Raw genomic sequence first — 144179 nt, forward strand, 5'->3', positions numbered from 1 at the left:
CTCTCTTGACTGGAAAAAGATAATACTCAATTGAACATAAAGTCCTGATAAGGGAAAATACTATAACTTATGAGTCTAGGAAATGTACGTAAGTTCAGGAATATGAATTTCTCTTCATGCCTCGTTATCAAACTCATGTGGTTACGAGATCATGCTAAAATGAAGGAAGGGATTAGCCTTAACATACCTGAGCCGGTTCTCCGGACAATCCCTCTAACACACGACAATCGTGACAAAACACGTGACGGCAAGACCTGAGTAGGAAAATCGTATGATGTTCTTGAGAAAGATTGCACCGTACTCCTATAGAATCGCAAAATCTCGTTGCTAATTTTTTCAAGAAGTTTTGTATGAACTTAAGTAACTTACATTACTATCAAGTATCATCTTGGAGGAAACCTTCTTGCTGAACCTTTTCATTAATTTCAGAGACACCAAAACGAATTGAAAATGGGTTTTAAGTCTTTTTGGAATGAAATGTTGTTTTGTATCCTAATTCCTATAAATGAAGTGTCTTGCCATTATCATTTTGGTTGCCACCTTTCCATTCCATTGAAAGAGTCATGAATATGGACAAGGCCTTGCTTCCACGTAGGGGTGGGGTGGGGAAATTTTAATCTTATCCTATAATCAATTAATTAATTAGGTAATATCCCGCTACCCGGTAATTAACCAATTACCCGCATAATTAAGAATTATCTCAAATTACTTAAAATTCTACTTATTTTTAATACACTTTATATATTATGGCCATGTGGTACCTTGTATGGTAATAGTCCATAAATATCGGGTATTTTAGCTTGGGCCGTATTTTATCCCAAAATGACAAATTTTGACGAAACTCATTTTCTTCGATTTGCTTACCCTCTTACCTTTACGAATTTACTTATCCCTTGTTTGAAATAGCATAATACTTTTTACCTCAAAATAATCTCATTCCCGAGCTTGCATCAATTTACTTATGGCGTACTTTCACATACGAAAACATGGGGTGTAACATCATTCCCCCCTTTGGAACATTCGTCCTTGAATGTTGACTGATGCACTTATAATTCTCATAGCTTATGTCTTCCGAATACTTTAGTACTTTCCTTGCCATAATTCCAAAGGCCAAGGCATTTCCCCCTTTAGGACTCTTTCTCACACCATGACTTGTGATCGGAATCCTTTCATTCTCGTAATTGTTATGACCTTTTTATCATGCAGTATGTATGACTCTGACTTTATAAGTGTGCCTATGCGACTCTTCACCCCTTTTCCTTCAATTTTTAGCCAATATCTAGGCCTCACTTTGTGAACATATACATAACTATAACAAGGTGCTATTATGGGAACCTATAGGTATACTGAAGTTCTTCGCTCGGTACTTTGTTGAACTTGGGAATATTACTATATCTTGTTTCATAGCCCCGGTTATCCATCCGTATGACTTTACTGCATCAAGGTAGGTTATACTATACCATAACTCTTACTTCAATTTATCATTACTGAGGTATGCCACCAAATTCCAGGTTACTTTTGATGCTTATCCTATAGGTATAGATCTCATTCCTTTAATGCTTCTTCATTACCGTTCATCTTAAACATGATGGCCTAATCTCATGTCATACTTTGTAAGTTTTACCCATCCTTTGTTGATTTACCTTAATACCGATAAATTGACGTCTTATGTAGCACTGTTGCTAGGGCTCATGTCTCATCGGGGAACATCCACCTAGGGTGATACCATGCTTCCATAGCCGTACTTTATAGCATCCCAATGTGATTCATCTTATGGGGGGGTTATTCTAATCCCGTGCCATCCGTGAAATCCTTTTTTTTCTTCAAATAATTACTCAATCGAAGGCCCAAAAAAACCATCCTTTATTTATCACAATTACACCCTCATTCTACTATCAGGGCAGCATTCTATTTCTCGTCACCTTCTCACTCGTCCTTTCTTGTCCTTACTCCTGTCCTCCTAAAAACCTTGTCGCTTTACCATACTTTAGCTTGCAACCCATTCATGTCTATTTTTACTACTCGCAACCTTCCTTCAACTTGCTTACGTCATAGATTTCCTTATGTTATTTTGGAACATCAAGCGAGACATCATATTGTCTCTACCTCTTCTTTACTCTCTCTTAACTAGACCTCTCGATACCTAGAAACCATAGGCTAGAAGATATGCCACTGACGATGCTGCTATCATTCCTGTATACTGGATCCTAGCACTTCTAGCCTTTTATCTGAAGTATGGGTTATTCACAATCTTCTGCACCTGAGTATCTCGTACATTGTTCATCTTTACCTTACTTACCTTAAAATCTGACATCACATCTTCTATCTCTTTCATGACCTCTCTTCCACATAGGTATAATTCATATCCCCAACTTGAACTTTTATTATAATATATGCACCTCTTTACACAATCTCGTGAGAGCTTCATACTAACTTCTTATAAGGTTGGGACAGTTCTAACTGGCTTTATTGTAGAGCCGTTATAGAATATGGATATGGTACTATTTCTCTTGTACCTCTGATATTAAGAGTGATTTTACAATGTTCTCAGTCATGATATCTGTAACTTTCTGGGTCCAATAAGCAGACTCCTAATTTACTTAGTTTGTGTAACTCTTTAGTTTCCTCTTCTTTCTGATTATCCTTTATGTAAGCTTAAGCTATCTTCCGATATGTGGCTCATGGCATTTAGTTATTACTTTAGCCTTTTATGGACGCTATGGAAAACCATTATATAATCTTCTAATGATTCAATCCTTTGTCTATGACCTGGACCCAATTCCTTCTTTTAACTTATACCGGAGTCTTCTACGGCTGATCATTAATCGAATAATTCCTTTCATTCCATTTCAGCTTTCTTCAAACATAAGCAATTGCTTTTCCTGGTCTTTTTGCCCCCCTTTGCGTGCATACTTAGCTTATCTGAGTTCTCACACATGCCGAAGTTTTTGTGCAACTCATATGGTCTCGAATATTACTTTTTGTTTTACTCCCCGCTCATTACCCATGGTAGGTGGAACTTTCTTTTGGAGTGCATACAATTGTTTAGTTAGTCTGTTGTTACACAACCATTTCCTCTTTAGGTCACTATGCTTTGGTTGAAGCCTTCTTCCTTATTTCCTCAACAGGTCTTTCATTGTAGTACTTAGGAGGTGGGAGGGGATCCTCTGACTCTTGTAAGGCTGTGAGCTTATCACATCGTATGCCTGGCGGAATTTTTGATGTTCTTCCTGGCCTATAATTACCTGTAGTTACTTATCTCCACGCCCTTGTGGTTGTAGGGTTGCCTCTGAACTAATATTTTGACTGTCTTCCTAGTGGCACTCTCTTTTATTCCCGTAACATTCATACGGTACCATTAACCACCCCGACTCCTATCTGAATATATCTAAAGTATTACAATGACATTACTGCGATGCTGAATTCACTATATTGGTTTTTACTATGCTTATCTTGCACGATCTGCTGATTCGTCTATAACCTCCTGTCTAGCCATAATTAAGCTCTTCCTTTACCATACCGTAATTACTAGAACCACTTAATTCTGGCTTAATGCCATATCATTCCATATTCCTCCTTTTAGGGGAGTACTAATATTTAGCGCTATGACGATCTACCTATAGATGTTTTACCTCTTTATCTTTGGCATCTTCTCACATCATTGATGACCCTTACTCGCCTTGCGGTGATCCTTCTGTATCAAGGATAGCAACTTTCCTTACTCATGAGGGTGACACTTAGTATTACTGGCACATACAGTCCCTTAAGCTTAACTTTGCTCACATTGCTTGCTTTAGGGTAGCGTCTTCTTGAATGACCTTTCTCTGAATTTATTATGAATTTTCTTCTGTTGTCCATTCTATTATTGCTGGAATGCAATCTGAAATTCTCATGATGCCGATCATTATCAAATTACTCAGTCCCTAATTCATGTTTAGCTTACCTTATTCACCAACCCCTACTGATTTCTATTACTTTGGGGTCTAACTTTTCCTTCTGGCCATCGCGTTGGAGTCACGAACTTATTTCTCGAAATGAGGATACAACTTTATGGCCTATACTCTTTTGTTGTCTCCAGGCCTGGCACCTCTCATCTTTTCCTTCCCTCGATTATAGACTATGTAACACTATCATTTCATTTTTTTTCCACCGTTGTCATCCATGTATCACATCTCAATCATAATACTTCATTAACTCTCTTCTTATTTTCCGCTAACATTTATGTTTATCACTTTATTCTGAAAACACGAACAAGATATTCCTTTGCTCTTAGCTCCCCTTGCTCCATCCATTGGCTCTTCGAGTTGCCTAGCATTCTCTCTCTACTAGGGACGGGAGCCATACTAAGATAATGTTTATCCCTTTCAAGGATTCCAGTGCCGAACTTTATGGTACTCATATCTAGCCATACTACTTTAGAGTGCACCATCTGGGTGCCTCACAAGAAGATCTATTAGCATATTTACACTATCCTTCAGAAATGTCAACTAACGCAAACATTCCATCCCCCATTTTGGGTCACTCTAACCCCAGCCAGATCCTGATATCCGTCCTTCTGTTATACTACTTTTGTTAACTTCAATAGGATATAAATGAGATGGGTGTGTCCATTTGTACATATCTCTGCTACCGTTGAAGGTAACTCAAAATGCTTATATCTCCCGTCCGGAATGGTAAATAATGATAGTCTTCATTAACTGGGTGCCTCGAACCCTTCTTCACCTTGCTTCTTTTACATGTTGAGACTTGTACTATCTTCTAAATCTCTCATTGCCTTTCACCATAGGGGCGGATAGATATACTTTCCTTAAGGCTCCTTATGAAGAGGCATACACGTCTTAGTAAACACATGATCTACTGAAGACCTTACATTTTCTCATCATAAGCATCATGAAAAATCGAGTTCCTCTGACTAAACTCTTCCATATCTGCATTCAATCTCTTGCCAACTGGAGGTATCATCATATTATGGATAAAATAAAAGCTAGGAGTTTGAATTCTTATAAATGAGCTCTACCACACGATCTAGAGTAAGAAGAAAGAGTGACAGTACTAAATGCCCTGTAGCCGCCTGCTTATGAGTGTGGTGCATGACACACCCATAAACAAGACTCTACTAGACACAGCTTGTAGACTCCCTAGGATAGAACTGCTCTGATACCACTTTTGTCATGCCCCGAGTCTGGGGGCGAGACCGGCACCCGGTGCCTCATCTATCCTTGCATACCAACTTGCGACTCAGGAATTCTGGACATATAATATCATACTTTGGCCAGGGGCCACATGGCAAGACAACTTGCGAAGCAAAATATAAAACTGAATAGAGACTAACGTTAACTAAATGTCAACATAAAGCTAGGCCGGCAAGGCCGTCATAACCACTATAGCTGACAAGCCAACAAAATATACGTACAGGGCCTACAAGCCCAACATACTGCACTAACTAACAAGATATGTCTACAAGCCTCTACTGATGGATGTACTGTGATCGGAACAGGGCCCCAACCTACCCATAACCTATCTACATACATACACAAGATGTACACAAAATTTCTAGACCCGAAAACTCTGAAGGACGAGGAGCTTACTGATAAAGCTGAACTCGGGAAACACCTACTGAGGAGGTCTACCCGTCTGAACCTGCACGCATGAAATGCAGCGCCCCCAGAAAGGGAGGTCAGTACGAAATAATGTACCGATTATGTAAGGCAATATACTGAAAGCTGAAACTGAACTGATAATATAATAACTGAAAGAAACTGGGAATCAAAGAAAATCAGAAGATATGCTAACCTGCTAATACTGACTCGACTCTCTAAATATAGTGAGTAAAATAGATGTCCGGCCTTATAAAGCTCGGTATATATATATATATATCTGCTCTGTTGTAGTACGCTCGCTCATAGGCGCTCGGCCATACTAGGCTTTGTATCTTGGCCAACTGGGCTCGCTCAAAGGCACTCGGCCACAGTAGGCTCAGTATATAACTTACCATCTGATCAGAGGTTGCCCAATAAGGGCCTGCTCATCGATTATAGCTCGATGGTAACGAAAATACTGTAATACTGTATATATAGATTCTATGCTCTCTTGACTGGAAGAAGATAATACTCAATTGAACATAAAGCCCCGATAAGGGAGAATACTATAACTTATGAGACTAGAAAATATACGTAAATTTAGGAATATTAATTTCTCTTTATGCCTCGTTATCAAACTCATGTGATTACGAGATCATGCCAAAATGAAGGAAGGTCTTAGCCTTAACATACCTGAGCCGGTTCTCCGAAAAATCCCTCTAACACATGACAATCACGACAAAACACGTGACAGCAAGACCGGAGTAGGAAACATCTGTATGATATTGTTGAGAAAGATTGCACCATACTCCTATAGAATCGCAAAATCTCGTTGCTAATTTTTCTAAGAAGTTTCGTATGAACTTAAGTAACTTATGTTACTATCAAGTATTATCTTGGAGGAAACCTTCTTGCTGAACCTTTTCATTAATTTCAGAGACACCAAAACGAATTGAAAATGGGTTTTAAGTCTTTTTGGAATGAAATGTTGTTTTGTATCCTAATTCCTATAAATGAAGTGTCTTGCCATTATCATTTTGGTTGCCACCTTTCCATTCCATTGAAAGAGTCATGAATATGGACAAGGCCTTGCTTCCACGTAGGGGTGGGGTGGGAAAATTTTAATCTTATCCTATAATCAATTAATTAATTAGGTAATATCCCGCTACCCGATAATTAACCAATTACCCGCATAATTAAGAATTATCTCAAATTACTTAAAATTCTACTTATTTTTAATACACTTTATATATTATGGCCATGTGGTACCTTGTATGGTAATAGTCCATAAATATCGGGTATTTTAGCTTGGGCCGTATTTTATCCCAAAATTACAAATTTCAACGAAACTCATTTTCTTTGATTTTCTTACCCTATTATCTTCACGAATTTATTTATCCCTTATTTGAAATAGCATAATACTTGTAACCTCAAAATAATTTTATTCCCGAGCTTGTATCAATTTAATTATGGCGTACTTTCACGTACGAAAACATGGGTGTAACACCTATCTTGACTCATTCGTCGTTGTGTTTATTGATGACATTCTGGTGTACTCCCAGACCAGGGAGGATCATGAGCAGCACCTGATGATTGTTCTTCAGACCTTGAGAGAAAAGAAGTTATATGCGAAATTTTCAAAGTGTGAGTTTTGGCTAGACTCAGTGGTATTCTTGGGTCATAACCTATTGAGTGATGGGATCCAAGTGGATCCGAAGAAGATGGAAGCAGTGCAAACTTGTCCTAGACCATCATCAGCTATGGAGATCCGGAGTTTTCTTGGATTAGCTGGGTATTACCGTCATTTTGTAGAGGGATTATCATCTATTGCAGAGAGTTTAAGGAGTTTAGCATATCTACCAGCAAAAGAGAGGCTATTGGCATTAGACGTTCAGGCCTTAGCCAACCAGTTTGTGAGATTGGATATTTCTGAGCGAGTCGAGTATTGGCTTGCGTGGTCTCTCGGTCTTCTCTTTATGATCGTATCAGGGAGCGTCAGTATGATGACCCCATCTGCTTGTCCTTAAGGACATGGTTCAGCACGGTGATGCTAAGGAGGTCACTATTAGAGATGATGGTGCATTGAGGATGCAGAGCAGACTATGTGTGCCCAATGTAGATGGGTTGCGGCAGTTGATTCTCTAGGAGGCTCACAGCTCGCGGTACTCCATTCATCTGGGTGCCGTGAATATGTACCAGGAATTGAGGCATCAATACTGATGGAGGAGGATAAAGAAGGACATAGTGGAGTTTGTGGCTCGGTGTCTAAATTGCCAGCAGGTTAAGTATGAGCATCAACGGCCAGGTGGATTGCTTCAGAAGATAGAGATTCCGGAGTGGAAATGGGAATGGATCACTATGGATTTTGTTGTTGGACTCCCACAAACTCAGCGGAAGTTTGACGCAGTTTGGCTGATTGTGGATAGGCTGACCAAGTCAGCTCATTTCATTTCTGTGATGACTACCTATTCTTCCGAGTAGTTGGCTCGAATTTATATCCGTGAGATTGTCATGCTTTGTGGCGTATCGATATCTATCATCTCTGATCGGGGTACGTAGTTTACATCACGGTTCTGGAAAGCTGTACAACGGGAGTTGGGTACTCAGGTTGAGTTAAGCATAGAATTTCACCCTCAGATGGACGGACAGTCCGAGCACACTATTCAGATACTGGAGGATATGCTCTGCGCTTGTGTGATAGATTTTGGTGGTGCTTGGGATCAGTTCTTGTCACCTGCGGAGTTTTCCTACAACAACAGTTATCAGTCAAGAATTTAGATGGAACCGTATGAGGCTCTATATGGTAGGCGGTGTCGGTCTCCAATGGGTTTGTTCGAGCCGGGCGAGGCTAGATTACTGGGTACATACTTGGTACAGGATTCCCTGCATAAGGTGAAGGTGATTCAGGATCAACTTCGCACATCTCAGTCCAGACAGAAGAGTTATGCGGATCGGAAGGTTCGCATTGTTGCATTCATGGTTGGAGAGTAGGTCTTGCTCCGGGTTTCGCCTACGAAGGGCATTATTAGGTTCGGGAGTAAGGGCAAGCCGAGCCCAAGGTTTATCGGCCCATTTGAGGTGTTGCGGCGAGTTGGGGAGGTTGCTTATGAGCTTGCCTTGCCTCACAGTCTTGCAGGGGTCCATCCAGTATTTCATGTTTCTATGCTCCAGAAGTATCATGGCGATCCGGCTCATGTTTTGGATTTCAGCTCAGTCCAGTGGCTATTCTGGATAGACAGGTTCGAAAGCTGAGGTCAAAAAACATTTGTTCCCTGAAGGTTTAGTGGAGGGGTCAGCCAGTTAGGGAGGCGACTTGGGAGACCGGGCAGGATAGGCGCAGCTGTTACCCTAATCTTTTCACCACTTCAAGTATGTTTGTATGCTCATTCGAGGACGAACAATTGTTTTAAGAGGGGGAAGATGTAACTACCCGCCCAGTCATTTTGAGAGTAATAGTCCTGATCCTCTATTAACTGCTTTCCCCGTATCTTTTTTGCTTATGTGATTTGCCGGGAGGTCTTGTTTTTGGTTTCGGAGTGAGTTGGGACACTTAGTCCCTAAAATGGAAGCTTAAGTCTTAGGATTTTGATCATAATCGAAAATGTGTGAATACTAGTTTTGTGGGTTCTGTTAGCTCCGTTGGGTGATTTTGGACTTAGTGGCATGTCCGAATTGTGTTTTGTAGGTCGGTAGCTGATTTAGGCTTGAAATGGAGAAAGTCAAATTTTTGGATACTTTGACCAGTAGTGGACTTTTTTATATCAGGGTCGGAATCCGATTTTGGAAGTTGGAGTAGGTCCGTAGTGTCGAATATGACTTGTGTACAAAACATTTGGGGTCAATCGGACGTGATTTGATAGGTTTCGGCGTTCATTGTAGAAGTTTGAAGTTCAAAGTTCATTAAGTTTGAATTGGAGGGTGATTCATATTTTTAGCGTTGTTTGACGTGATTTGAGGGCTCGACTAAGTCCGTATGGTGATTTAGGACTAGTTTGTATGTTTGGTTGAGGTCCCGGGGGCCTCAGGTTGATTTTGGATGGTTAACAAATCAAATTTGGTTTTGGAAGAATAGCTAAAGCTGCTACACCTGGTGTGATCGCACCTGCGCAACATTGATCGCGGGTGCGAGCCCGCATAAGCGAGCCAATGGACGCAGGTGCGGTTTTGAAGGAAGAGGCTAGGGGTCGCAGGTGCAGAGGTATAACTACATGTTCGCATCCGCAGATGCGGAAGATAGAGTGCATAAGCAGAAGGGGCCATGGCGTGAGGGATCACAAAAGTGGAAAAATTCTGCAGGAGCGGGCGCGCAGGTGCGCCCCATTTCCCGCAGATGCGGACCTAGTCCCTTTAAGTCATTTTAGCACCTACGATGGAAATTCCTCATGTGCGGTGTCACAGGTGCGACTAGAGGTCTGCAGGTGCGGAATTTCTGGACAGAACACTTAAATGCAAGGGTTCGCGATTTTTCCTCATTTTTTAGTCCCTTGTGCTTATTTTTGATCAATAATCTTGCTTCCCCATTTATTTTTCCACCTAGTTAGTGTGTATTTAAGGTGGAGTTTCGGAGTTTGAGGCTAGGGATTTGGAGAGTTTGATTTTGGGTTTTGAGTGGTCATTCGAGGTCGGATTTTGATAAATTTGGTATAGTCGGACTCGTGAGTGAATGGGCTTTCACATTTTGTGATTTTTGTCCGATTCCAAGACGTGGGCCCGAGTCGACTTTTTAGGACGGATTTTGGAATTTTTGTTAAAATCTTGATTTCATTAATTAGATTAGTTTATTATAGTTGTATTTATGATATATAATTGTTTTGGCTTGATTTGGGCCATTCAAAGTCAGATATTCATGGAAAAGGCATTGTTATCGATCTATTGAGCTTGGTTCGAGGTATGTGGTTTGCCTAACCTTGTGTGGGGAAATCCCCTTATGATTTGGTACTGACGTGATATGTGAGCGCCGTGTACATGAGGTGACGAGTACGTACACGAGCTATTTGTTGAAAAACCCGATTTATTTTACCGAATAGTAGCATGTTTTTCCTTTAATTTGAGTTATACCGTTTAAATGAGTATTAGTCTGTTTTCATTCTTAATTGAGTTATTCCAACATGCGTAGTTATCCTAATTAGCCTAATTTCACATGTCTATGTGCTTTAAGTGCTTATTTGAACTCTGTGAAGCATGCCTAGTTGATTTCCTATTTTTTCTTGTTTTTTATCAGTCTTAACTGTAGAATTCTTGTTGTTAACTATGGTATTTATCGGTTAGCTGTGTGTTTACTTTTGAGACTACGAGGCAGTTCTTCGGGAGTTCTCCCTGCATATTTACTTTTGAGACTACGAGGCGATGAGTTCTCCTTGTACATTAACTTTTGAGACTACGAGGCGGTTCCTCGGTAGTTCTCCCTGTATATTTACTTTTGAGACTACGAGGCGGTACCTCGGAAGTTCTCCCTGCATATTTATTTTGGGACTATGAGACGGTATCTCGGGAGATCCCCTGCTGTTTATCCCTGTGTGTTGCATTATTATATCGCTGTGTTTTCTTTTTGTTAAATTCCAGTCTCTTATTATACTGTTATATTTTCCTGCTTTATTTATCATATACCAGTGGGCCTGACCTGACCTCGTCACTACTCTACCGAGGTTAGGCTTGGCACTTACTAGGTACCGTTGTGGTGTACTCATGATGCTACTCTTCTGCACATGTTTTTGTGTGCAGATCCTGGTGCTCCTTATCAGCCCCGCTACTAGCTGAGAGTGCTTGCTCTTGTTATCTCCAGACTTCAAGGTACATCTGTTGCGTCCGCAGACCTCGGAGTCCCCCTCTATTATGTCCTATGTCATTTACCTTCCGTACTTCTTTTGTTAGACTCTGGTGTATAGAGATACTAGTTTCCTTCTGTAGCTTGTGACTTACGATGTTCCGGGTTTTGGGAAGACTGTGTATTATAGAGTATTGGTTATTTCACATGCCGAGCGGCATTGTTATTAGTTATTTAGTTATCCACTGCTGTTAGTTGCCAAGGTTTACTTTCGTTTTTGTTATATTTTTGCAGTTTGTTAGGCTTACTTAGTCGTAGAGACTAGGTGCTGTCACGACGTTATATGGAGGGAGTTTGGGTCGTGAGAAGCTCACCATGAAGTCTCCAAATAATCAGTAAGTGCTATCCTGAATGTCGCTAGGTCCAGTACCAAGATCTGCATGAAAATATGTAGAAATGTACTATGAGTATAAAAATAACGTGTACTTAGTAAGTATCAAGTCTAATCTCAAATAAGTATTGACGATATTTTTGACAAAGGTGTGATACTTTCTTTCTCAACCTGGACAATTTATAATAGCATAAAATTATAAAGAATAACCAAGAATAACAGATACAACAATGAGGTAAAAAAATCAGTGATAAGATAAGCATTCCTCTCAATTGTATATCTAGCTCTTATTTTTTATTTTGCGTATTTTGCTATATCCGTATTTTGATCATATTTCGTATCAGCATACCTCTCAAATAAGATAGTCAAAACACGATATAATTTTGAAGAACACATATAAAGGTGATATGCACCCAGTAGTATCTATATGAATATTTCTACATGAGTCCAAGATGGTCGTGCATGCTCAAGACTCAATTATAGCCAATATCTAGCATATCCCATGTGCTCCAACATGATCCAGCACGTCCCATGTGCTCAACTTGGTACATGTGCTCACATGACCTAATATAGCATGGGTAATCACCTGACTCTTGAAGGATGGATCATATTCAAGTGCTGCACGAAAATCCATTGTGTCATAACGGATTAATAATACAATAACAACATAGAAATAATCATCGTACCATAACAAAATCAATCCGCTCAAATGTTCAAATATGTCATAATCATATCAATATGTACCAAAATCTTCATCTCTAAGAATGTATGCATATATTCAAGAAACAACCAATAAAATGCACAAGGATATAATAAATAAAGTTGTAGATAAATAGTTATGACATAAAGTATGACTATGGTCAAACCAAGTGTATCAAGATCTCAAGAATAGCCCATCATGCCCAAATAATATTTCATAAGCTAAAATATGAATACTAGCATAAATAATAGGCTCACATAGTCATACAATTAATTAAAGCAAAATTCAAGAAGAACAAACAACCAAACAAGGCTTAAAGTTACCTAAAACTATCCCAAACATGGTATATCCTTAGTATACGTATATACGCTCGTTACCTCGCATGTACCTACCATACAGAGCAACATCAGCTCAAAGATCTGCACGCAAGGTGTAGAAGTGTAGAATGAGTACAACCGACCACATGTACTTAATAAGTAACAAACCTAACCTCAGGTTGAAAGCAGTGACGATCTTGGAATAAGGTCAGCATCCAACACCAATAGCCAATAATAACTCACAATAATATAATGGGAACAATAAAGGCAAATAGCTCGAGAGATATGTGCTCAGCTCCCTCACAGTTACAGGAAAGTAGGCATGCTTTTCAACTATAACAGTGAAGTCCGGGTCTTACTATCGAAAATCAACTAAACATGAGTTTATCAAAAGAGATGTAATCACCAATTCCCAACACCAGATAAGAATTTTCGTTTATAAATTAACACGAGGAAAGTACATCTCTATGCTTACATGTCAATATATATGTCAAGTCATTAATTATCATATATCGCCTAACATTAGGAATATACATATATGTGCCTATATGTCAAATATACGTGTCAAATAATCAAATGTCATATTACCATCTAGCGTAAGGAAAATGCATCTATATGCCTACATGTCAAATATACATGACAAGTAAATAATCTCACAGTGTTATCATCAAGTACACTCACTCTCAGAATACTCATGATGCCTGGCTCAAATGCCCCCACTCCATCACACACACACAATCACGCAACACTATATGGGAGTCTGGCTCAAAAGCCCCTCAGCAAATCACATGTAAATATATCACTGTGCTTGGGCTCACTGCTGGTATGTTAGACTCTGGAGCGACGGATCCTGCCCAAGCGCTAATCAAAAGCCAATATGGCCTGCTGCGGCGTGCAACCCGATCTACATAATAATAATAATAATAATAATAATAATAATAATAATAACAACTCAATACAACATTTCACTAAGACACCAGCCCTGTCAAGCCAGAGTCTTGTCAAGCAAACCTTAAACCACAGTCCTCCTCATGACTCTCTCAACGCCCACCTATCTAGTACGAGTCTTAAGGACTACCGGTTATGTTGCCATAACCAAGGTTTACTGCCTAGACTATTAAACTGCCTGGGCTCTACAGTCTTAACCTCAGAACCGTCGGGTGATGCAGTGTATAACTAGTAGTAAAACATGATTTACAAGTAGATTAGTATGCATAAGTTCAACACAACACTATTCAGCCTATCATTTAGGCTAAATGAATATCAAAATTATTAAAACAAAATAAATAAAATACACGAGACTACCGGATGGTGGTCAAGTGACCTTTTCTGATTTGTATTCCAAATAAAATTTATACAAAAGGTTGTTCTTTACAAAGGCATGCCAAGAAGAGAGAGAAGCTAGAAAACGTAAAAATGGAGGTGTTGGCCAAAGCCTGCTTTCACCTTAAAAATTGAGATCCATATATAATGGATCTATCTCTAAACGGACAAAAACTTAATAGTAAAATGGCCGACAAAATAATTACATGAGGGCCAACAAGATAAAAAGGAAAAAGTAATAAAACAAACAACTTTTATAAAGTTGATTCTTCCTTATCAGTAGGTCCGACTGTTTTATCAAAGTCTTCTGTCTCTATTAGCCCAATAATTCTGAGAGATTGGGTCTTGTGTCTTTAAACTTTTTCTTTTCCTTTATTCTTATTGTTGGAAGATTCTTCCACAATTTCTTTAAATTGGTCAAATTGTTGTAAATATATTTCAATTTCTTCGGTGGCTTCCATATCCTGAGACTCTCTCGCTATGACAGTTTCTTCTTCCATTGAATGACCTGTTGATGTCATGGAGAAATCATCTAGTATCTCTATGTCCATATTTTTTATTAAATCTCTCTTTACTTCCTCCATATATGAAGCCAATATTTCTGATTTAGACATAGTGCCTTTCTCCATCTGAAGATTTTTGTTTATTTTGCTGAAAGGACTATCATCCATTGTTTCAATTGTTGGTGCTTCTTGTTTTTTATAATTACTGATAGCACTCTTTACAGCTTTAATAATTTCACTCCCATGAAGATCCCATCAGTGTTTTTCTAGAGCAATTTATTTCAGAATTTTGTATAGAAAATCCTCTTTAGATAGGGAAAACCATTTATATCAGTATGGACTTCTACGGACCATCTCATTATCGATGGCATAGAAAATTTTATAAAAAAGTATATTAATGCAATTCCAGGGAAAAAGATATTACTTCTTTGTAATTCCAATATTTTTGGGGTTACTTCGACCCATTCAGTATAAAAACTTTTATATGTATCTGGTAAGGTATTCGATGAAGGACCATATGATATCCACCATAGTCCGAACCAATTTGGAATTTGTTCTGTAAAATTATGAGAACAAATCTTTATAAACCAAGAATGTTTTTATTTTTATTTTCCTATAAAAGATTTTTATGAAAACTATCAACGTAGTCCTAATAATTGAACTTTATTGGAACTTTTTTGTTCTGGGTGGGTATAATCCTTTTCTTTGAGGGTACTAAGTCCCCATTCAATTGAAGCTAATATCCTCTTTATGATAATTTTTGAAAAGTTATAAACTTATCTAGTATTGGCCGGGAAAAAATGCTGGATTTTCGCTGATCCTATTGATAGGAGTATAACCTCATAGTGCATCCTGTATGTATAAGCAGGAGTGGAATAATTTACCGTATCAAAATATCTACTCATGATATACCATGGATCCTTTTTCCTTTTGAAATCAGAATATTCTAATAGAAGTATAATTTCTTCATATGTATTCTTATCATATACCTCTATGTTTTCCTCACTGTCATTCATGAGTGTTGCAGAATATGATGGAGAACTATTATCTTCCTTCTGCTTAGATTTCATAAAATTCGTAAAGTCTTTGTACATGGGAAGGTTTGTATTAAGACCATATGTATTTGCAATATTTGAAGATATTAGTGTCACGGCCCAAAATCCACTAAAGGTGGTGTTGGCGCCTAACACCGCCGTCAGGCAAGCCAACGGTGATTGATCAACTTAATTACTCATTTTAGTATTTTGAAATCATAATTTTCATTAATTAAATAGTATGAAAAAATATTTACAAGGTAAAATGATAATAATTACGTGCACTTCGATACCAAACATCCAGAAGAAGCCCCCAAAACCCAGTGTCACAAGTGCATGATAATCAACTAGGAAATATAATAAAATACAACATTTGTCTGGAATACAAATTATATCAGGAGAATATAAATAACTCTGATGGAGACTTTGCATGCTGCGGATCGTAACATGGAATGCAGCTCACGGTAAAGTACCCGCATTGGCCATGCCTTTGCGCCCAAAAGACGCCCAGACATATATGTACCTGCACAATAAGCGTAGCAAGTGCAGCATGAGTACGTAAATCAACGCGTACCCAGTAAGTATCTAGCCTAACCCTGGAGAGGTAGTGACGAGGGGTCGACATCGACACTTACTAGTGGTCCAATAAATTATGTACAGTAAGAAGTAAACAGATGTGAGGCAGAGTAAGTATAATTTATTCCTAATTCCATTTCCAAAACCATGGTCAAAATCCAAAATTACCAATTTCTAGGTTTCTTCAAAAATCCCACAATTACTATAATTTTTCATGTATCTCACCAGATAGGTCGTCATAATTCAAATCAGGAAAAACTCATAGATACACTGGCTTCTTGTCAAATATTATGCATGATTCCGTAAGAGTATTTATGCACACAGTACGGCCCGATCCCATTATACTGTGTACACTGCCGAGTGTCGAACGTCACGAACCTTGGATGCATCTATATACTGTCGAGGTGAACGACCCGCTCCCATGAGAGTGTGGTACATAATCCTGCACAGGTGAACGGCCTGATCCCATTAGAATAAGAAGCTTTAACGGGTCCTTGACCCCACTAATGAATAAATGTGTGAGATATAATTTTTTAAGGAAAACCTTTAGCCACCATTACATAGCACGGGAGGAATTCGTAAGAGGAGTACAATTATTCCGCGACTAATCATGAAGCCCGTCAAATCTCTACAATAGCGTGTTTATCACTCAACGCAAGTCTAGTCTCAAGTGGTAATGTAAAATAAAGGAATTTAATTGGCAAGGGACAACTCAATTAGTACAGTTGTATCATGGTGGGAACCTAAGTCTACCCGACATAACATGAATCTAGCTACGTACGGACTCTCGTCACCTCGTGCATACGTAGCACCCGTAACAAGTAGCACATATCAAATACATCACATAGGGGTAGTTTCCCCCTCATAGAGTTAGAAAGGAGACTTACTTTGCTCCGAAGTTTCATAGTCGGCTCCAGTGCCACTCTAACACCTCAAACCGATGCTCGCCTCTCCAAAACTAGTCAAACAATGTGCAAATTCATAAATATATACTCTATTACCCATAATTAATGAATTAGAACAATTCTCAACTCCACTCGAAAAGTCGATAAAGTCAACCCTCAGGCCCACGTGACCGGATTACAAAACTTTTCGAAGATAACCATTGCCCATAACATCATGAACTCAAATACATAATTTATTCCTAATTCCAATTCTAAAACCGTGGTCAAAATCAAAAATTACCAAATTTCTAGGTTTCTTCAAAAATCTCACATTCACTACAATTTTTCCTATTTAAATCCACATGTAGATCATGTATTTAACTCACAACAGTAGTAATCACTTACCTCATGAAGGATGACAAAAATGGCACTCCAAAATCGCCCCAAAGGCTGGCTCCATTGACAGAAAAGAGGTGAAATGGGCCAAAACCCGATTTGTCTAACTTATACATTCTGCCCAGGCGACCTTCGCATCTGTGAAGCCAACGGCCGCTTCTGCAGCGTCGCTTATGAGGAAAACACTAGAGACTGCCCCTTTGCACATGCGTACAAGGTCCCGCTCATACGACATCGCAGGCGCGAAAATCCCCCCTCGCTCCTGTGCTTCACTCTGCTTCCACGCTCCAAGAAGCCACATCTGCGACCCTTTTGGCTGATTCTGCGGCTCCGCACCTGCAGCCAAAACCTCGCAGGTGCGGTTACACCAGATGCGCTGCTACCAGAAATTTGCATAACGCCCTATTGTCACTCCGATTTCAATCTGAATCAAACCCGAGGCTCCCGGGACCTTGACCAAATATACCAACGCATCCGAAAACACATTATGAATTTAGTCAAGGCCTCAAATCAAGCCAAACAACATCGAAACTACGAATCAACAATCGAAATCCTTCTTTAAACTTTTAAACTTTTAAATTTCGATGAACTCGTCCGAACCATATCAAAACATTCCGGAATGACGCCAAACATTACGTTCAAGTCACAAATTACGATACGAACCTTTTCCATGGCTCACAACCTCAAACGGACATCGATAACATCAAAATCCACTTCAAACCAGCATATGAAATTCTAAAACTTTCAAAAATGCCAACTTTCTACCATAAGCGCTGAAATGCTTCCGAACCACCTGATACTCAACTAGAACATACGTCCAAGTCTGATATAATCATACGAACCAATTGGAACCTTCAAATCCTGATTCCGAGGTCATTTACTCAAAAGTCAAACTTTAGTCAATTCCTAAAGCTTAAAGCTTCCGAATTTAGAATATTCTTTCCAAATCAACTCTAAACATCCCGAAATTCAATTTCGACCACACGCGCAAGTCATAAAGCATGAAGTGAAGCTACTAAAGGCCTCTAACCGTCGGACTACGTGCTAGAGCTCAAAATGACTGATCAGGTCGTTACATTCTCCCCCACTTAAACATGCGTTTGTCCTCGAAGGTGCGAAGAACTGCTCCGGAGTTGTCCAAAATTACAGTTCAACACCTTGTGCACCTACCCGTGCCACCACAACCTAGTTAAGCATATTAACTCGAGCCAGACTGGAGATCCTCCCTTTTATTTAGTCGATAAGCCTTAAAACCAAATTCCATCTCACGAATTTCTTTACAAGACCTGATTCTAACATACGAACACCGTATCAATCTCCACATGCTGAATCCACACATGATCATACACCCATGATGACATCACAGAATGCACCACATGACTTATTTTCCTAAGGCAACCTCCTCCAAACACAACAACTGCAATTTCACGCCCGAAGCATACCTCATAACACATATAAGCCCGATTTCAATCGTCACAATACTGCCATGATAGAAGAGATGTGTAGAAACTCATAACCACCTGCCGAATCAACAAATCATGGAGTCTCTCCTCCTAACAGGAACTATTACCTCATTCTGAACTGAAAAATAATATTTTCTCTTTAATATACCTTATATAAATCTGATTGCACTGATTGCACTGATTTCAGGTCCAATAATCTCGTCTCACCCAGTACAAGGAGGCAATAAGCAACCTCAAACACTGCCCAAGATTTCATACAACGGCTATCGATGCGCCAACAAGCTATAACTCGAATATGATATATAAGGAAAAACGAACTCTAGAAATGAATTTCCCAGCCCGTGTAACGAATAAAATAGTCAAACAGACGCTATGAATCCTTCTCAGAGAATAGGAAACAAAAATACACAGAAATAAGTATATGGAACCGTACTCATCATCTCACTGTTGCGGCGTGCAACCCGATCTACACATGGTACCGTTGCGGCATGCAACCAAATCCAAACAACATACCTGTGGCGGCATGCCACCTGATCCACAAATAACAATAGATAAGGAAATACCCATCAAGATATAACGCTCATACCTACGAAATACCTGAATATAATACAACCTTAGGGAGACGGATAGCGCCATATGCTACAAAACTCAAGCACAATTGAGGTGTGATAAATGACCTGCATCTCGAGAGCCATCTTGCTCATATAATACCACAAGCTACACGGGACCTCAACACATATGCGGATAATCAAGACGTCTCACAACCCACATGGCACAATAGAGTATTACATGGAATAACTGACGATGGGAATAACATCCAATGTCCGAAGACTCCTGCATAAGCAACACTATGCTGAATAAACACATCTGGCCTGATGTAGAGCACACATTAACATTAGTCCCATCAACGAACCTCAAGCTGATTCTGATAATACCATACTGTCTTTGGTCTACTCTTGAGATATTAAGCTTCATTGTTCATGTCAAAGTATGTTTGTATGCATTAGAAAGGTTTTCTTCATATCATAATAAACAATCCTAAATTTATTAGCCGAATTCATATTTTTTAATTAAGTAATTCATAACAAATAATTTACAAAGATTAACAGTGTCTTATTACATGGTGTACTAATCTATAATGGAGTACGGAAGCCGCACAAGTCTTTATGCATACAAATTAGTTTCATGTTTACTTACTACATTTATATAATTTTACTACTTCAAAATATTTTTAAAAAGAATTTAATTTCTAGATATCCTTATTATTTTAGACTTTGTCTACTATTAATCCTATTCAATATATTGGAGAAACTAAACAAAGCAGTTGCACCCAAACTTAAAGTCTTAACAGACATGGAGAATTTTAGCAAAACAATTTTAAAAAGAAACAAAACTAACAAAATAAAAAATAAAATAAAATATGATAAAAATAAAAATAAAAACTGAAGCGGGGCGGGTGGATGCGGGTGTCATTATGGTTTGGGTGGAAGCGCTATGTGGGGTTGAAATTTTGCGGTTTTATGTAGAACCCGCACCGCACCACACCGCTTGCCATCCCTATCCACACCACCAACCGTACTAATTTTTTTAAAGCCAACCAAGAGTCCGCAATTCAATACACAAAGCCTCTTACACAGGACACCGTTCTCAGGTGACACTAAAGAAAATTCTAGCTTACTCTGAACTTTTGGATCCTTTCCCACACTCCTCCGAGCTTGGGACATTCTCATCAAACTGAACCGTAACCCCTATCCTCAACCTCCAATTTCCATTACTGCAGAAAATACATACCTCAAGTTCTTGTCTAAATCGCCATAACTTTTTCGGGATCCATTTACACATAACAAGGCCATTGGAATCGAATACCCTCTGAAATCAAGCAAATTACGGTGGCCATCAAGCCCGACCACCTGTATAACTTAACACGCTGAATGAACTATTCATTGCCACAATCATGCTTATTCAACGATTTCTAACTGACCCAACTCCTTCCAATTTACTCACGACTTGCCTTAGAAATAATAATAGCTCCATTCGAAAGCATAACGAACTAAATCCGCACTCATCCCGAGTGACCTGAATCACGAGACCACCTCGTCTCAATACCCATGAACCATCTCCTACCCTCCTCAGGCACACAATAACATCTCCAACTGGCACACCCATGCTGCAAGACCTTCCACAAATCTAAAGCTATCTCTCCCTTTCCTCTAATATTGTACTGCAGACCCGATGATAACATAGAACTCTCTAAGCCCCTTTCATAATCCACTGCTAAACTCGATCCTTAACCACACCATGGACCCGAAGTCCTTAGGCACTACACTCTAATTCTTGAACCCACTCGGACCATTGTTGAGAGTCACCCAGTCTGACCTGGTCTCAAATATAACCAAACTCCAACTCTCTATTAGCACATAAACACCCTATCAAAGAAGCAACCAGTTGAATTCTATTCCTTGTACATAACATCCATAAGAAGCATAAACTCTGGGTCTTTCCAAAACCTGTACCCGAATCGATAAGGCGAAGTATAGCACACATTCATCAAGTTTCTTGCTCGAATTACCCCTGATGTTTTCTTTTCATAGTCATAAATAGTCCACCAATGCACCAATAACCAGAAATCGCACAAGCAGACAACCACGCGATCCAATCGTAGATGGTGGGCTCCCCCACTTAGCTTTAAGCTACCATCACATAATGTAGAGCCCACGACCATTCCTCCTTCTCGTTTACTATGATATCGCACCGTTAACCTGCCAAATTTCTCAAAATATTTTATTAAGCTTTTCATGAAACATTTCGAATTATCAGCCACAATCGCGTACTCGGCCTTCTGTTGGGTAGTAAGTAGAACTCTTCGTAGAAATTTAATCGAAATCAGTCAACCGCTAACCTGCTCACAGGAGATAACCCACCTATGGAATTCCATGCTGACATCTTCCAACGTCGCTGCACTGGTACAACTACTACGAAATCAGTAAACCCTCATGAGCCCACACTCGTCCACCAGTTCTACAAGTTTGTTCACTCCCCATTGACATCAACTGAAAATCCAACAATACGCTCCAGACTCGAAGTCATGTTGCATTCGAAATGATATTCAAGTTTTCACACCCCTCTTTATCTCAAGCAAACTCCTTTCTGCCATATTCAATGTTCCTCATTATAGTTGCCACCATCCCAAATAAAATCCGTAGACTTAGTCACTTTCCACCATGATTCGCAAACCACTCTAAACTTTCTCAAGGCACACGACTATCCTACCACAGAATCCACATGCTAATCTGCCACTCCTACTTAGGTTAAACCATCTCCTTGAAGCAACTTCTTGACCTCTGCTTTTCATACTTGACCTGCTAGTAATTCATCCACCGCGAGACACCTCCCACCATGTCCTTCCTCAAAATTTGTTGGCAAAATGATGCCTCGAATTAAATCCATACCTGTAACACCTGAACCAATAAATGGCTACCAAATCTAAACCTCCTAGAATATCATCTTTCTCAAGCCATTAGCATTAGAAACACCGATACGATTCCTGAAACCGCTACACACTGCCATCTCTGACAATCGCTTCTCAGGCACCATTTCACAACACCCAAGCCCGAAGACAAATTGAAGAAGACCATAACACCGGCGAATCTTAATGCTTTCAAAAATGGACGATGACACCACATCACAAATGAGAATTCCACCACGCTCAAAATATCAAATCTCGTTACTCCATCACCAAGGCCCGAACATCCATAGTCTGATTGCCTTTCCTTTGTTGGAATTAAATGCCGAACCTCTAAGTCATGCACTGAGAGATCCTCCTTTCTAGTCATTCACTGCCTCGACACATAGACAAGCACCCTACCATTACATCAATACTGTGTGATAACGATGCAGGAACATCATAGCAACAAAACCATCGAAAATACAGCTACTGAGCTAAAATAATAGGACATCCTTCGCAAGGCGACAACAATAGCCTGCCCGAATAAGCAGGGAAAAGCATCTTACACCACGTCTGCAGTACCACTATAACTCCCCGATGCCCAATTGACATGAGTGCTCAACATCGTATAAGAATGAGGAGGAAGGTAATGAAGGCATAAGCTTCAATGGAAATAAAATTGCACGACGAGGAATCAAGAAGGGAATTGCTCCTAACAGCCCTGTAGCCTCTCGAAGATAATTACTGTTGTCTCGTACCGATCAACAAGACTTAACTAGACTTGCTCATGACTCGTGAGACCCAAGTGAACCTAGAGCTCTGATACCAAGCTGTCATGACCCAAAATCCACTAAAGGCCGTGATGGTGCCTAACACTGTTGTCAGGCAAAACAACAGTGATTGACCAACTTAATTACTCATTTTAGTATTTTAAAATCATAATTTTCATTAATTAAATAGTATGAAATAAAATATACAGGGTAAAATGATAATAATTACGTGCACTACAAAACCAAACATCCAGAAGAAGCTCCCAAAACCCATTGTCACAAGTGCATGAGCATCAACTAAGAAATATAATAAAATATAATATCTGTCTAGAATACAAATTAGACAAGAGAATATAAATAACTCTGATGGATACTCTACATGCTGAGGATCGTAAAATGGAATGCAGCTCACTGTAAAGTCCATGCAATGGTCGCGCCTTTGCGCCCAAAAGACCACCAGACATATATATAACTGCACAATAATTGCAGCAAGTACAGCATGAGTACGTAAATCAATGCGTACCCAGTAAATATCTAGCCTAACCTCGGAGAGGTAGTGACGAGGGGTCGACATCGACACTTACTAGTGGTCCAATAAATCACGTACAATAAGAAGTAAACAGATGTGAGGCAATGTAAGTAAACGAAATAAACAAATATAAATACATGGTACAATCCTCCTCTCGACAATAAACTCAGGCTCTCAATTAGCAGTTACCTCCTCAACCAGAGCATATATGTATAATGGGCCTCACCAAATAGGTCATCATAATTCAAATCAGGAAAACTCGCATATACACTGGATTCTATTCCGTAAGTGTATTTTATAGAAATGCCGAGGGCTATGGACCGATCCCATCATATTATGTGCACTTTCGAGGGTCGAACGATACAAACCATAAATGCTTCTATTGTACTGGCGAAGCGAACGGGCCGATCCTAGTAGAATAAGAACCTTTAACTCAAATAGTACAGTTATAGCATGGTGAGAACCTAAGTCTACCTGGACATAATATGAATCTAGCTATATATGGAATCTCATCACCTCGTGCGTACATAGCCCCCGCAATAAGTAGCATATATCAAATACATCACCTAGGTGTAGTTTCCCCCTCACAGAGTTAGACAAGAGATTTACCTCACTCCGAAGTTCTATAGCCGGCTCCAGCCACTCTAACACCTTAAACCGATGCCCGTCTCTCCAAAACTAGTCAAACAATGTTCAAATCCTTAAATATATACTCTATTATCCTTAATTAATCAATTATAACAATTCTGAACTCCGCGAGAAAAGTCGATAAAGTTAACCCGCCAGCCCACGTGTCCGGATTCTGAAAATATTCAAAGATAATCATTATCCATAACACCACGAACTCAAAATACATAATTTAATCCTAATTCCATTTCAAAAACCGTGGTCAAAATAAAAAATTACTAAATTTCTAGGTTTCTTCAAAAATCCCACAATTACTATAATTTTTCTTGTTTAAATCCACATGCAGATCATGTAACGACCCGACAGTCATTTTGAGAGTATTAGCCATGAACCCCTATTTATTGTTCCCTCTATCTCATTTTGTGGTTACGTGACATGCAGGAAGGTTTTATTTTTGGTTTCAGAGTGAGATGGGACACATAGTCCCTAAATTAGAAGTTTAAGTTCTAGGAATTAACCGTAGTTTGAATTGTGTGAAGACGACTCTGGAATGGAATTTCGACGGTCCCAATAGCTCCGTAGGGTGATTATGGTCTTAGAAGCATGTACGGATGTTGATTTGGAGGTCCGTAGGTCATTTCGGTGTCAATTGGCGAAAGTTGGAAAGTTGGATGATTTTTGGAAAGTTTAACCGGGAGTAGACTTTTTGATATCGGGGTCGGATTCTGATTTCGAAAGCAGGTGAGGCAGCGCAGAAGCGGCCATCGAGCCATATAAGAAAAATTGGACCGCCCAGCAGAGACAACAGATGCGATCAGAGTCCCGTAGAAGCGGACTCGCGGGGGTGATAGAGGAAGCGCAGAAGCGGAAAGTCTAGCCAAGTCTAGGGTTGCAGTAGCGGAGCCCTTCCACAGAAGCGAGAGCGCAGATGTGCATTTTTGTCTACAGAAGCGGATGTTGCTGGGCTAAGTGAGAACCACACCTACGATGGAAATTCTGCAGGTACGGAGCTGCGGATGCGGCTGTGGTTCGCAGGTGCGACTTCACTGGGCAGAAAATGCCTAATTTTGAGCGTTTGATCACACTTTTATTTTTGGATCTAGAGAGCTCGGTTTGTGGCGATTGTTTGAGAGATTTGCAAGGAAATCATCGGGGTAAGAAATTCTCACTTGGTTTTGGCTATATTACATGAATCTATTGTTGTTTTCATCATTTATTTAGTGTTTTTAGTTAGAAATTTGTGGAAACATTGGGAAAACATCTTAGGTCAAAATTTGGGGATTTGAATGGATATTTGAGGTCAGATTTGAGTAATTCTTGTATGGTTGGACTCTATATCGAATGGGTGTTCGGATTTTATAATTTTGGTCGGATTCGGAGACATGGGCCCGGGTCAACGTTTTGGAGCGATTTTTCAATTCTTTGCTAAAGTCGTAGTTTAATTATTTAAATTAATTTCTTATAGTTATATTTATAGTATGTAATTGTTTTGGCTAGATTCGAGCTGATCGGAGTTAGAAAACCTAGGGAAAGGACTTCTTATCGATTGATTGAGCGAGGTCTGAGGTAAGTGACTTGTCTAACCTTGTGTTGGAGAAATTTTCCTTAGGATTTGGTACTGTTATGGTATATGCAATATGTGAAGCCGTGTATGCGAGGTGACGAGTGCGTACTCAGACTAAATGTTTAAAAATCCAATTTTGCTAAATAGTTCCCTTTTATTCCCTTAATTGAGTTACTCTAGCACATGTAGTCATCATGTTTAGCCTAATATCACATGTCTATGTGTCTTATCTCTTACTTGCAATATGTGCAACGTGTTTAGCTGAATGACCTATTTTCTTGATTTCATATTCATTCTTTAACTGTATTATTCCTTGCTATAATTTCATTGTTCCAATTGTTATGTGTTGTGTAATGCCTCATAATATTTTACCTAAGACATGGGGTTTCGTGGTGGCGAGCCGCGGTTTAGACTTTTTGGGGTAAATAGTGCATTGGGGAGTTGAAGAAAATTTTTGGAAATACAGGGCATTTTTGCGGTCCTTTCTGCGGTCGCAGAACTAATATATGGACCACATATCTGCCGCAGACAGAGGCAGAAATTTGGGCAAAGTTTTTGGACCATTATGTGGTCACATAATCATTTTGCAGGCCGCATAACCCCTCGCAGATCTAGCACAAAAAAGAATTTCAGAGGAAAGTTCTACGGCGCATTATTCGACCGCAGATCTAAATCGTGGCTTCTTTTTTTTTTCTAATTTTTGACTCGACCGTATTTTGATATATTGAGGCAAAGGGTCACTTTTGAAGCAAAAGATCTGATATTTCTAGAGATAGGGATTACCATAAAGTGAGAGCGGAAGTTCCTAAGCTTATTGATCATTAACCCTTGCTCCAAGTTGAATAATTCACAAGAAAATTCACTAGGTCTTCATCCTAGAGGTAAAGTTCTACTCCCTAACCCTGAGTTTCGTGATTTTACTGAAAATAAGTAATAAGCCAAGGAATTCTTAGGTGTGGGAGTTATTTATTATACATGCATGTACCATCAAGGGTAGTGGGAAGATTGTTGAGCTCATTTGGGTAAACATTGGGTAGTGGGATGAAAAAATCCACCATAAGAGGACCTTGAAACCTTAATGCACACCTAGTGTTTGATAAAATGCTCAAGTGAGCTGGAACTATGAACTCTTTCCTAATTTGTGTTCAATTTTGCTATATCTCTAAATATATCAAAGTTGCTAGGATTCCGGAACTGTGTAGTGAATTAAGGAAAGCTCAAATAAAAGTGATCACATCAAATTGTGTAAGAAATCACATGTGCCTAAGACCTTAAATTGCTCAAATGTGTGCTTAAAGTCTTGAATAGAAATGTTTGTTGTTTATAATCCGTGATAATGTTTGAAAGTGGAATAGTGAGCATGAATTATGAAGTACGACCAATGTGCCAAGAATGATATTGCGTTATGGCAAGTGGTGCCAATAAAATGAATGACATGCTTGGCACGATATTGCGTTATGGACAATGGTGCCAATAAAATGAATGACATGTAAAAGAATATGAAATGAACGGTAAATCATTTTAATAATAAATGCCATGGGAGTATCGTCGGAACAACCTAACACTGAAACTACTCATGCCGGTGTAGGAGTGACTGAGGGGTAAATCGTCGTGTTAATGTGATGAGACTGTTTCCCTTATATGGGATGAGATTGGCGTGTTGAGATGTTTCCCCTTAAATGGGATGAGATTATTGCTAGCCAGATGTGATGTGATGTCGACCCACATGGCATTGTGGTGAGACGACTTAGCCGATCATGCTGAGATGTGATACCATGCCGCGAACATGGGGGTATTGTTAGTGTATGTCTCAGGGTGAGATGGCTTAGCCGGTCGTGATGAGATCGGACTCCATGCTAAAACACGGTAGTGTATTGGTGCTAAAGATCTCCCAACTTAAATTACTGAAACTTACTTGAAATTTACCTTTCCCCTTTCTTGACACCTTGATATTGTTTGAGTCTCTTATTGATTTCATGTTTTATTCTCTGTTTACTGTTACTTGTTCTATTGAGAGGGTGTTTAGTTTTACATACTAGTACTATTCCATATGTACTAACGACCCTTTTGCCGGGGGTGCTGCATCTTTAATGGATACAGGTTATTCCATAGCAGGTGGTATTGATCATTGATAGCAGCACACCCTCTCCTCGACTAACTTGGTGAGCCCCACTTTATTTTGGGGTCCTCTATCTCTTATCCTTTGCACATAGCATTTTCAGGTATAGCTGAGGCCTTGTTGCTGGCACTGTCATTTCACTCTTTTGTTTCTGTTAGAGGCTCCGTAGACATAGTGTGGGTTGTATATGTTTTTGGGAAGGTTAAAACTAAAATGTTGTAATCGTATCATCTATTTCACTTTAACTATTATTGTACAACATACTTTTTTGGAGACTTGTTAATGACGTAACTAATAGAAATGAACTGGTGTTACTCACATGACCTCTTACTGTCCAATTAATAAAATGTATTCTTCTCTTTATAAGTGGGCGAGTGGGGTAGAAGGCACTGTGCAGGCTTGCTCGACCGGGGTAACTCTATTGAGCGCCGGTCATGCTTCCCGAGGTCGGGGCGTGACATGGTGTTTCCATGATTTTTCGTTGAGATGACTGTTTGGTTATGGCATGAGGTTTTTGCCGTGTGGAGTGTTATTATGGCACGAGGTTTCTGCTGTGCGGAGTGTTTTTATGGCATGAGGTTTCTGCCGTGCAGAGTATTATTTTGGCACGAGGTTTCTGCCGTGCGGAGTGTTATTGTGGCGCGAGATTTTTGCTGTGCGGAGGGTTATCGTTGCACGAGATTTCTGTCATACGGAGTGTTATTTTGGTACAAGATTTCTATTGTGCGGTTATCATTGGTTGTACGAGTTTTCTGCCATGCTGTTGTGAGATATTTACTTTTGGGACTACGAGGCAGTACCTCGGGAGTGCCCCCATGTTTTTTACCTCTATTTGCTGCATTGTTATTGCTGCTATTGTTGTTCCTTAACTTGTAAGATTGTGCTTCCTTATCATCATCTGTGTTGTTATTACAACACTGGTTATTATTCTATTTGCAGGGTCCACATTCGTCTTCTGAGGAAATGTACTCTTCTCCAGTAGAACAATTAGATCTTCATCAGTTGACGAATCTCCGTAATTACTCTCTTGGTCAGTATTATCAGGAGAGGAATTTAAAAGAATCTTATACAAAGAATTTTTAATACTATCATCAATATCAAGGTTTCTAATCTTGTCATTGACTTTGCAATCCCTAGCCTAATGGCCCACTCTGCCATATTTATAGCAAGCATTAGGCTTATTGGATTTTATAAAATCCTTTCTATGCTTATAAGCCTTTCTTTTCTTTTCCTTTCGCTCAAATCTTTTATCAAAAGATTAATTCTTCTTCTTTTTATACCTATAAGGTTCTTTCTTATGTCTATGAGACTACCTTTTATTACTAAGGATATCTATGGCGAATTGTTCACAAAATTCCCCTAACTGTTATCTTTAATTAAGATGATGTTTCTTAATTTCCTAGCTTAACTTAATTTCATTGTATAAAGCTAAGCATTCATGTGTACATACACTAATAAGCTATCCATATGGATAGCTATTATAATCTATACTCATTGCTATTCCACGAAGAGCTTTTCTAACCCTTTCAGCAAAGAGTGTTGGGAGTCCATCAATAAATTTACACTTCTAGTGAATACTATTACACTCTGGTAATTCCTAAACTCTCGATACAAAAATATCTTTATACCACCTAAAAGATGTTAGAGACTTACATCTAAGGTTTTGGAGCATGGTCCATTAGGTCTCAATATTGTCTGACCTTCTTCCAGAGAAATGTTCTAAAATATTAAGAACTAAAGAATAGACACAATTATGAACATTATGCCCTTCTAATTTTACCGCGTTCATTATTTCGGTGCGATGTTCATTCGTTAAATAATTGTCCCACCAACCTTTTAATTGGACAGTAAAACCTGCCACTATCATGTTAGCAATGGTTTTCTCAAAATTCTTATTAACCTTGCATATAATATTTTACATAAGCATTCTATGTACTTGAGTATAAATCTGACGGTCAATAAAACCATCTATGCTCCATTCATAGATTTCTGTGCCATTATAACTATGGGAAAAATGACTAGCATCAGGCTCCTCTATGAGCACATCTTGAGGAGTTGGCCTAGGATAATAGAACATCATTTGGATCGATTTTTGAGCAAACTTTTCTGAGATTTTAGTTATCTCATCATAGCCTTTCAAAACCCTATCTTCATCATATACATGCTCTATATTTAAAGGTCTAAGTTTTGATCCTTCAAATATTTTATCTAATAAATTCTCCAGGTCCTCGATACTTTTTAATTTAAAGTCTTTGACCTCGGGAGGTGGTTGGATACTTGCGGTAGCAATTTGCTCTTTACCTTTTATAGTATCCTTCTAAGATATTTTCTGGACTTCTGCTATTAATTTGTTCAGTCTTTCATTAATAGAAATAATTTGTACACCCAGAATACTAATATATATATATATATATATATATATATATATATATATATATATATATATATATATATATATATATATAGTATAATTATTCTATGTGAGCATAGTATTCAAATTCCGAGCAGTAATTTTGCCAGTATCATCTTCAAATAATTTTGGAAAAGGCTATATAATAAATTACTTTATCCTTTTCTCCCATTTGAAAATAGGTTTGTGGGGGAAAAACAGATCTAGTAATTTCACCATTAGTGAGTTTATAATCTCTCTCTAGCATGGAAATATAACCATCAACATATGTAGACATAAACCATGGAACAAAAGCAATCATTTTATTGTGACTACTAATATCCTTGAGAACTCAAAGAATCACGTGATACACCCAAATACGAAGCAAAAAAAGATGACACATAAGAATAAGTTGAGCCTGGATCAAATAAGACTGATGAATCTGTATGACAGACCGAAACAATACCTGTGATGAAAGAATCGGATACAACTACCTACGTCCTAGCAGGAAGGGAATAATATCTGGCCTGGCCTCCCCCTCTAGGGCGACATCTACCTGTCCGACCTCCACCTCTAGTTGGCTGTGCAGGTGGAGTGGTAGCTGGTGCTGCAACCAAACCTGAGGACTCGGTGGAGCATGCGGTGCCTGAGTGGTCTGTGGAGGTGCACCCCTTCTGAGCCTAGGGCAATCCCTCACCACAAGACGAGTGACACCACACTCAAAACAAGCCGTCAGAGGATGTGGCTAATGTGACGGGCTCGGTCCTGATCGGCTGGACTGACCGCTAAAAGCACCCCATGCAGGAGGTGCACTAGACAATGGATGTGCATAATAAGAGCCTGGGGCCTAGGAATGGCCGGAGCACCGCTGGAGGCTGGAAGAGCTGAGTGGACTGGGCGACCCATATAGCCCCTACCGTGACGAGCTGCAGCTGGGGCACGAGTACCACTATATGTGCCAGACTCTCGAGACCTCTTGGCCTCTCTCTCCTCCCTCTCTCGAGTCAACATATCCTCCACTCTCCTAGAAATCCCCACTACCTGCTGGTATGCGATGTCTATCTCCAACTCTTGGGCCATGCAAAATTTGATACTGGGGATGAACCTTTCAATAAATCGATGAACCCACTCCCGAACAGTAGCAACCAAGGCTGGTGCATGCCTGGCCAAATCACTGAACCGGACTGCATACTCTGACACAGTCATAGAATCCTGGCGCAACTGCTCAAACTCTACATTCCATGCATCTCTAAGACTCCAGGGGACATAATCCCTCAAGAACATATCTGAGAACTCAGTCCAAGTGATTGAAGCTACCTCGGACGGACTACCCAACTCGTATGCCCGCCACCACTGATAGGCCGCTCCTCTAAAATGGAACGTAGTTAAAGAAACCCCACTAGACTCTACAACACCCATAGTACAGAGGATACGGTGGCGCTGTTCAAGAAAACCTTGAGCATCCTCTAACGCCAATCCACTGAAAGTAGAAGGGTGGTAATTCTTGTACCTCTCGAGCCTGAGCTACTCCCCCTCAGAAATGACTGCATCGGTATGACCTCAGGAACCTGGTTGACCTGGACCCGCTGCTCTGGGGTACGGGCGGCGAGAGTATGTGCTCCTCCCCCAGCCTGAGATATGGCAGGAGCAAGTAGTATCAACACTGCCCGAGCTAACGTGTTGAACATGCTCAGAAACTGGACGAGTGTCTGCTAGAGGGCTGGTACAGTAACAGGCGTCTCAAGTTCCTACCCTCTAACTGGAACTACTGATTGATCCTCTGTAGCAGCTTGTGTGGGTGCTCTTGCTGCACCACATGGATGTCGTCAGCCTCTACCCCGGCCCCGGCCTTGGCCTCTAACGGTTCTAGCAGGGGGCGCCGTCTAGTCATCTGATCTAGCTGTACGTATCCTCACCATCTATGAGAGAATAGAAAGACACAAATTTAGAATCGGAAATCAAAATCTCGCACGATAAGAAATCAAAGAAGTGAAGCTTTTCCTAACAGCTCCATAGCTTTCTGAAGATAAGTACAGATGTCTCCATACCGATCCATAAGACTCTACTAAACTTGCTTGTGACTCATAACACCTATAAACCTAGGGCTCTAATACCAACTTGTCATGATCACAATTTCCCTCCGCAGGAAATCATGACGGCACCTAGTCTCTAAGACTAGGTAAGCCTAACAATTATGCGGAATAACTAAATATAAAGCTGAAACTCAACCTCAACATCCGAAATAAATAAGAACTGTGATTCAAAATAGTAGAACTCCCAAAACCCGGTAGAAATAAGTCACAAGCTCTAAAGAGAAAATGCTAAGTATCTCTATACATCAGAGTCTAATGAAAATAAAGAAAACAACATAATAAAGATAGAGGGAGACTCCGACCTTGAAGTCTCTACGTACGGCTAGCTCACTGGTACCTGGTCTGGTAAGCAGTACCTGGATCTGCACAAAACGATGTGCAGAAGTGTAGTATGAGTACACCACAATGATACCCAGTAAGTGCCAAGCCTAACCTCAGTAGAGTAGTGACGAGTCAAGTCAGGGCCCTACTAGAAATAATAGGAAACATAGCAGAAGATATAATAATATAATGAAATGACTGAGAAGTGAACAATGAGAAATTACAAGAAAGTTAATAACACAGCAAATAGAGGTAAACAACACGGGTGCTCCCAAGGTACCACCTCATAGTCCCAAAAGTAAATACATAACAGGGGCACTCCCGAGGTACCACCTCGTAGTCCCAAAAGTAAATATCCAATAGGGGCGCTCCCGAGGTATCGCCTCGTAGTCCCAAAATTAAATACACAACTCATAGCCAATGGAACAACAAATTTACAGCAAGTAATCCAACAGTTAAAGACTGAATACAAAATCAAGGAAGCATGTAAATCAACTAAGCATGTTGCAAAAATTGCATGTAAGGATTAACACACGTAGACATGCGACATTAGGCTAAACATGATGACTACACAGGCTCGAGCAACTCAGTTAAGGCATTGAAAAGTAAACTACTTAGCAAGAATGGGATTTTTAACATTTAACCCGAGTATGCACTCGTCACCTCGCGTACACATCCTTTACGAATTGCAAATACCATAACAGTACCAAACCTTAGGGGAGTTTACCCCACACAAAGTTAGAAAAGTCACTTACCTTAAATCTCGCTCAATCAATCAATAAGAATGCCTTTCCCTCGACTTTCCAACTCCGATCGGCTCGAATCTAGACAAAACAATTACACACTATAAATAAAACTATAAGAAACTAATTTAAATAATAAATCTACGACTTTAGCAAAGAACTGAAAAATCGCCCCAAAAAGTCAACCCATGCCAACATCTCGTAATCGGGCAAAAGACAAAAAATACGAACACCCATTCGATATCGAGTTCACCCATACCAAAATTTATCAAATCCGATACAAAATTCTCGATCAAAACCTCAAAATTCGGCCTAAAAATTTTTCCACTTTTTCTCCAAATTTCTCAACCCAAATCCTTAATTAAATGAAGAAATTAATGATATATTAGTAGATTTTAATCAAAAATGAGTCAATAATCCTTACCCTAATGTTTCATCTGAAAATCTCTCAAAGTTTTACCTCAATCCGAGCTCTATATTTCAAAATATGAAGAAAATGGCAAACCCTCGATTTTAAACCTTTTGTCTAGCACTTCCGCTTTTGCGAGGCCTTAGCCGCATCTGCGGCTTCGCACCTGCGGAATTTCCATCACATGTGCGACCATCACTTAGGACATGAAAACTCGCTTCTGCGGCACCCTAAGCGCACATGCACTTGCATTTCTGCGAAGAGATAGCCGCATATGCGGAAGGTCTCTGCTTCTGCGATCACCAGACCTTCCTGGACTTTCCGCTTCTGTGCTTCCCCAATCGCATGTGTGAGTCCGCTTCTACAAAACTCTGACGGTATCTGCGGTCCTAGCTGGGTCGGCCACAAACTGCTTCTGCGGCTCGAGGGTTGCTTTTACGGTGCCGCACCTGCGGCCCAATATGCGCAGGTACTATTGCACCAGACACTACCAAGCTTCGGCAATGCACCAAGTCCAATTTTGTTTCGGATTCAAATCTGAATGACACCCGGGGCCCTCGGGACACTGTCCAAATATACCAAGTCCAAAAATATCATACGGACTTAGTCGAGCCTTTAAATCACATCAAACAATGCTAAAAACATGAATTGCACATTGATTCAAGACTAATGAACTTTAGAACTTCTAACTTCTACATCTGATGCCGAAACCTATCAATTCAAGTGCGGTAGACCTCAAATTTTGCACACCTGTCATAATTGACATTATGGACCTACTCCAACTTCCAGAATGGGGATCCGTCCCCGATATCAAAATATCAAAATCATCCAATTTTCCAACCTTCGCCAATCAACACCGAAATGGCACATGGACCTCCAAATCAACATTCGGACACGCTCCTAAAACCAAAATCGCCCTACGGAGCTATTGGAACTGTCAAAACTCCATTCCAGAGTTGATTTCACACAAATAAAACTACAGTCAATTCCTACGATTTAAACTTCCATGTTAGGGACTATGTGTCCCATTTCACTCCGAAACCCAAACCCAAACCTCCCGGCAAGTCACGTAACAACAAAATGAAATAGAGGGAGCGATAAATAGGGGTTCGGGGCTAATACGCACAATACGATCGGCCGGGTCACTACAGAAATATAAGAGGAATTTGATCCAGTTAATCTAGATGAATAACTTACATTATCAGCTTGATTGAGTTCATTGAACCTGATCTTAACAGTTCCATCAAAAGTTTGTTCAACTTCTGTGATTTTATTGTTAATATCATTTCGAGGAGCTATAGCTTCCTCAATGACCCATTCTTTGGGAAAATCTATTTCATCCCATTTAATAGGTCTTCTAGTTGTAATTTTAGTTGTACCAAAATTAGTTTCTATAAGAATAGTTTCATTTTTGAAATCCATAATTTTGCACATAGGATTTAAAGTATATAAAGATTTGTAATAAATCCTATAACAAATACATTATAATTTTTGTCCCTGGCATATAATCATATCTATGAAGCTTAATACTTATCATTTAAATATTGAAAGAGTTTTCATCACTCAAAGAAATCTGCAAAGTAGGATATGCATTAAAATATACAGGGCCATAGGCCAAACTAGTTTGTATTGTCCCTATAAGGGATCTTTTCCAGTTTTGGTTTCTATCATCTCTAAGAGCTACTATAAAGGTTTCTGCTAAGCCTCTTAAAGCAAGTGGCTTGAAGGCAACTTGTATTAAACCAATATGTGAAAATCTATGAGCTTTCCTATTATGGGCTAAATCATTTTCAGATAATAATCTAAGAGTAGCATGATCACTATCTACTGTGATAGTCTCTTTAGTAGTTTTAACTACTTGTTTTTATCCTAATTTTTCAAAGGTACCTAGTAGGTATATAACCTTAGGTTGTATTCTAGGAATCGTCCAATTATTAAGAAGATCTAATTGTTGGGGCATATCATACTCTTCTTTCCTACTATTTTTAACAGTAGATTGTTTCCTAATGATATTCTGTCACGACCCAAAACTTAGCTTGTCATGATGGCACCTAACATGGTACTAGGAAAACCGACACTTCAAAATACTTCCAACACTTTCAAATGAAAAATAAGAATAACATAGGTGTAAATCATCAAAACCCTGAAAACTGGATAGAAAGTCAAAACTCAATACAGAAATTCCCAACATCGAGATGTCACTGAGTACATGAGCGTCTATACAATACACGTCTAGAAATAATGTCTATGAAAGACTAAAACTAAGTACATAAAGCTGAAAGATAGGGAAGGAGAGACAAGGTCTGCGAACATCGGGCAGCTACCTTGGAATGTCCAAACGATCAAGCTGCGCAAAGAAATCAACACCCACCATGTCCAGAAACAAATGGATCTGCACACGAAGAGTGTAGCGTGAGTACAACCAACTCAGTAAGTAACAAGACTAAATAATGGACTGAAAGTAGTGACGAGTTTCAAGGATATAGTTCAATTACAGAAATTACAACATAGAAAGATAGGCATGTTTCAAGTTCAACAGTTAAACTCAGTGCAAGTAAGATAGATAAATTATGAATGATATGAGGAATATGACCTCTCTATATCTATACACCAATGTATATGGTGTATGTAATGCACCACACCAGATGCTTCGTGTACTCAAACTCTCGGAATACTCAATCACTCAGTCCATCCCAGGGAAGATCCATCACAAATATCTATATATATCGACTGATAGTTAGTCACTCAGTACTGTATAAGGCCAATACAACCCAGGGAAAATCCATCCCTAAATAGAAATGATTCGGGCAAGATCCATGCCTAGGGAAGATCCATCCCTCAATATTAAACCATAGTGCTCACTGTGGGTGTGCAGACTCCGAAGGGGCTCCTTCAGCCCAAGCGCTATAACATGCCAATCATGGCACAAATCAATAAAACATGGTGCGACGTGCAGCCCGATCACATAAATATCCTCACAATCAGGACATCCACCTCACTCAGTCATCAACCTCTCCAGTCTCTCGGGCTCTTAGTAATCATGATAATCAACCCAAACAACAATGATATAATGTATCAATAATGAACAATAGAGACTAAGATGTAATATGCAAGTAAAACTGTGACTGAGTACAAAACAACAATTTAGCAGATAATTCAACGTGTACACGACCTCTGCGGGTGCCTACAGTGCCAACACATAGTCTAAACATGATTCCTAATATTATTTGTAGTTCAATTTCTATAACACATGGAGAATATACGGATAACAACAATTCTTTTTTCTTCAACTATTCAGTTCCATGGAATTGACCAAGTCATAATTCGTACGGTGCACGCCCACACGTCCGTCACCTAGCATGTGCGTCACCTCAAAACCAATCACATGACATATATTACGGGGTTTCATACCCTCAGAACAAAATTTAGAACTATTACTTACCTCAAACCGTGCAAATCCCTACTCCAACACGCTCTTGCCTCGTGAATCGACCTCAAAATGCCTCGAATCTAGCCATAAACAGTTCGATACATTCAACACGAGCTAAATGATTTAATTCCATAAGAAACACACTAATTTATAAATCAAAAGTCAAAAGTTGACTCAAAAGTCGCCCCCAGGCCCACGTCTCAAAATTCGATAAAAGTCAAAAAACCCAAAAACCCATCCAACCACGAGTCCAACCATACCAATTTACCGAAATCCGACACCAAATCGCCACCCAAAACCCCAAATAAAACTCTACAAATACCTAGCCTCAAATTCCCAGATTCCACCTTAAATACACACATCTGACTTACCTCAAAAAACCCCTCAAACATCCTCTCCAAAATCACCTTAGACTGAGTTTGAAATGTCCAAAATGAAGATAAATCACGAACCCTTGAATTGAAGTGTTTTGTCGATCAGAAAATGTCTCCCACAAGAATTTTGAAAGCCTACTCTCTCTACTAATCACAACGAAAGATTAAATGAAAGCTGGTAAACCCTGGCGATGTGCGACGACACTCTATCGAAGCTTGAGCACCTCTTTTAAAGGGGCGTGTTCAGTAGGTCTCATTGAGGATAATCATGTGTTACTTAGTGTAATGACACGTCTGGTCTTTTCAAGTATTACAACCCAGTCTCCCTATTTACTGCTCAAGTTATGATTTTCAGTTGTTTTATGATTTACTAGGTTAATTGGTTCAGGTCCAGTGAGGTTTGGAATAATTTGGAACACTTAGTTTGACGGTTTACAACTTAAGTTAAAAAGGTTTAGTGGTGCTGAGGTAGGTTAATTAGTACAAAGGTTTTAGAAATTTCTCGCGGCCCACTTGCGAGCCGCGGCTCAGACTTTTTGGGTTGAACAATACACCGATGTGTAAAAGAAAATTTTTGCCAGAAAAAGAGTCATTTCTGCGACCATTATGCGGCCGCAGATCAGTTATTTGGTGCATTATACGACCGTAGAACAGGTCTACGGACCGTATAACGGTCGCGTACTGAGGCAGTGTTTCCCAATTCCGGATGCCACATTTCGCGGCCATTTCACGAGCCGCAGAACCATTATGCGACCGCAGATTGTGTTTCGAGGTTTAATTTTTTTGGTTTTATAAACCCGACCCCATTCTTATTAGAAAATATTGGGGGTCATTTTGAAGGGTTTCATATGATATTTTAGAGAGAGGTGAGAGCATTTTAGAGAGAGAAAGTAAAGACTTAGTCAATTGTTCATCAATTCTTGTTCAAAACTTGAATATTTAACAAGGATCTTGCTAGGGCTTCAAAGAGGTAAGAATTTCTTTTCCCCAATTCATCAATTTCGATTGTCGAGGTAAAAGATGGGAGATTAAGAGTATGATTCTTAGGTGTAAGAGTACCATTTATACATACACATACCAATAAGAGTTGTGGAAAGATTGTTGAATTCAAATGGGTAAATATTGTGTTGAAAATGGTAGAAATCTTCAAAGACTTTAACTTAAGAATTGAGGGTCGAGTTGATGTCAAAATTTAGTGAAATTTGTATGGCTGGAGTCGTGGTTGATTGGGCGTTCATATTTTGTAACTTTTGTCGGGTTCCAAGACGTGGGCCCCACGGGCGATTTTTGAGTTATATTCTGATTTTTAATGGAAAATCAGTATTTCCTTATGGAATTATTACAATAATTGGTATTGACTGAATTGAATTGATTGTGGCTAGATATGAGGCTTTCGAAGACCAATTCTCGTGGCAAGGGCATAACGAAATAGAGAATTACATGGATTGAGGTAAGTAACACTTCTAAACTTGGTTATGAGGGTATGAATCCCTGAATTACATGTTGTATGAATTGTTTGGAGATGACGCACACGATAGGTGACGGGCGTGTGAGCGTGCATCATAGTAGTTGTGACTTAATTGATTCTGTGGAGTTGCATAATAAAATAAATGACATTATCCGTACATCCTCCACGTGTAAGAGAAGTTGAGTTGAGACTCATGTTAAAGAGCATCTATCACTTTCATATCATATATCAGTCTCTGTTGTCATTCATTGATATTTCATATCATCATGTCGGGTTGATTTTTCATGTCATTGAGAGCCCGAGAGACTGGATATTCTGAGTGATAGTTATGTTTATTTATTATGACTGGATCTGGCTATTATAGCTCTTGGGCTGAAGGAACACCTCCGGAGTCTGCACCCCCACAGTGAGCATAGTTTATATATATATATATATATATATATATATATATATATATATATATATATATATATATATATATATCTGATGGATCTTCCCTGGGCATAGATCATGCCATAGATATATATATTGAGGGATGGATCTTCCCGGGCATGGATCTTGCCCGAAGCATTTATATTGAGGTATGGATTTTCCCTGGACATGGATCTTGTCCGAATCAGTTATATTTGGGGATGGATCTTCCCCTGGGTTAGACTGGCCTTATACAGTACTGAGTGACTGACTTTTGATTGATGGATATACATGTATATTTGGGATGGATCTTCCCTGGGCTGGATTGACCATATACAATACTGATTGATTGAGTATTTTACATCATGAGTACACGGAGTTTTCACTAAGGTGCATCACATACAGTATGTACATTGGCATGTAGATACAAAGATTTCATATTCCTCATATTGCTCAGAATTGATCTATTTTATCTGTACTGATAGTAACTGTTGTACTTGAACACATGCCTACATTTTTGTATTGTTAATTCTATACTAGACTGTACCTGCTGAGCTCGTCACTACTTTCAACCCAAAGGTAAGTCTTGTTACTTATTGAGTTGGTTGTACTCATACTACACTCTGCACCTCGTGGGCAGATCCAGGTGCTCCCGGATACGGCGGTTGCTAGATTTCAGAATTTATTCTATGGAGATTATCAAGGTAGCTTCTTGGCGTTCGCAGACTTTGACTCCCTTCCTTTTTAGTTATTATACTATTATATATTTTCAGACAGTGATTTTATCAGTCAAACATTGTATTCATTTAGATGCTCATGTACTCAGTGACACCGGGTTTTTGGAGTGTCATATTTGTATTTGTGAGATTTCTTCCACTAAATTTAATTATTTGATTTTCAAACGTAAAAGATATGGTGGTTTATTGAGATTGTCGGCCTGCCTAGTATTGAGATAGGCGCCATCACGACAGGTGAGATTTTTGGTCGTGACAAGTTGGCATCAAAGCCCTAGGTTACCTAGGTCACACGAGTCATGAGCAGGTTTGGTAGAGTCTGGCAGATCGGTACGGAGACGTCTGTACTTATCTTCGAGAGGCTGCCGAACCCTTAGGGAAAAAAATTCACTTTCTTGTATTCTATTGTGCGAACTGGTTGATTCCAGAAAACTAAATTTTTTTTTATTCTATTCTCTTACCGATGGTGAGAACACGTACTACCCGATCAGACGGTCAGCCACCAGTGCCACCAATTAGGGCCGCGAGAGGCCGGGGCCGTGGTAGAGGCCGGGGCCGAGGTAGAGGTCGAGGTGTTGTTCGTACAGCATTTGGAGCAGCACCAGTAGCACCACCAGTTGCTCTAGCTCAGGAGCAGATTCCAGATATAGCTGAGCCGACAGGACCAACTCAGGCACCAGCTGTAGCTATTGTGATTCCAGGCCTTCAGGAGGCACTAGCACATATATTTACAATTTGCACTGGCCTTGCTCTGGTGGTTTCGGCTCAGGCCGCACCTACCACTTCTCAGGCCGGTGAAGGTACTCATACACCAGTTGCCCGTACACCTGATCAGGTAGTAAAGGGACTTCAGATACTGGGGGCATTACCAGCCCAACTGGCTACAGCTGTTCAGGTCCCAGTAGTTCCTGTTATGGCAGATGATGAACAGAGGAGGCTTGAGAGATTTGGGAGGCTTCGACCTCCATCATTTAGCAGTGCTGAGCCAGAAAATGCTCAAGGTTTTCTCGATAAGTGCCAGTGGATGCTTCCGACAGCACGTATTCTGGAGACCAGTGGGGTCTCGTTCACTACTTTTCAATTTTTTGGGGCTGCCTTCAGATGGTGGGAGACCTATAAGAGGTGCAGGCCGATCGGTGCAGTACCACTTACATGGCACGAGTTCTCCGTTATCTTTTTGGTGAAATTTGTGCCGCAGTCTCATAGAGAGGATCTGCGCAGACAATTTGAGCAATTACGTCAAGATGGCATGTCTGTGATGCAGTGCGAGATGAGATTATCTGAGTTGGCTCATCACACAGTTTGGTTGGTTGCCACTGAAAGGGACATAATTAGAAGGTTCATTGATGGCCTGACATATAAGCAGCGGTTACTTATGACTAGGGAGAGGGTATCTAGTGCCCCTTCAAAGAGGTGGTTGACATTGCTCGGCAGATAGAGGCGGTCCATAGCTTGGAGCGTGTTGAGAGGGTGGCTAAGAGGCCTCGAGGTTCAGGCGGTTCTGGTGGGGTACCTTCTGGAGGGTAGTTCTACCACAGCAGGGGTCGTCCTTATATATACGCTCAGGCGGGTCGTCCAGTTCACCGTGGTGCATCATCCAGCCATGATTCATACAGCTCTCATCAGGGTCAGTCATCTCTTAGTGCACTTCCAGCCCAGAGTACGCCCTGTGCTCCTTCCGTTCAGGGATCACCAGTACCAGGTTCTTCTGGTAGTTATTTCAGTTCTCGAGGTCCGCCTAAGAACTTACCAGCCTTTTCAGAAAGGGGTTGTTTTGAGTGTGGATATTGTCCCTACTTCACGAGAGGTCTAGTTCAGCAGAGGAGTCATGTTACGACTTCTGCACCAGTTGTTCCACCACCTTCCCCGCCAGCTCGGGGTGGGGCTCAGTCAGCTAGGGGTTACCCAAGAGGAGGAGATCGATCAGGTGGCGGTCAGGCCCGATTCTATGCTTTTCCTGCCAGGCTAGATGCCATTGCTTCAGATGCAGTAATCACAGGTATTGTCTCAGTGTGCCACAGGGAAGCTTCTGCATTATTTGACCCTGGTTCCATTTATTCATGTGTGTTATTGTATTTTGCTCATTATCTGGATTTGCCAGAAAAAGAGTCATTTCTGCGACCATTATGCGGCCGCAGCTCAGTTATGCGGTGCATTGTGCGACCACAGAACATGTCTGCGGACCGTATAATAACTGCATACTGAGGAATCCTTGCCCAGTTCCAGATGCCACATTTCGCGGGCATTTTGCGAGCCGCAGAAGCATTATGCGGTCACATATGCGACCGCAGAATGTGTTTCGAGGCTTAATTTTTTTGGTTTTTGAAACCCGACCCCATTCTTATAAAACACTATTGTGGGTCATTTTGAAGGATTTCAACTGGTATTTTAGAGAGAGGTGAGAGCATTTTAGAGAGATAAAGTGAAGACTTAGTCAATTGTTCATCAATTCTTGTTCAAGACTTGAAGATTTCACAAGGATCTTGCTAGGGCTTCAAAGAGGTAAGAATTTATTTCCCCTAATTCTTCAATTTCAATTGTTGGGGTAAAAGATGGGAGATTAAGAGTATGATTCTTGGGGTGTAAGAGTACCATTTATACATACACATACCAATAAGGGTTGTGGAAAGATTGTTGAATTCAAATGGGTAAAGATTGAGTTGAAAATGGTAGAAATCTTGAAAGACTTTAACTTAAGATTTGAGGGTCGAGTTGATGTCGGAATTTGGTGAAATTTGTATGGTTGGACACGTGGTTAGATGGGCGTTCATATTTTGTAACTTTTGGGCTCCACAGGCGATTTTTGAGTTAATTTCAGATTTTTATTGGAAAATTAGTATTTCCTTATGGAATTATTACAATAATTGTTATTGACCGAATCGACTTGATTGTTGCTAGATACGAGGCTTTCGGAGACGGCAAGGGGATAGTAGAATAAAGAATTACACGGTTTGAGGTAAGTAACACTTCTAAACTTGATTCTGAGGGTATGAATCCCTGAATTACATGTTGTATGAATTATTTGGAGATGACGCACACGCTAGGTGACGGGCGTGTGACCGTGCATCATAGGAATTGTGACTTAATTGATTCTGTGGAGTTGCATAATTAAATAAATGATATTATCCGCACACCCTCCATGTGTTAGAGAAATTGAGCTAAGACTCATGTTAAAGAGCATGATTTGGCTACGCGCTGATATATTTTGGGACACACATGGGTCGTATTGTTGTTGAACTATTTGTTTAAATTTACAATATTATATTCAGCCACATCTATCACTTGCATATTATATCTCAGTCTTTGTTATCATTCATTAAAAAAATTTTATATCATCATGTCGGGTTGATTTTTTATATTATTAAGAGCCCGAGAGACTGGAGATTCTGAGTGATAGTTATGTTTATTTATTATGCCTGGATCTGGCTATTATAGCGCTTGGGCTGAAGGAATCTCTCCGGAGTCTGCCCCCTACAGTGAGCGTAGTTGATATATATATTTAAATAACTGGGATGGATCTTCCCAGGACATGGATCATGCCTGAAGCATATATATTGAGGGATGGATTTTTCATGGACATGGATCTTGTCCGAATTAGTTATATTTGGGGATGGATCTTCCCCTGGGCTGGATTGGCCATATACAGTACTTAGTGACTGACTGTCAGTTGATGGATATACATGTCTATTTGGGATGGATCTTCCCTGGGTTGGATTGGCCATATACAATACTGAGTGATTGAGTATTTTACATCGTGCGTACACAGAATTTTAACTAAGGTGCATCACATACAGTATGTACATTGGCATGTAGATACAGAGATGTCATATTCCTCACATTAATCAAAATTGATCTATTTTATTTGTAGTGAGACTAATTGTTGAACTTGAAAACATGCCTTACATTTTTGTACTGTTATTTCTATACTGGACTGTACCTTCTGAGCTCGTCACTACTTTCAACCCAAAGGTTAGTCTTATTACTTATTGAGTTGGTTGTACTCATACTATACTCTGCACCTCGTGTACAAATCCATGTGCTCCCAGATACGGCGGTTGCTAGATTTCGGAATTTATTCTTTGGAGATTATCAAGGTAGCTGCTTGGCGTCCGCAGTCTTTGACTCTCTTCCTTTTAAGTTATTGTATTGTTCTATATTTCTAGACAGTGATTTTATCAGTTAGACCTTATATTCATTTAGATGCTCATGTACTCAGTGACACCGAGTTTTGGGAGTGTCATATTTGTATTTGTGCGGTTTCTTTCGCTGAATTTAATTATTTTATTTTCAAACTTAAAAGATATGGTGGTTTATTGAGATTGTCGGCTTACCTAGTATTGACATAGGCGCCATCACGACAGGTGAGGTTTTGGGTCCTGACACTTTGGCTATCTTTTCTTGAAGATTATGTACACTTGCTGTCAAAACCTGCTTTCTATTTGAAATTTCAAAGTGAGATATGGCAGATGTGATGCACGAAGTGGAACCCTTGGAGGACTCCTGATGAAGAAACACCTATTGCAATAGTGTGGATAAGCTTTCCTGAGCTGTCTCCAAATTTCTTTGGTAAGGAGTTTGTGTTTTCTTTGGAAAAGGCATTAGGTAATCCACATCATGTAGACTTGGCAACTCAAAATGACACACGACCTAGTTGTGCTAAGGTTAAAGTGGAGATAAATTTACTTACAAAATTCCCTCAAAGAATTAAGATTGTAGAAGAGGAAGATGAAACTGGACTGGAGGAATCTAAGTGGATCAAAATTAAATACGATTACTTGCCAAAATATTGCAAGACTTGCAAGAAACAATGGCATAATGAAGTTCAGTGTTGAATTATCTATCAAGAATTACACAAGATGTATGATGAGGCTATTGTTGATCAAAATAATGGTAAGGAGATCGTAGGTACTGCAGCTGCCTCAACCAAGGTTCTTGCAAGTGGTAAAGTTCTTGGAAAACCTATTGTAAATCATGCTAAACAGGAGTGGAGGAAAGCAAGAAGGAACAAATATCAACGAGAAAATAGAGGCCATATAATTGAGAATACTAATGAGAATGAAGCAGACAATGGGAAGGGAAAGAATAAAATTGATGTAGTAGCTATAAAACACAAATTTGATGCGTTAGAAATGGAAGTAATTGGTCAACCTACTTTGAGAATAACTGATGGAAAAGGAGAGGATAATGTGAAAGACAAGGTGAAGCAGCAACTGGACAGTGGATCCAAGGAACTACATGAAAAGGAGCATTTGAAGAAAGCTGATGAATCCACCTCTAATCCTAAGAAAACTAGGATTAGTGTAGGGGAGACCGTAAAGGAATTGGAGAAGTCAAAAGATTCCAGTATAATTCCTAAGGAAAGTAGTGTTTATAATGTTGATAATAGCTTTTTAAAGAAAGGGAATGAGGAGGCCAGACGTGTTAAAAAGCAAGCTGTAATGAATGTGGATAATAAGGAAAAAGAGGAGGTTTATAAATAAAAAAGGTTGAATCCTAGTTCAATGGGGATAGTGAAGTCAAGAAAGAATGGGACTGATACCAATTCACCTAATCCCACTTATCCAGGGATTGAGAAGGACGTTAGAAATGAATCTACTATTGAATGGGTACATAGAAGATTTGGTACCAATAAGGATGAATTAAGGGAACTCAATGTTAAAATCAATCATTCATGCCATGAGGTCCCTTCTCAAACTTATGATGATTCTGGGCAAAAGGAGGAGAATATTGAAGTTAATTATGGTAAATCACTATGGAGTGATGAATTTGATAATATGGAAGATCAAACACACAAAACAATGAATACAGGAAGCAAAGAAAAAAAGGCGTCATGCAAGAGAAAATATGAGACTTGATTGAAACAGATGCTGCAGTAAACCTTAGGAATCAAAAACCTAGGGTTGATGATAAATTGAACTACAGCTTACAATAATTAATTATACCAGTTGGGGGGGGGGGTGATAGAGGAGCAACAAAATAAGTCAGTAATTGAGGAGGATTATCTACTGCAGCATCAACTAAGAAGCAATCAAATGGAACAGTAAACACTAGAAGTGTTGAGGTCGTTTTGATCAATTTTGATGATGGTCCGGTGGAGGTTTTAGGGAATATTCAAGTTAAGGCTTTTAATGTGGATGGTTTGGAAAATACAGTTTGGTCACAACTTCACACATCTGGTGGTAAGGCCGGTGAGTCTAATAGAACCGTAATTCCTGGGAATCCTGCCACGTAGAACCCTCGCTTGGGTTCTGTCTATGAGCTTCAATTTAGAGTTATACAGGAGTCTTTAGATGTTAAAGGAAATGGTGCTGGGGTATTGAAGGGTTCTTCTATGGAGCATGAGCAGCTGGAGCAGGCTTTAGTACCAAGGGAATCAGGTACAATTGAAACTCTGCCCATGGCATGTGCTTCAGGTATTGGTTATCCAATGCAAATTCCGATCAATGTACCATTGAAATCTCTGAATAAGGTGCTCCATGATATCATTACACACAAGGTACTGCCTGAGGATATTCATAATGCATTAGTGGATCAATAACAGTTAGAAGACGAAGGTGATGATGAGTCTACTGTTGGAAATTTTAAAGTTGTAGCAAGGGAATGAGATTTGTCACCTATGATTTCAGCTAGAAGTTGAAAGAAAGGAAAGAAGCAAACACAAGCTAAGGAGCCACTGTCACCTACAAGAATATTGCCCAAGAGGGCAGCCTCAACAAGAAGATGATGATTAAAACATTAATATGGAACATAAGGTCTGTTAAGACTCAGCAGGCCTTTTAGAGCGTTATCAACATGCAAAGGGAACATGGTTTTTTTATTGTAGCACTTATGGAGCCATTTCAAAAGCAGAGGTTTATTCAGAATTATAAAAGGAGGCTAGGTATGGAAGCTGCAATATCAAATATTAGTGGGAAAATATGGTTATTCTTTGATACTGTGGTGGAATGGAATTTAGTGATTGATACTGAGCAGCAGTTAACCATCAAGGTGTACCATCAAGACATTAGTAAGCACATTATGATGACATTTGTATATGCAAAGTGCTCATCACTGGAAAGATTAGAATTATGGGATAACCTATATTACCTTGCTAGGGATATGGACTTACCTAGGGAGGTAGGCAGGGATTTTAATGTGATACTTAGTGAAGAGGAGAAGATAAGAGGTCTGCCAGTGTACCACCCAGAGTATGAAGATTTTGCCTTTTGTGTTAACTCTTGTGAACTCTTTGATCTTGGATACAAAGGCAACCCCTTTACTTGGTGGAATGGGATGCCTAATGCAGAATGTATTTTAAATGTTTGGAAAAAATGTTTGATGAGTTGTGGTGATCAGGCTTTACAATTTGTTAAGCCATTCAAGTTCTTGAACTTCTGGACCAAACATGAATCTTTTATGGAGGTGATTATACAGAATTGGATGGCTAACTTCACTAGAGATCCTTTCTTGATGATCAAGCAAAAGCTAAAGAGGGTTAAGATTGCTCTCTCTTAATGGAGAAAGCTCACTTGTAGGGATATTTTCAAGCAACTAGCTATTGGAGAAGATGTGGTTAGAGTGAAGGAAATGTTGTTTGAAGAAGAGCCAATAGTGGAGAATAAATTAATACTTCAACAAGCTCAAGCTGAATTGAAGAAGTTCTTGAGCATTGAGGAGTAGTATTGGAAACAAAAAGCAGGAATAACATGGTTTGCAGAAGGGGACAGAAATACTAGATTTTTCCACAATCATGTCAATGGTAAAAGGCAAAAACTCCAGTTGAAGAGAATTCAGAATAATGATGGTGCATGGATTGATTCACAAGATTTGATGTCTGATGCTGCAGTTAAATTTTTCCAGAAGCAGTTCACACAAGAAGATGGCCTTACAAGCTATGAACTCTTAAACAATGTGCCTACAATGGTATCTAGTGAGCAGAATTTAGAACATTGTATAAGTCCTACAAGAGAGGAGGTGAAGGCAACAGTGTTTGCGTTGAGTGGTGAGAGTGCAAGTGGTCCAGATGGCTTCACTGGTATTTTCTTTCAAGTATGTTGGGATATAGTAGGGGAAGACATACACAATATGCTAAAACTATTTTATGGAGGATGTTCTTTGCCTAAGTCTATAACTCACACAAACCTTGTGTTGCAGCCAAAAAAGCAAATGGTCCAAACATTCTCTGATCTCAGACCTATAAGTTTGAGCAATTTCATAAACAAAGTGATATCGAGAGTGGTTCATGATAGGCTGGAGAAGATACTACATGCTTTGATCTCTTCCAATCAATCAGGCTTTGTCAAGGAGAGAAGTATATTTGAAAACATTTTGTTAACTCAGGAGATTGTTAGTGACATAAGATTAAGGGGAAAACCTGCCAATGTAGTCAGCAAACATAACATGTCAAAGGAATACTATAGGGTGTTGTGGAATTACTTGATGCATGTGTTGAGGAAAATGGGGTTTGCAGAATGCTTCATCAACATGGAGTGGAATCTACTTGCCAACAACTAGTACTCAGTTATGATTAATGGTCAAGCTTCAGGCATATTTCACTCAACAAGAGGTTTCAAGCAAGGATATCCTTTGTCTCCAGCATTGTCCATACTTTTAGCAGAAATATTGTCTAGGTCTTTGAATAATCTATTTGAAGACAAGAGGTTTAAAGGCTTTGGCATGCCTAAGTGGACTGATTCATTGAATCAATTAGCCTATTCTGATGACACTATAATCTTTTCTTCTGCTGATTCATACTCTTTAGAAAATGTTTATAGATGTTTTGTGCAAGTATGAGCACACTTCTGGCCAAATGATCAACAAGGCAAAGAGTTCCTTTTATATGCATTATAATGTGGTTGGAACACTGTTAAATGTTGTGGGGGCTACTACTGGATTCACAAGGGGTAAGTTTCCATTCACCTATCTTGTATGTCCAAAATTCTATACAAGAAGAAGGAAGGATTACTACAATAATCTGATAAAGAAGGTTAAGGATAAACTACATTCTTGGAAGGGGAAACTACTGTCCTATGGGGGAAAAGCTACTTTGATATCTAGTGTCCTCCAAAGCATGCCTACACACATCCTATCTGTACATGATCCACCTGATAATATACTTGAACATCTACATAAAACCTTTGCCAGTTTTTTCTTGGAGTAACAAGGAGGAAAGCAGAAGTAGACATTGGACAAAATGGCAAAATCTTTGCCTACCTAAAGAGAAAGGAGGAGTAGGTTTTGGATCATTGTTTGATGTCTCCAAAGCATTATTTGCCAATCTATGGTGGAATTTTAGGACCTCAAAGTCCTTATGGTCTAATTTTATGTGGAATAAATATTGTAAGAAGGAGATGCCAACAGTAGTCCAATTTAGAAAGGGGTCTCATGTATGGAGGAAAATGTTGGAGATTAGGGAAGAGGTTGAGCATGAAATACTATGTGAAATGAAAAGGGGATCAACTAATGTTTGGCAAGAGAATTGGACTGGATTAGGAGCTTTATATCATGTTGTTCCTCCAGACTTTCCAATCAATGAAGAATTGCATGAAGTAGCTGACTTGAGAGCTGATGATGGATGGAATGAGCAACTCCTAGAGCAGTCCTTCCCAAGGGATATTGCTGATCATATTAGACTGGAAGTACAATTTGACAATACAGATGAATACTGGGATACTCCAAGATGGATGCCTACTCCTTCAGGTAAATAATCAGTTACTAATGCTTGGAGAATTCTAAGGCATAAGGAACCACCTAATCCTTAGTTAAACAAGTTGTGGACTAAAGATTTACCTTTCAATATCTCCTTCTTCTTATGGAGAATATGGAAAGGTAAGATACCTACTGATGATTTGTGGAGGAGAAGGGGTTACATGGTGGTGTCAAAGTGTTGGTCTTGTTTACAACCAAAAGAAGATTCATTTCAACACTTGTTCTTAACAAGTGATACTGCAATTAAGGTGTGGAAGACTTCCCTTCAGGTGGTAGGATTGGTAGTGAATTTGGTGCAAGTTCATCAAGTAATAAGTGAATGGCATAATTTACCATGCTGCCCCAAACTTAAGCCATTGTTTTAGGCAGCTTCAGCATTCAATACATGGGAAATTTGGATGAGGAGAAACACTATGAAGTATGGAAGTTCAGTGTCTTGCAATAGGGTAATTTATGAGGTGAACAAGACACTACATTATCTAGCAAGAGTGAGATATCCATGGCTCCCAAACATTCCTCTCTTATTGCCAGATATGATCAGATTTTTTGAAGGTTACAAGCCATATATTGTAACCAAGATAGCAATATGGCAGCTTTCTTATGAAGGGTGGTTCAAATGCAACATTGATGGTGCATCTAGAGGCAATCCTGGACCTAGTTCCTATGTCTTTTGTGTGAGATATTGTGCTGGTAATGTGGTATATGCCAAGGCTGAGGTGATAGGGGAAATAACAAATATAGTGGCAGAAACTAAGGCAATATTAGAAAGGCTGGTATATTGTGTGGAAAGGCAGTTGTGTCCTCTTATTATAGAGACTTATTCTTTGGTGATGAGGAAGATTATTGATGGGGAATTGGAATCTCCTTGGTGTATAGGGCCGGAAGTAAGGAAGATAACGGAGATCATAAGCAACTACAATGTACTCTTTCAGCATGTGCTAAGGGAGGGCAATGCAGTTGCTGATGTTTTAGCTAACCTATTTTTTTCTTTTGCGGTTACAGTCACATATCACACTTTTCAAGATCTACCTATTGAAGGAAAAACACTGGTGAACATGGACAAAGCTTAAATTCCTACCCTTATGGTCAGGATTGCCAAAAGAAAAGTACCAGACTGATGAAGGAATCCCTGAGTTCACTGCATGTTCTTGTCATTGCACTTTCTTCTTCTCTTATCTGTATAGTGCTCAGTCTGGAGGTAGTTTTACAATGTGTAGAACCATTAGGGACAACATACAAGTCACTAGATGAAATGCAAACTTACAAAATGATACCTCCTTTCTTGTTAGGACGTCGTACTGTCTATTATATGATGATTCTACTGCATGAAGGACACTAATTACTACACATTCTATGTATGATCATATACTGTGTAGATGTAGATTGGAGAGTGGGGGTATACTATTCCATCATTTTCCAGTGGTATCAGTGTGGTTTCATGCTCATTCTGGAGATGAGAAGGTAGTATATACCCCTATGGTGTTAAGCTGGCAGTTGGTGTGTTATACTTCTATATGTACAGGTTTGAGAGACTGGCCTACAAGTGTCATGTCTAACTTTAAACAGGACCTATTTGTTGTGAAATGTAGATCAATATGGAAGAGAACAAGCTGGAAATACTGATTTGGCAGTTTGGGATTGCTTCTATACAATGGTGTATTTATCTGGAATTCATATTAGCCTTGTCCATCGCATTGTTCAATGGAATGCCTACCTTGGCGACTGGTGAGATCTTAAGAGGTGCTACTTGGTATTTTCCCTTGGCTATTGATTTAGCTACACTACTTGGAGATGGAAGCATACATCCTGCTACTTTGTAATAGCTAGTTCATTAGTAGTAATGTTTTCATTCAAAGTATTAGCTATTAGTTGTTTACATTTTTTACATTGGCTTAGACATCTTGTAAAGTTTGGACCCATTTTGGGATTATATTTATATATGAGCCACTAGGTAGCTAACCTAGTGGTATATTTGCTTAAAAAAAAGTTTTTTGTCCAACCTTTTTGCTCCTGCGGACACTAAACCGCATCTGCAGTTCCCCTTTTGCGAAAAACCTACCACTTCTGCGGTTTTGCCAAGGCTACACTACCTCCGCTTCTACGATCGCCCTTTCGCTTCTGCAGACACCAGCGCATCTGCGACCCTCGTCCGCCTCTCCAATCACACAGGTGCGGAATTTTCCTCACACCTACGGCCTCTACCCCACTCTCCCTTTTTTCGCTTGGGCGAGCTCGTATTTGCGATAAAAAATCCACAGGTGCGATTGCACCAGCTGACTCCATCCTTCAGCAATGCACTAAGTCTCATTTTTTATGAGTTAACCATCTGAAATCAACCCGAGGCCCTCGGGACCTCAACCAAACACATCTACAAGTTCTAAAACATGATACAAACTTTGTCGAGCCTTCAAATCACCTTAAACAACATCAAAAACATGAATTGCACCCCAATTCAAGACTATTGAAACTAAGGAAATTCCAACTTCTACAAATGACGCTAAAACCTATCAAATAACGTCCAATAGACCCCAAATTTTGCACACAAGTCACAAATGACACCACATACCTACTCCAACTCCCGAAACTCCAATTAGAATCTGGTAACCACAAAGTCCACACTCGGTCAAACTTCCAAATTTCCAACTTCCAAATTTCAAGTCTAATTCAACTATAGTCCTCCAAATCACAATCTGGACACGCTTCTAAGTCAAAAATCACCCAACAGAGCTAATAGAACCATCAAAACTCCATGGGGGAATGAGGCTTCAACTCTCGAAATGACCGGTCAACCTTTTCAACTTAAGCTTCCAAATCCCTCCGGACCCGAACCAACTACCCCGACAAGTCACATAACAAATGTAAAGCATAAAATTATCAGTAAATAGGGGATTAAGGCTTCAACTCTCTAAACGACCGGCTGGGTCGTTACATCCTCCCCCTTCAACAAACGTTCGTCCTCGAACGGGTCTAGAAACGTAGCTGGAACTCAAATGGCGTGGATATCTGCTCCGCATCTCTCGCTCGATCTCCCAAGTAGCCTCTTCAACTGGCTGACCTCTCCATTTCTTCTTCACTGAAGCTATATCGTTTGACCTCAACTTTCGAACCTGCCGATCCAAAATGGCCACCAGCTCCTTATCATAAGTCTAATCACCATCCAGTTGAACCGTGCTGAAATCCAAAACACGAGACAGATTGCCGACATAATTCGGAGCATATAAACATGGAACACTGGATGCACACTCAACAAACTAGGAGGCAAGGCAAGCTTGTAAGCCACCTCTCTAATCCTCTGAAGCACCTCAAACGGCCCAATATACAGAGGGATCAACTTTCCCTTCTTCCCGAACCTCATAACACCCTTCATGGGTGAAAGCTTGAGCAGTACCTTCTCCCTGACCATGAAAACAACATCACAAACGTTCATATCGGCATAACTCTTCTGTCTAGACTGTGTTGTGCGAAGCCGATCCTGAATCAATTTAACTTTGTCCAAAGCATCCTGAACTAAGTTAGTACCCAATAGCCTAGCCTCCCTAGCTCAAACCAACCCACCGGAGATCGACACTCTCTCCCATACAAAGCCTCATACGGAGTCATCTGAATGCTTGACTGGTAGCTATTGTTGTAGGCAAACTCAGCGAGTGGCAGAAACTGATCCGAAGAACCCAAAAGTCAATGACACAAGTGTGTACCATATCCTCCAATATATGAATAGTGCACTCGGATGGTCCATCCGTCTGAGGGTGAAATGTTGTACTCAACTCAACCTGGGTGCCCAACTCTCACTGTACCGCTCTCCAAAACTATTATGTAAACTGCGTGCCCTGATCTGAAATGGACACCGGCGCAATGTGAAGATGAGCAATCTCGTGGATGTAAATCTCAGCCAACCGCTCTGAAGAATAAGTAGTTCCAATTGGAATGAAGTGCGCGGACTTGGTCAGCTGATCCACAATCACCCAAATAACATCGAACTTCCTCGAAGTCCGTGGGAGCCCAACTACAAAATTCATGGTGATCCGCTCCCATTTCCACTCTGGAATCTCTAACCTCTAAAGCAATCCGCCCGGACTCTGATGCTCGTACTTCACCTGCTGACAGTTGAGGCACCGAGCTACAAACCATACTATATCCTTCTTCATTCTTCTCCACTAATAGTGCTGCCTTAAGTCCTGGTACATCTTTGCAGGACCCGAATGAATGGAATACCGCAAATTATGGGCCTCCTCAAGAATCAACTCACGTAGCCTATCCACATTAGGCACACAAATCTGACCCTACATCCTCAATACCCCATCATCCCCAATAGTAACATCTCTGGCATCACCGTGATAAACCGTGTCCTTAAGGACTAGCAAATAGGGATCATCATACTGGCGCTCTCCGATGCGATCATATAAGGAAGACCGAGAAACCACACAAGCAAGAACCCCGCTGGGCTTCGAAATATCTAATCGCACAAACTGGTTAGCCAAGGCCTGCACATCAACTGCAAGAGGTCTCTCGCCAACAGGAATGAATGCAAGGCTACCCATACTCACCGCCTTTCTACTCAAGCATCGGTCACCATATTGGACTTCCCGGGATGATAAAGAATGGTGATATTCAATGATCTGTAAATACCTCACAAGACACTCCATAGAGATAGTGCCTCCAAATCTTCAATGCATGAACGATGGAAGCCAACTCCAAATCATGAACAAGGTAGTTCTTCTCACGAGGCTTCAGCTGATGCGAAGCCTAAGCAATCACTCTATCCTCTTGCATCAAGACACACATAATACTGATCCGAGAAGCATCACAATATACTGTATAAGAACCTGAAGTTAAAGGCAAAACTAGAAGTAGAGCTGTGGTCAAGGCAGTCTTGAGCTTCTGAAAGCTCTCTTCATACTCATCCGACCACCTGAAAAGAGCACCCTTCTGGGTCAATTTGGTCAAATGTGATGCAATAGACGAGAAACCCTCCACGAAATGATGATAATAACCGGCCAATCCGAGAAAGCTAAGGACGGTTTGGGCCAACTCAGAACTGCCTCTATCTTCTTTGGATCCACTTGAATCCCCTCACTGGACAACACGTGCCCCAAGAACGCCACTGAACTAAGCCAAAACTCTTATTTGGAGAACTTGGCATAAATATTCTCCTCCCTCTACCGCTGTAACACAATCCTCAAATGCCGGGCATGCTCCTCCTACCTACGAGAGTACACCGGGATATCATCAATGAATACTATGACAAACGAGTCGAGATAAGGCTGAAATACACTATTCATCAGATGCATGAATATTGCTGGGGCATTATTCAGCCCAAAAGACATTACAAGGAACTCATAATGACCATAACGGGTCCTGAATGATGTCCTTAGAATATCTGAGTCCCGAATCTTCAACTGGTGATACCCAGACCTCAAGTCAATCTTAGTGTACACCCTCGTTCCCTAAAGCTAGTCAAATAGATCATCAATGCGCGGCAAAGGATAATTATTCTTCATTATAACTTTGTTCAATTGCCTATAGTCGATGCACATACGCATAGTACCATCCTTCTTCTTCACAAACAAAATCGGTGCACCTCAAGGCGACACACTAGGCCTAATAAACCTCTTATAAAGAAGTTCCTAAAGTTATTCTTTCAATTTCTTCAACTCAGCTGGTTCCATATGATACGGAGGAATAGAAATGGGCTGAGTGCCTGGTACCATGTCAATACCAAAGTCAATATCCCTGTCGGACAGCTTGCCGGGCAGATCTGCAGGAAACACATATGGAAAATCTCGCACCACCAGAACAGAATCAATAGTAGGAGTATAAGAACCAACATCCCTCACAAAGGCTAAATAATATAAACAACCCTTCCCAACCATCCGCTGGGCCTTCAAATAAGAAATCACTATGCTAGGAACATAGTCTAGAGAACTTCTCCACTCAATCTTTGGTAACCCCGACATCGCCAACGTCACGATCTTAGCATGACAATCCAGAATGGCATGATATGGAGAACACCAATCCATACCCAAGATCACGTCGAAATCAACCATACTAAGCAATAAGAGATCAACTCTAGTCTCAAATCCCCCAATAGTCACTACACATGACCGATATACACGGTCCATAACAATATTATCGCCCACTGGCGTAGATACATGAATAGATGAAACTAAAGACTCACAGGGCATATCCAAATAATGAGCAAAATACGATGATACATACAAATAAATGGAACAAGGGTCAAATAATACAGAAGCATCCCTATGGCATACTGAGACAATACATGTGATCATTGCATTTGAAGCAACTGCATCTAGCCTGGCAGGAATAGCATAGAATCGGGCCTGAACGCCACCTGATCGGCCTCCCCCTCTTGGGAGACCCAGAGCCGACTGAGCCCCACCTCAAGCTGGCTGGGCGGGTGGTGAAGTAGCTGGTGCAGAAGTCGTAGTTAGACTTGTCTACTAAACTGGACCTCTTAATATATGGGGGAAATATCTCTTTATGTGACCCAAATCTCCACACTCAAAACAACCACTCTCTAAAAATGGCGGCAAGTACTGAGGCGGACCCCGAGAACCAGAATACCCGCTAGAAGCACCCGGTGCAGATGAACCCTGAATTGAAGGAGCACGGGATGAACTCTAAGCTGGAAGGGCACTGAGATATAACGGACGCCGACGAGCACTGTACGAACCATGGCTGGATGATACACCACAGTGAATTGGACGAGCCATCTGAGAGGGCCTATAAGGACGACCCCTGTTGTGGTAAGGTTGTCTACATAATGAACACCAATGGGACCACCCGAACCTCGAGGCCTCTTGGCCACCCTCTCCTCAGGCTCCTGACTACATACCATCTCTATTTACCGAGTAATATCGACCACCTCATCTAAAGTAGCACCAGATACCCTCTCCCGAGTCATACACAACTGCAACTGAAATGTGAGGCCATCAATGAACCTTCTAATCCTGTCCCTATCAGTGGGAACCAACCAAACTAAGTGTTGAGCCAACTCCGAAAACCTCATCTCGTACTGGGTCATAGACATGCCCTCCTGGCGAATCTGCTCAAACTGTCTGCGCAACTTCTCCCAACTGGTTTGCGCCTCTCATAATCCTCCCACCATCTGAAGTCAGTCTCAGTAAACTAAAAAGTAGTGAATGAGACCCCACTAGTCTCCAGAATACTTGTTGTGCGAAGGATCCGCTGACATGTATCCACAAAGTCCTGGGCATCCTCAGACTCTGCCTCACTGAAAGCTGGAGGCTGGAGTCTCCCAAATCTCTCTAGTCTCCTCTACTCATCATCATTCATAATGGGACCGACCTGGGCTTGAGAAGTTGCAACCGGCTGGGCTAGTACTACCCCCGATATCTGAAGTCCCTGCACTACCTGCTCTGGAGTACGAGCGGTAGGAGAATGAGTACCTCTCCCGGCCTGAGAAGTGGCTGATGCAGCCTGAACCAAAACTACATGAGCAAGGCCAATGCTAATAGTTAGTATCTAGGCCAAAGCCTCCTGAAGGCCTGGAATCACAATGGGCACAACTGGTGCCTGAGCTGGCCCCACTTGCTCACCCACATCTAGAACCTGCTCCTGAGCTTGGGCAACTGGTGGATCTGTAGGTGCTAATCTAGTTGTTCTACGAGCTGCACCTCTGCCCCTACCGTGACCTCGGCCTCTCGTGGCCCTAGTTGGTGGTACTGGTGGCTAGTCGTCCTGTCCGGTAGCAGGTGTCCTCACCATCTGTGAGAGAATAGAACAACAGAAATTTAGTGATCGGAATCAACAAATTCGCAAGACAAGAATACAAGAATGTGAAGTTTCCTAACGGTCTAGCAGCCTCTCGAAGATAAGTACAGACATCTCCGTACCGATCCACAAGACTCTACTAAACATGCTCATGACTCGTGAGACCTATGTAACCTAGGCTCTAATACCAACTTGTCACGATCCAAAAACCAACCGTTATGATGGCGCCTATCGTGGAACTAGGCAAGCCGACACTTCAAAATACTTCCAACACTTGAATGAAAAATAAGAATAACACAGGTGTAAATCATCAAAACCCTCAAAACTAGATAGAAGGTCAAAACTCAATACTGAAATTTCCAACATTAGGGTGTCACTGAGGACATGAGCGTCTATACAACACAAGTCTATAAATACTATCTATGAAAGACTAAAACTAAATAAATAAAGCTGACAGATAGGGAAGGGAAGACAAGGTCTGCGAACGTAGGCCAGCTACCTTGGAATCTCTAAACAATCAAGCTGTGCAGAGAAATCAACACCCACCATGTCCGGAAACACTTGGATCTGCACAGAAGTGCAGAGTGTAGCGTGAGTACAACCAACTCAGTAAGTAACAATACTAAATAATGGACTAAAAATAGTGACGAGCTTCATAGATATAGTTCAATTACAAAAATTACAACATAGAAAGATAGGCATGCTTTCAAGTTCAACAATAAAACTCAGTGCAAGCAAGAGATAAATTCTGAATGACATGAGGAATACGACCTCTCTATATCTACATGCAAATGTACATGCTGTGTGTAATGCACCACACTAGAAGCTTCGTATACTCACACTCTCAGAATACTCAGTCACTCAGTACTGTATAAGGCCAATCCAGCCCAGGGAAATCCACCCCTAAAAATAAATTATTCGGGCAAGATCCATGCCCAGAGAAGATCCATCCCTCAATAAAAATTAACTGCGCTCATTGTGGGTGTGTAGACTCCGGAGGTGCTCCTTCGTCCCAAGCGCTATAACAAGCCAATCATGGCACAAATCAATAAAACATATTGCAGCCTACAACCCAATCCCATAAATATCCTTACAATCAGGCCCTCGGCCTCACTCAGTCATCAACCTCTCCAATCTCTCGGGCTCTCAGTAATCATGATAATCAGCCCAAATATAAATGATATAATGAACAATAGAGACTGAGAAGTAATGCGCAAGTAAAACTTTGACTAAGTAAAAAACAACAATTTAGCAGATAAGGCGAACTATAGCACACATTCATCAAGTTCCTTACTCGAATTACCCCTAATGTTTTATTTTCTTAGTCATAAATAGTCCACCAATGCACCAATAACCATAAACCGCACAAGCAGACAACCCACAATCCAATCGTAGACAGTGGGCTCCCCCACGTAGCTTTAAGTTACCATCACATAATATATAGAAAATGATATCTCCTTCTCGATTACTATGATATCGCACCATTAACCAGCCAAATTTCTCAAAATCGTTTGTTAAGCTTTTCATGAAATATTTTGAATTATCAGCCACAATCGCATACTCGACCTTCTGTTCGGTAGTAAGTAGAACTCTTCGTAGAAACTTCATCAAAATCACGCAACCGCTAACCTTCTCACAGAAGATAACCCACCTGTGGAATTCCATGCTGACTTCTTCCAACGGTGCTGCACTGTGTACAACTACAGTGAAATAATTAAACCTTCCTAAGCCCGCGCCCGTCTACTAGGTGTACAAGTCTGTTCACTCCCCATTGACATCGACTGAAAATCCGACAATAAGCTCCTGACTCGAAGTCATGTTGCATCCGAAACGATATTCAGGTTTTCACACCCCTCTTCATTTCAAGAAAACTCCTTTCTCCCATATTCAATGTTCCTCATTATAGTAGGCACCAACCCAAATAAAATCAGTAGACCTAGTCACTTTCCACCATGATTCCCAAACCGCTCTAAACTTTCTCAAGACATGCGACTATCCTACCACAAAATCCATATGCTAATCTGCCACTCTTACTTAGGTTAAACCATCTCCTTTAAGAAACTTCTCGACCTCTACTTTTCATACTTTACCTGCTAGTAATTCATCCACCGCGAGACACCTCCCCCCATGTCCTTCCTCATACTTTGCTGCCCAAATGTTGACTCGAATCAAATCCATACATACAGCACCTGAACCAATAAATGGCTACCAACTCTAAACCTCCTAAAACATCATCTTCCTTAAGCCATTAGCATTAGAAACATCGATATGATTCCCGAAACTGCTACACACCGCCATCTCTGACAATCGTTTCTCAGGTACCATTTCCCAACACCCTGCCCCGAAGGAAAATTGAAGAATACCATAATACCGACGAACCTTAATGCTTTCAAACAAAGACGGCGACACCACATCACAAATGCGAATTCCACCATGCTCGACATATCAAGTCTCATTACTCCATCACCAAGGCCTGAACATCCATAGTCTGATTGACTTTTCTCTGCTAGAATTAAATGTCGAACCTTTAAGTCATGCACCAAGAGATCCTCCTTCCAAGTCATTCACTGCCTCGACACATAGACAAGAACCCTACCATTAAATCAATATTGTGCGATAAAGAAGTATGAATATCGTAGAAATCTATGCATAGCCTCAAAACCATCGGAAATATAGCTACTGAGCTGAAATGACAAGACATCCTTCCGCAAGGCGACGATAATAGCCTGCCAGAATAAGTAGGGAAAAACAGCCTGCACCACATCTGTAATACCATGACAACTCCCCGATGCTCAATTGGCATGAGCATTCAACATCGTATAAGAATGAGAAGGAAGGGAATGAAGGCATAATCTTCAATGGAAATAAAATTGAACGACAAGGAATCAAGAAGGGAAGTGCTCCTAACAGCTCTGTAGCCTCTTAAAGATAAGTACAGACATCTCTGTACCGATCCACAAGACTCAACTAGACTTGCTCATTACTCATGAGACCCAAGTGAACCTAGAGCTCTGATACCAAGATGTCACAACCCAAAATCCACTAAAAGTCATGATGGCGCCTAATACCGCCGTCAGGAAAACCAACAGTGATTGACAAACTTAATTACTCATTTTAGTATTTTGAAATCATAATTTTCATTAATTAAATATTATGAAATATAAATTACAGTGTAAAATGATAATAATTACGTGCACTACCAAACAAAACATCCAGAAGAAGCCTCCAAAACTTGGTGTCACAAGTGCATGAGCATCAACTAGGAAATATAATAAAATACAACATCTGTTTGGAATATAAATTAGACAAGAGAATATAAATAACTCTAATGGAGACTCTGCATGCTGAGGATCGTAACATGGAATGCGGTTCACAGTAAAGTCCCCACAATGGCCGCGCTTTTGCGCCCAAAACACCACCAGGCATATATGTACCTGCACAATAAGTGCAGTAAGTACAGCATGAGTACGTAAATCAATGCGTACCCAGTAAATATCTAACCAAACCTCGGAGAGGTAGTGACGAGGGGTCGACATCGACACTTACTAGTGGTCCAATAAATCACGTACAATAAGAAGTAAACAGATGTGAGGCAATGTAAGTAAACGAAATAAACAAATATAAATACATGGTACAATCCTCCTCTCGACAATAAACTCAGGCTCTCAATTAGCAGTTACCTCCTCAACCAGAGCATATATATATATATATATATATATATATATATATATATATATATATATATATATATATATATATATATATATATATATATATATATATATATATAATGGACCTCATCAGATAGGTCATCACAATTCAAATCAGGAAAACTCATAGATATATTAGCTTCTTGTCAAATATTACACATGATTCTGTAAGAGTATTTTATAAAAATGCCAAGACGTACGGCCCGATCCCATTATACTGTGTGCACTTCCGAGGGTCGAAAGGCACAAACCATAAATAGATCTATTATACTGCCGAGGCGAATGACCCGAACCCATTAGAAAAAGACGCTTTTTCTCAAATAATACATTTATAGCATGGCGGGAACCTAAGTCTACATGGACATAACATGAATCTAGCTATATACGGACTCTCGTCATCTTGTGCGTATGTAGCACAACAAGTAGCACATATCAAATACATCACCTAGGGGGAGTTTCCCCCTCACAGAGTTAGACATGAGACTTACCTGTTCTGAAGTTCCATAGCCGAATCCGGCGCCACTCTAACACCTTAAACTGATATCCGTCTCTCCAAAACTAGTCAAACAATGTGCAAATCCATAAATATATACTCTATTACACATAATTAATCAATTATAACAATTTCCAATTCCACGCGAAAAGTTGATAAAGTCAACACTCGGGGCCAAGTGCCCGGATTCTAAATATTTTTGAAGATAATCATTATCCATAACACCACGAACTCAAATGCATAATTTAGTCCTAATTCCATTTCCAAAACCATGGTCAATATCCAAAATTACCAAATTTCTAGGTTTCTTCAAAAATCCCACAATTACTACTAATTTTCTTGTTTAAATCCACATGAAGATCATGTAACGACCCGACTGGTTGTTTTGAGAGTATTAGCCCCGAACCCCTATTTATTTCTCCCTCTATCTCATTTTGTGGTTACGTGACTTGCAGGAAGGTTTGGTTTTTGGTTTCGGAGTGAGATGGGACACATAGTACCTAAATTGGATGTTTAAGTTCTAGGAATTGACCATAGTTTGAATTATGTGAAAACGACTCCGGAATGGAGTTTCGATAGTCCCAATTGCTCTGTAGGTTTATTTTGGTCATAGGGGCATGTCCGGATGTTGCTTTTGAGCTTCGTAGGTCATTTCAGCGACAATTGGCGAAAGTTGGAAAGTTGGATGATTTTTGGAAAGTTTGACCGGCAGTGGACTTTTTAATATCGGGGTCAGATTCTAATTCCGGAATCAGAAGAATGCGTTTCTGCGGCCCATTATGCGGCCGCATAATCACTCTACAGACTGCATAATGGCCGCAGAGTGAAGCAGTAAGTTTGGCCAATTTGAGGTTAGTTTTGCGGTCGATTAATCGACTGCATAATCGATATGCAAACAGCATATCGGTCCAGTATTTCCTCTTGGGTTTCTGCGAAGGGAGTTCTGCGGTGCATTATGCGACCGCAGAATAGGTATGAGGGCCATTTCTGCGGTCACTTTGCGGACCGCATAACCATTATGCGGTCGCATATGTGACCGCAGACCTGTGTCGCGGCACCATTTATCTTAATTTAAAACCCGACCCCCATTCCGTTAAAACACCCATTTAGTCTATTTTGAAGCGCATTTCTGATATTTCTAGTGTGAGAGAGAGAGGGTTGTAGAGGGAGGGCCTAATTACCATCAATTAATCTTCAACCATCATTCAAAGCTTGGAAATATTTAAGTAGAGCACCAAATTCTTCATCCAAAAAGGTAAGGTTTCATCACCCCAGCTCTTAATTTCAAACATAGCTATAATGGGGTATTAGTGTAATACTTCATGGGTATGAGGGTGTTTCATCTTGCGTGCATGTGATAAAGAGTGTGGGAAAAATAAAAAGTGAAGTAGAACCATGAACGTTTCCCTAATTTTGGGTTCAATTTGTATATTGATAAAATTGATTGAGGTTGCTAAGGGTTCTGGATAATTGTAGAGTCTAAAGAAGCGCAATTGAAGTATGTATGGCTAACTCTCTTCTTCTTATAATCGAACTCCTGGTGTCCGAATAATTGGTGTAAGCTCCAACTTGATTATACTAGAATTGTTTGCCTTAGTGTGTTTGATTGAAAGATTCATGTTCCCTAATTGTTTTAGATGGTTACCATGTCATCATGCTATTTGAGAATGTAATTATGATTTTCCAAGCTCCTTCCCTTATGTGTGAAATGCCTTATGTGATGGTACTTATCGACATGAATGATGATGTTATTTGAATAAATAAAAAGGGAAAGACTTGAATTGTAAAATGTTCCCAAGTGCCAAGAACTAAATAATAAATGAGGTTGTTTGTGCCATGTAACGAAAGACGGGAAAGAAATGTGAATTGAGTGAACAATTGAAAGAGGTTATGTCTCAAGTGAGATGGCTTAGCCGATCGGGCCGAGATCGGATACCATGCTGTACACATGGTGGCAATTGTGTTGGAATTATTGATTTACATTGTGGATATGGATATGTCTCACTTGAGATGGCTTAGCCGGTCGGGCCGAGACCGGACTCCGTGTAAAACACAGTGGCATTGTGAGTTATGGGTTTGGCACTAAAGATTATTTATCTAAAAATATGGAAAGATTGAATTGGAAACTATGTGATCCTTACTTGGTGTTTCTTTGTATTTCTATGAAGTACTTATTGATTATTATGACTGCCTTCTCTTTGTTTCACTATTCATTCTACTAAGATTGGTGTTTGCCTTACATACTAGTACTATTCGACAGTACTAACGTCCCTTTTGCCGGGGCGCTACATCTTTGAATGGATGTAGGTGGTTCCATCACAGATAGTACCGATCGCAGATAGTGGTGCTCTCTTTTTCTCCTCACAGCAGTCTTGGTGAGCCCCATTTCTCCCAGGGGTCATGTTGCTCTTAGACGCTCCGAAGACGTTTATGTGGGTCATGTATGTATGTTGGGGTGGTCGTTGGATCGAGTTAAATTTTGGGAACTCAACTATGGCATAATGTATATAAGGAAAAATTAACTAGCAACGTTTATATATTTATATAACTGATCTCTCCCTTGTTTTACAAATGGTGATGCGATCCCTTTTTGGATTATGAATGAGTCGGGTAGGAAAGGTTTAATAGGCTTGCTCGACCGGGTTCACTCGGTTGAGTGCCGGTCGCGCTCCCATAGGTTGGGCATGACAGGTTTGTGGCGAATTTTCTGGAGATTTGCAAGGAAATCATTGGGGTAAGAAATTATCACTCGGTTTTGGCTATATTACACGGATCTATTGTTGTGTTCATCATTTAATTAGTGTTTTTAGTTGGAAATTTGAGAAAACATTGGGAAAACATTTAAGGCTAAAATTTGGGAATTTGAAAAGAGATTTAAGGTCAGATTTGAGTAATTCTTGTATGGGTGGACTCGATATCGAATGGGTGTTCGGATTTTATAATTTTGGTCGGGTTCAGAGACGTGGGCCCGGTCAACGTTTTGGAGCGATTTTTCAGTTCTTTGCTAAAGTCATAGTTTAATTATTTAAATTAATTTCTTATAGTTATATTTATAGTATGTAATTGTTTTGGCTAGATTCGAGCCGATCGGAGTTGGAAAATCGAGGGAAAGGCCTTCTTATTGATTGATTGAGCAATGTTTGAGGTAAGTGACTTGTCTAACCTTGTGTTGGAAAATTCCCTTTAGGATTTGGTAATGTTATGTATTTGCAATACATGAAGGCCATGTACGCGAGGTGGCGAGTGCGTACTCGGGCTAAATGTTGAAAAATCCAGTTTTTGCTAAATAGTTCCCTTTTATTCCCTTAATTGAGTTACTCTAGCACGTGTAGTCTTATCCTAATATCACATGTGTACGTGTCTTATCTCTTACTGGCAATTTGTGCAACATGTTTAGTTGAATTACCTGTTTTCTTGATTTCGTATTCATTTTTTTAACTGTAGGATTCATTGCTATAATTTCATTGTTCCAATTGTTATGTGTTGTTTAAGGCCCCGTAACATTTTACCTAAGACCCCGGGTTTCATTTTGCCGAGCCGTGGTTCGGAATATTTCTATTGAACAGTGCGTTGGGGAGTTGAAGAAATGTTTTGGAAATACAGGGCCTTTCTGTGATCGCAGAACTGATCTGTGGACCACATATCTGCCGCAGGCCGACGTAGAAATTTGGGAAAACTTTTTGGACCATTATGCGGCCACATAATCATTTTGTGGGCGGCATAACCCCTCGCATATCCAGCATAAAAACAATTTTGGAGGAAAGTTCTGTGGCGCATTATGCGACCGCAGATTAGTTCGGGAGGGACATTATGCGGTCCATTTTTTGAACCAAAGAAGCGTTATACGGTCGCATATGCGATTGCAGATCAGCATCGAGGCTTCTTTTTTTTCTAATTTTTGCCCCGACCCAATTTTGATATATCGTGGAAAATGGTCACTTTTGAAACAAAAATCTGATATTTCTAGTAACAGGGATTACCATAGAGGGAGAGGGGGAAGTTCTTAAGCTTATTGATCAATAAATCTTGCTGAATTTCACCAGGTCTTCATCTTAGAGGTAAGGTTCTACTCCTTAGGCCTCAATTTCGTGATCTTACTAAAAATGGGAAATAAGCCAAGCAATTATTGGGTGTGGGAATTGTTTATTTTACATACATGAACCATCAAGGATAATGGGAAGATTTTTGAGATCATTTGGGTAAACTTTGGGTAGTGGGATGAAAGAATCCACCATAGGAGGACCTTGAAACCTTAATGCACACCTAGTATTTGATAAAATGCTCAAGTGAGCTGGAATTATGAACTCCTTCCTAATTTGTGTTCAATTTCACTATATCTCTAAATGGATCAAAGTTGCTAGGATTCCGGAACTGTGTAGTGAATTAAGGAAAGTTCAAAGCGAGGTATGTTGGCTAAACTACTCTCTTAGAATTGAATTCCCACGAAGTTGTTGTAAGTCCCGAGTTGTTCATTATGAATTGACTTTTCTGAATAAGTTTGACCCGGAACATATATATATATATATATATATATATATATATATATATGAATGTGTTCAAAATGTGTTCCAGAATATTTTTATCATATTATGTTATTTTTTGGGAGTGTGTTCAAAGTACGAGTATGTATTAAAATATTGTGACTTCAAGTCAAGCCCAAATGAAAGTGATCACATCAAATTGTGCAAGAAATCACATGTGCCTAAGGCCCGTAAATTTCTCAAATATGTGCTTAAAGTCTTGAATAGAAATGTTTGTTGTTGAAAATCCGTGATAGTGTTTGAAAGTGGAATAGTGAGCATGAATTATGAAGTACGGCCAACGTGCCAAGATTGATATTGCGTTATGACCAATGCTGCCAATAAAATGAGTGATATGCTTGGCATGATATTGCGTTATGGCCAATGATGCCAATAAAATGAATGAGATGTAAAAGAATATTAAATGAGTGGTAAATCCCCTTATTAATGTGATGAGACTGTTTCCCCTTATATTGGATGAGATTGGAGTGTTGAGAAGTTTCCCCGTTAAATGGGATGAGATTACTGCTAGCCAGATGTGAATTGATGTCGACCCACACGACATTATGGTGAGATGGCTTAGCCGATCAGGCTAATATATGACGCCATGTTGTTCATATGGTGGTATTGTAAGTGTATTCTCGGGGTTAGACGATTTAGCCGGCCGGGATGAGATCGGACTCCATGCTAAAACAAGGTGGTGTATCAATGCTAAAGATCTCCCAACTTAAATTACTGAAACTTACTTGAAATTTACCTTTCCCCTAACATGACACCTTGATTCTGTTTGAGTCTCTTATTGATTTCATGTTTTATTCTCCGTTGACTGTTACTCGTTCTATTGAGAGGGTGTTTAGTTTTATATACTAGTACTATTCCATATGTACTAATGTCCGTTTTGCCGCGGGCGCCTTATCTTTAATGGATGCAAGTGGTTTCATAGCAGGTGGTATTGATTAGTGATAGCAACACACCCTCTCCTCAACTAACTTGGTGAGCCCTACATCATTTTGGGGTCCTGCATCTTTTATCCTTTACACAAAGTGTTTTGAGGTATAGCCGGGGCCTTGTTGCCGGCACTGTTATATCACTCTTTTGTTTATGTTAGAGGCTCCATAGACATAGTGTGGGTTGTATCTATTTTTGGGAAGGTTAAAACTAAAAATACTATAATCTTGTCATCAGTTCCACTGTAACGATGATTGTACAACACACTATTTTGGAGACTTGTTAATGATGTAACTAATGGAAATGAACTGGTGTTATTTACATGACTTCTTACTGTATAATTAATAAAATTTATTCTTCTCTTTATTCATGGGCAAGTGCGGTAGACGATGCTGTGTTGGCTTTCTCGACCGGGGTAACTCTGTTGAGCGCCAGTCGCGCTCCCTGAGGTCGGGGCGTGACATGTTGTTTCCATGATTTTTGGTTGAGATTACTGTTTGGTTACAGCATGAGGTTTTTGCCGTGCGGAGTGTTATTATGGAACGAGGTTTGTGCTGTGTGGAGTGTTATTGTGGCATGAGGTTTCTTCCGTGCGGAGGGTTATCGTTGCACGAGGTTTCTGTCGTGCGGAGTGTTATTGTGGCACGAGGTTTCTATCGTACGGTTATCATTGGTTGCACGAGTTTACTTGTCACAACCCAAACTAACCCTGTCGTGATGGCGCCTATCGTGGAACTAGGCTAGCCGACTCATTTTCCAAAATAAACTGATATTTCCATTTTAAAGATAATCTCATGGCCATTAACATAAAAACCTTCGTAAAGGAGTTCAAATCAAAACAAACGTGCGGAAAAGAAAAGCCCGACATCTGGGTGTCACTAGTCATGAGCATCTACTACAACTTGTCTAACAATATCGAGACTAACATAGTCTTGAAAATAGCTAAATAGAACTAAAGGAAGATAAGAGGGAGAAGAGCAGGGCTGCGATCGCCAGGCAGCTACCTTGCTATCCCCGAGAAAAATCTGCAACCGGAATAGTGAACAGCTGCTACGGTGTCCAGCAATACCTGGATCTGCACACAAAGTGCAGGGAGTAACGTGAGTACGCCAACTCAGTAAGTAATAACAATAAATAAAGACTGAGCAATAGTGACGAGCAATAAAGCATATAAAGTTCATATCATGAAATCTCAGTAAAATACCACATGATTTAAAAATCGGGGTTTGAATCAAAACATCTCGTTTAAACAAAGTTCCTGTAAAATCATTTAAAAATATTTTTCAACAATTTTCAAACAGAGGCTCAATGCAAAGGTGAGCAAAAAATGATGAAATCATAAACAGCCCCTTGGGCAAAAATATCACTCATATACAGCCCCTCGGGCAAACGTCATAGTCACTCGTATACAGCCCCGCGGGCATACCTCAAAATCACTCGTAAACAGCCCTTCGGGCATACCTCACCATCACCCATGCCTCCCTGTCACTCAGCAATCGGCACTCGACACTCGGCACTCGCACTCAGTAGGTACCTACGCTCACTGGGGGTGTGTACAGACTCCGGAGGGGCTCCTTCAGCCCAAGCGCTATATCAAGCCAAATCATGGCATAAATCACTCAGGCTCGGCCTATATGAAAACATGCTGCGGCGTAAAGCCCGATCCCATAAATGTCCTCACAAATCAGGCACTCGACCTCACTCAGTCATAAACCTCTCAAGCAACTCGGGGTCTTAGTAAAATAGTAAACAACTATAACCATGACTGAGTATAGATTATCAATCGAAAACAGTGAGAGGATAGTAAGAAAAGGCCCCCTAAGGGTCCAAACAGCATTGGCACAAGGCCCAAACATGGCACTCCGCCCAATTTATGGAAACTCATTTCTAAAACTCATAAGTATCATATAGTTTCAACAAAATATGTAACATTACAGTTTCTACGTGATGGACCAAGTCATAATCCCCAACGGCGCACGCCCACACGCCCGTCACCTAGCATGTGTGTCACCTCGAAATAGTAAATGATACGAAATTCGGGGTTTCATACCCTCAGGACAAGATTTACAATCGTTACTTACCTCAAACCGATCAAATCCCTACTTCGCAATGCTCTTGCCTCTCGACTTGGCCTCTAAATGCTCAGAATCTATTCACAATCAGTACAATACCATCAATATACGCTAATTGAATGAATTCCAAAAGAAAAACTATCAAATTAGCCCAAAATCCAAAATTGGCTCAAATGGCTCAAACCCGGCCCCCGAGCCCACGTCTCGAAATCCAACAAAATTTACAAAACCAGAAAGCCCATTCACTCACGAGTCCATACATACAAAATTTATCAAAATTCGACCTCATTTGGTCCCTCAAATCCATAAATCAAACTCTCCAAAATCCCAAGCCCTAACCTCTCTTTTTCACCCCTAATTTCCACTAATTACATGATTAAACAACGGGAAATAACCATAAACATGAGTATTAGGGCTCAAGAAACTTACCTCAATGAAAACCCCCTTGAATCCCTCTTCAAATCACTCCCAAATGCTCCAAAACCGACTGAAAACGGTGAAGAATGAACCAAAATTCGCGAAGTCTCCTTTATACTTTCTGCCCAGGCCTTTCGCACCTGCGGCCAACTTTTCCGCGCCTGCGGGACCGCACTTGCGGTCAAAATCCTTGCACCTACGAGAATCACTTAAACTTCCAGCCTCCGCATTTGCGGGCTTGCAAGTGCGGCCAATCCTTCGCACATGCGCTCCAGCATTGGCCTCCCATTTTCCGCATCTGCGACCAAGATCTCGCATCCGCGGGCTCGCAGATGCGACAGACTTTTCGCACCTACGCATCCTAGCTAGCCCAGCACTGTCGGCACCTACGAAGTCCCCACGCACACCTGGAACCTTGCACCTGCGGTTCTCCCCTCTGCAGGTGCAGAAATATCAGTAGCAGCAGCTTCAGCTGCATTTTCCAACTTCAAACAATCTGATAACCACCCGGAATCACCCCGAGACCCTCGGGACCTCAAACAAAAATACCAACAAGTCATATATCAACACACAAACCTAGTCGAACCTTCGAATCACTCAAAACAACATCAAAACACCAAATTACCTTCAGATTCATGCCTAAGAACTTCTAAACTTCCAAATTCGACAACCGATGCCGAAACATACCAAACCACGTCCGAATGACCTCAAATTTTTCACACACGTCATAAATGACACCACGAACCTACTTCGAAAATCCATTCCGACCCCGATATCAAATTTTCCATTGCCAACCAAAAATGGCCAAATTTCCAATTTCGCCAATTCAAGCCTAATTCCATTACGGACCTCCAAATCACATTCCAGATGCACTCCTATGTCCAAAATTACCTAACGGAGCTAATGGAACCATAAAAATTCAAATGCAAGATTGTTTACATATTGGTCAACATCCGGTTGACTTTTCCAACTTAAACTTCTAAATAGTAGACTAAGTGTCTCATTCTACTCTGAAACCACTCTGGACCCGAACAAACTAACCCGGTATAACATAATATAGCTGAATAACACATAAAGAAGCAGAAATGGGGGAAATGGGGCTATAACTCCCAAAATGACCGGCCGGGTCATTACATCTTCCCCCTCTTAAACAATCATTCATCCTCGAACGGGTCTAGAAACATACCTGGAGTCTCGAATAGGCATGGATATCTGCTCCGCATCTCTAGCTTGGTCTTCCAGGTGGCCTCCTCCACATGCTGACCTCTCCACTGCACCTTCACCGAAGCTATGTCCTTTGACCTTAACTTCCAAACCTGCCGATCCAAAATAGCCACCAGCTCCATATCATAAGTCATATCACCCTCCAACTGAACCGTGCTGATGTCCAAAACATGAGACGAATCTCCAATATACTTTCGGAGCATGGAAACATGAAACACTGGGTGCACACTCGACAAGCTGGGTGGCAAGCCTAGCTTATAAGTGTCACGCCGCAAACCTGAAGGGGCGACCGGCACCCGGTACCATACTCGGCCATAGCGTACCACTCTGTAAATGTGAACTCTAGAGGAATAACCCTCAACCTAGGCCGATGAGGACATATTTTGAATCATCTGGAAATATCGTTTTTCTCATCTAAGGGGTAAACAAACCCAAAAACTCATATAGTGTTATACAAACTATACAGGACTTATCTACAAGCCTCTAGAGATAGTTGAACTCTATCATGGTCGGGACAGGGCCTCGACCTACCCATCAAACCTGTATATATATAAAATGGACTCCAAGGTCTACACCTGGTAACTCCGGGGAAGTGAAGCTTACCAACCAAGCTGATATTTGGCTCTGTCTATTGGGAAGGTCTATCCAGCTGTCTATCAGGACCTGCAGGCATGAAATGCAGCGTCCCCAACAAAGGGACATCAGTACAAATAATGTACTGAGTATGTAAGGCAACAAAATAACTGAAAGCTGAAACTGAATTGATGATATAATAACGGAATGTAACTGGGAGTCACAAATAATATGAAGATATGCGTACCTGCTGATACTGACTCAACTCTCTCCATATAGTATGTAAAGTAGTTGCCCGGCCCTATAAGGCTCGGTATTTGTAACTGCCCTGCCGTAGTAGGCTCACTCATAGGCGCTCGACCATACTAGGCTCTATATCTCGGCCGTTCTGGGCTCGCTCATAGGCGCTCGGCCATAGTAGGCTCGGTATATAACTTACCATCTGATCAGAGGTTGCCCAATAGGGGCCTGCCCACCGATTATAGCTCGATGGTGGTGAAAATAGTGTAATACTGTATATATATATAGACCCTCTACTCTCTTGACTGAATAAAAACAAAACTAAACTGAATATGAAGTCCTGAAAAGGAATAATATTGTAACTTATGACACTAGAATAATGTGAATAAATTCATGAATACGAACTTCTTTTTATGTCTCATTATTAACACATGTAGCTACGAGATCATGCCAAAATGAAGGAAGGGCTTAGCCTTAACATACCTTATCACAATATTTCCAATCACCAAGTTGAACTCACCTCTTTGCACCTTAATCTACAAGAATGATAATAATGCTATCGTTAAGTTACGAAAGGTACAACTATCGCACAACGAACGACAAGCTTATTTTGTATTAAAACGAACAGCATCTCCCCTATAATCCTTACTTCCTCCAAATTCAAGATAACACCACAACACCAAAAACAACAATAAAAACATATATACGTTAGTTTCCAACCTTATGCACACCACACAATACTACAAAACAGCCCAACACACCCCAATCTCTTCATATACAAAACGACCACCGTAGTAGTGTCAACAACCCGAAATTGTTACGATGAACAACCAGACCAACATCCTGCATTTATGTGGTGTTTCTCCACACCCTTCCTCCTCCAAAACTCCAAAAAACATTAGTAAAACACGCTGCCCAGCAGCACCACAAAATAGTCCATAAAACAGTCCATAAAACAATCCACAAAATAGTCCGCTACAAGTGAATAACTCAAACTCACGGCTTCCGATCACCATCCCGTGAGTTCTTACAAATATAGAACGACTTACTATGCATATACAGCAGAAAAAATGGATGAAAGAGAGCAGTAAACTTACCTTATTTGTTGGATAACTCAGCTCCTATCTTGGTTCTTCAAACTCTAGGCTTTACCTCCAATTAGAACTTGAAATGGAGAGAAAATCAATTAGGGTTTGTGGGAAAGTTTTGGGAGGAATTTTGCAGAGCTTATGTCTGGTTATTATGATCTATTTTAAGTCTAATATATGAAGAAAATAGGCCTTTAAAAGGCCTCTTTGTACGACCCGAAATGGCCCATTTTTGGGCTCTCATTTAAGCAAGTAGGTGTCCTACTTGTCACCTAGCAGCTTGCGCAGTATCGCAACAATGACCATATCCCTCTACTCCAATGCCGTATTGACAAACGGTTTAATGAGCTGGAAAATAGACTCATAGATTTTTAATTTGATGGGTAGAAAACCCCATAACTCTAAGTATATTGGGAGAAAATTGCAGTTACATTGGAACCAAAGTTTCAGTAAAACTTATGAATGTAACTTGTGATGACTTTCATCGAATTTTGTTCCACAACTCGCTTGACTTCAAAACATAACACACGGATGTCATACGACTAATATAAATCATAACATAATCTCCTTATCATGTTAATCACCCTAGTCTCACCCCAAAGGTACATGTTATAACATTCCCAACTTGTCGACTTTCGACGACACATTATTTTCTTCAATTGCTTTAGCTTCTGAACCGTCCAACCCTCTTTGTACTTGTTGTTCATGATCTTAAATATTTGTAACCTCAGAGGTAACATTATTGTCTTACTTTGTAAACTTTTCAAATATGATTTCATTTCTGAGCTTACATCAATTGACTTACGACGTACTCGTACGTACGAAAACACGGGTTGTAACATCATTTCCCCCTTTGGAACATTCGTCCTCGATTGTTGACTGCTGCACATATCAGTCTCATAACCTATATCTCTCATAAATAATTTATTGCTGGCCTTTCCATCTAGGAAACTATTCTATGAATAAATCCATAGGCCAGGGAATTCCCCACTTTAGGCCTCTTTCTGACACCATGACTTTTGGTCTGAATCCTTCCAACCTTGTAATTATCGCGACATTCTGTCATGCAACCTGTACGACTTTGTCCTTGTATGTGCGCTCTATGCGACTCTTCTGTTCCTTTTCCTCCAGCTTTTAGCCAATCTCTAGGCCTCACTTTGGGAACATATATAGAACTATGACAAGTTGTTCCTCCCGGTATATATAGGTGTAGTTAAGTTCTTTGCTCGGTACTTTGTCAAACTTATGACTGTTGCGATATCTTGTTTCGTAGCCTTATAAATATATCCTTATGGCTTTACTACATCTAGGTAGGTTATACTACACCATCACACTTACTTCATTTTATTATTGTCGAGGTTTGCTACCCAACTCCAGGTTACCCTCTCGCTGCTTATCCTATATGTATAAATCTAAGTCCTTTAGTTCTTCCTCATTACTGTTCATCTTAAGAATGACGGCCTAATATCATCTCATACTTTGGAACTTTTATCTGCCTATTGTTGATTCATCTTAATGTTGATCTATAATCTACCACTGATAAATTGAAACCTCTTAGGTAATACATTGTCCTTAGGGATCACGTCTCATCTGAGAACATCTGAAGTTATTTGCTCGATCCACCTAGGGGCGATACTATACTTCAATAACCGTATTTCATCGCATCCCAACGTGATTCATCTTATGAGGGGTATTTTAATCTCATGCAATTCATGAAATTCCTTATTTTTGAATCATTAACCAATCAATGGCCTTAACGTCATCCTCTTATTTTTCACAATTACACCCTTATTCTACTACCAGGGCAACAATTCATCTCTTCAAATTGCTCAAGTCTTAGACTCTTCAAAGTTCATTCAGGCTATACTGAGTTTTTTTTTATAACTTACGGAAACCATCAGCTCTCTTATTTTGATGGGCTTAATTCCGAGGCCTTACCTATTCTCGTCAGCTTCTCAATCGCATCTGCTTATCCTTACTCATGTCCGCCTAAAACCCTATTGCTCTACCATACTTTATCTTGCGACCTACACATATTTATTTATAGTACTCACAACCTTCCTTTAACTTTCTAGCACCATACATTTCATTATGTTATTCTGGAACTTCAAGCAAGACATCAAACCGTCTCTAACCCTTCTTTAAATCTCTTAACCAGGCCTCTTAGTACTTGGAAACTATAGGCTAGAAGATATGCCACTGACAACACCACTATCATTTGTGGATACTGAATCACGGTGCTTTTAGCCCTCTATCTGATGTATGGACTATTCACAACCTCCTACACTTGTGCATCTCGTACCGTCTTAACCTTTAACTTACTTAGCTTTTAATCTCGCATTGTATCTTCTGTCTCTTTCATAACCTCTCTTCCACATAGGTAGAATTCACATCCACAACTTGAAGCTCTACTATAAACTTGCAGCTATAGTGCGTACACAATCTGGTGAGAGCTTCATACTTACTCCTTATGAGACAGGTACTTTTTTTTAATCTGGCTTTATAGATACGACATCGAATTTCCTATGCTGGGTTTCACTTCGTTTATCTTGCATAATCTACTGATTTATCTGAACCTCTTGTCTAGCCATGACTAGGCTCTTCCTGAATTCCTGAATGAACTACTAACTACTCGTCAGTCCATGCTCATATTTACCTTCTGGGTAACCACTCTTGGGTTATGTCTTCTACCTTAACTTAACTTTTGCACTGGCTCCTAATGCATCAAGTGTTCATTCGCTCTTATTTATCAATAACATCTAGTGTGGGAACCCTTACTGCCTCCCCTCGGTGTCGTGCTTGCATAATGTTCTGGACTCGAATCATGTCTGTAGGATCTGAATAAATGCAATATCATTCCTTTTACCATTTACTGCATTCTTCCTTTACTATTCCATAGTTACCTGAACCACTTAACTTTGACTTAATACCATATTATACCATCTTTTCCCCTTTAGGGGAGTATTAACATGTAATGCTATGAAGACTTACTTATAAATATTTTACCTCTTCATCTTCGACGTCTTTTCACGTCTTTATTGACTCTTACTTGCCTTGCAGTAACCCTTATGTATCAAGGATAATTGAATATCTTACACACGACGGTATCCGATACCTAGTGTAACTGGAACACTTAGTCCCTTAAGACTAACTTTGGTCAAAGTTCTTGCTTTAGGGAAGCGTCTTCTTGAGTGACCTTTGAAGGTTACTCTTCGGTTGTCGATTGTATTATTGCTGGAATGCGATATTTGAAATTCTCTTGATGTCAACTATCATTACCTCATTTGATCCCTAATTGATGTTCAATTTATCTTGTTCACTAGCCCATGCTAATTTCTATTACCCTGGGGGTCTAAATTGTTTTGTCTTTGTAATCACATTGGACGCGCCAACTCATTTCTCGAAATGAGAATATGACTTTTGGCCTATACTCTTTTATTGTCTCAAGACCTGTCACCTCTTATTTTTATTTTATTTCACTTGACTATAGACTCTGTCATCATATCATATTTTGATTTACCGTTATCACCCATTTATCACATCTTACTCATAATACTTTATTTCTCTCTTCTTATTCTCCTGCTAATACTTCTGTTTATCGCATTATTCTGAAAACTTCAACAAAACATTGTTTCACTTTTAGCTCCCCTAGCTCAATCCACCATTTCGGGTTACTCTAACCCAAGCTGGATCTTGATATCCCATCCTTCTCTTAAACTATATATGTTAGCTCCCATAGGGCATAACTGAGATGGGTGTGGCCAATTGTACATACCTCTATTTCTGTTGAAGGTAACTTAGAATCCATTTATTTCTCTGCCTCACGTGGAAATTCGGACAGTCTTCATTAACTAGGTACCTCGTACGCTTCTTCACCTTGCTTATGTTACATGTTGAAACTTATACTTTTACCTTATTATACTCCTATGGCCTGTTATTCACGGGGTATGTTAGATATTCCCGTCTTAGGGTAAATAGGAAATTCGCATATATGGTAAGCACAATCTAATAGGGTCTCAAACAGGGCCACGTAGTCAAGAATTCTCTCTCTACTAATGCTTTTACCTACTGTTGTATTATACCTTTAGCTAGCTATAATTTTTCTAATTGAAAGCATCGCTATATCATTGGCAAACATAAGCTTTGACTCGAACTCTTATGACTCAGCTCTATAGCACGATTTGGATTTGAATGAAGGGTAACAAACACCTAAATGCCTTGTAGCCTCCTGCTTATAAGTGTGGTGCACAACACACCCATAAACAAGACTCTACTAGACACGGCTTGTAGACTCCCTAGGATAGAACTGCTCTGATACCAAGTTTGTCACGCCCCAAACCTGAAGGGGCGTGGCCGGCACCCGGTACCATACTCGGCCCGAGCGTACCACTCTGTAAATGTGAACTCTAGAGGAATAACCCTCAACCTAGGCCGATGAGGCCATATTCTGAATCATCTGGAAATATCGTTTGTCTCATCTAAGGGGTAAACATACCCAAAAACTCATATAGTGCTATACAAACTATACAAGACTTGTCTACAAGCCACTAGAGATAGTTGAACTGTATCATGGTCGGGACAGGGCCTCGACCTACCCATCAAACCTGTATATATATAAAACGGACTCCAAGGTCTAGACCTAGTAACTCCGGGGAAGTGGAGCTTACCAACCAAGCTGATATTTGGCTCTGTCTATTGGGAAGGTCTATCCAGCTATCTATCAGGACCTGCAGGCATGAAATGCAGCGTCTCCAACAAAGGGACATCAGTACAAATAATGTACTGAGTATGTAAGGCAACAAAATAACTGAAAGCTGAAACTGAATTGATGATATAATAACGGAATGTAACTGGGAGTCACAAATAATCTGAAGATATGCTTACCTGCTGATACTGACTCAACTCTCTCCATATAGTATGTAAAATAGTTGTCCGGCCCTATAAGGCTCGGTATGTGTAACTGCCCTACCGTAGTAGGCTCGCTCTTAGGCGCTCGGCCATACTAGGCTCTGTATCTCGGCCGTTCTGGGCTTGCTCATAGGCGCTCGGCCACAGTAGGCTCGGTATATAACTTACCTTCTGATCAGAGGTTGCCCAATAGGGGCCTGCCCACCGATTATAGCTCGATGGTGGTGAAAATAGTGTAATACTGTATATATATATATAGACCCTCTGCTCTCTTGACTGAATAAAGACAAAACTAAACTGAATATGAAGTCCCGATAAGGAATAATATTGTAACTTATGACACTAGAATAATGTGAATAAATTCATGAATCCAAACTTCTCTTTATGTCTCATTATTAACACATGTAGCTACGAGATCATGCCAAAATGAAGGAAGGGCTTAGCCTTAACATACCTTATCACAATATTTCCAATCACCAAGTTGAACTCACCTCTTTGCACCTTAATCTACAAGAATGATAATAATGCTATCGTTAAGTTACGAAAGGTACAACTATCGCACAACGAACGACAAGCTTATTTTGTATTAAAACGGACAGCATCTCCCCTATAATCCTTACTTCCTCCAAATTCAAGATAACACCACAACACCAAAAAGAACAATAAAAACATATATACATTAGTTTACAACCTTATGCACACCACACAATACTACAAAACAGCCCAACACACCCCAATCTCTTCATACACAAAACGACCACCGTAGTAGTGTCAACAACCCGAAATTGTTACGATGAACAACCAGCCCAACATCCTGCATTTATGTGGTATTTCTCCACACCCTTCCTCCTCCAAAACTCCACAAAACATTAGTAAAACACGCTGCCCAGCAGCACCACAAAACAGTCCATAAAACAGTCCACAAAACAGTCCGCTACAAGTGAATAACTCAAACTCACGGCTTCCGATCACCGTCCCGTGAGTTCTTACAAATATAGAACGACTTACTATGCATATACAGCAGAAAAAATGGATGAAAGAGAGCAGTAAATTTACCTTATTTGTTGGATAACTCAGCTCCTATCTTGGTTCTTCAAACTCTAGGCTTTACCTCCAATTAGAACTTGAAATGGAGAGAAAATCAATTAGGGTTTGTGGGAAAGTTTTGGGAGGAATTTTGCAGAGCTTATGTCTGGTTATTATGATCTATTTTAAGTCTAATATATGAAGAAAATAGGCCTTTAAAAGTCCTCTTTGGACGACCCCAAATGGCCCATTTTTGGGCTCTCATTTAAGCAAGTAGGTGTCCTACTTGTCACCTAGCAGCTTGCGCAGTATCGCAACAATGACCATATCTCTCTACTCCAATGTCGTATTGACAAACGGTTTAGTGCGCTGGAAAATAGACTCATAGATCTTTAATTTGATGGGTAGAAAACCCCATTACTCTAAGTATATTGGGAGAAAATTGCAGTTACATTGGAACCAAAGTTTCAGTAAAACTTATGAATGTAACTTGTGATGACTTTCATCGACTTTTGTTCCACAACTCGCTTGACTTCAAAACATAACACATGGATGTCATACGACTAATATAAATTATAACATAATCTCCTTATCATGTTAAGCACCCTAGTCTCACCCCAAAGGTACATGTTATAACATTCCCAACTTGTCGACTTTCGACGAAACATTATTTTCTTCAATTGCTTTAGCTTTTGAACCGTCCAACGCTCTTTGTACTTGTTGTTCATGATCTTAAATATTTGTAACCTCAGAGGTAACATTATTATCTTACTTTGTAAACTTTTCAAAAATGATTTCATTTCTTAGCTTACATCAATTGACTTACGACGTACTCGTACATACGAAAACATGGGTTGTAACAATAAGCCACCTCCCCTATCCTCGGAAGTACCTCAAAAGGCCCAATGAACCGGGGGCTCAACTTGCCCCTCTTCCCAAACCTCATGATAACTTTCATGGGTGATACCTTCAACAAAACCTTCTCCCCAACCATGAACGATACATCACGGACCTTCCTGTCCGCATAGCTCTTCTGCCTAGACTGCGCCGTGCGAAGCCACTCCTGGATCAATTTCACCTTATCTAATGCATCCTAGACCAAGTCTGTACCCAAGAGCCTAGCCTCACCCAGCTCAAACCATCCAAACGGAGATCTACACCTCCTCCCATATAAAATCCTCGTACAGAGCCATCTAAATACTCGACTAATAACTGTTGTTATATGCAAACTCCACGAGTGGCAGAAACTGGTCCGATGCACCCCCAAAGTAAATGACACAAGCGCGCAACATGTCCTCCAATATTTGAATAGTGCGCTCAGACTGGCCGTCTGTCTGAGGGTGAAAAGTTGTGCTCAACTCAACCTGAGTACCCAACTATCGCTGTACGGCCCTCCAAAACTGCGATGTGAACTGAGTACCTTTATCTAAAATGATGGAAACTGGGACACCATGCAGGCGAACAATCTCTCGGATGTAAATCTCAGCAAACCGCTCTGAAGTGTAAGTAGTACCAACTGGAATGAAGTGCACGGACTTGGTCAGCCAATCCATAATCACCCAAATAGCATCGAACTTCCTCGAAGTCCATGGGAGCCGGTGATTCGCTCTCACTTCCACTCTGGGATTTCTAATCTCTGAAGCAAGCCACCCGGTCTCTGATGCTCATACTTAACCTGCTGACAGTTGAGACACCGAGCTACAAACAAAACTATATCCTTCTTCATCTGCCTCCACCAATAGTGCTATCTCAAATCTTGGTACATCTTCGCGGCACCCGGATGGATGGAATACCGCGAGTTGTGGGCCTCCTCAAGAATCAACTCCCGAAGCCCATCTACATTAGGCACACATATCTGGCCCTGCATCCTTAACACACCGTCATCACCAATAGTCACATCCCTAGCATCACCTCTTTGAATCCTGTCCTGAAGAATGAGCAAGTGAGGGTCATCATACTGACGCTCCTTGATACGGTCATAAAGAGAAGACCTGGAGATCACGTAAGCCAACACCCGACTCGGCTCCGAAATATCCAATCTCACAAGATGGTCCGCTAAGGCTTGAACATCCAATGCCAAATGTCTCTCTGCTACTGGAAGATATAGTAAACTCCCATAACTCTCCTCCTGGCGACTCAAAGCATCGGCCACAACATTGGCCTTCCCCGGATGGTACACAATAGTGATATCACAGTCCTTATGAAGCTCCAACCATCTCCGCTGACGCAAATTAAGATCCTTTTGCTTAAACAGATGATGCAGACTCCGGTGATCAGTATAGATCTCACAATGAAACCCATACAAATAATGGCGCCAAATCTTCAAGGCATGAACAATGGCTGCTAACTCAAGATCATGGACAGGATAGTTCTTCTCATGGGTCTTCAACTGGCATGAGGCATAGGCAATCACCCTACCCTTATGCATCAGAACACAACCAATGCCTATCCTCGAGGCATCATAATACACGGTGTAAGAACTTGAAGCTGATGGCAGAACTAACACTGGAGCTGTGTTCAAAGCAGTCTTGAGCTTCTGAAAGATCTCTTCACACTCGTCCAACCACCTGAATGGAGCACCCTTTTGGGTCAATTTGTTCAAGGGAGAAGTAATAGATCAAAATCCCTCAACAAAGCGATGATACTAACCCTCCAAACCAAGAAAGCTCCTAATCTTTGTGGCTGAGGACGGTCTAGGCAAACACTGAACCGCCTCTATCATCTTCGGATCCACCTGAATACCCTCAATGGACACCACGTGTCCCAAGAATGCTATTGAACTGAGCCAAAACTCACACTTGGAGAACTTTGTATAAAGCTTCTCCACCCTCAATCTCTGTAATACAATCCTCAAATGCTAAGCATACTCCTCCTGGCTACGAGAGTATACCAGGATGTCATTAATGAATATAACAATGAATGAGTCCAAATAGGGCTGGAATACACTATTCATCAAATGCATGAATGTTGTTGGGGCATGGGTCAGCCCAAAAGACATCACTAAGAATTCGTAATGGCCATATCGGGTCCTGAAAGTTGTCTTAAGAATATCCGAATCCCGAATCTTTAGCTGGTGATAACCGGACCTCAAATCAATCTTAGATAACACCATCGCTCCTTGAAGCTGGTCAAATAAATCATCAATACTAGGCAAAGGATACTTGTTCTTAATTGTGACCTTGTTCAACTGCCTGTAATAAATGCACATTCTTATGGAACCATCCTTCATCTTCAGAAATAGAACTGGTGCACCCCAAGGTGACACACTAGGTCGAAAAAACCCCTTATTAAAGAGTTCCTGAAGTTGTTCTTTCAACTCCTTCAACTCCGCCGGTGCCATACTATACAGTGGAATAGAAACGGGCTGAGTGCCCGGCACCAAATCAATACCAAAGTCAATATCCCTGTTAGGCAGCATGCCCGGCAGGTTTGCAGGAAACACATCTGGAAAATCACGTACCACCGGAACAGAATCAATTGTAGTAGTCTCTACACTAACATCCCTCACAAAAGCTAAATAGGATAGACAACCCTTATCAACCTTTTGTTGAGCCTTTAAGTATGAAATCACCCTATTAGGTACATAATCTATAGAACCGCTCCACTCAACCCTCAAGAATCACGGCATCGCCAACGTCAAGGTCTTTGCGTGATAATCTAAAACACCATGACATGGAGATAACCAATCCATACCCAATATCATATCAAAGTCAACCATATTGAGCAGCAAAAGGTCCACTAAGGTCTCCAGACACCCAATATTCACGATAGATGACAAATATACGCAGTCCACAACAATAGTATCGCCCACAGGAGTAGATACATGAACAGATGAAACCAAAGACTCACGGGGCACATCCAAAAAATGGGTGAAATACGAGGAAACATATGAGTACGCGGAACTAGGGTGAAATAATATAGAGGCATCTCTATGACAAACCGAGACAATACCTGTAATAACAGAATCTGAAGCAATAGCATCTGGTCTAGCAGGGAGGGCATAAAAACGGGCCTGGCCACCCCCTGATCTGCCTCCCCCTCTAGGGCGACCCCTAGCTGACTGACCTCCACCCCGAGCTGACTTGGTGGGTGGTGAAGTAACTGGTGCTGAAGTCGAAGGCTGACTCCTCTGCTAAGATAGACCTCCATGATGATGAGGACACTGCCTCCATATATGCCCAAACTCCCCACACTCAAAACACCTCCCTGGTGCTGGTGGCGGGAACTGAAGGGAGCCCCGAACACCGGGATAACTGGTAGAAGAACCTGGCATGGAGGAGCCCTGAACTGGTGGAGCACGGGAAGAACTCTAAGCTGGAAGGGCACCGAGTGATGAGTGGCCCTGATGAGAACTGTGAGAACCATGGCCAAATGATGCACTACGATGAAATGGCCGAGCTGACTGAGCCTGTCTGAAATGACTACCTATAGCATGCTGGAACTGACCCCCAAAAGGAGCACTGCTGAATCCACCCTGACCACGAGGCCTCTTGGACTCACTCTCAACCCTCTCCTTACCGCGAACCATCTCAAACTACCGAGCAATGTCGACAACCTCATCAAAGATAGCACCAGACACCCTCTCTCTGGTCATAAGCAACTGTAGCTGAAAAGTAAGACCATCAATAAACCTCATGATCCTCACCCTGTCCGTGGGAACCAACCAGATAGCATAACGGTCCAACTCTGAGAATCGCATCTCATACTGCGTCACAGACATATCACCTTGGCGAAGCTGCTCAAACTGTCTGTGCAGATCCTCTCTACGGGTCTAAGGCACGAACTTCTCCAAAAAGACCATAGAGAACTGCTACCAAGTAAGGGGTGCTGCGCCAACAAGCCTACGCCTCTCATAAGTCTCACACCATCTGAGTGCAGCCCCAAAAAACTAAAAAGTAGTGAATGAGACCCCACAAGTCTCTAGAATACCCGTTGTATAGAGTATCCTCTGACACCTATCCAAGAAGTCCTGAGCATCCTCTCTCTCTGTGCCACTGAAAGGTGGCTGCTAGAGTCTCCCAAACCTCTCCAACCTACACTGATCATCCTCAGGCATAGCAGGAACCATAAAATCCTGTGCAGTTGCAACCTGCTGGGCTGGTGGTGCCCCGGTACGTGGAGTCCCTGAACAACCTGATCGGGTGTGCGAGTGACGAGAGTCAGAGTGCCTATGTCTCCCTCGGCCTGAGAAGTGGTTGCGGCCGTCGAGATAGAGACCGCCCGAGCAAGGCCGGTACACGCTGTCAGAATCTGATCTAGGGCCTCCTGAAGGCCTGGAATCACAATAGGGACAGGTGGTGCCTGAGCTGTTGCATCAACAACTAGAACCTGGTCCTGATCTAGGACAACAGGTGGATCTGCAGGTACTCGCCCAGCTACTGTACGGGTTGCACCTCTACCTATACCATGACCTCTACCGCGGCCCTGGCTAGTTGTACTAGTGGCTGGCCCTCCTGACCGGTAGCACGAGTCCTCAACATCTGTGAGAGAATGAACCAACATATGTCTAGTTACTATAATCAATAGATTCACATGACAAGAATTCAAGAATGTGGATTTTTCTAAGGATTCTGCAGCCTCTCGAAGATAAGTACAGACATCTCCATACCGATCCACAAGACTCTACTAAAATTGCTCGTGACTCGTGAAACCTATGTAACCTAGGCTCTGATACCAGCTTGTCACGACCCACACTAAACATGTCGTGATGGCGCCTATCGTGGAACTAGGCTAGCCGACTCATTTTCCAAAACAATCTGATATTTCCATTTCAAAGATAATCTCATGGCCATTAAGATAAAAACCTCCGTAAAGGAGTTCAAATCAAAACAAAAGTGCGGAAAAGAAAAGCCCGACATCGGGGTGTCACTAGTCATGAGCATATACTACAACTTGTCTGACAATATCTAGACTAACGTAGTCTGGAAAATAGCTAAATACAACTAAAGGAAGATAAGAGGGAGAAGAGCAGGGCTGCGATCGCCAGGCAGCTACCTTGCTATCCCCAAGAAAATCTGCAACCGGAATAGTCAGTAGCCGCTACCGTGTCAAGCTATACCTGGATCTGCACACAAGGTGCATGGAGTAACGTGAGTACGCAAACTCAGTAAGTAACAACAATAAATAAAGACTGAGCAGTAGTGATGAGCAATAAAGTATATAAAGTTCATATAAGGAAATCTCATTAAAATACCACATGCTTTAAAAATCGTGGTTTGAATCAAAACATCACGTTTAAACATAGTTCTAGTAAAATCATTTAAAGATATTTTTCAACAGTTTTCAAACAGAGGCTCAATGCAAAGCTGAGCAAAAAATGATGACATCATAAACAGCCCCTTGGGCAAAAACATCACTCATATACAACCCCTCGGGCAAACCTAACAGTCACTCGTATACAGCCCCTCAGGCATACCTCAAAATCACTCGTAAACAGCCCCTCGGGCATACCTCACCATCACTCATGCCTCCCAGTCACTCAGCACTCGGCACTCGCACTTAGTAGGTACCTGCGCTCACTGGGGGTGTGTACAGACTGCGGAGGGGCTCCTTCAGCCCAAGCGCTATATGAAGCCAAATCATGGCATAAATCACTCAGGACCTCGGCCTATATCAAAACATTCTGCGACGTGTAGCCCGATCCCATAAATATCCTTACAAATCAGGCCCTCGGCCTCACTCAGTCATAAACTTCTCAAGCCACTCGGGCTCTGAGTAAAATCGGGTATTCAGCCCAAAACAACATTTATATGCATCAAAACGGAGTATTAAAAAAAACTGAGTTATGCAGTAAACAGGTATAAACATGAGTGAGTATAGATTTTCAATCGAAAACAGTGAGAGGATAGTAAGAAAAGGCCCCTAAGGGTCCAAACAGCACTAGCACAAGGCCCAAACATGGCATTCCGCCCAATTTACATAAACTCATTTCTAAAACTCATAAGTATCATATAGTTTAAACAAAATATGCAACTTTACAGATTCTACATGACGGACTAAGTCACAATCCCTAATGGTGCATGCCCACACGCCCGTCACCTAGCATGTGCGTCACCTCAAAATAGTAAATGATACGAAATTCGGGGTTTCATACCCTCAGGACTAGATTTACAATCGTTACTTACCTCAAACTGATCAAATCCCTACTCTGCGATGCTCTTACCTCTCAACTCGGCCTCCAAATGCTCTGAATCAATTCACAATCAGTACAATACCATCAAAATTTATCAAAATCCGACCTCATTTGTTCCCTCAAATCCTTAAATCAAACTCTCCAAAATCCCAAGCCCTAACTCCTCATTTGCACCCCTAATTTCCACTAATTACATGAATAAACAACGGGAAATCACCATAAACATGAGTATTAGGGCTCAAGCAACTTACCTCAACGAAAACCCCCTTGAATCCCTCTTCAAATCACTCCCAAATGCTCCAAAACCGACTAAAAATTGTGAAGAATGAACCAAAATTCGCGAAGTCTCCTTTATACTTTCTACCCAGGCCTTTTGCACCTGCGGCCAACTTTTTCGCGCCTGCGGGACAGCATCTGCGGTAAAAATTGTCGCACCTGCGAAAATCACTTAAACACCCAGCCTCCGCACCTGCGCCCAGGTCTCACACCTGCGGGCTCGTAGGTGCGGCCAATCCTTCGCACCTGCACTCCAGCCTTGGCCTCCCATTTTCCGCATCTGCGCCCCAGGTCTCGCACCCGCGGGCTCGAAGATGCGACAGACTTCTCGCACCTGCACATCCTGCCTAGCCCAGCACTGTCCGCACCTGCGAACTGCCCACGTACACTTGCGACCTTGCACCTGCGGTTCTCCCCTCCGCAGGTGCGGAAATATTAGTAGCAGCAGCTTCAGCTGCATTTTCCAACTTCAAACAATCCGATAACCACCCGGAATAACCCCGAGGCCCTCGGAACCTCAACCAAAAATAAAAACAAGTCATATATCAACACACAAACTTAATCAAACCTTCGAATCACTCAAAACAATATCAAATCACCAAATTACCCTCAGATTCAAGCTTAAGAACTTCTAATGTTCCAAATTCGACAACCGATGCTGAAACATACCAAACCACGTCTGAATGACCTCAAATTTTGCACACACGTCACAAATGACACCACAAACCTACTCCAACTTCCGGAATTACATTCCGACCCCGATATCAAATATTCCACTACCGACCAAAAATTGCCAAATTTCAAATTTTGCCACTTCAAGCCTAATTCCACTACAGACCTCCAAATCACATTACGGACGCACTCCTAAGTCCAAAATCACCTAACGGAGCTAACGAAACCATAAAAATTCAAATCTGAGATTATTTACAAATAGGTCAACATCCGGTTGACTTTTCCAACTTAAACTTCTAAATAGGAGACTAGGTGTCTCATTCCACTCCAAAACCACTCCGGACCCGAACCAACTAACCCGGTATAACATAATACAGCTAAATAACACATAAAAAAGCAGAAATGGGGAAATGGAGCTATAACTCCCGAAACGACCGGCCGGGTCGTTACATTACTGTCGTGATGTTGTGAGATATTTACTTTTGGGACTACGAGGCGGTACCTCAGGAGTGCCCCCTGTTGTTTACCTCTATTTGCTGCGTTGTTGTTGATGCTGTTGTTTTTCCTTAACTTGTAATATTGTGCTTCCTTACGTGTTGTAATTGTCTTCTTTGATTCCGCGTTGTTATCTTCTGTGAATTGCTAGTGTTACACATCTCTATCATTTCATTATATCATTTTATCTTCTGCATTGTTTTCCTGTTATTTCCAGTAGAGCCCTGACCTGACCTCGCCACTACTCTACCGAGGTTAGGATTGGCACTTACTAGGTACCGTTGTAGTGTACTCAGACTACTCTTCTACACATCTTTTCGTGCAGATTTAGGTTCTTCCTACCAGATAGGTGTCAGTGAGCTAGCAAGTGCGTGGAGACTTCAAGGTATATATGCCAGCGTCCACAGACCTTGAAGTCCCCCTTTATCTTTATTATGCAGTTTTCCTTATTCTCATTAGACTCTAATGTATAGAGATATTTAGCATTTCCCTTTAGAGCTTGTGACATATTTCTACCGGGTTTTGAGAGTTGTAACTACTTTGAATCGTAGTTTTTTTATTTATTTCAAATGATGAGGTTTGAGTTTCAGCATTATATTCAGTTATCCTGCAAAATTATTAGGCTTACCTAGTCTTAGAGACTAGGTGCCGTCACGACATTCTCCGGAGAGAAATTGGGGTCGTGAAAGATCATTTATTTAACCTACAAAGGTAGGAATCACTTATGTCATGACGGATGACAAAAATGGCACTCCAAAATCGCCCCCAAGGCCGGCTCCAATGAGAGAAAAGAGATGAAATTAGCCAAAACCCGATTTGGCTAACTTATACACTCTACCCAAGCGAGCTTCGCATCTACGAAGCCAATGGCCGCTTCTGCGGCAGCAAATCCGCTTATGCAGAAAATAGTGGAGGCCGCCCCTTCGCACCTGCAGAAAAGGTCCCATCCTGCAATATCTCAGGTGTAAACAAACCCCCTCGCTCCTGCGGTCCACTCCGCTTCTATGCTACAAGAAGCTGCATATGAGCCATCGCTGATGCGAAAAATGTCTCGCACCTATGGCCACTACCCAACTCGCCCAAAACCGCTTCTGCGGCCCTCTTGGCTGCTTCTGCGGCTCCGCACCTGCAGCCAAAACCTCGCAGGTGCGGTTACACTAGATGTGCTGCTACCATAAATTTTCATAAGGCCAAATTCTCACTCCGATTTCAATCCGAATCAAACCCGAGTCCCCCGGGACCTTGACCAAATTTACCAACGCGTTCCAAAACACATTACGAATGTAGTCGAGGCTTCAAATCATGCCAAGCAACATCGAAACTATGAATCGACGATCGAAATCTTTCTTTAAACTTTTAAACTTCAATGAACGCGTCCGAACCATATCAAAACATTCCAGAATGAATCCAAACTAAGCTAGGAACCCCAACGGAGATCGATAACATCAAAATCCACTACAAACCAACTAATAAAATTCTGAAACTTTCAAAAATGCCAAGTTTCTACAATAAGTGCTGAAATGCTTTCGGATCACCCGATACTCAACCCGAACATACGCCCAAGTCCGAAATCATCATACGACCTATTGAAACCTTAAAATCACGATTCCGAGGATGTTTACTCAAAAGTCAAACCTTAGTCAATTCCTCCAGCTTAAATCTTCCAAATTTAGAATTGTCTTTCCAAATCAACTACGAACTTCCCGAAATTTAATTCCGACCACACGTGCAAGTCGTAAAGAATGAAGTGAAGCTGCTCAAGGCCTAAAACTGACGGACGATGTGCTATAGCTCAAAACGACTGGTCGAGTTGTTACAATTAGCTTCTTTTGTCCCATCTGGACAAGAATATTATCTCTGCCCATATTTGTCCTTTCTTTTCCTCTTCTAATAGAAGAGGGGTTGAAACTTGGTCTCATCCTGACAAAGATTAATGAAAGATTGTTAATCCAAATTTTCTCTAGTAAGGAAGTCAGGAAAATATCATTCATTATTTACTGAAATTCAGAAGGGGCATTTTTTAAATCAAAAGGCATGAATTCCATTCATACTGACCCATTGGGACAATAAAAGTAGTTTTGTATTTATCTGACTCAGATATTTGAATCTGCCAATAACCAGATTTTAAATCAAGATTTGAAAATATTATGGCATCATGAAATCTATCCAATAAATCATTTTTATTAGGGATTGGATATTTAATCCAGTTTAAAATATTATTAAGGTCTTATAATTGATAACTAATCTTGGAACACCTCGTTCCTGTATAGCATGTTTATTAACATAAAAACCATTACATGGCCATTTAGACCTTGAAGTTCTTATAAGACCTTTTTGCAGCAAAGAATCTATTTCTTTTTTGCACAATTTTAAATAACCTGAATTCATTTGGCAAGGTCTAGCCTTAGTTGGAATATTATCTTCCAAAAAGTCTTCTTCATAGGGAAGACTGACTATATGCTTTTTCCTATTCCAAAATTGGTTTGGATGGTCCCCACATATTTGTAATGACAACTGATTTTTCAAAAAATCAATTTTTTCTATAAGCTTTGGGATTTGTAAATCTTCTGCAATAGTAAGACTACAAATTTCATTTTTTAATAAATCAATTTGTCTATTTTTTGCTGACATATTATCAGACATTTCATTTAAAAATCTTTTAAATGGTTGAGTTATAAAATCAAAACCAATTTCTTTATTATCAAAGATTCATGTAAAACCTTGGGCATCCCATCTAGTAAAAATAATTATATGATGAATAAATAGGACTCCAAATATAATATCATGGGATATATCGTTTACCAAAATAAATGTTTCAGGTATACAGACCTTATATTGGCAAATAAAAGCTTTTGGCAATTTATAAGAAATACTCATCCTATCACCACTAGGATTTCTAAATCTATGAGTAGTTTTATGAAAATATCTTTAAGGTATTATTCATTCTTTAATACAGTTCAATCTGCACCACTATCAAATAAAGCAGTAAACTCTTTTTTGAAATTATATTCTATTAAAAGAGTAACTTTTATTAAAAAAAATTGAGTTGTAAAAAGCTGAAGTTTTTGTAAAAACTCATTATCATCCATATTAACTGCTCCTAGAAAATCACTTTTTGCCGCATCCTTAGAGGTACCAACATTAATATCATCAAAACCTTCTTCAGTAATATTATTACTGAATTCCTAACTTATAGGGACATGAGAATTTTTTAATCTAATAATTCTCTTATCTAAGGTTATATTTGAAGCCTTTAAGTTTGAAATTTCTCCTTTGAGATTATTACTCTCATTTTTAAAATCGTGAACAGTAGTTGGCCTATCAATGGCCTAGGATATTTCTCTTAAAATCTTTTTAACATCAGACATTGTATATGGTCCGTTTTGAGGAGGAATTTCATCAATCTCTGGACTTGTAGGAATTTTATCCTGAATTTTGTCCATTCGATCAATTATCTGGGACCTTAATTCTGGGTATTTAATAACCCTGAGAAGCTTTAATAAATTATCATTAGTCAGGACATTGACTTCTAGATCCTTAAATTTAGATAAAATATTAAAAAATTCATCATTTGTGTTGTTATTACAACACTAATTCTGATTCTATTTGCAGGGTCCGCATTCGTCTTCTGAGGAAATTTACTCTTCCTCTGGTAGAACAATAAGATCTTATACAAAGAATCTTTAATACTATGATCAATATCAAGTTTTTTAATCTTATCTTTGACTTTGCAATCTCTACCGTAATGTCCTATTCTGCCACATTTATAGCAAGCATCAGGCTTATTGGATTTTATAAAATCCTTTCTATGCTTATAAGACTTTCTTTTCTTTTCCTTTCGCTCAAATCTTTTATCAAAAGATCCCTTCTTCTTCTTTTTATACCTATAAGTTTCTTTCTTATGTCTATGAGACTCCTTTTTATTCCTAAGAATATCTATGGCGAATTGCTCACAGAATTCCCCTAACTATTATCTTTCATTAAGACGATGTTTCTTAATATCCTGGATTAACTTAATTTCATTGAATAAAGCTAAGCCTTCATGTGTACATATACTAATAAGATTTCCATAGTAATAGCTATTATAATCTATACTCATTGTTGTTCTACAAATAACTTTTCTAACCCTTTCAGCAAAGAGTATTGGGAGTCCATCAATAAATTTAGACTTCTAGTGAATACTATTACACTATGGTAATTCCATGACTCTAGGTACAAAAACATCTTTATACCACTTAAAAGATGTTAGAGTCTTACATCTAAGGTTTTGGAGAATGGTCCTTAAGGTCTTACTATTGTCTGATCATCTTCTAGATAAATGTTCTATAATATTAAGAACTAAAGAAAAGACACAATTATGAACATTATGTCCTTCTTCTACTTTTACCGCATTCATTATTTCGGCGCGATGTTCATTCGTCAAATAATTGTCCCACCAGCCTTTTAATTGGCCAGTAAAACCTGACATTATCATGTCAGCAATGGTTTTCTCGGAATTCTTATTAGCCTTGCATATGGTGTTGTACATAAACATTCTATGTACTTGAGTAAAAATATGACGGTTAGTAAAACCATCTATGTTCCATTCATAGATTTATGTGCCATAATAACTCTGAAAAAAATGACTAGCATCAGGCTCCTCTATGAGTACATCTTGAGGAGTTGGCCTACGATAATAGAACATCCTTTGGACCGGTTTTCGAGCAAACTTTTCTGAGATTTTATTTATCTCATCATAGCCTTTTAGACTCATATCTTCATCAGATAGATGCTCTAAATTTAAATGACTAAGTTTGAATCCTTCAAATTTTTTTCTAATAAATTCTCCAGGTCCTCGAGACTTTTTAATTTAAAGTCTTTGACCTGAGGATGTGGTTGGATAATTGTTGTAGCAATTTGCTCTTTACCTTTTGTAGTATCCTTCTAAGATATTTTCTGGACATCTGCTATTAATTTGTCCAGTTTTCATTAATGGAAATAATTTATATATATATATATATATATATATATATATATATATATATATATATATATATATATATATATATATATATATATATATATATATATATATATATATATATATATATATATATATATATATATATATATATATATATATATATATATTCAAATTCCTAGCAAATAATTTTACCAGTATCATCTTCAAATAATTTTGAAAAGGCTATATAATAAATTATTTTATCCCTTTCTCCCATTTGAAAAGAGGTTTGTGGGGGAAAAATGAATCTAGTAATTTCACCACTAGGGAGTTTATAATCTCTCTCTAGCATGGAATTTTAACCACCAACATATGTAGACATAAACCATAGAATAAAAGTAATCATTTTATTGTAACCACTAATATCCTTATGAACTCAAAGAATGGATACACCCAAATACGGAGCAAAATAAGATGACACATAGGAATAAGTGGAGCCTGGGTCAAATAAGACTGATGCATCTCTATGAAAGACCGGAACAATACCTATGATGACAGAATCGGATGCAACTGCCTCCGTCCTAGCATGAAGTGTATAATATCTGGCCTGGCCTCACCCTTTAGGGCGACCTCTGCCTGTCCGACCTCCACCTCGAGCTGGCTATGCAGGTGGAGTTGTAGCTGGTGCTGTAACCATAGTCTGAGGACTCGGTGGAGCACGCGGTGCCTGAGTAGTTTTTGGAGGTGCACCCCTCATGATCTTGGGGAAATCCCTCACCACATGACGAGTGCCACCACACTCAAAATAAGCCCTCAGCGGACGTGGATGTTGTGACTATCTCGAGCCTGATCGGCTGGACTGACCGCTGAAAGCACCCCATGCAGGAGGTGCACTAGATGATGGTTATGCATTATAAGGAGCATGGGGCCTAGGAATGGCCGGAGCACTGTTGGCGGTTGGAAGTGCTGAGTGGATAAGGCGACCCACATAGACCCTACCCTAATGAACTGTAGCTGGGGCGTGAGTACCACTATAAGTGCCAGACTCTCGAGACCTCTTGGCCTCTCTCTCCTCCCTCTCCCAAGTCAACATACCATCTACTCTCCTAGCCATCCCCACTACCTGCTGGTATCCGATGTCTATCTCCAACTCTCGGGCCATGCTAAATCTAATATTGGGGCTGAGCCCCTAAATAAATTGATGAACTCGCTCCCAAACAATAGCAACCAAGGCTGGTGCATGCCTGGCAAAATCACTGAACCAGACCGCATACTCTGACACGGTCATAGAACCATAGCGCAACTACTCAAACTTTGTGCTCCATGCATGTATAAGACTCCGCGGGACATACCCCCTCAAGAACATATCTGAGAACTGAGTTCAAGTGAGTGAAGCTGCCTCGGACGGACTACCCAACTCATATGCTCTCCACCACTGATAGGTCGTTCCTCAAAGATTGAACGTAGTGAATAAAACCCCACTAGACTCTGCAACACCCATAGTACAGAGGATACGGTGGCACTCTTCAAGAGAACTCCGGGCATCCTTTAATGCCAGGCCACTAAAAGTAGGAGAGTCGTACTTCATGTACCTCTCGAGCCTAAGTTGTTCCCCCTCAGAAACTACTCTATCGGTATGACCTCAGGAACCTGGTCAACCTGTACCCGCTGCTCTGGGGTACGAGCGGCATGAGTTTGTGCTCTTCACCCAATCTAAGATGTGGCAGGAGAAAGTGGTATAAACCCTGCCCGAGCTAACATGTTAAACATGCTCAGAAACTGGACGAGAGTCTCCTGGAAGGCTGGTGCAGTAACAGGCGTCTTAGGTACCTTCCATCTAACTAGAGCTACTGGTTGCTCTTTTGTAGTAGCTCGTGCGGGTGCTCTGGCTGCACCACGTGGACGTCCTCAACCTCTACCCCGGCCCCAGCCTCAGCCTCTCGCGGCTCTAGTAGGGAGCGCGGGCGTCTGGTCATCTAATCCAGCTCTACGTGTCCTCACCATCTGTGAGAGAATAGAAAGACAGAATTTAGAATCGGACGTCAAAATCTCACACGATAAGGAATCAAAGAAGTGAAGCTTTTCCTAACAGTTCCATAGCCTCCCGAAAATAAGTACAGATGTTTCCGTAGCGATCCACGAGACTCTACTAAACCTGCTTGTGACTCATAACACCTATGAACCTAGGGCTCTAATACCAACTTGTCACGACTACAATTTTGCTCCTTAGGATGTCATGACAGCACCTAGTCTCAAAGACTAGGTAAGAGTAACAATTATGCGGAATAACTGAATATAAAGCTAAAACTCAATGTAACGACCCGGCCGGTCCTTTCAAGAGTTGTAGCCCCATTCCCCCATTTACTGCTCCATTTGTGCTTTATAGCTGTTATATGACTTATCGGGTTAGTTGGTTCGGGTCCGGAGTGAATTCAGTGTGAAATGAAACACTTAGTCTCTTAAATGGTAAGCTTAAGTTGGAAAAGTTAACTGGATATTGATCTATGTGTAAACAACCTCGTATTCAAATTTTGATGATTCCACTAGCTCCGTATGGTGATTTTGGACTTAGGAGCGTGTCCAGAAAATTATTTGGAGGTTCATAGCGGGATAAGGTTTGAAATAGCGAAAGTCGAATTTTTTGGGAGGTTTGACCGGGGGGTTGACTGTTTGATATTGGGGTTAGATTCCGATTCTGGAAGTTGTAGTAGGTTCGTGGGGTCATTTATGACTTGTGTGAAAAATTTGAGGTCAATCGGACGTGATTTGATAGGTTTCGGTGTTGTTTGTAGAATTTGGAAATTTCAAAGTTCATTAGGCTTGGATCAGTGTGTAATTCATGTTTTTGATGTTGTTGGAGGTGATTTGAAGATTCTACTAAGTTTGTATGATGTTATAAGACTTGTTAGTATGTTTGGTTGATGTCCCGAAGGGCCTCAGGTTGATTTCTGGTGGTTAACAGATCAAGATTCGAAGTTGAAAGGCTGTTGAAGTTTGGACTCAGCTGGTGTAATCGCACCTACGGAAGACTCATCGCAGGTGCATGTCCGCAGAGGCGAGAAAAGGGGCCGCAGAAGCGGCCAGGGATGCTTTGGTCATGGGCCACAGATGTGGCCTTTCGCGCGTAGAAGCACACACAGGCGCGCAAATGCATAGGTTTTCCGCACATGCGGTTGATGCAGAAGCGGGCAAGGGGCGCACCTGCAAAACCGCTAAAGCGGCCAAGTATCCACAGGTGCGGAAGGCCTGGGCAGAGTCCTTAAATGTGAGACTTCGCGATTTTCGCTCATTTCTATAGCTCGGATTTTGGAGGTGTTGAGAGGAGTTTGCAAGGACATTCTTGAGGTAAGTTCCCTTTGTTCATTTTTCTTCAATAATTACGTTTCCCCATTCATTTTCCACCTAGATGGTGTGTTTGTGAGGTGTAATTTGGGGGTTTGAGGCTGGGGATTTGGAGAGTTGCTTTTGTGGATTTGAATGACTAATTGGTATCAGATTTTGATGAATTTGGTATGGTTAGACTCATGAGTGAATGGGCTTTTGGATTTTGTGACTCTTGTCGAATTTCGAGACGTGGGCCCGGGGGCCGGGTTTTGGCCGCTTTCGGATTTTGGCTATAATTTCGTATTTTTCTTGTGAAATTATATCCTTTAGCCTATATTGATTGTAGTGTACTGCTTGTGGCTAGATTTGGGACGTTTGGAGACGAATTTGAGAGGCAAGGGCATTTTGGAGTAGAATTTAGTCCGGATTGAAGTAAGTAACACTTTCAAACTTTGTTCTGAGTGTTCGAAACCCCGAATTATGTGTTATGTGATTGGTATTGAGGTGGCACACATGTCAAGTGACTGGCGTGCGAGCGTGCACCATGAGAATTGTGACTTGGTCGACTCCATGGCACCGTATAGTGTTTCTATCTTGTTGATATCCGTGTTTGCATCATGTGATAAAGTAATTGAATTGTCACTCATGCTAGAGATCATGTTTAGGCTTTATGCCGGTACTGTTGGGACCCATAATGGTCGTTTCTTGCTGTTGTCTTACTAATTTCATTGATATTTCGTACTCAGTCATATTCATTCATTTCCTATCTCATCTCAGTCACTGTTGTTATTTGTTGATTCATCATATCATTGTTTTCTGGCTAGTATCATGACATTGTGAGACCGTGTGAGAGAGAATGGAGATATTAATTACTGAGTGAGGCCGAGTGCCTTATTATGAGTGACTTTTATTGGATCGAGATGCACGCCGCAGTGGTTGTACTGATTTATGATAGCGCTTGGGTTGAAGGAGCCCCTCCGGAGTCTGCACATACCCCAAGTGAGTGCGGTTGATATTATTGAGGGATGGATCTTCCCTGGACATGGATCTTGTCCGAAGCATTTTATACCTAGAGTTGGATCTTCTCCACGGGCTGGAATTGCCCTACTCGGTACTGGGTGACTGATGGTTAGTGATGTATATATTCCGGGATGGATCTTCCCTGGGTCATTTAGGCCATATACAGTATCGAGTGATTGAGCATTTTAGAGGGTGAGCACATGAGGCTGTCAGCATGGTGCATCACATATCGCATGTGCATTGGCATGGTAGAAGTAGAGGAGTTATATTCTTCATATCAGTCAGATTTGATCCATTTTACTATTTTAAGATATCTATCGAACTTGAAAGCATGTCTACATTTATGCTCTCTTATTTTCTGTATTGAATTGTGCCGGTTGAGTTTGTCACTTCTTTCAGCCCATAGTTTGGGTTTGTTACTTACTGAGTTGGTTGTACTAACGCTAGACCCTGCACCTCGTGTGAAGATCCAGGTACTTGTGGTTACGGCGGCTGCTGATTGAGGAGACAGGATCTTGGAGACTATCGAGGTAGCTTCATGGTGTTCGCAGGCCTAGACTCTTATTCATTATCTTTATTCGTACTTCAGTTTTTACTCCTTAGATATTGTAGTAGACTGTCTTCTGACATATGTGCTCATGTACTCGGTGACACCCCCATTTTAGGATAGATTGTATTGTGTTGCGGGTTTTATTTCGGTTCCAAAAATTGGTTTTCTTAAATACTAGTTGCTTCCGCCTATATTTTTAAAGCTTTTACTGTGTTGAGATAGTTGAGTAGTGGCTTACCTAGTTCCACGATAGGCACCATCATGACGGTTGGTTTTTTTTTGGTTTGTGACAGGTTGGTATTAGAGCCTAGGTTACATAGGTCTCACGAGTCATGAGCTAGTTTAGTAAAGTATTGCGGATTGGTACGGAGATGTCTGTACTTATCTTTGAGAGGTTGCCAAACCCTTAGGAAACATTTCACTTTCTTGTACTCTGTCGTGCGAATTTGTTGATTCCGAAAACTAAATTTCTATTATTCTATTCTCTCACAGATGGTGAGGACACGTACTACTGGGCAGGATGGATAGCCACCTGTACCACGAGCTAAGGCCGTGAGAGGCGGAGGTCACGGTAGAGGCCGCGGTAGGGGCAGGGGTACAATTAGGGCAGCACCTGCAGACCCACCAGTTGCTCCAGCTCAGGCACCAGCTATGCCCATTGTGATACCAGGTCTTCATGAGAATTTGGCCTAAATATTGATAGTTTGCACTGTCGTTGCTCAGGTGGTTTCGGCTCGGGCCACACCAGCCACTTCTCAGGCCGGGGGAGGTTCTCATCCCCTTATTGCCCGTACTCCGGATCAGGTAGTACAAGGACTTCAGATACCAGGGGCATTACCAACCCAGTCGGCTGCAGCTGCTCAGGCCCGGGTAGTCCCCGTTATGGCAGACGATGAGCAGAGAAGACTTGAGAGATTTGGGAGGCTTTGACCTCCATTAATTAGTGGTGCTGACTCAGAGGATGCTCAGCATTTTCTGGATAGGTGTGAGCGGATGCTTCGGACAACGAATATTATAGAGACCAGTGGGGTCTCATTTACTACTTTTCAGTTTTCTAGGGTTGCCTTCAGATGGTGGGAGGCTTACGAGAGGTGCAGGCCGGTCGGTGCAGCACCACTTACATGGTCGAAGTTCTCCGTTCTCTTCTTGGAGAAGTTTGTGCCATAGTCTCACAGAGAGAAGCTACGTAGACAGTTTGAGCACCTTCATCAGGATGGCATGTCTGTGACGCCGTATGAGATGAGGTTTTCTGAGTTGGCTCGTCACGCATTTTGGCTAGTTCCCACTGATAGGGAGAGGATTTGGTGGTTCATCGATGGCCTCACATATCAGTTACGGTTGCTTATGACTAGGGAGAGGGTATCAGGTGCTATTTTTGATGAGGTTGTCGACATTGATCGGCAGATAGAGATGGTCCCCAGTCAGGAGCGGGGTGAGAGGGAGGCCAAAAGGCCTCTTGGATCAGGTGATTTCAGCGTTGTTCCTTCAAGGGGTCAATTTTACCGCGGAAGGGTCGACCTTACAAGCACGCTCAAACGGGTCGTCTAGTTCACCATGGTGCATAATCTAGCCATGGTTCATATAGTTATCAACAGGTCCAGTCATCTCTCAGTGCCCTACCAGCTCAGAGTTCATCCCATGCACCTTCAGTTCAGGACTCATCGGCACCAGGTTCTTCTAGCGGGTATTCTGGTGCTCGGGGCTCTCTCCAGTCCCCACCGCCATTCGCAGGGAGGGGTTGTTTCGAGTGTGGAGATATGGTTCACATCAAGAGGTATTGTCCCCGCCTTACGGGAGGTCCATCTTAATAGAGGAGTCAGCCTATGACTTTGACTCCCATTACTTTACCACCCGCTCAGCCAGCTCGGAGTGGAGCTCAGTCAGTTATGGGTCACCCTAGAGGGGAATGCCGATCAGGTAGCAGTCAAGCTCGATTCTATGCTATACTTGCTAGACCAGATGTTGTTGCTTCAGACGCAGCGATCACAAGTATTGTCTCAGTTTGCCACAGAGAGGCCTCTGTAGTATTTGACCCTGGATCCACTTATTCATATGTATCATCGTACTTCGCTCGTCATTTGTATATGCCGCGTGAGTCCTTAGATTCATCTGTTCATGTCTCTACGCCGGTGGGCAATACTATTATTATGGACCATGTATATCGGTCATGTGTAGTGACCATTGGGAGTCTGGATACTAGAGTTGATTTCTTGTTGCTTAGCATGGTTGATTTTGACGTGATCTTGGGTATGGATTGGTTGTCTCCATGTCATGTTGTTCTAGATTGTCACGCTGAGACTGTGACATTGGCGATGTCAGGATTGCCGAGGATTGAGTGAAGAAGTTCTCCAAACTATGTTCCCAGTTGAGTGATTTCATACTTGAAGGCCCAACGGATGGTTGGGAAGGGTTGTTTATCTTAATTGGCCTTTGTGAGGGATGTTAGTGCCGATGCTCCTACTGTTGATTCTGTACCAGCGGTGCGGGAATTTCCGGATGTGTTTCCTGCAGACTTGCCTGGCATGCCGCCCGACAGGGATATTGACTTGGTGCAGGGCACTCAGCCCATTTCTATTCCACCATATCGCATGGCACCAGCTGAGTTGAATGAATTAAAGGAGCAGCTTCATGAACTCCTTGATAAGGGGTTTATTAGGCCTAGTGTGTCACCTTGGGGTGCACCAGTGTTGTTTGTGAAGAAGAAGGACGGTACTATGAGAATGTGCATTGACTATAGGCAGTTAAACAAAGTTACAATCAAGAACAAGTATCCTCTGCCGCGTATTGATGATCTGTTTGACCAGCTTCAGGGAGCAAGGGTGTTCTCCAAGATTGATTTGAGGTCTAGGTATCACCAGTTGAAGATACGGGATTCGGATATCCTAAAGACAACATTCAGAACCCGTTATGGTCATTATGAGTTTCTTGTGATATCTTTTGGGCTGACCAACGCTCCAGCAGCGTTCATGCATCTGATGAACAGTGTGTTTTAGCCTTATCTCGACTTGTTTGTTATCTTATTCATTGATGATATCCTGGTGTACTCTCGTAGCTAGGAAGAGCATGCCCAACATCTGCGGATTGTGTTGTAGCGGCTGAGGGAGGAGAAGCTTTATGCCAAGTTCTCTAAGTGTGAGTTTTGGCTCAGTTTAGTGGCATTCTTGGGACACATGGTGTCTAGTGACTGTATTCAGGTGGATCCGAAGAAGAAATAGGTCGTTCAAAGTTGGCATAGACCGTCCTCAGCTATGGAGATTCGGATCTTTCTCGGCTTGGCCAGTTATTATCGTCACTTTGTGGAGGGATTCTCATCTATTACGTCGCCCTTGACCAAATTGACCCAAAAGGGTGCTCCTTTCAGTTGGTCGAATGAGTGTGAGGAGAGCTTTCAGAAGCTCAAGACTACCTTGACCACAGCTCAAGTTCTAGTTTTACCGTCAACTTCAGGCTCTTATACAGTGTAATGGGATGCTTCTCGGATCGACATTGGGTGTGTGTTGATGCAGGAGGATAGAGTGATTGCTTGTGCTTTGAGCCAGTTAGAGGCTCATGAGAAAAACTACTATGTTCATGATTTGGAGTTAGCTGCCACTGTTCATGCATTGAAGATTTGGAGGTACTATCTCTATGATGTGTCTTGTGAGGTGTTTACGGATCATCGAAGTCTGCAGCAGTTATAAAAACAAAATGATCTAAATTTGAGACAATGGAGATGGTTGGAGCTGCTAAAAGACTATGATATCACCATTCTGTATCATCCCGGGAAGGTCAATGTGGTGGCTGATGCCTTGAGTAGAAAGGCGGTGAGTATGGGTAGTCTTAAATTCATTCCAGTTGGGGAGAGACCTCTTGCAGTTGATGTTCAGGCTTTGGCCAACCAGTTCATGAGGTTGGATATTTCGGAGCCCAGTCGGGTTCTAGCTTGTGTGGTTTCTCGATCTTCTTTATATGATCGCATCGGACAGCGCCAATATGATGATCCCCATTTGCTTGTCCTTAAGGACACTGTTCAACATGGTGATGCCAAATATGTGACTATTGGAGATGATGGGGTATTGAGGAAACAGGGTCGGATTTGTACGCCAAATGTGGATGGGTTACGTGAGTTGATTCTTGAGGAGGCCCACAGTTCGCGGTATTCCATTCATCCGGGTGCCACAAAGATGTATCAGGACTTGATGAAGAACTATTGGTGGAGGAGGATGAACAAATATGTAGTGGAATTTGTAGCTCGGTGCCTTAACTGTCAGTAGGTGAAGTATGAGCATCAGAGACCGGGTGGATTACTTCAGAGGTTAGAGATTCCAGAGTGGAAGTGGGAGCGGATCACCATGGATTTTGTAGTTGGACTCCCACAGACTTCGAGGAAGTTCGATACTATCTGGGTGGTCGTAGATTGGTTGACCAAGTCTGCGTACTTCATTCTAGTTGGTACTACCTATTCTTCAGAGCGGTTGGCTTAGATTTACATTCGAGAGATTTTTCGCCTTCACAGTGTATCAGTTTCCATCATTTCAGATAGAGGCACACATTTTACATCGCAGTTTTGGAGAGCCGTGCAACGAGAGTTGGGCACCTAGGTTTAGTTGAGCACAACATTTCACCCTCATACGGACCGACAGTCCGAGCTCACTATTCAGATATTGGAGGACATGCTACGTGCTTGTGTCATTAATTTTGGGGGTTCTTGGGATCAGTTTCTGCCACTCGCGGAATTTTCTTACAAAAACAGTTATCAGTCGAGAATCCAGATGGCCCCGTATGAGGATTTGTATGGGAGGTGGTGTAGATCTCCAGTGGGTTGGTTTGAGCCCAGTGAGGCTAGGCTTTTGGGTACAGACTTGGTTCAGGATGCATTAGACAAGGTTAAATTGATTCAAGAGCGGCTTCGCACGGCGCAGTCCATACACAAGACTATGCCAATAGGAAGGTCCGTGATGTGTCTTACATGGTTGGGGAGAAGGTTCTGCTAAAGGTTTCACCCATGAAGGGTGTTATGAGGTTCGGGAAGAAGGGAAGATTAGCCCTCAGTTCATTGGGCTTACAAGCATGCCCTGCCACCTAGCTTGTCGAGTGTGCATCCAGTATTTCATGTTTTTATGCTTCGAAAGTATATCAGTGATCCGTCTCAGGTTTTGGATTTCAATACGGTTCAGTTGGATGGTGATTTGACTTATGATGTGGAGCCGGTGGCTATTTTGGATCGGTAGGTTCGGAAGTTGAGGTCAAAGGATATAGCTTCAGTGAAGGTGCAATGAAGAGGTCATCCCATGGAGGAGGCTACTTGGGAGACCGAGTGGGAGATGCGGTGCAGATATCCACACCTAATTGAGACTCCAAGTATGTTTCTAGACCCGTTCGAGGACAAACGTTTGTTTAAGAGGGGGAGGATATAACAACTCGGCCGGTCGTTTCGAGAGTTTTAGCCCTATTCCCCTATTTACTGCTCCATTTGTTCTTTATAGCTGTTATATGACTTATAGGGTTAGTTGGTTCGGGTACAGAGTGAATTCAGTGTGAAATGAAACACTTATTCTCTTAAATGGTAAGATTAAGTTGGAAAAGACGACCGGATGTTAATCTATGTGTAAACAACCTCAGATTCGAATTTTGATGATTCCAGTAGCTCCGTATTGTTATTTTGGACTTAGGAGTGTGTCCAAAAAATTATTTGGAGGTTCGTAGTGGGATTAGGCTTGAAATGGCTAAAGTCAAATTTTTTTGAAAGTTTAACCGGGGGGTTGACTTTTTTATATCAGGGTCGAATTCTGATTCCGGAAGTTGTAGTAGGTTCGTGGGGTCATTTATATTTTTTTGCAAAATTTGAGGTCAATCGGACGTGATTTGACATGTTTCGTCGTTGTTTGTAGAATTTGGAAATTTCGAAGTTCATTAGGCTTGAATCCGTGTGTAATTCGTGTTTTCGATGTTGTTGGAGGTGATTTGAAGATTCGACTAAGTTTGTATGATGTTATACGACTTGTTGGTATGTTTGGTTGAGGTCTTGGGGGGCCTCGGGTTGATTTTTGGTGGTTAACGGATCAAGATTCGAAGTTGAAAGGCTGCTGAAGTTTGGACTCAGCTGGTGTAATCGCACATGTGGAAGTCTCATCGTAGGTGCGTGTCCGCAAAGGTGAGAAAAGGGGTTGCAGAAGCGGCCGGGGATGCTTTGGTCATGGGTCGCAGATGCGGACATTCGCGCGCAGATGCGATTTGCGCAGAATCGCACACAGGCGCGCAGATATGGATAATGGCGTAGATACATGGGTTTTTCCGCAGAAGCGGGCAAGGGGAGCACCTGCGAGACGACCGAAGCGGCCAAGTTGCCGCAGGTGCGGAAGGCCTGGGCAGAGTCCTTAAATGCGAGACTTCGCGATTTTTACTCAATTCAACATTTTTGAGCTCGGATTTTGGAGGTTTTGAGAGGATTTTTCAAGGGGATTCTTGAGGTAAGTTTTTTATGTTCATTTTTCTTCAATAATTATATTTCCCCACTGATTTTCAACCTAGATGGTCTGTTTTTGAGGTGTAAATTTGGGTTTTGAGGCTAGGGATTTGGAAAGTTGTTTTTGAGAATTTCAATGACCAATAGGTGTCAGATTTTGATGAATTTGGTATGGCACTACTAGAAATCTGCTAAACACCGACCAAATATTGCCAATTACGGACCAAAACGCGACCATTTATGTGTGGACGATATTTTGACGGTCGGAAGGCATACCGACCAAAGTTGGTCGGAAATTACCGACCAACATTGGTTGTTCAATTAAATTAAAAAAAGATATTGCAAACAAAATCGACCAAAGTTGGTCAGTTTTTTAATTATGTAATCAAAAGATTAACCATCTGGGAATCGAACCGGAGTCTGTACTGTGGCAGGATACTATTCAACCACTAGACCATTGGTGCATTTTGTTTTAAGACTGTCTTTTATATGATTTATACTCTTTAATTGTATTTTCGCACTAAAATAACCGACCAATGTTGGTCGATTTTATTAAAAAATAAAATTACCGACCAAAGTTGGTCATTTCTTTAAAATGACCGACTGAATTAACCGACCAATTTTGGTTGTTATTTTTAATATTAATTTCTATTTATTTTAATTGAAAAACCGACGAAAGTTGGTCGGTTTCTTGAAAAATAAATTTTGCGGGACTCAAAAATAGTTTCCCGCAATTTTGCGACAAAGAAAAACGACCAAATTTGGTCGGTTTCGTAAAAAAAATTAAAAAATAAAATATTTTGAAAAATCGACCAACTTTGGTCAGTTTTTTGACCGACCAAATTTTGTCGGTCGACCTTGGTCAATTTTTGCCAAATTTCTAGTAGTGTGGTTAGACTCGTGAGTGATTGGGATTTTGGATTTTGTGACTCTTGTCGGATTTCGAGACATGGGCCCGGGGGCCGGGTTTGGGCCGCTTTCGGATTTTGGCTATAATATCGTATTTTTCTTGTGGAATTACTTCCTTTAGCCTATATTGATTGTATTGTACTGCTTGCAGCTAGATTCAGGATGTTTGTAGTAGAATTTAGCCCGGATTGTGGTAAGTAACACTTTCAAACATGGTTATGAGGGTTCAAAACCCCGAATTATGTGTTATGTGATTGGTATTGAGGTGGCGCACATGCCAAGTGACGGGCGTGCACCGTGAGAATTGTGACCTGGTTGACTCCACGGCACCGTATAGTTGTTCTATCTTGTCGATATCCGTGTTTTCATCATGTGATAAAGTAATTGAATTGTCAATCATGCTAGATATCATGTTTGGGTTTTATGCCGGTACTGTTGGGACCCATAGCAGTCGTTTCTTGCTGTTGTCTTACTAATTTCATTGATACATCGTACTTAGTCATATTCATTCATTTCATATCTCATCTCAGTCTCTGTTGTTATTTGTTGATGCATCATATCATTGTCTTCGGGCTAGTATCATGACATTGTGAGACCGTGTGAGAGAGACTGCAGATATTGATGACTGAGTGAGGCCGAGTGCCTGATTATGAGTGACTTTTATGGGATTGAGCTGCATGCCGCAGTGGTTATACTGATTTATGATAGCGCTCGGGCTGAAGGAGCCCCTCCGGAGTCTGCACACACCCCCAGTGAGCGCAGTTGATATTATTGAGGGATGGATCTTCCTTGGACATGGATCTTGTCCGAAGCATTTTATACCTGGAGTTGGATCTTCTCCACGGGCTGGAATTGCCCTACTCGGTACTGGGTGACTAATGATCAATGATCTATATATTCCGGGATGGATCTTCCCTGGGCCGTTTGGGCCATATACAGTATCGAGTGATTGAGCATTTTAGAGGGTGAGCACATAAGGCTGTCAGCATGGTGCATCACATACAACATGTGCATTGGCATGGTAGAAGTAGAGGAGTTATATTATTCATACCAGTCAGATTTGATCCATTTTACTGTTTTAAGATATCTATCGAACTTGAAAGCATGTCTATATTTCTACACTGTTATTTTATGTATTGAATTGTGCCGGTTGAGTTCGTCACTACTTTCAGCCCACAATTTGGGTTTGTTCCTTACTGAGTTGGTTGTACTCACTCTGCACCCTGCACCTCGTGTGCAGATCCAGGTACTTCTGGTTACGGCGGCTGCTGTTTAGGAGACTGGATCTCGGAGACTATCGAGGTAGATTCATGGCGTTCGCAGGCCTTGACTCTCCTTCATAATCTTTATATGTACTTCAGTTTTTACCATTTAGATATTGTAGTAGACTGGCTTCTGACATAGATGCTCATTACTCGGTGACACCCCAATTTTGGGAAATATTGTATTGTGTTGCGGGTTTATTTCGCTTCCAAAAACGGGATTTCTTAAATATTAATTGCTTCTACCTATATTTTTAAACCTTTTACTGTGTTAAGATAATTGAGTAGTGGCTTGCCTAGTTCCACGACAGGCGCCATCATGAATGTTTTTTTTTGGTTCGTGACACTAAACCTCAACATCTGAAATAAATAAGAATCGCTATTCAAAATAGTACAACTCCCAAAACTTGATAGAAATAAGTCACAAGCTCTAAAGAGAAAATGCTAAGTATCTCTATACATCAGAGTCTAATGAAAATAAAGAAAACAATATAATAAAGATAGAGGGGGACTCCAAGGTCTACGAACGCTGACAGATGTACCTTGAAGTCTCTACGTATGGCTAGCTCACTGGTACCTGGTCTGGTAAGCAGTACCTGAATCTGCACAAAATGATGTGCAGAAGTGTAGTGTGAGTACACTAGTAAGTGCCAAGCCTAACCTCAGTAGAGTAGTGACGAGGTCAGGTCAGGGCCCTACTGGAAATAATAGGAAATAAGGTAGAAGATATAATAATATAATGAAATGACTGAGAATTGAACAATGAGAAATTACAAAAAGATAATAACATAGAAAATAGAGGTAAACAACAGGGGAGCTCCTGAGGTACCGCCTCGATGTCCCAAAACTAAATACACAACAGGGGCACTCCCGAGGTACCACCTCGTAGTTCCAAAAGTAAATATGCAACAGGGGCGCTCTCGAGGTATCGCCTCGTAGTCCCAAAAGTAAATACACAACTCATAACCAATGAAATAGTGAATTTACAACAAGGAATCCTACATTAAAGATTGAATACAAAATCAAGGAAGCAGGTAATTCAACTAAGCATGTTGCATAAATTGCAAGTAAGAGTTAACACATGTAGACATGCGACATTAGGATAAATATGATGACTACACAGGCTAGAGCGACTCAGTTAAGGCATTGAAAAGGAAACTACTTAGCAAGAACCAGATTTTTAACATTTAACCCGAGTACGCACTCGTCACCTCGCGTACGCATCCTTCACGTATTGCAAATACCATAACAGTACCAAACCAAAGGGAAGTTTACCCCATAAAAGGTTAAACACGTCACTTACCTCAAATCTCGCTCAATCAATCAATAAGAATGCCTTTTTCTCGCCTTTCCAACTCCGATCGGCTCGAATCTAGCCAAAACAATTACATACTATAAATATAACTATAAGATACTAATTTAAATAATAAATCTATGACTTTAGCAAAGAATTGGAAAATTACCCCAAAAAGTCAACCTGGGCCCACGTCTTGAAATCAGATAAAAGTCACAAAATACGAACACCCATTCAATATCGAGTTCACCCATACCAAAATTTATCAAATCCGATACAAAATTCTCGATCAAAACCCCAAATTTCGGCCTAAGGAGTTTTCCACTTTTTCCCAAAATTTCTCAACCTAAATCATTAATTAAATAAAGAAATTAATTATAGATTAATGGATTTTAATCAAAAACGAGTCAAGGATCCTTACCCAAATATTTCCTCTAAAAATCTCTTAAAGTTGTGCCTCACTCCGAGCTCTATATCTCAAAATATGAAGAAACTGGCAAACCCTCGATTTAAAACCTTTTGTCTAGCACTTCCGCTTTTGCGACGCCTTGGCTATATATGCGGCTCCGCACCTGCAAAATTTCCATCGCAGGTGCAACCATCACTTAGGCCATGAAAACTCGCTTCTGCGGCACCCTAAGCGCACCTGCGATTATGAAGGGATAGCCGCATATGCGCTTCCGCTTCTGCGATCACCAAGCCTTCCTGACCTTTCCGCTTCTGTGCTTCCCCAATCTCATGTCCGAGTCTGCTTCTGCGGAACTCTGACCGTATCTGCGGTCCTAGCTGGGCAGGCCATAAATAGCTTCTACGGCTCGCGGGCCGCTTCTACGGTGCCGCACTTGCGACCCAATGTGCGTAGGTGCAATTGCACTAGACACTACCAAGCGTCGGCAATGCACCAAGTCCAATTTTGTTTCAGATACAAATCTGAATCAAACTCGGGGCCATCGGGACCCTGTCTGAATATACTAGCAAGTCCTAAAACATTATACGGACCTAGTCGAGCCTTTAAATCACATCAAACAACACTAAAAACATGAATTGCACATCGATTCAAGCCTAATGAACTTTAGAACTTCTAACTTCTACATACGATGCTGAAACCTATCAAATCAAGTCCGGTAGACCTTAAATTTTGTACACAAGTCACAAATTGACATTACGGACCTACTCCAACTTCTCAAATCGGGATCCGTCCCCGATATCAAAATGTTCACTCCCGGTCAAACTTTTCGGAAATCATCCAATTTTCCAACCTTCGCCAATCAATGCCGAAATGACCTACAGACTTCCAAATCAACATCCGGACACGCTCCAAAGACCAAAATCGCCCTACAGAGCTAATGGAACCGTCAAAACTCCATTCCAGAGTCATCTTCATACAAATCAAACTACGGTCAATTCCTACAACTTAAACTTCCATTTTAGGGACTATGTGTCCCATTTCACTCCGAAACCAAAACCCAAACCTCCCGGCAAGTCACGTAACCACAAAATAAAATAGGGGGAGCAATAAATAGGGATTCGGTGCTAATACTCTCAATATGATCGTCCGGGTCGCTACACAAATATAAGAGGAATTTGATCTAGTTAATTTAGATGAATAACTGACATTATCAGCTTGATCGGGTTCATTGAACCTGATCTTAACAGCTCCATCTGAAGTTTTTTCAACTTCTGTGATTTCATTGTTAATGTCATTTCGAGGAGCAATTGCTTCCTCAATGATATATTTCATGCCATTTAATAGGTCTTCTGGTTGTAACTTTAGATCTACCAAAATTAGTTTCTATAAGAATGGTTTCATTTTTTAAATCCATAATTTTGCACATAGGATTTAAAGTATATAAAGGTTTGTAATAAATCTTATAACAGATACATATAACTTCTGTCCCTGGCATATAATCATAACTATTAAGCTTAATACTTAACATTAAAGCAGTTAAAGAGTTTTCATCACTCAAAGAAATCTGCAAATTAGGATATGCATTAAAATATACAGGGCCATAGGCCAAACTGGTTTGTACTGTCCTTATAAGGGATCTTTTCCAGTTTTGGTTTCTGCTATCTCTAAGAGCTACTATAAAGCTTTCTGGTAAGCCTCTTAAAGTAAGTGGCTTTAAGGCAACTTGTATTAAACCAATATGTAAAAATCTATGAGTTTCCCTATAAGGGGCTAAATCATTTTCAGATAATAATCTAAGAGTAGCATGATCACTATCTATTGTGATAGTCTCTTCAGTAGTTTTAACTATTTGTTTTAATCCTAATTTTTTGTGATAGTCTCTTCAGTAGTTTTAACTACTTCTTTTAATCCTAATTTTTCAACGGCACCTAGTTGGTATATAACCTAATTTTCCTACTGTTTTTAACAATAGTTTGTTTCCGAATGATATTCTGTCATGACCCAAAACTTAGCCTGTCGTGATGGCACCTAACATGGTACTAGGCAAGCCAACACATCAAAATACTTCCAACAATTTTAAATGAAAAATAAGAATAACTAAGGCGTAAATCATCAAAACCCTCAAAACTGGATAGAAAGTCAAAACTCAATGCGAAAATTCCCAACATCGGGATGTCACTGAGTAAATGAGCGTCTATACAACAAAAGTCTAGAAATACTGTCTATGCAAGACTGAAACTAAGTACATAAAGATGAAAGATAGGGAAGGAGAGACAAGGTCTACGAATGCCGATCAGCTACCTTGGAATCTCTAAACGATCAAGCTGTGCAAAGAAATCAACACCCACCGTGTCCGGACACACCTGGATTTGCACACCAAGTACAGAGTGTAGCATGAGTACAACCAATTCAGTAAGTAACAAGACTAAATAATGGACTGAAAGTAGTGACGAGCTTCACGGATATAGTTCAATTACAGAAATTACAACATAGAAAGATAGGCATGCTTTCAAGTTCAACAGTTAAACTCAGTGCAAGTAAGATAGATAAATTCTGAATGATATGAGGAATATGACCTCTCTATATCTACACACCAATGTACATGTTGTATGTAATGCACCACACTAGAAGTTCCGTGTACTCACACTCTCGGAATACTCAATCACTCAGTACTGTATATGGCCAATCCAGCCCAGGGAAGATCCATCCCCAAATATATATATATATATATATATATATATATATATATATATATATATATATATCGACTAACAGTTAGTCACTCAGTATTGTATAAGGCTAATCCATCCCAGGGAAAGATCCATCCCCAAATGTAAATGATTCGACTTGCTGCGGCGCGCAGCCTGATCCCATCATGAATCAACAATGATTGTGCTCACTGTGGGTGTGCAGACTCCGGAGGGGCGGATTCAGCTTAAGCGATATAACAAGCCAATCATGGCACAAATCAATAAAACATGCTGCGGCATACAACCCGATCCCACAAATATCCTTACAATAAGGCCCTCGACCTCACTCAGTCGTCAACCTCTCCAGTCTATCGGGCTCTCAGTAATCATGATAATCAGCCCAAACAGCAATGATATAATGTATCAATAATGAACAATAGAGAATGAGATGTAATACGTAAGTAAAATTGTGACTGAGTACAAAACAATAATTTAGCAAATAATTCAACGTGTACACGACCTCTGTGGATCCCTACAGTGCCAACACATAGTCTAAGTATGATTCCTAACATGATTTGCAGTTCAATTTCTATAACACATGGAGAATATAGGGATAATAATAGATTTTTTTCTTCAACTATTTAGTTCCATGGAATTGACCAAGTCATAATTCTTACGGTGCACGCCCACACGCCTGTAACCTAGCATGTGTGTCACCTCAAAACCAATCACATGACACATATTATGGTGTTTCATACACTCAGAACCAAATTTAGAACTGTTACTTACCTCAAACCGTGCAAATCCCTACTCCAACACGCTCTTACCTCGTGAATTAGCCTCCAAATGCCCCGAATCTAGCCACAAATAATTTGATACAATCAACACGAGCTAAAGGATTTAATTCCATAAGAAAAACACTAAGTTATAAATCAAAAGTCAAAAGTCAACTCAAAAGGCGGCCCCCCTGGCTCACATCTCAAAATCCGATAAAAGTCACAAAACCCAAAAGCATATCCAACCATGAGTCCAACAATACCAATTTACCAAAATTCGATACCAAATCGCCACCCAAAATCCCAAATCAAACTCTCCAAATCCCTAGCCTCAAATTCCCAAATTCCACCTTAAATACATACAAACTAGGTGGGAAATTCAAAGGGGAAACAAGATTATTGATTAAAAATGAACACAAGTGACTTACCTCAAGAAACCCCTCGATAATCCTCTCCAAAATCGCCTTAGACGGAGTTTGAAATGTCCAAAATGAAGAAAAATCAAGAACCCTTGAATTTAAGTGTTTTGTCCATCAGAAAATTTCTCCCATAAGAATTTTGAAAGCCTACTCTCTCTACTAATCACAACGAATGATTAAAAGAAATGTCGTAACCCTTGTGAATTGCGACGACACTATGTCGAAGCTCGAGAACCTCTTTCATGGCATCTCCGACAACTGGCCAGCCTCCTTTTGATGCTAGTCAGTCGTCTCTACCATCCCCTAGGCTAAAACAACCTCTAAAAATCCTACTCAACCCACAAACTACGCATAATTATTACAACCTAGTTCATTAAATACTCCCATGCGAACCCTACCCGTCGTTCCTATCAAAATTGTTGAATAGCTCCATGGTGAGCCTGTGATTAGATGGAAGAAAGCAGAAGTGATGAAATCCATCATTCAACAAAAGTTAACATTGGCAGTCCTTGGAAAATTTTCATACGGCAAGCCAGTGATTCAAGAGTTACGTAAGGCAATCCTAATCCAGTGTGAATTTTAAAGGGGCGTGTTCAGTAGGCCTCATTGAGAATAATCATGTGTTACTTAGACTATCTTTTCTTGAGGATTATGTACACTTGCTGTCAAAACCTGCTTTTTATTTGAAATTCCAAAGTGAGATGTGGCAGATGTGATGCACGAAGTGGAACCTTTGGTGGACTCCTGATGAAGAAACACCTATTGCAATAGTGTGGATAAGCTTTCCTGAGCTATCTCTAAATTTCTTTGGTAAAGAGTTTTTCTTTTCGTTGGGAAAGGTAGTAGGTAGTCCACTTCTTGTAGAATTGGCAACTCAAAATGGAACATGACCTATTTGTTCTAAGGTTAAAGTAGAGATAAATTTACTTGCAAAATTCCCTCAAAGAATTAATATTGTAGAAGAGGAAGATGAAACTGGACCGGAGGAATCTAAGTGGATTAAAATTAAAAACGATTACTTGCCAATATATTTCAAGACTTGCAAGAAACAAGGGCATAATGAAGTTGAGGGTTGGATTATTCATCCAGAATTACACAAGAGGTATGATGAGGCTATTGTTGATCCAAATAATGGTAAGGAGATCGTAGGTACGACAGCTGCCTCAACCAACGTTCTTGCAAGTGGTAAAGTTCTAGGAAAACTTATTGTAAATCATACTAAACATGAGTGGATGCAAGCAAGAAGGAACAAATATCAACAAGACAATAGGGGCCATATCATTGAGAATACTAATGAGAAGGAAGCTGACAATGGGAAGGGAAAGAACAAAATTGAAGTAGTAGCTACAAAAAACAAATTTGATGCGTTAGAAGTGGAAGAAATTGGTCAACCTACTTTGAGAAAAACTTATGGAAAAGGAGAGGATAATGTCAAATACAAGGTGAAGCAGCAACTGGAAAAGGGATCCAAGGAACTACATGAAAAGGAGCATTTGAAGAAAGCTGATGAATCCACCCCTAATCCTAAGAAAATTGGGATTGGTGTAGGGGGTACCGTTAAGGAATTGGAGAAGTCAAAAGATTCCAGTATAATTCTTAAGGAAAGTAGTGTTTCTAATGTTGATAATAGCTTTTTAAAGAAAGGGAATGAGGAGGTCAACCGTGTTAAAAAGGAAGTTGTAATGAATGTGAAGAATAAGGAAAATAGGAGGCTTATAAAGAAAAAAGGTTGAATCCTAGTTCAATGGGGATAGTGAAGTCAAGGAAGAATGAGGTTGATACCAATTCACCTAATCCCACTGATACAGGGATTGAGGAGGAAGTTAGAAAAGAATCTACCATTGAATAGGTACATAGAATATTTGGTACCAATAAGGATGAATTAAGGGAGCTCAACGTTACAATCAATCATTTGTGCCATGAGGTCCCTTCTCAAACTTATGAGGATTCTAGGCAAAGGGAGGAGAATATTGAAGTTAATTCTGGGAAATCACTATGGAGTGATGAAGTTGATAATATGGAAGCTCAAACACATAAAACAATGAATACAGGAAGCAAAGAAAAAGAAGGAGGCAGACAAGAGCAAATAGGAGACTTGATTGAAACAGAAGCTGCAGTGAACCTTAGGAATCAAAAACCTAGGGTTAATGATAAATTGAACTCCGATTTACAAAAATTAATTATACCAATTGTGGTTGATATAGGAGCAACAAAAGAAGTCAGCAATCAAGGAGGATCATCTACTGCAGCATCAGCTAAGAAGCAATCCAATGGAACAGTAAATACTAGAAGTGTTGAGGTCATTTTGATCAATGTTGATGATGGCCCGGTGGAGGTTTCAAAAACAATATTCAAGCTAAGGCTTTTAATATGGATGGTTTGGAGAATATAGTTGGGTAACAACTTCACACAGCTGGTGGTAAGGCTAGTGAGTCAAATGGAACAGTATTTCCTGGGAATCCTGCCACAGAGAACCCTCGCTTGGGTTTTGTCTATGAGCTTCAATTTAGAGCTATAAAGGAGTCTTTAGCTGTTAAAGGAAATGGTGCTGAGGTATTGAATGATTCATCTATGGATCATGAGCAGCTGGAGCAGGCTATAGTACCCAGGGAATCAGGTACAATTAAAACTCTGCCTATGGCATGTGCTTCAGGTACTGGTTATCAAATGCAAATTCAGATCAATGCACCATTGAAATCTCCGAATTAGGTGCTCCACGATATTATTACACATAAGGTACTGCCTGAGGATATTCATAATGCATTAGTGGATCAACAACAGTTAGAAGATGAAGGTGATGATGAGTCTACTATTGGAAATTTTAAACCTATAGCAAGGGAAGGAGATTTGTCAACTAGGATTTTAGCTAGAATTGGAAAGAAAGAAAAGAAGCAAACACAAGCTAAGGAGCCATTGCCATCTACAAGAATATTGCCCAAGAGGGCAGCATCAACAACAAGATGATGATTAAAACATTAATATGGAACATAAGGTCTATTAGGACATAACAGGCCTTTTAGAGAGTTATCAACATACAGAGGGAACATGGTTTTTTCATTGTAGCACTTATGGAGCCATTTCAAAAGTAGAGGTTTATTCAGAATTACAGAAGAAGGCTAGGTATGGAAGCTGCAATATCAAATGTTAGTGGGAAGATATGGTTATTCTTTGATGCGATTGTGGAACGGGATTTATTGATTGATACTGAGAAGCAGTTAACTATCAAGGTGAACCATCAAGACATTGATGGTTAGAATTATATATATGCAAAGTGCCCATCACTGGAAAGATTAGAATTATGGGATAATCTATACTACCTTACTAGGGATATGGAGTTACCTTGGGTGGTAGGAGGGGATTTTAATGTGATTCTTAGTGAAGAGGAGAAGATAGGAGGACTGCCAGTGTAACCCCCAAAGTATGAAGATTTTGCCTTTTGTGTTAACTCTTGTGAACTCTTTGATCTTGGATACAAAGGCAGCCCCTTTACTTGGTAGAATGTGAGGCCTAATACAGAATGTTTGATGAGTTGTGGTGATCAGGCTTTACAATTTGTTAAACCATTCAAGTTCTTGAACTTCTAGACCAAACATGAATCTTTTATGGAGGTGATTAGACAGAATTGGATGGCTGACTTCACTGGAGATCCTTTCTTGATGATCAAGCAGAAGCTAAAGAGGGTTAAGATTGCTCTCTCTAAATGGAGCAAGCTCACTTATGGGGATATTTTCAAGCAACTAGCTATTAGAGAAGATGTGGTTAGAGTGAAGAAAATGTTGTTTGAAGAAGAGCCAACAATGGAGAATAGAATAATACTTCAACAAACTCAACCTGAATTGAAGAAGTACTTGAGCATTGAGGGGCATATTGGAAACAAAAAGCAGGAACGACATGGTTTGCAGAAGGGAACAAAAATACCAAAATTTTCCACAATCATGTCAATGGTAAAAGGCAGAAACTCCAGTTGAAGAGAATTCAGAATAATGATAGTGCATGGCTTGATACACAAGATTTGATGTATGACGCTGAAGTTGAATTTTTCCAGAATAAGTTCACACAAGAATATGATCTTACAAGCTATAAACTCTTAAATAATGTGCCTACAATGGTATCTAGTGAGAAGAATTTAGAACATTGTATAAGTCCTACAAGAGAGGAGGTAAAGGAAGCAATGTTTTGCGTTCAGTGGTGAGAGTACATGTGGTCCAGATGGCTTCACTAGTATTTTCTTTCAAGTATGCTGGGATATAGTAGGGGAAGACATACACAATATGCTGAAACTATTTTATGGAGGATGTTCTTTGCCTATGTCTATAGCTCACACAAACCTTGTGTTACTGCCAAAAAACCTAATGGTCCAAACATTCTCTGATCTCAGACCTATAAGTTTGAGCAATTTCATAAACAAAGTGATCCCGAGAGTGGTTCATGATAGGCTGGAGAAGATACTACCTGCTTTGATCTCTTCTAATCAATCAAGCTTTATCAAAGGGAGAAGTATATTTGAAAACATTTTGTTAACTCGAGAGATTGTTAGTAACATAAGATTAAGGGGAAAACCTGCCAATGTAGTCATCAAACATGACATGGCAAAGGAATATGATAGGGTGTTGTGATAGGGTGTTGTGGAAGTACTTGATGCATGTGTTGAGGAAAATAGGGTTTGAAGAATGCTTTATCAACATGGTATGGAATCTACTTGCCAACAACTGATACTTAGTTCTGATTAATGGTCAAGCTTCAGGTGTTTTTCACTCAACAAGAGGTGTCAAGCAAGGAAATCCTTTGTCTCTAGCATTGTCCTATGGGGGAAAACCTACTTTGATATCTAGTGTCCTACAAATCATTCCTACATACATCCTATCTGTACTTGATCCACCTGATAATGTACTTGAACATCTACATAAAACCTTTGCCAGGTTTTTCTGGAGTAACAAGGAGGAAAGCAGAAGTAGACATTGGACAAAATGGCAAAATCTTTTCCTACCTAAAGAGGAAGGAGGAGTAGGTTTTAGATCACTGTTTGATGTCTCCAAAGCATTATTTGCCAAGCTATTGTGGAATTTTAGGACCTCAAAGTCCTTATGGTCTAATTTTATGTGGAATAATACTTTAAGAAGGAGATTCCAACAGTAGTTCAATTTAGAAAGGGGTCTCATGTATGGAGGAAAATGTTGGAGGCTACGGAAGAGGTTGAGAATGAAATACTATGGGAAATGAATAGGGGATCAACTAATGTTTGGCATGAGAATTGGACTGGATTAGGAGCTTTATATCATATTGTTCCTCCAGACTTTCCAATCAATGAAGAAATGCAGGAAGTAGCTGACTTGAGAGCTGGTGATGGATGGAATGAGCAACTTCTGGAGCAGTCCTTCCCAAGGGATATTGCTGATCATATTAGACTGGAAGTATAATTTGACAATACAGATGAATACTGGGATACTCCAAGACGGATGCCTACTCCTTTAGGTAAATTTTCAGTTAGTAGTGCTTGGAGAATTCTAAGGCATAGGGAACCACCTAATCTTGAGTTCAACAAGCTGGGTAAGCCTAACAAGAATGTGGAATAACTGGAATATTAAGCTAAAACCCAAAACGTAAACAACTGTAATAAATAAAACGACAACTCAAGTATGAACAACTCCCAAAACCTGGTAGATATAAGTCATAAGCTCTAAAGACAATTACTAAATATCTCTATACATTAGAATCTAACGAGGATAAAGAAGCAACATAATAAGGACAGAGCTGGACTCTGAGGTCTGCGGACGCTGGCAGATGTACCTTAAAGTCTCCACGTACGGTCTAGCTTGCTGGTACCTGGTCTAATAGGAAGTACCTGTAGCTGCAAAAAACAAATGTGCAGAAGCGTAGTATGAGTACACCACAATGGTACCCAGTAAGTGCCATGCCTAACCTCGGTAGAGTAGTGACGAGGTCAGGGAAGGCCCTACTGGAAATAATAAGAAACAAGGTAGAAGATATAATAATATAATGAAATGACATAGAAGTAAAACAGTGAGAATTTATAGAAAGTAAAAACACGTAAATAAAGGAAGACAAGTACAACATGAAAGGAAAAGAAAATCTTACAAGTTAAGGAACAACAACAACAACAACAACAACAACAATAACAACAACAATACAACAAATAAGGGATATCAATAGGGGCACTCCCGAGGTACCGCCTCGTAGTCCCAAAAGTAAATATCTCACAATCTTTCTTTATATCACAGCGGGAGCCTTTTTTTTATATTAAAATTCATTTTCATGAAATAGCATCACTCGTTTTAGCCAACCTTATCACACCATATGACTTCTAGTAGTTCTCCTACTAGCCACGCGTATCAAGCCCACCTTATCTCATCGCATGCGTTTCAATACCCAGACCTTATACCACCACATGCATATCAATAATCAGAACGACACAGCAGAAACCTCGTGCAAACAAAAACAACTGCACGACAAAAAACCTCGTGTAACAACCAAACAGTCATCTCAACAATAAATAATGGAAACCAAACATAACAACTGAAACAACTATATTTCAAGAATAGCAATTTCAAGTAAGGAAATCCCACAGTTAAACAAGGAACATGGAATCAAGAAAGTAGGTAATTCAACTAAATGTATAGTACAAGTTTCAAATAAGAGATAAGACAAGTAGGCAGGTGAAATTAGGCTAAACATGATGACTATACATGCTAAAGTAACTCAGTTAAGCAATAGAATGGAAACCACGTAAATAAAACCAGAATGTCAACATTTAGCCCGTGTACGCAATCGTCACCTCGCGTACACGGACCTCACATATCACAAATCATCACAACAATACCAAATCCTAAGGGGAATTTCCCCCACACAAGGTTAGACGAGTCATTTACCTCAAACCTCGCTCAATCAATCAATAAGAAGGTCTTTCCCTCGATTTTCCAACTCTGATCAGCTCGAATCTAGCCAAAACAATATCATACTATAAATATAACTATAAGAAACAAATTTAAATAATGAAAGTATGACTTTAACAAAGAATTTAAAAATCACTCCAAAAACTCGACCCGAGTCCACGTCTCGGAACCCGATCAAAATTATAAAAACCGAACACCCGTTCGATATCGAGTCCAACCATATAAGAGTTATTCGAATCCGATCCTATTTAGCCTTTCAAAACTCAAGAACTCGATCTAAGAACTTTTATACCTTTTCCCCAATTTTTCAACCCATATCCTTAATCAAATGAAGAAATCGAAGATAGTTTAGTGGAATTTAATCAAAAATGAGTTAGGAACTCTTACCCCTATAATTTCTTTAAAAAAACCTCAAAATATCGCCTCAATCCGATCTCTCTAGGTCCCAAAATGAATTATGAAATCAAACCATCAAAAATCTCCTTTTCTGCCCCGTGAATCCGCATCTGCGGCCTTACTGCCTCACTTGCGGAATTTCCATCGCAAGTGCGGTTCCAACTCAAGCCTAGAAGCCTCGCACCTGCAGACCCCTTAGCGCTTCTGCACAAGCGCTTATGCAGACATTGTCTGCTTCTACAAGCCAAGGCCTCCCTGGCCATCGCCTCTTCTGCGATGCATTACCCGCATCGGCGTGTCCGCTTCTGCGGCACATGGACCGCAACTGGTCATGAACAAACTCGCTTCTGCGGATCAAGGGCCATTCTTGCGGTGCCACACCTGTGACCCAAAATGCGCAGGTGCGATTGCACCAGAAGCAGCAGTGCTCCAGCAATGCACCAAGTCCAGTTTTTATCCGGATTCAATCCGAATCACACCCGGGGTACCCGGGGCCCCCACGACCCTATGCAAACATACCAACAAGTTCTAAAATATCATATTAACTTAGTTGAGCCTTCAAATCAGAACAAATAAGCTAAAAACACAGATTGCACACCGATTCAAGCCTAATGAACTCTAGAACTTCTAACTTCCATATCCGATGTCGAAACCTATCAAATCATGTCTGATTGACCTCAAATTTTTCACACAAGTCATAATTGACATTACGGACCTACTCCCACTTCCGAAATTGGAATCTGATCCTGATATCAAAAACTCCACTCCCGGTCAAACCTTCCAAAATCTTCAAATTTTCCAACTTTCGCCAATTAACGCCGAAATGACCTACAGACCTCCAAATTAATATCCAGACATGCTCCTAAGACCAAAATTACTCTACAGAGATATTGGAACCATCAAAACTCCATTTGAGAGTTGTCTTCATACAAATAAACTACGGTAAACTCCTATGACTTAAACTTTCTGAAATGATATGACCGATCGTTTTGCGAATTAGCATCCCATTTAGCGGCTTAAGGCCCCAAGAAGCTTCTTATTATGTATTATGAATTGTGTGTGTGTTCTAGTTTAATTTTTAGACGATTCGGGATCAATTTAAAAGAAGGATTCTTGTTTTAGAAGCTTAAGCGGTAAGAGTTAACTGCAGTTTGACTATTATTTAGACGACTACGGAATAGAGTTTTGAGGATTCCAATAGCTCTGTATCATGATATTAGTCTTAGGAGCATGCCCGGATGTTGATTTGGAGATCCGCAAACCATTTCGCCATAAATTGGCGAAAGTTGGAAAAAATAGAAGATTTTGGAAAGTTTGACTGGGAGTTGACTTTATTGATGTTGGGGTCGGATATCGGTTGTGGATGTTCGAATAGGTTTGTACTGTCATTTATGGCTTGTGTGCAAAATAGAAGTCAATCGGAGCTGGTTTGGTATGAATCGACATTAATTTTGGAATTCGGAAGTTCATAAGTTTCTTAGGCATGAATCGATGCGCGATTCGTGATTCTAGTGTATTTAGAGGCAATTTAAGACTTCGAGCAAGTTTGTATCATATTTTGGTACTTGTTAGTATACTTGGTTGGGGTCCTAGGGGGCTCGAATGAGTTTTAAATGAGTTTTCTAAACGTGTTTGGTGTTTTGACATTATTTTGAGCTTAAGCATGTAATATTTCAAAGGTTCATTTTTAGTTCTAGAGAACAGAATGCGATTTCGAGACTTCCGGGAGTTTGATAATGAATTATAGGAATGATCTAAAATGTTTGGTCTAATTTCATCAGGTCGCGATTAGGTTTTTACTGCGAAACATGAGTTAATTATTAACGAGCGAAGTTGGTATCACATAGAGAAAATGAGCTCTGAATTGATTTTCGATTGAACAAATAGGTTCATATTATTATTTGTGACTTATAGGAGCAAGAATCGTCGAATTCCGAGTTCGTATGATAGAGTTATAGCCTTTTTAGTGAAAAATAAACTGCTGGTGCAAGCAGGTTCTGGTGAGCACCTTTAGCGACCAGATTTGGCACTTTTAGCGACGGGAATTAGGCTTTTAGCGACCATATTAGTGTTTTTATTGGACAATTTTTTTATACGCTCATTTCAACATTTTTGGAGCTATGGAACTTAGATTTGAGCTATGTTTGAGAGGATTTTCACCAAATAGATTGGGGTAAGTATTTTCTACTCGGTTTTCATTATATTTCATGATTATATGATTATTTTCATCCTTAATTAGTGAACCGAGTAGGAGAAATTGGAAAAATTGTAAAATTTTCAAAAATATAAAATAAATATTTGAAGGGCGATCTGGTTGAAGTGATATCGGAATGGGTGTTAAGATTTGGTGAATTTTTGTCAGATTCCAAGATGCGGGCCCCGGGGTTGACTTTCAAGTTGACTTTTTAAAGTAAAATTTAAAGTCGACGTTTTATTATCCGGAATTATTTCAGTTAAACTTTAATGATGTTATGTATATAATTTGGCTAGATTTGAGCTGTCCGGAGGTCATTCCACGTGAGAAGGCTATTTTGGAATATCGGCCTAATTTCGTTAAGTTAAGTGTCTTGTCGAACTTTGTATGGGCGAAACAACCCCTTAGGATTTGAGATGATTGTGTCATTCGTGTTATGTGAAGGTCGTGTACGTGATGCGACAAGTGGGTACACGACCTATATGTGGTATTTGAACGGTTTGGACTGTTAGGCTTCCTTCATGTAATTAATTGTAGTTATAGTTTCATGACTATATCTTTTGTTTTTAGAATTACTTGTATGTGCTTTACTTGAAATTGTTAGCACATGTTCCATCTTTGTTGTCAAGTTCACCCTTATATGCAAATTGTTTATTGTAATCATTTGTTGAATTCATGATTTATCTGCTGCATACCTTATTGTTAATTGATGCTCATAAATTCTGCTTTGGTTTATGCATTGTCATTTCTTGCTATTTTATTTCGTGAGCTATCATGTAGCCTTTTTCATTAGTTGTGACTTCTTTGTGTTGCCTCGTGATTCCTTTTGATATTTTGGAACACCGTAGTTGGTTGTAAATTGGTTTCTTAATTTGTGTTGCTTGAGGAGCGCGTTGCACGCCTCAACAGATGTGTTTAATGTTATATTGAGGAGTGGGTTGCACGCCGCAACAGATTTGTTTAATGTTTATAATGGGGAGCAGGTTGCACGCCACAACAGAAATGAAAATGATCAATGGTAAATGATAAATGAGAAATGATTATCATTGTGTAGGATCAGGTTGTACGCCGCAACAGATATGATTAATGTTGTATGAGATCAGGTTGCACGCCGCAACAAATATGATTATTATTGTGTGGGATAAGGTTGCACGCCGCAACAAAAATACAAATATGAAATTGTTGTGATATTAAGGTTAATTCCGATTGTGATTCTCATGATGTATTTCATGCTGGGACGGTTACTGTGGTTTCTTAAATCACTTCATTGTATTTTGATCATAATTAATTAACCGTCAGTATTTAAAAAAAGGGAACAATATGGACTTCTTGTGTGAGTCATTCATCCTATCTGATATGTTAAGTTGCTAAAAATTTAGCTGAATTAAATGAAAGAATTCTCAAGCTGTTCCACTTGCCAGTCTTTCAAAATAAAACTCATATCTTATTTTGAGTTCTACTAATTTAAATGATGATTACATTTTACCCTAATTGGTATTTCAAATTCACTCATTATCTTATTATCGTGTAATTTACGTGAAAAATTGTTATTTTGTATTGCCTAAAAGAATTCCATATTTATCACGTTAAAATTTGGTTGATATCCTATTTTTGAATAAATACAATATTCTTATTGGATCTCATATATGTCTAAACTAAACTCAATTGATATTCTATTTGCACAACCTGTCCACTATTTTACCTTATTTGAATATAAATTGGCTTAATAACTCATTTGATGGTTCACTGTATTCAATTTTGAAATTGTATTTAACTGTGTTTAAATTATTCATTGGTCATCTTGGTTGATATTGATACGGAAACTATACACATGGTAGCACGAGGATTTTGCCGTGCAAAAGTGATTCGGAAAGATGTGGGCACAAGATGCCACATGTGTAAGAATTGGAAGTTGTGAATCATGATTTGAGATTTCAAGGAGTGATACCTCGGGTAATTCATGTTGAAATTCATGCATTATAAATAATTTAATTGATTGATTTGTCATATGATTCCTTGCTTGAACCCATTCATATGTCATTTGTACTCTAACTATGTTTTTTCTTAATTACTTGATTGTTTTCTCATTGCCATCGGTGTTCTAATTATTGATTTGAATTAGAAATTCTTCTATTATTGGACTTAAATTGCTATTCTTTCCTTGTTAGCTTTATGTAACATTTTGTACAGGTTTATTTGTCAGGTACGTATCTTGACATGGCCTCGTCACTACTCTACCACGGTTAAGCTTGATACTTACTGGGTACCACTGTGGTGTACTCATGATACGCTTCTGCACATTGTTTTATGCAGATCCTATTACCTCAGAGTTGTTGATATTCCAGTTATTTGATCGGGCATTTTTGTGGAGACTCAAGGTATACCTGATGTCGCGTTCGCAGGCCTTAGAGTAACCTTTTGATATATTTCCTTGTACTGTTTGATTCTATTCTAGAACAGTTGTATTTAAAGATTTTCTAGTAAACTCTATGGAGCTTGTGACTTGTACTACCAGCTTTGGGATTGACGAAAATTTCTATTTCATATTTAATAATTGTTGGTTGAGTTGCCACTAATTCAGTAAGTGTTAGGCTTACCTAGTCCCTAAGACTAGGTGCCATCACAACATCATACGGAGGGAAATTTGCATCGTGAAAAGTTGGTATCAGATATCTAGGTTCATAGGTACTACAAGTCATAAGCAGGTTTAGTAGAGTCTTGTGGATCGGTACGGAGATGTCTGTACTTATCTTCGAGAGGCTACAGAAACTATTAGGAAAATCCACTTCTTTTATTCCTTATAGTGCGATATTGATTCAGCTTTAAGCATATATCTTATATTCATTTACATCTACTCGTGTCTGACATTGCGCACTCGATATCAACTGTGCGCCGATGATTTGTGATGCCGCGGATGGACTACGAGGGAGCCAGGGATGCTCAAACATCATCTCAATGTGTGGTCTTGGATGAAGATACAGATGTATTAAATGATCACTCAGTGATTTATGTGGGGGTGTAGCGAATTCTGGCATCTGGTTGATGAGAGCGAGCTGTGAAGGTTAGTATTGTGGATCATCGTAGCTTCTGTCCTATGGCTTCATGCCAAGTGGTGTAGTCCACTATAGACAAAAATATTACGGGGTCATATGTTATATCAGTTCTGGCCTGAGATGTATATATATGGTACTGAAAGGTTCCCCAAAACTTGCACATGTTTAAGGCCTGAGACTTGCGATATGTTTGTGTCCTTAATAATCTATACTTCAGTACCAAAGGAGTTAGAGAAACAACTTCCAATTTATAGAGGGTCTACTAAGCTTGGGCGTCTCGATAGCAGAAGTATTGGTGCCTTAGAGGAAGTACGGTGGTTGATGAGCTTCTGGGCTATGTGGTTTGTGCCAAGATTTGTCTGTATGGAGATTTACTTTTTGGATTATTGTGTATAGATAGGAAGAAGTGTTACCCCAAGGAAGAATCGAGGAGTATGTGAAGAAATGGGTCAGCTCGGCGGTGCTGGGTCAGCATAGCAAAGGAAGAAATTGGCCTTTGGAGAGATAATTCTCCACCGGTGTTTGTGGCAAGTCTATCAAGAGGGAAGACCAGCTAATGCAACACCACCTACTTGGCCTCGGTTTTCATAGATGTTTTTGAAAGAGTTTGTTCCCCAGACTTTCCGTAATGTGTGCTGCACAGAGTTTGAACGGTTGTGTAAGGACACCATGACGATGTCAGAATATGCCATTAGGTTCAGTGAGTTAGCCCATCATACTCCTACTTTGGTTCCTACAGTCAGAGAGCGAGTCCACGGATTCATTAAAGGACTCAATTATGACCATACAATTATGTATGCCTCGGAAACTACATGTTGATACTTCATTTCGCCTAGTGGTGGAAATTGCCAAGAGGTTAGAACGTGTTTGGGGTGAGGAAAAGGAAACTAAGGAGACAGAGAGGTCTCGAGGTTATGGAGAATTCAGTGGATTCTACTCTACAGCTATAACCCATTATGGCAGAGTCTTAAGTATTCGGCCATCTTAGTACGCACATCAAATTACTCGGGATGCACCAAAAGTTCTTTTACTGCACCACCGGTACTAGATTCCTACAATGGTTATTCCAGTTATCTGGCACAGACTCAGTATGAGCAGTCGAACAGGCAGAGGGGTTGTTATGAGTGTGGGGATACTAGGCACATCATGAGAAATTGTCCCAGACTTGGGAGAGACATATTTCACTAGAACACTCAGGCTACGGGCCATATTTGAGTTGCTACTCTACCTACATATCCAGTTAGGGGTCGAGGACAGGCATGTAGAGGGCGTCCTAGAGGTGGAGGCTCAGCCCGTTGATATATTTTCCATGGTATGACTGAGGCCGCTACACTAGATGGTGTCGTTACAGGTACGCTCTCGATTTATTGTAAAGGAATAATTTCCTTAACTTGATTCGGTTCTGAGTATCGAGGCGAGTCCTCCTATTATGCTCCACTTATGAGTAAGCTTCGTAATCCTGTAATCTACTTATGTGTTTACTCCTGTTGGGAGATTCTATGGAGATAGCCATGTCTATCATTCTATTTTAGTCACTAAAAAGAGTTGTGAGGTTAAAAGTAACTTTCTATTACTCATTACGGTGAGTTTGGATGTAATTTTAGGATAATTGATTACAATTTGTGAATTATTTATCCTACCGGTATGGGGTTCATTATGCGTTGTTATTTTGTTTAACGGAAATTATTTAAAAGAAGAAAATGGAAAGTTTCAATTTGCATGATGTGCATATTACTTGTGATTCAGAGCTGAGGATGGGATCCTCGCGTTTTAATGTGAATTCATATGTTTAAACCGGGCTACGTGCCGCGGTAGAAGTTATATAAGGAAGATATCCTTGTGATGAAAATTTATGTGTTTAAATTCTCCCTTGTAGTGCTAATATGGAGTCATGCCTGTTAGGCTTATTTGATATTTCTTGTATGTATTTCTCTGTGCATAATTAGCCATATTCGTGTTGTAATTATTGAGTTTTAGCCTACAAAGTGAGTGCCCAGCTGGCGTTAAATGTGACTCGTTAATTTAGGTAAATAATTATGAAGACTTCATGTCTCGTGTCTCGTCGTAAGTATTGTGAAGGTTTGGAACGAGATTTTTGTTAACATGAAGTTAATTGGCGATGTTGTAATTGACTATGAACAACTATTATGACAAGGGATGTGGTTATGGGCGTATGGATATTGTGATACGTTATGTGGATGTGCCATACGAGTGTAGGCACGAGTTGCTATAGCCGGCTGAGACTAATACTGTGTGTTGATATGAAAACCGGACCCTTTTGAAAATGATTATGTTACGACCCAAACCGATGGGCCGCGAAGGGCATCCGGTACCTTACTTAACTGAGTACCAACTTAATGTATCTTTCTTATTACATCATCATATACACGTGACATACGGGCCTAATAGGCCAACATCATTATTTATAAACTCAAAACATAGGCCGACAAGGCCGTACAATATTTCACGCACGACATATGTCTACAAGCCTCTAAGAGTACATAAATATCATAAAGGTCGGGACAGGGCCCCGCCATACTTATCAGTACATGTTCTAATCATACTGACCATATAAGCAACTCCGGAACAAATGGAGTGCACCAACATCTTCCGCTGAGTTGATCGCCTACTTGGAGGACTCTCGACCTGTCTATCGAGACCTGCGGGCATGAAACGTAGCGTCCCCAGGCAAAAGGGACGTCAGTACAAATAATGTACCGAGTATATAAGGCATGAAATTCAGTAAATAATAGACATGAGAGAAACATGGAGTAAAAGACTCGACATGTACGTCTGCATAGCTCTGTGAATCATTTCATTTGTACAATGCCATGCATAAGCGCATAAATGTCATACCATGCATTGGTATATGCGTTCATAACATCATCAAGCCTCTGAGGGCATCCCATCATATCATTTCGGCCACTGTGGGCAAATCATCAACGTATACCAGCTGATCAGGTGGTGGTGTGTATATAACGCCGTAACCTTTTCCCATATCCCATATACATATAATATACATATATACGTGTATATAACTTCATCTGGTCAGGGGTCAATATACATGTATAAATGAATGCAATGCATGAGAAGTACGTCATTAAAATCTTTTGGAGTGTCATAAGACCGTTATGCCTTTCATTAATATCATGAAATAAACTTTATCAACTTACGTATTTTCTGAGACCCATGAAGAGATGATAGAATAATATGACACATGGGGAATCAAGAACATAAGCATCTCTAGTATTTCTATTAATAGAGTTATTTATGAAAGTTGTGCATTTGCTCATTTCGTTTGTATCTTATAGATCATGCCAAAAGGAAAGAAGGGATAGCCTTAACATACCAGGAGTAGGGAAAAATCTATATGATATTCTTGGAAAAGGTTACACCGTACTCCTTTAGAATCACAAAATCTCTCGTTGCTACGGTGCTAAGAAATCTCGTTGAAATTGTTTTGTTTCGAGAGTAATGTCCGTTGAAGCCAACATAATTATGGGCATTGTTCTCGCTGGATTTAAGATTAACTTGGAATTTTCGAAGAAAGCTATATGATCCCTTTGATTATCTCAAGGCCAAACTTTAAATATGCTTACGGAAGTATCATGTGTATGACACTTAAATGGCCACCTTTCATGCCAAGTTATGAGTCACTTAATGTATTTCAAAGGGGCTGCCACATTTTTTGCTTTAGTCTTTTTCCAAAGACTTCAATTAATCCACCACAAATTATTTATTAACTAGGTAATGTCCCATTACCCAATAGTTAAACAATTACCTACATAATTAAGAATTATTTCCACTTACTTAAAATAATACTCACTCTTCACATACCTTATACACCTTACTATCATGGTCATGTGGTACCTTGTATGGCATTAGTCCATAAATACCGAGTATTTTAGCTTGGGCCGAATTTTACCTTAAAATGTCAAACTTGACGAAACTCATTTTCTTCCACTCGATCACCCTCTCACATTCATGGATTTACTTATCACTGGTTTGAAGTAGCATAATACTTATAATCCCAAAATAATCTCATTCCCGAACTTACGCTGATTATCTTATGACGAAACTTTAACGCACAAAAATGCTGGATGTAACATCTCATTCCTGAGCTTTTATTAATTTACTTATAGTGTACTTTCACATACAAAAATATGGGGTATAACAGATTGGAGTGTAAGAAAATTTATTCTAATGTTTATAAGTGTGGATATGAAAAATAATCTCAATTGAGATGGTGTTGTCGGACCTATGTCGATTGCGGTAACGTGGTATCACCCACGAGTATATGTGTAAGAGTAAAATAAAAAAAAATGATAACCTCGGAATAATTCATAGCACGTTCGAGAACGAATGTATGTTTACATGTGGGAGAATGTAACGACCCGACCGATCATTTTAAGAATTAGCTTAAGGCCCCGAGCAGCTTTGTATTATATATTATGACTTGTGTGTGTGGTCGAGTTCGGTTTTCGGATGATTCGGGATCAATTTGGAAGAAGGATTCTTGTTTTAGAAACTTAAGCGGTAAGAGTTGACTGGAGTTTGACTTTTGTGTAGACAACTTCGGAATAGAGTTTTGAGGGTTCTAATAGCTCCGTATCGTAATTTTGGTCTTAAAAGTGTGTCCGGATATTGATTTGGAGGTCCTTAGGTCGTTTCGGCATGAATTGGGAAAGTTGGAAAAAATGGATGATTTTGGAAAGTTTGATCGGGAGTTGACTTTATTGATGTCGGGGTCGGATCCCGTTTTCGGAAGTTAGACTAAGTCCATACTGTCATTTATGACTTGTGTGCAAAATTTGAAGTCAATTGGAGTTGGTTTGGTATGAATCGACATTAGTTTTGGAATTCAGAAGTTCATAAGTTTCTTAGGCTTGAATCGATGCGTAATTCGTGATTCTAGTGTTGTTAGAGACAATTTGAGGCTTCGAGCTAGTTCATATCATATTTTGGGACTTGTTAGTATACTTGGTTAGGGTACCATGGGGCTCGGATAAGTTTTGGATGGGGTTTCTAACGTCTTTGGTGTTTTGACATTGTTTTCAGCATAAGCATGTAATGATCCAAAGGTTCATTTTTAGTTCTAGAGATCGAAATTTGATTTCGAGACTTCTGGGAGTTTGATAATGATTTATAGGAGTGATCTGGAATATTTGGTCTAATTTCATCAAGTCACGATTGGGTTTTTATTGCGAAACATGAGTTAATTATTAACGAGCGAAGTTGGTATCGCATGGAACAAATGAACTCTGAATTGAGTTTCGATTGAACGACTAGGTTCGTATTCTTATTTGTGACTCATAGGAACAAGAATCGTCGAGTTTCGAGTTCGTATGATGTAGTTAGAACCTTTTTAGTGAAAACTAAACTGCTGGTGCAAGCAGGTTCTCGTGCGCACCTTTAGCGTCCAAATTTGGCACTTTTAGCGACTGGAATCAGGCTTTTAGCGACCAGATTAGTGTTTTTATTGGAAAGTTTTTTTATAAGCTCATTTCAGCATTTTTGGAGCTGGGGAACTCGGATTTGAGCAATTTTTGTAAGGATTTTCACCAAAGGGATTGGGGCAAGTGTTTCCTACTCGGTTTTCATTATATTTCATGATTCCCTGATTATTTTCATCCTTAATTAGTGAATCGAATAGAAGAAATTGGAAAAATTGTAAACTTTTTCAAAAATATAAAATGAAGATTTGAAGGGCGATCCGTTATCGGAAATTGATAATTTTGATATGGTTGAACTCGTATCGGAATGGGTATTCATATTTCATGAATTTTCGTCAAGTTTTGGGATACGGTCCCCGAGGTTGACTTTCGGGTTGACTTTTTAAACTAAAATTTAAAGTCGACATTTTTGTAACGACCCGATTAGTCGTTTTGAGCATTTGCACTTCGCTCGGTAGTTTACGGGCGTGAGTAGCTCCGTATGATGCATTTTGACTTGTGTGAATCGTCGAGTTTGGTTTTCAGGTTATTCGGGACTAATTTTGAAGAATGATTCTCAAATAAGGAGCTTTAAATTTGAAAGAGTTGACCAAGTTTGACTTTTTAGCATTTGACCTCGGATTGACATGTTGATGGTTCTGTTAGCTCCGTTGGATGACTTTGGACTTAGGAGCGTGTCCGTATTGTGATTTGGAGGTCCGTGGTTAAAGTTGGCTCGAAATGGCGAAAGTTACAATTTTGGAAAGTTTGACCGGGAGTGAACTTTTTGATATCGGGGTTGGATATTGATTCTGGAAGTTGGAGCAGGTCCATAATGTCGAATGTAACTTGTGTGCAAAATTTGAGGTCAATCTGACGTGATTTGATGGATTTCGGCATCAGTTGTGGAAGTTTGATGTTTCAAAGTTCATAGATTTTGATTTGAGGTGCAATTCATTATTTTGATGTTGTTATATGTGATTTAAGGCCTCGAGTAGGTTCGTATTATGTTATGGGACTTTTTGGTAACTTTAGACGGGGTCCCGAGGGGCTCGGGTGAGTTTCAGACGTAATTCGGATCATTTTAAATGGTTTTTTGCATTGCTGGTTTTTTTGTTGTTACCTGTAGCTTTTGACGTTCTTCGCAATCGTGAAGGCTTGGCCGCGATCGTGAAAGGTGTTTGGTAAGTGGAGCTATTTGTACTTTGCGTTCGCGCTTCTGAGGTCGCATTCGCACTGGATTAAAGATTGTAGTATTTGCGTCCGCGTCCATGGCTATGCATTCGCGTAGTGTTGAGTGGGGGTTGGTCAGTCTATATGGATTCTTCATCGCATTCGCAGTGAGTTGTCCGCGATCGCAGAAGTCTGGTAGTGTGTTTCATCATGTTTGCGAGGGTTTTGCCGCGAATACGTAGTGAAAAGTGAGGTAGTGTGGGTTTGTGCTTCGCGAACGCGAGGCTTCTACCGCGTTCGCGTAAGAGGATGCCTGGGCAGAAGTAAAAAGTACTCTATTTCGAGGGTTTCAGCCTTTTTTACATTTTGGGAGCTATGAAGCTCGGATTGAGAAGATTCTTGAAGCAAGTTTCACCATATGAATTGGGTTTCGATCCATTCGGAGGTCGGAACGCGTGTGATGGCATCTTTGGAGCATCGCTTAGCTTGCTAGGCGTTGGTATTGGCTCATTCGAGGTAAGTAACTCTTCTAAACTTAGTGCTAAGGGTACAAAATCCTGAATTACGTGTTATCCGATTTGTATTGAGGTGACGCACGTGCTAGGTGACGGGCGTGTGGGCGTGCACCCTGTGTATTGTGACTCCGTTGTTTCCATGGCACTGTATAGTGGCCATATTTTTTTGATATCTGTGTTATCACCATGTGATAAAGTAATTGAGCTGTCAATCATGTTAAATATCATGTTTAGGCTTTATGTTGATATTGTTATGGCCCATAGTGGTTGTTACTTGCTGTCATGTCACTGATTTCATTGATACATTGTACTCAGTCATATTCATGCATTCATATCATATCTCAGTCTCAGTTGTTATTTATTGATACATCATATCATTGTTGTCGGTCTAGTTTCATGACATTTTTAGCCCGTGAGTGAGACTGGAGAGAATGATGACTAAGTGAGGTCGGGGGCCTAGATACAGATATTGATACTATAGCACGCGAGTTGTCCGTGCAGCACGTGAGTTGTCCGTGCAGATCTAGATATTGATACTATTGCACGTGAGTTGTCCGTGCGGATCCAGATATTGATATTTTGGCACGTGAGTTGTCCGTGCAGCACGTGAGTTGTCCGTACGGATCCAGATATTGATATTTTTGCACGTGAGTTATCCGTGCGGATTATAGCGCTTGGGTTGTAGGAGCTCCTCCGGAGTCTACACACACCCAGTGAGCACAGTCGACTATATATATGTGGATCGGGCTGCACGCCGCAACGGGTATTGTACAACGCTGAGTGATTGAGTGTGCTGAGCATTGAGCATAGTGAGAGAGGATGCGAGACAGTGAGATTGAGTACTCTGAGAGTGTGAGTACATGATTCATCTCTGAGATATATGGCATTGGTATGCACACAAGACATAAAGGCATAGAGATGAATTTTTCCTCATGCTGTACGGTATCACGTCATTCATGACTTTTTGCACACATTGATATGTTGGCATAGAGAGGTATTTCACATTTGCTATCTGGAAAGAAAATGAAACAACTTATTTATTGTAGAAAGGATATTTGGAATAATTACAGTTTTCAAACTTACTCGTATTTTTTGGCATTTTTGGTAAAAGATTTGGGTTTTCACTAAGATGCTTGAAAAGCATGACTATTTTCTGGAACTGTGAACTAGCTGAGCATTTTACATCTGAGATCAATTTCTTATTACTTGTATTACGCTATTATGAACTGTTGTGGGATATTGGTATTGGACTCTGACCTTGGTACAAGCTCATCACTACTTTCAACCTAAGGTTAGGTTTGTTACTTATTGAGTACATGGGGTTGGTTGTACTCATACTATACTTCTGCACCTTGCGTGCATATGTTGGCTGCTGATGTTGCAGCATTCGTCGGGAGCTGGATCTGAAGGTGTACCTACGTTCTAGTTGTAGCTGCCTCTTGTTCATGGTAGCCTTAGATTTATAAAACTCTGTTTATGTACTTTTCAAATAGATGGTGTATTTATTTCATACCAGCTTTGTAAACTCTATTCTTAGAAGCTCATGATTTGTACTACCAGTCCTTGGGAAATGTATAAAATTCAGTAAACTACTATCGTTTATTTGTCTTGCTAATATCATTGAAATTGGATAGTTACTAGTTGGCTTACCTAGCGGGTTGGGTTAGGTGCCATCATGACTAGTGGATTTGGGGTCGTGACAAGTTGGAATCAGAGCTCTAGGTTCATAGGTTCTACAAGTCATGAGAAAAGTTCTAGTAGAGTCTTGCGGATCAGTATGATGACGTCCATAACTATCTTCGAGAGGCTAAAGGACATTTAGGATATACTTCCCATCTTTCTTTCCTTATCGTGCGACATTGATTTAGCTTGAAGCGTAACCCTTTGAATTCGTTCCACGCATTCGTATACGCACATGAGCGCTCGGTATTAGCTGTGCAACGACGGCTTGTGATTCCATGGTTGAGGTGTGAGATGTGATTTTGGCGTGCTAATGATGGGCCAGTATGGAGGACTCGAGGCCGGGTTTTGACGGTAGCTTGAGCACAGAGATTTCGGTTGTGTGAGCACGTTCTTTTGGGACTTATATGTCCGATGGTGTTCCTTTTAGTGGAATTTTTGATTGGATGACTATGTGGTGAGTATGATGTGACTGCGAGATGTGTTCAGATTGTTCGAATGTGACGAGTAGAGTTAACTTGAGATGTAGCATGAACTATTGGGTGTTTGATTTCTATCTTGATTTGGCGTATGGCCTCGAGTTATGGGTGTGTTGAAGGACTACTCATGTTTTTTAGTTGTGGAGTGCAGCAGATTTCATGTCGTGTTATGAGTTCAGACTCAGGAAGATTAAGTGATTGCATAATAGTTTTGACTGTGGAAGAGTATAGAGAGATGTCATCTTGAGGCAAAGTGGGTGGGGTACCTCCGCTGGGTGTCCTGAGGTTGTGTGGTCCCTGTGTTATTTTTGTAGAAATATCTCTTTTACCAGTGAATGATATATGTTGCAATTTGAGTTTGGATCGCTTGTGGAAGTTGTCTTGACTATTACAAGGGTGAATGCGAGATTTGTAGATAATGTGAAGTATTAGATGGTTTGCGTTACAGGAGCTCAGGAAGGATTTGGTTGAATCTCATTGCGGTATTATGGATGTAATAGAGCATGGGCATTATGAGTTGTGTGTTTTGATATATGGAATTGAGCCAAGTGGGGGAGTCTGTTATCGACGAGTTGATTGCAAGATTATGTGTTGTATTGGTTTCAATTTGAGGTATAATGGTGAATCAGCTATGACTGTAGGGGTTGAGATTGAGGATGACTCAGGTAAAGGAATTTCTGGATACAGGTTGTATTACACTCTATGGGTATATGGGAATCATAAAATAATTGAGTGGTTATTCAAGAAGGATGTAGTGTACATGGAGTACGAATTTGCTTGGTCGCGTTAAGGTGAGGTTACTCCTTTGGGTGTCATCGTGCCAATGGGGCACCGAGTAAGGAGATTTCTGGGGCGGTGCAATTGAGATTTGAGTAGAGTGGATGACTCTCGAGAATGGTTCTAATGGATTCAAGAATTATATGTAGCAATTGAGAATTTCGGATTGGTATATGGCTAGGATCTGATATTTGCATTGGACAGTGTCGAGACTTGTGGCATTTTTATATCATTGTGGATTATACATTTCAGTATCAAGAAGGTGAAGGAAATAGTTTTAGGTTCACATAAGGTCTCTTTAGAGTGGGTGTCTCGGTTGTGGTGCTTTGGGGTGCTTAAGATGGAAAACAGCGGCTTATGGGCCTTAGGGCATTCCCTTTTGTAGTGAGTTTTGGTTGAGGATCATGGTATTATGGCGAGGAGAACTATCAATTTGAAGGTAATTCAGAAAGAACTCGGAGAGTTAGGACAACTTGGTAGTAGGTTGGATCAGCACAGTAATGGATATAATCGGTTTTTTGGGTACTTATGAAGTGGCTAGTCTCTACAGGTGTTTCGTGGTAATGCTCTTGATTTTTTGCAACCTACATGGCTGGGTTGAGTTAGAGAGATTTAGTTCTAATAGCTTGGTTATGTGCAAATGGGTTCGAAGAGTTCTTAATGGTTTTTACCAAGTTTCAAGGGGTATTTTTCCTGTTGGCGTGAGGAGCATGTGGTGTATAGTGAATTTCTCCTGGATGAAATCAAAAGGAAGGTACTTGGCTAATTGAGTATGTTGTTGATTGTGACTCGGAGTAGACTATGAAGTTTTCATACTTTTCTTATGATGGCATGGTATATGCGGTGTGTTGTGTGGGATTGAGATTTACACGAGCGGGATCACAGTTCTGTTTTGGAAGGGAATGTCATAAAATTCGTAGGCAGCATGGACGGTTTTAGATGACTAGGTAAATGATATTACTATTTGGTATGGCTTGATGAGAGTATACATTTCAGAAGGGGCAATGTGTTTTGATGTATGGATATTTCACTACTACTCCGACACTCTCTTGGTTGATCGACTGCTGATATTCAAAGTTTGCTATGTGGAACAGAAGAAGTTTAGAAGTATTCCTCGTAGGATGATCATGTATGAGAGATATTTTAGACATTCTGGCGCTGGAGTTGGGATAAGTTATGGTGATTCATGTGTTCTATGGAATTGGAGACTGGGAGTTCTCAGGAGCAGATTGTTTCATAGTTATGGACTGTGAAATCATGGTCGAAGCTAGCTAGATGATAGTATGTGTTATGATTCAGTCATTGTGGGCTTTCGGAGGTTTATTTATCTAATTGTGGGTTCCTGGAGTTGTTTTGGGGGTCCATTGGTAGGCCTAATTAGGATGTGTATTCTACACCGAGCTGGATTGGTTGGCTCCATACTGCTATTGTTGAGGGATGTGCCATTTGGTTGTTGTTGAGCTTATTTGTGTTCTGAAAGGATCTGTGAGTTGCTCTTCTATGCTATAAGGAGTTGTGATTCGTTGGCTATAAGCACACCTGGTGCGGTTCTATTTGGGCTTATTTGCGGAATTTGAGCGAGATGAGTAATTGGGTATTGCATGGTTGATGGCGTATGGGTTATGCTCTTTTTGGGTTTTGTGTGGCATTATGTCATCTGCTCTCCATGGTTATGGTAATGCACTTTGGGTACTTGATGTCGAATTGTGCGTGGTTATTGATTTTGAGCATGGTGGCTCGAGGTGTCTCATATGGGCCAGTGTTTGGATGGGGTCGCACACCGCTGCAGAGTTATGTGGAAATATGATCATTGCGTTAGATTCGTATGTTTTAGTTCTACGGTGTGTGATAGGTTCTTAGCATTGCGTTGTGGTGGTACCTATTGAGCTTGTGGGACGGTTCTCTTGTTTGAGTCATTTTCGTGATTGAGTACAGTTGGATTGTTGCTTATTGGTGCGCGGATTACACATGTTGTTGGTTTAGATTGTATTGATGTGTCATGTCACTAGATTGGTCGTGTTGGATGAGATGAGGTCATTGGACCTAGAATGGTCACTATCTGAATTGATTACAACATTGTTGGAAGGATAATATCGAAAGTCGATTTAGAAATTTGCTATAATTCTTGTCGAAGGAGAGGGAGTTTCATGATTGGTTGATCTAATGAATGGTTATGAGTTCAGTGTGTTTCTTTCATCATCGGCAGTGTACAAAGGTTTTAGAACAAGGTTTGGTCTGACATGAGGTTTATTACCGGAATTGGGTTATTTTGGACAACTGCTATGATTAGAAATTATTGCTATGAGTATTTGAGTTATGCGGTATATCATGTGATTACATCTTGGGTTATGGATGTGGCTTGATACAACTTGTTTAGACTTATACAGTATGTAGATGCGAGATTCTGATCTTATAGAAATTTTGGATGTTGGAAATAGGATTCTAAGGCTTATTGGGCTAGGTTGAATTAAGAAAATCTCGGTTATGTTGTGTTATCAGGCCTATATGGGATAGGGTGACGTGAGATCACCCCTGGGTATGTGCATGGTAAGGATACATGGTGATTTGATGGCTTTTGGAACAACTCTAGACATGTTCGAGGACGAATATATGCTTAAGTTGGGGAGAATGTAACGACCCGGCCGGTCGTTTTGAGCATTTGCATTTCGCTTGGTAGTTTACGGGCATGAGTATCTCCGTATGATGTATTTTGACTTGTGTGAATCGTCAGTTTTGGTTTTCGTGATATTCGGGACTGATTTGGAAGAATGATTCTCAACTAGGGAGCTTTAAATTTGAAAGAGTTGACCAAGTTTGACTTTTTAGCATTTGACCTCAGATTGAAATTTTGATGGTTCCATTAGCTCAGTTCTCTGATTTTGGACTTAGGAGCGTGTCCGGATTGTGATTTGGAGGTCCGTGGTTGAAGTTGGCTCAAAATGGCGAAAGTTAAAATTTTTGAAAGTTTGACCGGGAGTGGACTTTTTGATATCGGGGTCGGATTCTGATTCCAGAAGTTGGAGCAGGTCCGTAATGTCGAATGTGACTTGTGCGCAAAATTTGAGGTCAATCGGACATGATTAGATAGATTTCGGCATCAGTTGTGGAAGTTTGAAGTTTCAAAGTTCATAGATTTTGATTTGAGGTGTGATTCATCATTTTGATGTTGTTATGTGTGATTTGAGGCCTCGAGTAGGTCCGTATTATGTTATGGGACTTGTTGGTAACTTCGGTCGGGGTCCCGAGGGGCTCGGGTGAGTTTCGGACGTAGTTCGAATCATTTCAAATGGTTTTTTGCATTGCTGGTTTTTTGTTGTTACCTTTTGCTTCTGACGTTCTTCACAATGGTGAAGGCTTGGCCGCAATCGTGAAACGTGTTTGGTAAGTGGAGCTATTTGTACTTTGCGTTCGCGCTTCTGAGGTTGCATTCTCACTGGATTGAAGATTGTAGTCTTTGCATCCGCCTCCATGGCTATGCGTTCGCGTAGTGTTGAGTGGGGATTGGTCAGTCTATATGGATTCTTCATCGCGTTCGCAGTGAGTTGTCCGCGATCGCGGAAGTCTAGTAGTGTGTTTCATCATGTTCGCGAGGGTTTTGCCACGGACGCGTAGTGCAAAGTGAGGCAGTGTGGGTTTGTGCTTCGCGAACGCGGTAGAGTGCTTCGCGAACGCGAGGCTTCTACCGCGTTCGCGTAAGAGGATGCCTGGGCAAAAGCATAAAATACTCTATTTCTAGGGTTTCGGCCATTTTATATTTTGGGTGCTATGGAGCTCGGACTGAGGCGATTCTTGAAGCAATTTTCACCATATGAATTGGGTTTCAAGCCGTTCGGAGGTCGGAACGTGCATGATGGCATCTTTGGAGCATCACTTGGCTTGCTCGGCATTGGTATTGGCTCGTTTGAGGTAAGTAACTCATCTAAACTTAATACTGAGGGTACAAAACCCCGAATTACGTGTTATGTGATTGGTATTGAGGTGACGCACATGGTAGGTGACGGGCGTGTGGGCGTGCACCCTGTGAATTGTGACTCCGGTGTTTCCATGGCACTGTATAGTGGCCCTATTTTTGTTGATATCTATGTTATCACCATGTGATAAAGTAACTGAGCTGTCAATCATGCTAAATATCATGTTTAGGCTTTATGCTGATATTGTTAGGGCCCATAGTGGTTGTTTCCTGCTGTCATCTAATTGATTTTATTGATATATCGTAGTCAGTCATATTCATGCATTCATATCATATCTCAGTCTCAGTTGTTATTTATTGATACATCATATCATTGTTGTCGGGCTAGTTTCATGACATTTTGAGCCCGTGAGTGAGACTGGAGAGATTGATGACTGAGTGAGGCCGGGGGCTTGTTTGTCAGGATATTGATACTATAGCACATGAGTTGTCCGTGCGGATCTAGATATTTATACTATAGCACGTGAGTCGTCTGTGCGGATCCATATATTGATATTTTGGCACGTGAGTTGTCCGTGCAGCATGTGAATTGTTCGTGCGGATCCAAATATTGATATTTTTGCACGCGCAGCGATATATTGGATCGGGCTGCACGTCGCAACAATATAGCACTTGGGCTGTAGGAGCCCCTCTGGAGTCTGCACACCCCCAGTGAGCACAGTCGACTATATATATGTAGATTGGGTTGCACGCTGCAACGGGCCTTACGGCGCTCAGTGATTGAGTGTGCTGAGTATTGAGCATAGTGAGAGAGGATGCGAGATAGTGAGATTGAGTACTCTGAGCGTGTGAGTATATGATTCATCTCTGAGATACATGGCATTTGCATGAACACATGACATATAGACATAGAGATGCATTTTTCCTCATGTTGTACGGTATCACGTCATTCATGACATTTTACACACATTGATATGTGGGCATAGAGAGGTATTTCACACTTGCTATCTGGAAAGAAAATGAAACATCTTTTTTATTGCGGAAAGGATATTTGGAAAATTTACAGTTTTCAAACTTACTCGTATTTTTGGCATTTTCGGTAAAAGATTTGGGTTTTCACTAAGATACTTGAAAAGCATGACTATTTTCTGGAACTGTGAACGAGCTGAGCATTTTGCATCTAAGATACATCTCTTATTACTTGTATTATAATGTTATGAACTGTTGTGGGATATTGGTATTAGACTCTGACCTTGGTACAAGTTCGTCACTACTTTCAACCTAAGGTTAGGTTTGTTACTTATTGAGTACATGGGGTCGGTTGTACTCATACCATACTTCTGCTCCTTGCATGCAGATGTTGGCTGCTGATGTTGCTGCGTTCGTCGAGAGCTGGATCTGAAGGTGTACCTGCATTCCGGTTGTAGTTGCCTCTTGTTCATGGTAGCCTTAGATTCATAAAACTCTATTTATGTACTTTTCAAATAGATGATGTATTTATTTCATACCAGTTTTGTAAACTCTATTCTTAGAAGCTCATTATTTGTACTACCAGTCCTTGGGAAATGTATAAAATTCAGTAAATTGCTATCGTTTATTGCATTATAAATAATTTAATTGATTGATTTGTCATATAATTTCTACCTTGAACCCATTCATATGTCATTTGTACTATGACTATGTTGTTGCTTAATTACTTGATTGTTTTCTCGTTGACATCCGTGTTCTCATTGTTTTCATTGTTGATTTGAATGGAAATTCTTCTGTTATTGGCCTTACAATGATATTCTTTCCTTGTTAGCTTTATGTAACATATTGTACAGGTTTATATGTCTGGTAGGTGTCTTGACCTGGCCTCGTCACTACTCTATCGAGGTTAGGCTAGATACTTACTGGGTACCTCTGTGGTGTACTCATGCTACGCTTCTACACATTTTTTGTGCAGATCTAGGTATCTCAGAGTTGTTGATATTCTTGCTATTTGATCGGGCATTTATGTGGAGACTCAAGGTATACCTGCTAACGCGTTCGCAGGCCTCAGAGTCACCTTTTGATATCTTTTCTTGTATAGTTTGATTCTATTCTGGAACAGTTGTATTTAGTGATTTTCTAGTAAACTTTGTAGAGCTTTTGACTTGTACTACCGGTTTTGGGATTGTAGGAAATTTCTATTTCATATTTAATAATTGTTAGTTGAGTTGCCACTAATTCAGTAAGTGTTAGGCTTACCTAGTCCCTAAGACTAGGTGCCATCATGACATCCTACGGATAGAATTTTGGGTCGTAACACTTTCAACTTAGGGACTATGTATCCCAATTCACTCCCAGACTCTCCCGAATCCGGCACCAAGCACCCCGGCAAGTCAAGTAACCACAAAATGAGATAGAAGGAGCAATAATTAGGGGATCGGGGCTGGCACTCTCAAAATGACCAGTGGGGTCATTACAATATTAGTATTCTGGGTGAATAAATTATTTCTATTAATGAAAGATTGGACAGATTAATAGCAGAAGTCCAGAAAATATCTAAGAAGGATATTACAAAAGGTAAAGAGCATATTGCTACCGCAAGTATTCAACCACCTCCTGAGGTCAAAGACTTTAAATTACAAAGTCTTGAGGACCTGGGAGAATTTATTAGAAGGGGACAAGAATGAGCAGAAAACAAAACCAAGACCCCTTGGCAATTTTGGCTAAACTCTCTGCCGATTTCGGCGATTCTGACGACTGCCTTTCATGGCCAATCTGGCTGGTGACCAGCCTCCTACGGGGGCTGGGTTGCCTACTAATATTGTTCCTCAACTATTAAACAACCCCGTTGTTAATACACCCTTAGATTACTCCAAAATCCTTAAACTTAGTTCATTAAATGCACCCATGCAAATAAACCCTACTTCAAACAACACTACCTCTATTCCGATCAAACCAGTCACTTTTCTTCATGGGGAACCATTAGTTCAATTCATAGAAGCGGAGGTAAATCAGATGAATATCATCGAAGGCCTACAATATGCTGTGATTGGAAAATTTTCCTATGGATGGCCTGATCTTGCCGAGCTACGCAGAATTATTCCATTACAATTAGGTACCAAGTGTTTAGGCATTGGATTCATTCGTGATAGGTATATACTGATTAGATTAACTTTGTTCCAAGATTTTTTGGATTTGATGGCAAAAGGAGCTTTTTATTTGAAGGCAAAAGATGGATATGAATATCAGATGAGGCCTCCAATTTATGATTCCAAATTCAAAGTTAAAGAGGAAACTCCTAGGGTAATGGCTTGGATTTCTTTTCCAAATTTATTGCCAACTTTTTTTATGAAAGAATGTTTGTTTTCACTAGCTTCAGCAGTAGGTGAGCCTTTACAGCTTGATATGGCCACAATAAATAAAATGAGGCCTAGTTGTGCAAGGGTTAAAGTTTTGATCGATTTGCTATCTGACCTACCTAAGAAAGTGAGGATGCACATTGAGAATGAAGCTACAGGTGCAGTAAGAATGGAATGGGTTAAAATACAGTATGATTATATTCCTAAGTACTGCTTGGAATGTAAATTGTAAGGACATAATGAGGAAGAATGCAAAAGATTTCATCCTGAATTGATGGAGTCTCATGACAAAGGGAAGCAAGCGGAACAGGATAATGTGGCAGGTAATACAAAGAATAAAGCTCGATTGAAAATCTTATCCAGTGGGAACGTTATGGGCAATCCAGTTGAACAGTGGAAGGAGGTGAAAGATAATAGAGTCAAGGCTGTGAACAATAAAAAAGGAGGACAAAGTGGTACTGGAAAAGAATTAGTTATAGCTGACAAAGGAAATATGACACAAGTACAAACTACTAATCAATTTGAGCTCTTGGAGGTTGATGATGGTGAGAATGATGCTGATAATCAATTGGCTCTTATGGAGAATGTTGATGAGCAGCGTAGCCCTACTCCTAATACTACAACTGCTGGGAAAAGCTTAAATCCAAATGCGCCAGGTTTCATTCCTAATCCAGCTGGGACTAGGGTTACAAAGAATGGGAAATCGACTATTATAAATGATAAGGGCAAGTAAAAGGAAATTACAACAAGAAAAGAATCAACTGCTCAGTGGGTAAATCGTGCTTTTGGCAGCAACAATGCAACAACTAGGGATGGTAATGCTGAGGATGTAATTAAGGAACTAAGGTGTGTTGACTTAGCTTGATTTGTCACTACAAATCAATCCTACCAAGAAGTTCCCTCACAAATACATGACACTTATAATGTACAATTGGGCAAATTATGGACTGATCAAATAAAGGAATTCTCTAAAGATGAAGGAGCAATTTAAGAAGACGATAAGGAAGAGTAGATTAAAAATTATGATCAATCACTGGAGAATGATGCATTGGCAGATGTTGATGAATAGGATCGAATGACATTGTCTGAAGCTATCAAAGTTAGTAAGACACAACAAGGAAAGATGAATGAACCTGAAGTTATTGCCATACCTGTGATGCATAAAGGCAGTTCAAAATCGAAAGAAAAACCACCCAGAAACCCTAAGCCTATTGAAATACCTAACCCTAACCTTAACAATATTCCTAACCCTAACCATGTCTAAGGAACCCTAACCACCTTGAACCCTAATAACACTGGTACTGTGGAAAATGCTATTCCAGCTACAATGAACCTTCCAGCGATCTCTACTACTTCAAAAACTCAACCTCTTAAGGTGGCAAAGGAAAATTTGAATAAGCTGATGATACCAAAACCAGTGCAAACTCAGATTGTGGGGCAGAATCAGGCACAGGAGGATGAAAAACCACACACAAGAGGAGGAAAAGATCTTGATGCTGAATCCACAGTTAAAAATTTCATGAAGGTTGCTAGACAAGGAGATTTATCACCAACACAGATTGAGAAAGCAAAATCAGTGAGCAGAGGAAGAAAAAAATAACAAAAGGAGAGCAATAGTTGTTAATATCATTGAAATTGGATAATTACTAGTTGGCTTACCTAGCGGGTTGGGTTAGGTGACATGATTAATTTTAATGATGTTATGTAATTAATTTGGCAGTCGTCCCGAAATCATTTCACGCGATAAGGCTATTGTGGAATATCGGCCTAATTTCGTTAAGACGTGTCTTGTCTAACTTTGTGTCGGAGAAACCACCCCTTAGGATTTGTGATGATTATGTCCTTCGTGTTATGTGAAGGTCGTGGAGGTGAATAGTGGGTGCACGACCTATATATGGTATTTGACCGATTTGGACTGTTAGGCTTCCTTCATGTAATTAATTGTAGTTATCATTTCATGACTATAAATTTTGTTCTTAGAATTGTTTGTACGTGCTTTACTTGAAATTGGTAGCACATGTTCCATATTTGTTGTTAAGTTCACCCTTGTATGCCAATTGTTGATTGTAATCACTTGTTGAATTCATGCTTTATCTGCTACATGCCTTAATTGTTAATTTATTCTCATAAATTGTTCCTTGGTTTATGGATTGTCATTTCCTTGCTATTTGAGCTCGTGAGCTATCGTGTAGCCTTTTTCATTAGTTGTGACTTTTTTGTGTAGCCTCCTTATTTCTTTTAATTTTTTGGTACACCGTAGTTGGTTGTATATTGGTTGCTTAATTTGTGTTGCTTGAGAAGCGGGTTGCATGCCGCAATAGATGTGTTTAATGTTTATATTGAGGAGTGGGTTGCACGCCGCAACAGATTTATTTAATGTTTATAATGGGGAGCGGGTTGCACGCCGCAACAGATATGATTATTATTGTATGGGATCGGGTTGCACGACACAACTAATATACAGATATGAAATAATTGTGATATTAAGGTTAATTTCGATTGTGATTCTCATGATGCACTTCATGCTAGGACGGTTTCTGCGGTTTCTTAAATCACTTCATTGTATTTTGATCATAATTAATTAATCACCAATATTTAAAAAAAATCAATAATATGGACTCCTTTTGTGAGTCATGCATCCTATGTGATATGTTAAGTTGCTAAAAATTTAGCAGAATTAAATGAAAGAACTCTCAAGCTG

This window comes from Nicotiana tabacum, chromosome 14 (genome assembly GCF_000715075.1).
Source record: "Nicotiana tabacum cultivar K326 chromosome 14, ASM71507v2, whole genome shotgun sequence".
Taxonomy (NCBI): domain Eukaryota; kingdom Viridiplantae; phylum Streptophyta; class Magnoliopsida; order Solanales; family Solanaceae; genus Nicotiana; species Nicotiana tabacum.